The sequence below is a fragment of the Triturus cristatus genome, chromosome 8 (assembly GCF_964204655.1).
Source record: "Triturus cristatus chromosome 8, aTriCri1.1, whole genome shotgun sequence".
NCBI classification, from domain to species: domain Eukaryota; kingdom Metazoa; phylum Chordata; class Amphibia; order Caudata; family Salamandridae; genus Triturus; species Triturus cristatus.
The window spans coordinates 1,296,589,730-1,296,733,908 of record NC_140591.1 but is presented as its reverse complement, the minus strand read 5'-3'; positions in this window follow the sequence as shown (position 1 = coordinate 1,296,733,908).

Here is a 144,179-nt window from a genome sequence, read left to right as displayed (position 1 = left end):
AAAAACGAAGCGCGGGCTAAGGCGCTATATTGGTAATTAACCCCCGGGGGGCCAAATCCCAGGGACAATGATGGAATGGGTCCCCCAGCCCCGGGGACCGCCACCCCCTGGGGCTTTATTAAAAATTGTGCAGGGAGCTCATAGCCCCCCAGCCGGGGGACCGCCACCCCCAGGACTTTATTAAAAATTATGCTGGGGCTCATAACCCCCCCAGCCTCGGGGACCAACACCCCCCGGGGCTTTTAACATAACTGTGTGGGGGACTCAAAGGCCCCCCCAAGCCCCAGGGACCGCCACCCCCGGGGCTTTATCACTATATATGCAGAGGGGCTCACGGCTCCCCCACAGCCCCAGGGACCGCCACCCCAGGCTTGTTTTTCGTATTTTTTTTTTTAAACCTGCATGGGGGGGACTCGAGCCCCCCCACTTGCCCCAGGGACCGCCACCTCCCCGGGGATCTAGATTTTCAAAATAGGGGGGACCGTGAGGGACCCCCCAGCCCCGGGAACCACCACCTCCCTGGGGCTTTAGAAATGGTGGGAGGGGGCCACACGGCCCCCCTTCTGGAGCCTTGTCGTGGCCCTGGGGACCGCCACCCCCCAGGGCCGGCTCCTGCAGTGTCCCGGGGTGCCCACCCCTGGGACACTGTAGTTTGCCCTGTCATAGCAAACTTGGTTTGCATTTTGAAAGAGAGAGCAGGGAAACCTGCTCACTCTTTCAAAATGCAAACCAAATTGCTTTTCCACAAGGGGAGCTGCATTTTAGCAGCTCCCCATGTGGAAAAGCAATGCCGGCTCCTGCAGGAGGCGGGGAGCCGGCTGGGACCGTGGGGTATTGGGGACCCCCCAATGGCCCCCAAGGGAGAGGGCCAGCCCCAGGGGATGGGGTCACCAGGGCTACAAGTGGCCCGGAAGGGGGGCATCCCTAGCCAAAATATAAATATATCAAAATAAAAAAAATAGGCCCCAGGGGATGGGGTCCCCAGGGCCATAAGTGGCCAGAGAAGGGGGGCATCACAGCCCCCCTCCAAAAGAAAGGACAAAAATTAAAAAAGGCCATGCCCCAGGGGATGGGGTCCCCGGGGCTGATTAGGGCTTCAGAAGGGGGGCCACGTGGCCCCCTTGAACTTTTTTTTAAAAAATTTATAAAAAATTAGGGTGCAGGCCCTGGGGGATGGGGTTCCCAGGGCCAAAAAATTAGAAAAAGAAGGGGGCTACACAGCCCCCTTCTTAAAAAAAAAAAGTACTCTGCGAACGCACCCCCTGGTGTGTTTGCAGATGGGAAATGAATTCCCCTTGAATACTGGGGGTCCCTGGGGATCAACTAGCCCGCCAGGAACCTCCAGTATGCGCCAGGGGCCTGTGTTGCAGAGAGGTGTGCTGAGGCCACGCCCCTTTTTACACCTCTTTGCAATGCAGCTCTCTGGCACTTACTGGAGGTACCTGGTGGGCTAGTTGGACCCCAGGGACCGTCAGGATTCAAGGGGACTTAATCTCCCAACTTAAAACGGCCACAAGGAATGTTTGCACACATGTCACCTCAGACCCCCCTCCCTTCACCACTGTGCAAACGCACCCTGTGGCCATTTTAAGTTGGGATATTAAGTCCCCTTGAATCCTGAGGGTCCCTGGGGTCCAACTAGCCCACCAGGTACCTCCAGGCACAGCTCTGTGGCGCTTAATGGAGGTAGCTTGTGGGCTAGTTGGCCCCTAGGGACCCTCGGGATTGAGGAGGAATTAATTCTCCAACTTAAAACGCGCCGCAGGGCATGTTTCCAGACATGTCACCTCAGGCCCCACCCCCTTCCTTCACCATTGTGCAAATAGTCCTCTAAAATAAGCCGAACTATGAATTCCGATTTACTCGCCTGTTATCAGGAAAGACCTCAGTGCTGCATCTTTGATCCCAGTACTGATCCTGAAAAGTAATTCTAACCGTACTTACCAGTAACTTGAATTTCCTTCCATAGGCTAACATTGACTGGTTTCACTTGGAAATTCTTCTAAGTGTGGAGTTTTGGAACTTTAAAATATTCCTCTAAAATCAGCCGTACTACGAATTCTGATTAATTCACCTGTTATCAGGAGAAACCTCAGTGCTGCATCTTTGAGCCCAGTACTGATCCTGAAAAGTAATACCAGTAATGTGAATTTCCTGCCATAGGATATCATTGCCTGCTTTTTGCTGAAAAAGTTTCTAAGTGTCGATTTTTGAAACTTACAAATATTCTCTAAAAATCGTGCCAACGATAAAAAATTAACTACTTGCCTGTTTTAGATAGAGGTCCCAGTGCTGAACCTAGGAGTCCAGCACTGGATTACAAAAGTAACGTGAACATACTTTACCTGCAAATTGAATTTCCCTCCATTGGATAACATTGGTAATTCCAACTGATTTTTTTTTTAGAAAATAATATAAATATATTAAAATAAAAATATTTTTTAAAAAATCAGTTTCAATATTTTAAAAAACATTTTTTTCCATGTATATTAAAAATATATAATGTAATTTAAAAAATAAAATATGTAAAAAGAATTAGTTAAAAAACTGTAGAAAATCAGTATAAAAAATGTATATAATTATTATTACATTTAAAAATTAACATTTAAAAAACCTTTGAAATTCACTGAAAAAAGCATAGGTTTCAGACATGTTATAGTTAGGAAATAGCATTTCAAAAACCTTAGAAATTCACTGAAAAAACCATAGGTTTCAGGGCTGTTATAGTTAGCTGGACACTTCACTCGTACAAAACCATTGAAATTCCTCCGTTATAGTTAGTTCTGCTAACTATAAGTAGCGTGCCAGCAATCCACTGCTGATGATGTCACATATTACATCATTCATGACATGGTCAGTGACATCACTGATGACATCACTGATGACATCTCAAATGACATCACTGATGACATCATCCACGTGACAATCAGATACACCTCATCATACAGTAGTATAGCCTTTCATCACTCACTCTAAAATACAGAGTACCATATTTGAATGCATTGACACACCAATACAAGTTTCCAAAAACCCACTCAGTGATTCCTAGATCTACACACACATCTAATCACTTACCTATAGATTCACTCATATATGCTGTCAATGATCAATAGAACACTATCAAATATACTTATACACCTATATCGACATTACACACCAGCACAAATCCTATTCACTTATGCAGTCATCCTACTCACTTATGCAAACAATGGATCATACTTACATTTAGTCAGCTACACACTTATACAGACACCACTACATTCATTCATATAGATAGTAACTCATACTTAGTGTGTTATAAAATCACTATTACAAGTATACAGTTACCCATACAGTCACTCATACAATCACTGAGTTTTATGTATACTTATTTACATACAACAACTGTCACAAACACTGACTTTTATTTTTCTAGTTTGTTGGACATGTACCATTGAGAGATATATTTGCTCATCACCACACCCATAAAGATATTTACTCACCCAAACAACTGTTATAACATGCAGTCTTAACCTCATATACCTACTGAATCAACTATTCACTCATCTTTGGACAGACACCCCCCCACCAAACCACACACACATTCACTCTCCCATACAAATACTCAGTTAACTAATCAATAACTAATATAGACTTTCACGTAGCTAGTAACCAAATGGTGCAGCAGTTCACACAACAACTGACAAAGTGATACAGATATTCACAGTTTAGTCACTATCCAATATATTTATTGAGGCACTATAAATTAGTCAAGTAACCAGTTAATCACACTGCTACTAAAACCTCCATATAGATATTTATATATCCACTCATTCTTCAATGCAGATTGCTATGTATATAATACATATTTAAATAACAAACCAAACCACACTGGGTGCATGGTTTCAAGACTGCATCTGTGATGGACTGTGTGGATGGGTGAGTGTGTGTATGGGTGTTTTAGTGAGTGAATGTATATTCCAGTGGTACATGTGTGAGTAACTACATATGTGAAAGGTAGTATATATGTGTGTTAGAGTATTTAAATGGCTATAAGTGAGAGTGTGTGATTGTGAGAGTGGCTGTATGGATGAGTGTGTGCTTGTACCAGTGATTGTATAAGAGTGTTAGAATGTGCTTGTATTTGTATGAGTAAATGAGCTGGTGTATGTATAACTGTATAGGTGAGTAAATGGGAGTATGATTAATTATTTGCATGAGTGACTAGGTGTGTGAGTACCTCTATCGATGAGTAGCGGTGTGTGAGTGTCTATATTGGTGCATGAGTGCATATTGTAGTCATGTACTGAGTGACCATAAGTATGAGTGATGTCATCAGTGATGTCATTTGAGATGTCATCAGTGATGTCATGAGTGATGTCACTGATCATGTCATGAGTGATGTAATAAGTGACGTCATCAGCAGTGCATTGCGGGCGCGCGAGTTATAGTTAGCTGAACTAACTATAACGGGAGAATTTCAATGGTTTTGTACAAGTGAAAAGTCCAGCTAACTATAACACCCCTGAAGCCTATGGTTTTTTCAGTGAATTTCTGAGGTTTTTTAAATGCTAATTCCTAACTATAACGTGCCTGAAACCTATGTTTTTTTCTGTGAATTTCAAAGGTTTTTTAAATGCTAATTTCTAACTATGCCTACAGAGATAGGACATGTGAAGAAAGAAGAAAAAATGCACAGAAAGAAAAAAAAGAAGTGCAGAAAGAAGCAACAGAAGTCCTCAAAGACGAAGAAAAGTGCAGGAAGAAGGATAACGTGCAGAAAGAACAAAAAGAAGAGCAGAAAGAAGCCTTGTTGCAAAATCATCCTGTACCCTCAACTTTTTCAGACGGATACTGGTGGTAACTGAGTCTGACTAACCAGTCCTAGAGTCAGTGCTATGTTAAAAGACACTTAGAATACAGTGAAAACACCTACATACACTAGGGAACATTATGCGTTGGGGTCCCCCTGTGATTAGCATGACCTCCTCTGTAAGCCCCTAGTATATAATAGGGCAGGGGGGTTAAAACTACCTCTTAAAACAGGTCACAGGGCGTTTTTGCACACGTTAACTCAGGCCCCGTCCCCTCCCTTCACCACTGTGTAAACACGCCCTGTGTCCGTTTTTAGTTGGGAGATTAAGTTCATTTGAATCCTGAGGGTCCCTAGGGTCCAACTAGCCCACTAGGTACCTCCAGTAAGTGCCACAGAGCTGCGTTGCAGAGGTGTAAAAAGTGGCACGGCCTGGACCACCTCTCTGCAATGCAGCTCAGTGGCGCTTACTGGAAGCACTTGGTGGGCTAGTTAGCCCCCAGGGGCCCTCAGTATTGAAGGGAAATTATATCCCCAATTTAAAACGTGCCATAGTGCGTGTTTGCAAACGTCACCTCAGGCCCCGTCCCCTCCCTTCACCACTGTGTAAACGCGCCCTGTGGCTGTTCTAAGTTGAGAGATTAAGTCCCCTTGAATCCTAAGGGTCCCTAGGGTCAAACTAGACCACTAGGTACCTCCAGTAGGCGCCACAGAGCTGCGTTGCAGAGAGGTGTAAAAAGGGGCTTGGCCTCAGAACACCTGTCTGCAGCGCAGCTCCCTGGCGCATACTGGAGATGCCTGTTGGGCTAGTTGGCCCTCAGGGACCCTCAGTATTGAAGAGGAATTAATTCCCCAACTTACAACTCGCCAGGGGGCGCGTTTGCAGAGTGCTGCAAGGAGGGGGCACGATGCCAGTCTTTTATTTATTTTAATTTTTTAAGAAGGGGGGCTGTGTGGTTCCCTTTCTTATTCTAATTTATTGGCCCTGATGACCCCATCCCCCAGGGCCTGTCTCCTAATTATATTTTTTTGACCCCAATCCCCAGGGCCGGCCACTGTTTTTTATTATTTTAAAAAAATATATATTTATAGACACACCTAGGACATGCTGGACAAACCGTACGTACCTATCACCATGACGATTTGCGTGATATTCATTAAACGGCGACTATGCATACAATGAATCCACGTGGAATGTATTTACACCACTAGTGAAGCACTGACATGTCTGATGCCCTACCGTGCCTAATCCCGGTAGACACCCTTGTCGTTTATTTATACAAACATGGGTAGCTATTGACGGGCACATTTAATACACATGCACACCAAGCCATTCAAAGGGGATTCGACAAAAATTCGACCAAAACTATGCAAGAAACCCCCCTCACGATTAATAAAACACACATCCACTGCCGGATGTGTAATACTTTTTATTTTACTCTCTGGAAAGGGAGCGAACATCACTTGAGAGTCACAGCGCGCTCCTGGCAGAGCCCAATGCTGTGTTACACCTACCATTGCCTGCTGAGTGCCACACACCTCTGTGTTGTATTCCATTAGCTAGTGCATATGCTATGACACTCTCTAGCCCATGTGCACTGTAACACCACCCTGTGAATATGTCATGCCACACTTGTCTTCGCACAGGTTATATTGCCCCATCTAACGTGCCTTCCTCGATGCCTATGTTATAACACACAGTGCTATGCCATACATATTACAATCTGGGATCCATATCTTTGTCACAGTGCATATGCAACGTTACACTCCCCAGCACATATTTTATATTACAACTTTAGAGACTAGTTAGGTTACACAACACTGCCCTGTGCATATTACACTCCAAGGCGCATATCGCATAGCACGCGCTAGTGCCTGTGCTATCTCGCGCTCTCCAATGAATCTGTCATTGCGCACAATGTATTGCATATTATATTTCACGCCCGGTTCATCTTATATCACACTTTTTGGTGCATAGTTTATACCATACACTATTTCTAGTTTTCATTTTCAATCGTGCTCTCAGGACTATGTTCTATATAACACTGTGTTCACCTACCCTTTTCACGGGCATTACATTTTGCGATAGGGGGTGGAGGGTCAGGGGGTGTTTCTGCCAAGTGAGCCCGTCCTCTTCTTCCTAAATAAAAGTGAGATTATGCTGCATACTTGTTCATATTTTAAGTAGTTCGCACAGACACACGTTTTAAAAACAATAAAGTTCCTAATACCCGCCTTCTCTGAACAGTTAGCTTGCTGCCCCATCCCCCTCCTCCCTATCCTCTGTTGTCTGAATCCATGGACTAGCCTCCTCCCTCCTGCCATGCACGGTCTGATGCCACTGCCCTCCATTTAGCATGATGTACCAGTCCACTCCTCCTGCCCTCCATTGCCCAATTCTATGGCCCATCATTGACCTCCTGCTTAGCCTCTGTGCTTAGCTTGCTGCCCCTATTCTCCTTCCCCCCTGCTTTCCGATGTCCTTGTGCATGCCCCTGCTCCATCCTTTTTGCCCACCGTGTTCCATGGACCTGCCACTCCTATCTACTCTGAGTGTTCTGTTGAGTGGTCACTCCCCTCCCACCTGCCTAGCATTGTCAGATGACTTTAACCTGTCCCTGCCACCTCCACCCTGCCTGTCCACATGCCATGCCCCTATCCCCTTCCTCCTGTCCTCCATGGTCCATTTTACTGCCACACCCTTCTGCCCTCCCTCGTCTGTTGTGCTGCAACTGCTCCTCCTCACTGCCCCGCATGGTCTGTTGTGAGGCCCCTTCCCCTGAACTCTCTTGCCTGTGCCCAGGTCCTGACCCTCCCTTCTATCCTCCATGGTCCTTTGTGCATGCCCCTGCACCCTCCTTCTTGCCCATCATAGCCATTGTGCTGTCACTAACCCTCCAGCTTGCCGTGCATGGTCTTCTGTGCTGCCATGGCCCCTCCCACCTTCCCTGTGTGGTCAGTTAGCTGCCCCTGACCCCCTCCCACCTTCCCTCCATGGTCTGTGTGTATGCCATCACAGTCTCACTGTTGCTCTTCATGGTGTGTCTTGCTTCTAGTGCCCATCCTGCCTGACCTCCATGGCTATCTTGCTGCTCCTGCCCTGCCCCCTTGCCCCCAGCCCTCTGTTTACATGTGCAGACCCCTACTCCCTCCCTCCTAGCTTGTCTGTTCCATTGTAATGCCCCTGATCCGTCCCTCCTGCCCTTTATGGTCTGTTATGCTGCAGCTTTCTCTCCTGGGTGTCCATTATGGTCAGCTAGCTACCATTGCCTCTTGCCCCTCTGTTCTCTGTTGTCCATGTGCATGGTCCTGTCCCCTCCCTCTTGCTTTCTATGGATTGTTGTGCTGCACTCCCGTCCCGCATGCCCTGTGTGGTGTATTGTGCTGCTGCAAACCCTGATGCCTGCCCTGCAGGGTCAGTTTGGTGCACCTCTCCATGTCCCTCCTGTCCTCTGTTATCCAAGTCCATGTCCCTACCCCATTTCCTTCCATGATCCAATGTACCATACTTGCAAACATTTTGAACTTGGTAAGAGGGAGATTTTGAAAAAAAGCTGGGGTATTGATTTTCCCCTTTGAGTTACATTGAAAAAGAGGAGATTGTAGACAGGAAACAGATCAAATAAAGCCCATTTGAGCTTAAAAACATTGGACGTTTCCTGGCTGAATCGGGTCTGTTGGCATGTATGGTTGTACTACCATTGCCTCTTCCTTCTGCCCACACTGGTCTATTACATTGCCACAGCCTCTCTTGCAAGTCCTGTATTGTTGGTTTGTTGCCCCTGCACCCCTTTCCACTACCCTCCATAGTCTGTTGTGCTGCCACGGCCCTTCCTGCCTGCTCAGTGTGGTTAAATTGTTGCCTTTGCACCCTCCTACCTGCCTTCAATTTTCAGAGTCCGTGCCCCTGGCCTCTGCCTCTCAACAGTATCCTAATGAACAACTAGATTGCTAACATTCTATATTTATTACAAAAGTGTGGAACGCCTGATGTCATCTTGATGTAATCAAAACTGTAATACCTAGAGCATTTCCTTTAGAAATTACATATATGAGAGGATCTTATTGGCATCAAAATTATGGTTAGTGCTCTAAAAGACTAAAATAGGGACATATTTTCTGAGTTTTCAAATAGCGACAAAGCACTTTTAAATTATTTGTTATCTTTATGTTTTTTTATCCAGTTGACCACTTGATTAAATGTTGCACTTAGGGGAGAGGATGTGGTGTTACTTACAGAACTGCAGACTTTGCAACTGGGGACCAGGTTGGAGTTTCTGCTTCAGCTCGGCATTCCGTGATTCTGGTCAAATCACTTAGTCTCCCCATGTCTACAACCAAAATGAATTTGTTCTTGTGTGATGTAACCAATGCTCATGTAAAGCACTCCAATACCTGACAAGTCTGCACTATATAACACTGCAAAAACACAAAATAATAAGTGTTTTGCACACTTCTGTCATTGGGCTATATTTGGGCTACATCTGGGTGATTGTGGGCTACATTTGGGTGCCGATCACGATCCGGTAAAAAAATAACCCCGTGCGACTCGTATCCGGTCTTTTTACCGTACGAATCGTACAAGTGCCGTACGAACTGGCAATCACGATTCGCATGGTAAAAAGTCCATACGAACCGCATTGGGAATCATTCCCCACACGTCCTCGGGTCGGAAAATGTGTCCGACACGTCCTCGTACAAATTACCGTACAAACGTGAAAGGTGAAGTCCGACCGAGGAATCATGATCCATCCCGTGCGTCCGAGGTAACAACCGGATGGAAAAATCACCGTCCGCACCGAACTCCCATAGCAACCATGGAGACGTGCCCACATACGCGCTGCCCCCCCCAGCCCCCGTAGGTACGCGCCAAACCCCCCCCAGCCCCCGTAGGTACGCGCCGACCCCCCCCAGCCCCCGTAGGTACACGCCGACCCCCCACCCAAGGCCCCCGTAGGTACGCGCCGACCCCCCCAGCCCCCGTAGGTACGCGCCGACCCCCCCCCAGCCCCCGTAGGTACGCGCTGACCCCCCCCAGCCCCCGTAGGTACGCGCCGACCCCCCCCAGCCCCCGTAGGTACGCGCCGACCCCCCCCAGCCCCCGTAGGTACGCGCCGACCCCCCCCAGCCCCCGTAGGTACGCGCCCACCCCCCCCAGCCCCCGTAGGTACTCGCCGAACCCCCCTGTATGTACACCCGTGTATGAGTCGGACCCCCCCATGTACGTACGAGTCGAACCCCCGTGTACGTTTGAGTCGAACCCCCCCCGTGTACGTTCGAGTCGAACCCCCCCCCCGTGTACGTTCGAGTCGAACCCCCCCGTGTACGTTCGAGTCGTACCCCCACCCATGTATGTACGGTGCGTACCCCCACCCGTGTATGTACGGTGCGTACCCCCCGTGTATGTACGAGTCGAACCCCCCCGTGTACGTTCGAGTCGAACCCCCCCGTGTACGTTCGAGTCGAACCCCCCGTGTACGTTCGAGTCGTACCCCCACCCGTGTATGTACGGTGCGTACCCCCAGCGCTACGTACACGGGGGGTACGCACCGTACATACACGGGTGGGGGTACGACTCGTACGTACACGGGGGGGTTCGACTCGTACGTACACGGGGGGGTTCGACTCGAACGTACACGGAGGGGTTCGACTCGTACGTACACGGGGGGGTTCGACTCGAACGTACACGGGGGGGTTCGACACGTACACGGGTGTACATACAGGGGGGTTCGGCGCGTACCTACGGGGGCTGGGGGGGCGTACGGTGCGTACCGGGCCACCTACTCTGGTCGATTCGCGCCGTACTTCGCTTTTGCGGCACTTTTTGGGTGCCGTGAAAATATTGCCGTCCGGACTACTGTCGGTTCGAATCGTAATTCCTGGGTCGTGAAACGCTGCCTGAAAGCGTCCCGACGTCACGTCGCAGCATTCCCGGATCACATTCATATGTATATTTTCGTCGGTCGGTGTTTTTTACGATTCGTACGGAAATGGTGTTTCCGTGCGAATCGTAATTCCATGTTTGTAAAGTTTTACGACCGGGTACGAGTCGGACGGGGAAAACGCTCCGACCGACGGTTCGTACACGGTTTTTACCGGATCGTAATCGGCACCTTGGGCTCTTTTGTTTCCGGTGGCCATTTTGGGAGATTTATTTGTTATGATGTTTCCTAATTTCCTCATGTACTGCAGTCTCCTCAGTAGGAAATGCTTTCAGTTTTTTACTTTGATTCCATCATGAAGGTATTCAGATATGTCACACATTTGCCATAAATTCTGAATGTTAGCACTCTAGTTGCTCATTAGATCACTGTAGTAAAACTACTGTTCACCATGGAAGTCTGCTCCTGGTATTAAAAGTGCATGTTTCAGTCTGCATGTCAGAATTTTTTAATGAAATAGAAGAGGATTTGAGAAGTCACTCAAAATGTGCCCTCATTTTCTTTCTTCAGCATTAATCATAATTTCTATGGCAAAATGAACCCCCTCATTGTGTTCCTTTTTAAATTAAATGTTTTAAGTGTTACCAGTTTATTCCAGTCAAGATGGCTTCAGGTGTGCCATACTTTTGTCATAATGAAGACAGTAAGCGATCTAGTTGTTTTTAAGAACACTCTAGGACATTCTGTCATTGGGCTATACTTGGGCTACATCTGGGTGATATTTGGGCTACATTTGGGCTCTTTTGTCTCTGGTGGCCATCTTGGGAGACTTATTTGTTATGAAGTTTCCTAATTTCCTCATTTACTGCAGTCTCCTCAGTAGGAAATACTTTCAGTTTTTTACTTTGATTCCATCAAGAAGGCATTCAGATGTGTCACACATTTGCCATACATTCAGAATGTTAACACTCTTTTTGCTCATTAGATCACTGTAGTAAAGCTACTGCTCACCAGGGAAAACTGCTGCTGGTATTGAAAGTGCATGTTTCAGTCTGCATGTCAGAATTGTTTAATGAAATAGAAGAGGATTTGAAAAGTCACTCAAAATGTGCCCTCATTTTTCTTTCTGCAGCACTAATCATACATTTTATGGAAAAATGAACCCCCTCATTGTGTTCCTTTTTAAATTAAATGTTTTAAGAGTTACCACTTTAATCCAAGCAAGATGGCTTCAGGTGTGCTTTACGTTTATCATAAGTAGGACTGTTAGCGCTCTAGTTGTTCTTTGGAACACTCTGGAAAGCTGCAGTAGAACACAAAGGAATCAACTGACAGTCTCTGCCCTTGTTGGATGTACATGTTTTACTGAGAATGTCAGACTTCATTCTCACATGACTGAGAAAGATAATGTGAATTTACAGAAAATATGCTCGCAGTTTAGCTTATAGATCACCTTCCAAACCTCTGTGGGAAAAGCATGAGAAAATATTTTTATCTCAATCATGATATCCCAGCAGAAGGCTTTTTCACATGGTGAAATCACCTTAGAACATACCACAATTCCTAAAATGAGTATGGTACCATCAACAAATGATTTATAATGTAACTAAAGTCTTAAAACCTTCTATTAACTGCAATGCTTTTTAATGAGGTGCTATCATGTATATTTGTCCCAAGATGGCTGCCAACACTTCTTGGATGAAGTGCTGACAGCCAATCAGATCTCAGGATGAGATGTGTGGTTAGGCTCCACCCACATATATATATGATTTTACTTTTGATTTTCTCATTAACTACTGAACAGATTGACACCAGACCTGCAAAAGGCACTTCCCTGACCTGAGGACTACCTCTCTGGCAAATTTCAAGTAATTCTGTTCAGCCGTTCGGGCTGTACCTTGGACTAAAGGTCCCTATGGAAAAATGCATGGGGAAAACGTGTTTTGGGACCCCCCTTTTTTCTCGGCCCCCGCTTGACGAATCACCCGAGACTTTCAGGGTAGGAGCGGAGCGGAGCGGAGCGCCCCACCTATTTTGAAAATTTTGCGAGGATTCGTCAACCGGCGCCAAAGTTATTCCAAATAGAATGTTGCGGATTTCCTATGGAAACACGGGACTAACTATAACTATCTACTGCCGATCGCCAGTAGATAATATATATATATACACACAAATCATTATCCCGCTACTTGGAGGTTGGTCGAGTACCGAGGGGCCTAAGAATTACCATAGCACCAAGTTATGAGAATCCAGACCCGACCATGCTTACTGAATGGGCTGAAACGAATTTAGAATCGTCCCGTCGACTTATGATAATATTGGTAAAATATGCCGAAAGTGATCGCGCTAAGTTGCAAGTTCAAGTTGAAGAACTAGAAGTGGAAATCGGAAAATTAGAGCAAACGGAGCAAACTATAAAAATGAGAGAAGATATGTTGGCCCGTTTAAATAAAGATAAGAATGTTATTAAGAGGCGCAAAACTTTCAAATTCGAGAGGGACAAGGCAGACTATGAGAACGGACAGGTGTTTACATTCGCTCGCAAGTATGATGCAGTCAAAGCGAGAGTAAACAGACCGTCCCCCAGAAACACCAATACAACTGCCATTGTATCTACATCAGTCTCTGATCTCAGCTCAGCAGCCGAAAGTGAACCGGAAGGCGACACCGCAACTACCAATACCCTGGGGTTTACCAAACTGTCCTTGGCACAGGAGGTGGTTTGCCTCTGTCAGGACAGAAGAGACACTTTAAGACCAAGGGGTACATTTGGCAGCGCAACCAAAAACTCAATTTCAAACGAAATGAGAGAAGGAAATGCCATAAAAGAAAACAAAGAAATTGGCAAAAAACCATCGAGGGGCAGATGGAATCGTTTTCAGAATCGCAAGCAGGGTCAGGGTCCTACAATGAAGCAGTAGTTAATCTCACAAATATACATTTAACACCTGCAGAAATAAGAATCTTGGGACTTGGCCTTTCATACAGTCCACCGTGCAATTTTAATTACGTGGATGTTCGGATGGACACGTTCAAATTTGTGAGAAAACTGAAACTCAACAAATTTCACTTAGTACGTCCAAAAAAGAGAACAGCAGGGACTACAGAGGCAATTATCGGTAGCCCAACACTGCTGACAGCTGGCGATTACAACCTATTACAGGATGCTTGGTCTCTTCAAAATGAACAAGAACAAGATATATTAACTACAGACCAAGATCCTGTGTTTAATAGAGGGACCTGCACCACACCTTTTAAAGCTAAATCTGTTTTCCAGCCGGTTATGGTACATGACAATCTGGATACTTATCATGAACTAGTTGTAAAAGATCTGAAGAAACTGTGTTTCGCAACCAATCGAACACGCCAAAGAATAGATAAGCAAAACCTATGTTATAAACAACTAATGAAGAAACTACAGTCCGACAACAACATTATTGTGAGACAAGCCGATAAGGGCGGAAATATAGTCTTATGGCCAAGGGACCTCTATATGGAGGAGGCGACACAGCAACTATCTGATCTTGCATGCTACAAAAAGAGCAATATCCACACTGTGAGAACAACTTGGAATGAACATTACCATAGACTATTGGCTTGGAAAAGTGCAGGCCTGCTAACCAACGAGGAGTATAAATTTCTAAAGAATGATCATCCAGTTATCCCCACCCTTTACTTGATACCGAAACTTCATAAATGTAGCACCAAACCACCTGGAAGGCCCATCATTTCCGCTATTGGAAGTTTAATGGAAAACACGTCTAAATACATAGACTTTTTCTTACAAGACTGGGTTAAGGGATTAGCATCCTATGTTCAGGACACTTCAGATTTCTTGCGAAAAATCGAGCAAATAACATGGGGTCCTGGGATGCTTCTTATCACGTTGGATGTTTCATCATTATATACGTCTATCAGACACCTCGATGGTCTAAAAGCTGTGGAACACTATTTGAACCTACGACCACTGAACTTTTCCTTGCACAACAAAATGCTAGCTACTATGATACAGGGATGCCTGGAACAACATTTCTTTCTATTTAACAGTCAGATTTATCAGCAAATCAGAGGTGTTGCGATGGGGGCCTGCTTCTCCCCCAGTTATGCCTGTTTGCATATGGGACTGTGGGAGGAGCAGGTTCTCTGGGGTGTGAACAAGGAAATTATGGACAAACATGCCATCATATATCTACGATATATAGATGACTTATTTTTGATCTGGGGAGGTACAGAATTGGAGGCATCTGACTTTGTAGAGTCATTAAATAATAATTGCTTCAATCTCCAATTCACATCCACCATCAGCGCCATGTCAGTTTGCTTTTTAGATGTGGAGATTTATATTGATGGAGGACGGTTGGCTACTAAATTATTTAGGAAGCCGACAGCAGGCAACACAATCTTGCATGCATCTAGTCACCATCCACATCATCTAATACGCAGCATCCCTTATGGGGAGATGCTGCGTATTAGGCGAATCTGCAGTACAGATTCAGATTGTGATGTTGCACAGGAAGCTTGCAAGCAAAGATTTTTGTCCAGGGGCTATGCAAAGACAATAATTGATGCGGCCATTAACAAAGTCAAAAATTTGTCTGGAAAAGAGGCACTCACCCCAAAAGTTAATAAGGTTGTAAGAGAGCCAACAGATTTATCATTGCAACCTAGAATCATTTTGACTTTTAACAAACAACATCAAAAACTAAGAAAAATCTTTTACAGAAACTGGAACCTGATACAAGGTGATCCGGTTATAGGCAAAATAGTTCCAACTAAGCCTATGTTGACTTTCAGAAAGGCACCATCAATGAACAGTTCTCTAGTGAGTAATAGTCCTGAAGTGATAGCTCCAACACTTGGTTATCACAATGCAAGGGTTTCAGAAAATGCTCTAATTGCAAAGCTTGTCAGTTTGGTTGCAATAAAACCCAATACAGTAGCCCATTTAGACAAAATCCTATTGCAATAAACAAGAGACTAACCTGCAAAACAGAATTTGCGATTTATGTGCTGGAGTGTCCCTGTGGGCTCAAATATATTGGAAGTACCAAACTTCCGGCCCACAAGCGGATACTCCAGCACATTAGAGCAATCAAATGCAAAGACCAGGCATACCCTGTCGCTAGACACTTTGAACAACATCACAATAGCAATCCCCTGTATCTTCAATACTATGTAATTGATACCATCTTACCACTGAAACGTGGGGGGAATCGAGAAGCTAAATTACGCTTGCTGGAAACCCAGTACATATTGGAATTAGACACTAAACAACCTTCGGGATTGAACGCTAGTGAAGATTTTTATACATGTCTCTGAGGATTAATCTTGGCATGACACTGTAATTTAAAATGTGGGCTCACATTTTTTGATTACATGTACAGCAGTGACTAATAACATCTATGATTAACCATACACATAATGATAGAAAAACTTTTAGGCATCAAACATCGCAACTATAAGACTGATTCTCTTTTAAATACTCTTTGAAACATTTTTTGTTTAAACAATCCTTGTTTTGCACATTATTATTTACATGTTTGTATTTATTCTAATTTGACTTGAGGGATTAGATATATTGTGATATTATATGACACACACCTATTGAAAAAGCCCACTTGGGCATTATTATTATTTTTTGCAGCATTATAACAGCGGAATTGTATTACACGCATTAGCAGTTGGTTGAGACGAATTAAGACATAACGATATGTTCTTACAAAATTAGTAAGCTAGCAATTTTAACTCTATTGAAAACCAATTGGCAACATTTTAAGAGATTTCAATTGCTTATGTTTTGTCTTTTAGTCACAAATGTGTAAGGACTTTTTCAATTTGTCAACCAACTTTATTTACTTACACAGCTGGTCTTTCTCGCTTTTTTAACATATTGTGATTTTATCAGCAAATGTTTTTAAGTATTTAACAGCGTTTGTGTATATATATTTATTTACATATTTATATATTTATTCACAATGCACTTTATCCATTGATTGTGTTTTCATGCGTGTTTAACAACAATTGCTGCTAGTAGTAACTTTTCAGTTACCATGCATTTGCACTTTGATCTTGTGTCGTCATATCTACGCACCTTTCCCTTTAAATGTCATGATTTGATTACGCAATTCGTCATGTGATCAAGACCCGAGTGGGGGTTGAAACGCGTAATGGCGGATTTGCTTGGCTTGGAATAAATTGGAAATTGCACAGACTTTTGTGGTCCGCTTTTCATCCTTTGGTCCTTGAAAGACTGGTGTTGGTGGCGAACTTCATTTATATATATATATATATATATATATATATATATATATCACCAACATCTCTTCGTAAGCGGGAGCCCATGACCCTACAGGGCAGCCTCGGAAAACCACTGGAACGAAGCATCCCGTAAAGTTGCAGCCAGCAATATTCACAAAAATAGCCGAAGCACTTGTAGGATGAAAGGCGGCCATTTATTATGCATGTGGGCGGCAACACTTCATGATTGGTCTGACGCGTTTCAGCTTTGATAGCTTTAATCATAGACACTGCTCCGCAGTTAAGTGAAATACTCAAAGTCCCAAAATGCATTGTTGCGGTAAGTACTCATATAGGCAAAGTGCCTTCTCTCACAGAATCAATTACTGCATTGTTCATGTTGCCACAGTTCCTTTGTAAATGTCACTTTTCATCGTTACAAGAAGTGATAAAACCCCGAGACACAAGAGACGCGTTTCGGCTTCGATGAAGCCTTTTTATAAATATATATATATATAAAATATGTTAATTACACAATTAATTTTCAATTAAACAAGTATTAATAATTAACTAATAACAATGTAATTACTGTCTACCATTCACCCCTACAAATAGAACTAAATTCTAATGTATTACACAATTTATATGATTAATGATCAATTCAGTATTTTTTATCAATTAACACTAACTAAATACTATAGCTAATTTCCAGCACACTCTTTACCCATACAAAAACAACAAACCACACAAAAACATAATTTAGTACACAATTTATATAATTAATTATCTATCAAATAATTGATTATAATAATAAATAATAATTATTTTATTAATGTTAATTTATTTGCCAGCCTTTACCCCCACAAAACACGGAACCCACACAGAAAACTTAAATTAAAAAAAGAAATAATTATACACTTAACATGAATCATTCTCAATTAAATAATTAATATAAAATACAAATTATTTTGTAATTAATTATAATGAATTTTCTTCCCTCCCTGTACTACAATAAATCCCACAACCTGCTAAGGTAATACCAAATTCAAAAACTATTAAATAAAAATTTAAAACTATTAAAAATTCACAAACTAGATTAAAAATCTTTAACAATATTTATACAAACAACTTATAGCATATACAATTAAAATATATAGTAAAGTATATAAAATAATAAAAATTTATATTATTTACAACAATATCGATATTAACAACACAGATATTTTTCTAATCAATATTAACACTTTCTAAATTTTAGCATCGATATTACTTACCTTAAAAACAATATTCAAGTCAGCGATATTCTTGCTGACGACATTTCTTGTATGACAATATTTCCAACTCGATATTTCTGTAATTCAATATAATATTTTCAATATTCTTTCTGAATAATGTTATTTTCCAACATAGAAACCCTATCCACACAACCCATTTAACCCTTGCAAATATATTCAGACTACTTCATGATTCAAACGCTACTCTTAACTAGGGATTAGATAATCCTTATTCATCTCTGTACCTTTCTTCCATTTTCCCAGAAAGTAGTTACGTCCATTAGCATCATTCAGCTGGATGTTTGAAGACTTAAATATGCACAAGTATTACTTTCTGTTTAACAAAGAAGTATCACATTTTAATTTCATATAAACCATTAAATAAAGACAACACCAACATTTGATTGTCATTGAATATAATAATTTGTAGTGTTAGTGAGGTTATCAAGGATGTTGATGATGTGATATTTGGGGTTAACAAACAGATGTCACTTTTGGGACCCATGCGGTGTCCCTTCCTGCACATAAACAAATGAAATGGTGGTTTGAAACTTCTATCTGTGCTGCTTAATGCTTCACATATAGAAGTTGGGCCATGCACCAAAGGGGGCCCTGCTGGTGGCCCCCTTGCACACTTTCCTACATGGTTTCCATGTCGGACAGACCCGCATGAAAACCATGTCGGAAAGCATGATCATAATCTCAAGGGCAGAAAGACCCACCCTTGAGATTAGAGTCCAGATTCTGACTGGTGGACATGCTTTCCGAGCCTGTCAGAAGCCAACCAAAATGACCGGCTGGTTTCCTTTCCAACCACCTCCATCATAATAAGATGGTCAGTATGGAAACCAGCCGGCCCATTACAATGCGGCCCTAAAGGCTTCAAACAAAGGTCGGAGCCTTTACGTACCATATCATAATCAGCCCCTTAGTGGCTTAACATCGCCTTGTGAATAAAGCAAAGCCCCTATAGCCACCGCACGTTGAGAAAAGTTACGTTGTGGTGGCGATAGGGGCTTGTAAATATGCCCCTTAATGCTATCAACTATTGACAATCATATCTTGATGGTAGTGTCATTTTTATATTACCACATGTGCATCCTGCAATATTCCTTTCCTATTAACAGAGCAGAGAAAAAGCTAGCATTGGTAGCACTAGTCCTGACCAGGTTAGACTATATCAATGAATCATGTCTTGGACTCCCACAATGCTGGATAGACAAAAGTGTATGTAGTTCAAAATGCGGTGGCTAAACTAAACTTTGCAAGTCTAGATCTTTTACTGCAGTTCTGATATTAGAAACACTGCACTTACTACCTATTCCCAAATGTATAAAAATCGAGATGCTTTGTGTCCAGCGGTGTAATGCAAAATAATTGGGCACCCGTGTAGAATATGATTAGAAGCCTTTAAATCTCACAACATCACAGATGTTGTCTGGCCTGGGGCTAAATAAGACACCCCTGATGAATTAGGATCCCCTGAAACCTTGCCCCCTGCCCTGCACCACAGAGGCTGAAGGACCTGTGTTATGCCCCTGTTTGTGTCTCCTTTAAAGTTGTTTATAAATAGGCCCTGAGATTTCTTAATGAGAGGGTGAAGAGATACTGTTGCAGCTGCTGCATATCTGTAAAGAACTTGATAAGTTCTTAAGATATGGAAAACTAGAATGGGAGGTAGGAGTTTCTCAGTCAGGGGCATATTTACAATAGTGGTGAAGGAGCGTGGTGTTTGCCTTCTTGGTTTAACACTACAATCCACCACTTCTGAAATGCAGGGCTGCACTATATTTCCAACAATATGGTGCAGCCCTGCATTTCCCCCAGCGCTGGCACTAAATTTAGCTGCCAAGCACCAACGCACGCACCCTTGCTCCATAGTGCAAGGGTGTCTGTGCTACACTGTAAGATTGAAGGGACACCTTCCTGCACATAAACAATCTTTAAAAGGCATTTTGCAACATCCTTGTGTGCTGCTTAATGCAGCACACACAGAAGTTGTGAAACGTCATTTTTTTTAAATGATTGTTTATGTGCAGGACAGGACACCTTCCTGCACATAAACAATCAATTGTGGGTTGCTGTTTCCATGTGTGCTGCAGGAGAGAGCACACATGGAAACAGCAAAAAGGAGGAAAAATTAAACATTTCTCCTCATTGCGCCAAGGTAAGACTAGGTTTTCTCTTGTGTTAATTTTGACGCTGCCCCATATTTACACCACACTTGCAAATATGGAGCAGCATCAAAATCAATGGGTGTTGTTGAGAAACGCCCACCGCAACACCCATTGCCCTCCCCTTTCACGAAGTGTATAGCATGAAAGTCAGCCTTATTTACAAGCCAGCATTGAAACATATTAAGTGGCTTAACGCTGCCTGGTAAATTAGGGGAAGCCCCAATTGTCACCACAGAGTCATGAAAGTTGATGCTGTGTTGGCGATAGGTGCTTGTAAATATTCCCCCCAGTGTCCCCAAATTCTGGAATTTGCTGCCAGACTCTCTAAGGGCAGAATCTGACTACATGGTTGTCAAGAGAGTGTTGAACACGTGACTCTTCAAATAGGCACTTCTTGTATAATGTATTCTTTGGTTCTTCCTTACTGGTCAATGCCATAAATTCTTTTGGTGAACCATTCTGTATAAATAAGAACACCATTAACATCCTTTGCTCACACCTATGCCAATCCCCTCTGCTTCCAGACTTTTCCTTTCCGTGCAATGGCTTTAGGCTTGTCCAGTTTGCTCAAGACATTGAGCTTGGTCTTTGTGCACACTCTCCACCCACTCTCCTGTTGACAAACTCCAAGTGCTACCTTTAAACATATACACATATATAACATGCACTCAGGCTTTAACCACACCCATGTTCCTACCCCAGCTCTTCCCTGAGCACATTGTGCTAAGACTTTGTCCATGCACAATTGATGCAGTAAATTTCCTTTGCCCATCTTATGCCCATCTCCATCTCTAAAGCACTTTTGCATGCCTTGCTTCCACGCACAATGGATTCAAACAACATGGTGTGTGCTTGGTCACGTCAACATCCAACCCACCTGATCTCATAGCAATCTGAATAGGGCTAACAGCTATGTGCTGTGGTCAAAAGGCACTGTCTTCACAGAGCTGATAACAGTTTAGGGCACTCTCTGTGCTCAGCTGACTTCATGGCAGAGCACATGGCTTTAGACTGTGTGCTGTGACATAAAGTACACGTTGTATCATTTAACCATTTTCTGATCCTAGTCCCACTTAACAGTAAGTCAGCCACAACAGGCTCACGGTATAGGACACAGCTAGATGCCAAGTACTGTACCTAGTCATTTAGCACCACATCACAGTGCACACTGCCATGAACCATACTTAGTGGGCTTCCACCGTAGGACATGGACAGCAATCATCCCCTTTTGATAGACTGCCTGCCATGATTCTCAAATTGTCATAGAGGGTGATCAGTGTATTCTTTTCTGAGTATTTTATATAAGTGTCTCGTTCCTTTTTGTAGGAGCCACTAGATCCAAATATATTCACTGAACAATTAGTAAAGAATAGCCTAAGAGGATTTTGAAGTATGCCTTAGTGTCTCCGAGGGGAATGATGCTGTCCTAAGTCCTTTTAATAAAATTATGAGGGAAATACAGAATTTATTAACAGTAAAACAAAAGCAGAAGAAACCTAAGGTGCAGGGCTGGTTTGACCAGGCATGTAGCAAGGTGCATATGCACTTAAAATAAAGTGCTAAGTAAAGAAGACAAAAACCTTGAAGAGGTAAGACAGGCCCTTTTTTAATACACAAACTCGCTAAAAGCCCGAAAGAAACAACTAAAGGCGGAGGCCTGGCAAGCGCTACATGAAGCATGCCTCCATAGAGATAACACTAACTTCTGGAAGGCAATTAAGGCCCCATTCCTTGTAACAAGTGATACTCCATCCATAGATATTACTATAGGGGAAGATAAGGGGATCGAACATTTCACCAAGCTGTATGATGACGATAAACTACCTCAAACTGCACAAAATAAGGAAGAGCTAGACTTATCAAGGATAGTACAGTCTACAGTTTTCCCCCTAAATATTTGTTTCTCTGTGGAAGAAATAACTCAGGCCATTAATGAGAGTGCAGGTGGTAAAGCTCCAGGGCCAGATAGAGTGCCTGTGGACGTGTATAAAAGTAATATCCAGTTATGGGCCCCTTTGTTAACTAACATTCTGGATACATGTTGCCACCAAGGCTTTATCGCCTCATGGTTTGATGCAATTGTGATCCCGATCTTTAAAAAGGGGGATAGAAATAATCCTACATGTTATCGCCCGATATCTCTCTTAGACTCTCTTCTTAAAGTAGTAGGGCGGGTTATTCTGATTAAACTACATACATGGGCAGACGAGAACAATATCCTATCAAACCTGCAATGCGGGTTTCGAAAAGGCCTTGGGACCTGTTACGTTCTGGGCCTTAGGCCCACATGTCAGAGAAAGGACGACACAGACACAGCGTATATGGTACTGTGTACTCGCCACGAGCACGTGCACTCGGGCCCTTTTATTCGCGGGGTCACCTGACTGGTGACGTCCGTGTTGGATGGGTGAGGAGGTGTGTGTGTGGGCCAGCCCTCGGGGGAGTGGCTGGCAGAAACACTAGACTGTGTCCAGCAGGACACAACATTCCTCCCAAATTTTAATAAAACGAAAAAAAGACAACAAACAAAAGCGTCCAACCTATGGAAAGAAAATGAGAAAAACAAACTAAAAGAAAATGGAAGCCTCACAGTTCAGAGATGTAGTTCGCAGGACAGCGGTGGACAGGTGCAGCTGTTAGCATCAAGACATCTTGGCACATGTCCATACTTTAACCAGGCATATCTGGGGACGAACACAGTGCTGATGATATCCGGACCTTTCAGCTTCGCTTCAGTTGAGGAACGGTCCACCTGCGAGATGTTCATCAGTCCAGCATACTCTTGCTGCGAGGCGATTAGTGTTTATTGTTCAACATGGGTGCATCAGGAGCGTATAGATGAGTCCACTGCCACACCGGACGATTGCGTCGCTTGATCCTTTGACGACAGACTTGGCATTCCGTTACCTGTTGAAATTCTCGGTTAGATGGCCTGGCTACTTCCTGGAATCCATTGGTGGGGCACAGTAAAAGTCCATCTCTCACGCTCTGGGAGGCCCCTTGGATGAGTTGCCCTGGGACTGCATATGGGCTCTGACTCTGGAGCCCCTGCCTCGTCACTCGTGCAAACTTCAGGGGTGGATGTGTCTTGGTCAGAAACATGCTCTCGCTACCAGGATCAGAACATGCGCCGGTTAAACAGATGGTCACTGCATTTTCGGATCGTCGATTGTTCTGGCAAGTGGTGTGGGACTCCAGTTGTTGTACTTGAAGCTCCAAGGATGGTAGTGATGCACATGACAGATATGGAGTGGATGCCATGAGACGACTCGCACCACATCTGGTGATAACTAGCAGTGAGTAGGGATGACTGGCGAATCTTGGCAGTCATGATACTCGTCGGACACTTGGTGCAGTTTTTCTGATTTGGCATTTGTGTAAGTAGAACAGGGATGCCCTTTCCTTTAAGCAGCCGGCGACAGGTGGATGACGGTCACTATGAAGAATGATGTCACCCCACCCCAGTGGCTGTCGTATCTTAGAAGGTGCACTCAGGTGATCGTGCGAGTACTTGTTCTAGTCCCCTTTTGTTGATTCCCACTGCTCACTTGTTGTCGTCCGTTTTCCTGGAATAGGACTTTCACTGTCCTATATCTCGCCACTCCTTATCTTCTCTAGAATGTGTCGACAGACCACGTAATGCAGGTCGCTTCTTGCTGCAGTGGCATCTTGCTGCAGTGGCATCTTGCTGCAATGACATCGTGTTGCAGTGGCATCGTGCTGCAATGGCATCGTGTTGCAGTGGCATCTTGCTGCAATGACATCGTGTTGCAGTGGCATCGTGCTGCAATGGCATTGTGTTGCAGTGGCATATTGCTGCAATGACATCGTGTTGCAGTGGCATCGTGCTGCAATGGCATTGTGTTGCAGTGGCATCATGCTGCAATGGCATCGTGTTGCAGTGGCATCATGCTGCAATGGCATCGTGTTGCAGTGGCATCGTGCTGCAATGGCATCATGTTGCAGTGGCATCGTGCTGCAGTGGCATAGTGTTGCAGTAGCCGCGCAATGCAAGTCGCTTCTACACCTGCTCTGAAAGGTGGCGATAGGGCTACGAAAACTCACAGGGGCTTCCTGCTCACTCCGTTGTGTTCTCTGGGCTATACATTTGCTCCCGCCCCCGATCTCTCACCGGTCCGGTCAGGTAGGATAGGGCGTCTTCTCAGGTGCGCCCGCCAATTTCAGGGATGGTAGTGGAAGTAGGCGTGCTTTGAGGGATCCGTATAGTCCGGCTGTGATTTAGGGTTGCTGTGGGAGGTAATTATCTCCCTGTTCTTGCGTCAGTAGTGGTGACGCGCCACTCGGAGTGCTGGATTCTCCTCCTGCCTGCAAATGGACCGTTGCACACCACAGTCTTTAAGGCAATAGCGGGGGCACTCCCTGAATAATCACTAGCTCCCTGCTGGGCGATTTTGATGCAGGTTGGGTGATTACCAACTCTCTTCCTCCTGCTTTCGGACCACACACGGCCCCTCTCCCTTCTGGGAATTTCCTTGGTGCTTTGCAGATGGCGGGTAATCGCCCTTCCGTCTCCTCTTTTCCTTGCCTCTGCTCTGGCAGCAGTGGCGCTGCATACCTGCTTTTCTTGCTGTGGTGGTCACTTGCCACAACTAGTGTATATACTTATCTATCACTTTTCTGAGAAATATCAGCCAGGTTCTCTTTACTGCGATGGGACCATTCACCGCGAGTTGGCGTGCAACTGTTCGCATTTCTCATTAGAGCTGTTACTGTTGCGTTACTTCTCCTCTCGGCTCACTACACTTTCAGCTTTCCAGGGTAGGTAATTCTCTGACTGAAGACATTGGTATTGGCATCAGGGTGTCTTTCTCTCTCCTGGTAGGGGTCTCTTCTTCTCTCCACCAGCCTGGGGTCTCTTCTTCTCTCCACCAGCCTTGGGGCTCTTCTTCTCGCTCCACTAGCCTGGGGGGTCTCTCACTCACTCCACCGGCCTGGGGGTCTCTTCTTCTCTCCACCCGCCTGGGGTCTCTACTCTCCACCGGCCTGGCGGTCTCTTCTTCTCTCCACCGGCCAGGCGGTCTCTCCTGTGTGCCGTGTCTTCATGGGCTTCTCTCTCTCTTCTCTGGTGCAGTCTTGCATACCTTCTGTGGCCCTTGATATCGAGCTGCTTGCTGGCTCCTGGTGTTCTTGCACCTTTTCCTCGCAGTGGGGTCAGAAGACCACTGTAGGGCATGTGCACCGAGTAAGTTCTCCTTGCGCCTTTTCGTGGGCTTGCTGCCTTTGCACTTTGCTGCTTGGCTACTACATGCTGTTTTGGTCTAGGACAGCTGTGGGTCAGGAGGTCTTAGCGGGGTCGTTTCAGGAATGGAAATATTCTCGGTAGGGCTGGCATCCTCCCCTTTCACTGTGTTTTTTTTTTTTTTATCAGAGACACAACAGGGGGGCCGCCTCTCCCTTTGCAGTGTCTGTGTGCCCCAGCAGTGCGTCCTGGTCATATACTGTATTTTTCTTTTCCCTCTTTAGCGGGTGCAGTATTGCTGAATGGTCACTAGGTGGCAGTGCTGCTCATATATTTGTTTTCTTTGCAGTCTCTCTTTAGGTTAACTCTGTGTTGTTGAGTCAAAGTGCGTTTTGTAGCTCCTGTTGCATTCTCCTCCTGTAGTGATGCCAGTGCCCGGATTTCCTCGCAACCTCGAGGGCTCCCTTGATTCCGTGGGTCACTTTACCGTTTTAGCAACTATTGCCGCCAGACAACAAAACGAAGGCTCCCTCTCACATGCGGGCTTGAAAGGGGTCAGTCTCGTTTCCGTTTAAAGGTTTGGACGCCAGGCTGCCATCGGAATTTATTTATGTACTCTTGGCAGCGCTTTCAGTTTTTTTTCTTTTGAAAGGCCACCAAAACGCCTACTGGTTTCAGGGCTGGATTGAGCGAAGTGACCAGCGTAATTTCCTGCTCCCGCTGGCCGTTACTTAATGCACTATAGGGCAGCGGGGAGGAAGGACGCTTGGAGGCTCATCTGCTAGCTCCTCGCCGCAGAGTGCCTCCGCTCACGGGTTGTTTTATTGCCCCATGCCGTTTCTTCACTTGCTGCATCAGCTCACAGCGGCACCAGCCTTGCCCGCAGACGTCTGTTCCACTCGGCAGGTGCTGGGCCTTGCCTCACTGCGCTCACATTCCCCTTACAATGCCGACGTGCCACTTCTCCCCTCGCTGCATTCTCCGCACCAACCTTCACTGGTGCGAAGGGGGGTGAGGGGGGGTGCCGCACTGCAGTCTTCTTGACGGCCTCTTAGATGGCCAGGGTTCTGTCCCCTTCCACTCAGCGGGCTCTTGTACTGCGGGGTGGGCTCCCGCTCTGCTGCTCCTCCGCAGCACCTCTCATCCTCCGGGCTGCGCTGGGAGTTTGTAGCTGCCTATCGGCAGTGTCTCGCCGCCATCTGAAACCGCCCTCTTGGCTGCCCTCCACCTTCCGCATTCAGGGCTCACCTTCAGCCCCCTATCTTCCGCGGCCTGCCACCACCTTGAGGTGCTGTCTGCAGCGGCGGCTGGCAAACTAGGCAGTCCGGCCTCACTCGCCTTCCTTCCCTGCACACACGGATGGACGGATGGGGGGGGGGGGGGGGGAAAGGCTCTTCACGCCAGACGGCTCACCAGCAGCCTCTGTAGTGCGGGGTGGGCTCGCTCTTCCGCCCCTAGGGCTCTTCTCACGCCCCGCGGGCTGTCGGGCATTTCCTCACAGGGGGTGCCATAGATACGGGCAACACACATTCTCCTTTGTCACCACCTTCACAAACGGCGGCTGCACACACGGGCAAATCCCACCCTCGTCGCCAGTGTTACGTTCTGGGCCTTAGGCCCACATGTCAGAGAAAGGACGACACAGACACAGCGTATATGGTACTGTGTACTCGCCACGAGCACGTGCACTCGGGCCCTTTTATTCGCGGGGTCACCTGACTGGTGACGTCCGTGTTGGATGGGTGAGGAGGTGTGTGTGTGGGCCAGCCCTCGGGGGAGTGGCTGGCAGAAACACTAGACTGTGTCCAGCAGGACACAACAGGACCAACAAGCAAGACCTGAATTTAAGCTTAATAGTAAGTAAATATGCGCAGGCAAAGGAGGGAAAGTTCTTTATGTCATTCGTAGACTTAAGTTCTGCGTTTGACTGTGTGAAACACGAAAAGCTATCGAGTATATTAGAAGGGATGGGAGTCGATCATACACTAGTACTCTTCATGGGAGAACTATATAGAGATGCAGGGGCAAGGATGAGGTTTGGAAAACAAGGCGAATGCTCAGCTAAATTCCCGATATGAAAGGGAGTAAGGCAAGGATGCGTGCTCGCTCCTTTTCTTTTTAGTTTATACATTAATGATCTTGGCCAGTACCTGATAGATCATCGACAAGATTATCAGAACATTAATAATATACCGATCCCAGTTTTACTCTATGCAGATGATGCGGTTTTAATGGCGCGAACACAATTAGGCCTACAAAGAACAGTCACTAATTTTGCAAACTTTATGTCTGAGAGAGGCCTAAGTGTGAACACTAGTAAGACTTTTATAATGAAATGTCGAAAGAAAATTTACAAAAGTCGTGATATTTTTATCAAAAATGACAGAGTTGAACGTACCAATAAGTTTTCTTATTTGGGAATTAATTTTGATCATACCGGGTCTTGGTCCACTGCCGTACAGGCAACAAAATTTGTGTTTTTAAGAGCTATAGGAGCTCTGATCAACTTCTCCAGAAAATTGGGGTGTAGGCCAGTATCTGAATTACTCAAAATATATAAGTCAGAGTGTCTGTCGATAGCATTGTATGGTGCAGGCATTTTGGGATTACAGAAGTGCAATCATTACAATTGTGTGAAAATGCCTTTTTACGTTATGTACTAGCTGTTCCAACTTCGACTGCTAATTTTGTTTGTCATGCTGAGCTGGGTTTGTCTTTTATGAAGGATGCGATCAAAATCAACCCAATTTTGCTCTGGCAGAAGGTCTGGGTCTCTGATAAGACCAGTTTTAATCGCAAAGTTATTAGGAACTGTCTAAAATTGGATAAAGTTTGTAATATTCCGTGGCTCTGATATATTAAATCATTTGCAAATGAAATTAGCCATCCTGAATATTACGAAAACCCAGAGGGTACGGGCTTAATCTCTAAAAAAGTATTGAAAGAAAATTGCTTGGCTTACCTACAGGATAAGAGATGGTCTAAAGAAAGCGAAAAAACATCTGTAATGAATAATCAGCTAATGCTAATATGCCCTGGTAAACAGCCATATCTGGTTTATGTCCAGGGATGCTTTGACCGAATGTTATTGACCCGCCTACGTCTGGATAATTTGCACAGAATGGTTAGTCATTCAAATATTAATGATTGGTCAAGAGATTTGGCCTTGTGCCCATGTGATGATATATCGTGCCAATCAACTGTGCATATGGTTCTATTCTGGAAATTTTATTCAGTCCCAAGAAAAATGTTGATAATTCCTATTCTAAAATTTCTGGGTGTAAGACAATGTCGTGGGGGATATATTAAATTACAAACTTTGGCCAATGAAATGTTCATGGAACCCATTGCTCGATTTTAAAAAAACTTGATCAGGTCTAGGAACTCTATGCAATAGTGATTAATGCTGGTGTGGTTATGAAAGTGTTCCCCGCAAAATCTAATGTAATATATTTTTTTAAAGTCCGATGTATTCTTTTTATCTAAAGCTATGTCTTTTTTTATATATATATGTAACTTCTTTTTAACTATTGCTATGTAACAAATTGGAAAAAGGAATTTTATCAAGCTATGCTTTTATGATTTATCTATAAATTGAATAAAGCTTAATTTGAATTTGAATTTGAATTAGTAGCCACTTTTGCAGTTCCCAAGATTTTGGCTGCTATTTTAAAGGCCTTATCTTCCTCTTCTCTGACTTTGGTGTCCATTTTTCCTCTTTTCGTACATGACCAATCATAGTTTTTTTCAATAACATGTATTTAACAAATGTTTCGAAAACTGCCACGCATTGTGTAATGTCCACCAAATAACACTTTAAGTCTGCAACTGTGTTAGAAATGGGGTCTCTAGTTGCCAGTGGTTTGAACCTTTGTCCAAGTAGGGACCCTTGCTTCTAGTCAGGATAAGGGTGTTACCCCCTTAGACAACCCCTACTCACCACCTTGGTAGCTTGGCACTAGCAAACAGGTTTATCTCAGAGGCAGTTTGTAAACCATTTTTGCACACATACAGTAATACAGTGAAAACACTACAAATGGACACCACACCAATTTAGAAAAACATGTAATCTTTATCTAAACCAAACAAGACTAAAACAACAAAAATCCAACATACAATATTTAAAGTATGCGCTTTACAAGAATGACCTTAAAAATGCAGTTACTTGGATTTGGGAGCTTCATCCGGGGCTACTGCTGTGCTGAAAGCAACCAAATCCAAAAGTTTTGGTCAACAGCATCAGTGGAGGCCGGTATTGGTGTCAGAAGCCTTGTAAACAGTACCTTTGGTTCCGGCTGACCAAGTTGGTGTGGGCCAGTTGTGGCAACCGTTGAGGCTGTGGTGTGTGAAGTGAGCGGTGCCCTCAGGTTGCGGTGCAGGCAGTGGCTCGGTGATGGTCATCCAGCAGCATAGGTGAGACCGGGATGGTGGTGCATAGTGGGGCAGTACTGACAGGTCATGGTGCAGGCGGCGGTGCTGGTCGATGGGAGCTGGTGTCGGTGGGTCCAGACTGCAGTGTGGGATGGGGTGGTGCGTTTTGCGACTTAAGGGCAGTGCCCCCAAACCTTGTTGCAGGCAGTGGCAGCAATGTCAGCTTGCAGTGGCGTCATCAGTGAGACCAGGATGGTGTAGTGAACAGAGGCAGTGCGGAGTGTGGAACCCACAGATCGCGGTGCAAGCAGCGGCTCGGTGGCGGCGGTTGTCATTGTCGGTGAGACCGGGGTTGCAGAGCAAAGTGTGGCAGTGCCCTCTGCGGTGTCTTTAGATCACTGAACTGGCAGCGGTGTCAGTGACAGCTTCAGACTACTGTTGCCCTCTGTGGCAATTGGAAGGTACCGTCGCAGAGGTGGCACCCAGAGGAAGATGAAGTCTTTGCTGTTCCTAAGACTTCTTGAACAGGGGCAAGCTCTACTTCAAGCCCTTGGTGACACTCAGCAGAAAAAGCTACAGAAAGTTCAGTCCAGTCCTTTCTCTGCCTAAGATAGAAGCAGCTAGTGTAGACCAACACAGCAAAGCACACAGCAAAATGGTAGTCTCTCCTCACAGCTTGACCAGCTTTTCCTCTTGGCAGGTTCCCCATCCAAACACATTCTAACATCCTGGGGTCTGAGCCACACTATTTATACCACATTTCTCTTTGTTCTCTTGTAGCAGAGAGTGTCTATGCTCAGTCCAAACCATGTCTATCCTCTCCAGCCCAGCCTCCTGGCAGGAGGTGGCGGCAGCATTCTCCAAGGCAGACCAGGCCTATTGAGAGGCAAGGAAATATTCTTCCACTACTCGAAATGCAGCCCAAGTCTATGCAGCCCAGCCCTGACTCATCCATGAATTATTTATTTATTATTTATTTATTTAAGTAGATAATAAAGCGCGCAGCTACCCCCGGAGGGGTGTCCCGGCGCTAATACAGAAACTCAGAAAGAAGGGAGTAGTCAAGCCGATTGCAAGACGGAAATCATAAACTGGAGAACAGCCATGTTTTTAGTTTACTACGGAAGATGGATTCAGACGGGCAGAGCCTGAGGTCGAGTGGGAGACAGTTCCATAGCTTAGCAGTAATTACGCTGAACCTTCTACCACCCATTCTGGAACGTCGAAAGCGAGGTGCAGTCAGGAGGCATAAGTGGTTAGATCTCAGTGATCTAACAGATTGAGATATTGCTACTCGCTTTTTCAGGTATCCAGGTCCAAGGCCGTTGATAGCTCGAAAGGCGAGGGTGAGGATCTTAAATTGAATGCGGCTTGCAATGGGGAGCCAGTGAAGCTCTTTGCAATAGGAGGCAACCGATTGACGGTAGGGGATGTTTCCGATCAGTCTGGCTGCCGCATTCTGAACGATCTGAAGACGAGCGATCAGATATTGAGGGGCACCGGCGTATAAGCTGTTGGCGTAGTCTAGATGAGAAGTGATGAGGGCCTGAGTGATCGTTCTACGGGCATCCAGGGGAAGGTAGGGAAGGATCTTTTTAATCATGCGAAGCTTCATGAAGCAGGCAGAGGTGACCTTATTGATTTGCGCTTTGCAAGAAAGTGTATCGTCGAATTGAAAGCCCAGGTTGCGTGCAGATTGAACAGGGGTAGGCGCAGGGTTAAGTGCTGTAGGCCACCACAGGCTAGAGGATATTGGAGTTTTCTGGTTAAAAAACAAGACTTCCGTCTTGTCAGCATTAAGTCTAAGGTGGTTGATGGTCATCCAGGCACAGATGTTATCCAGACAATGGCGGAAGTTGACAAAGGTGGAGTCTGAGTGGTCTCTAAAGGAGAATATCAACTGAGTATCATCAGCATAAGAGACCACTCTGACTCCACAGGACTCCACCACTGCGGCCAAGGGTGCGAGGTAAACGTTAAAAAACAGAGGGCTCAGGGTAGGCCTGGGTGAAGCACTACGCTACGCTCGCGTAGTTTGCGAAGTTCGCGCTACTTCGCACTACGCGAACTGCACGTAGCACAGTGTGAACACGCGTAGCGTAGTGTTGCGTAGTGCTGCGGTCATTTTTTGCTTGCTCGCGGTCGTCAACGTCAGGTTGGCGACCGCGAGCAAGCAAAATGACATCCTGGCGAGACTTTTTCCTTGTTAGCGATCGCGAGCATGGAAAATAAACCTCCCGGCGAGATTCCCAACGCGAGAAGGTCAGGTTTCTCATTGCGAGACCGCTCGCGATGAGAAACTACCAGTTCACGTTGAGAAAGCTGCAGCTCGAGGAAAAATCTACTCGAGCAGCAGAAAACTACAGCTCGCACTGTGCAAGATGCCATTTTCAATGATTGCACAGTGCCGGTTGCTTGTCCGCACTGTGCAATCATTGAAAACAACATCTTGCACAGTGCGAACATGTTACTTCGCAGTTCGCAAAGTGCTACGCGTAGCTCGCGTAGTGCGAACTTCACTTTGCGTGGCTTCGCGAAGTGCTACTTCGCGAACTACGCCCACCCTTAGCTCAGGGCAGAGCCCTGCAGGACACCACACAACAGGGGTTTACCCTCTGATTTGAAAGGGCTAAGCACCACCTTCTGAGTTCTGCCAGTGAGGAAAGACTCAATCCAGGCGAGAGCTTTAAACGGTTTAATAGGATGGTATGTGAAACCGTATCAAAAGCGGCGGATAGGTCGAGGAGGACCAGCATGGCCTCCTCGCCCCTATCCACACACTCACGGATAGTCTCAGCCACTTCCAAGAGAGCAGTCTCAGTACTGAAACCTGCTCTGAAGCCAGATTGGGAGTCGTGTAGTAAAGAGTTTTTTTCTAGATATTCTGTTAGTTGCAGCTGCACAGCCTTTTCCAAAATTTTTGCGGGTTTGGGGAGGAGGGAGATGGGGCGAAAGTTAGAAAATTTTGTAGGATCGGCATCAGGCTTTTTCAGAATGGGGACCAGCAGAGCTTCCTTCCACGTAGTTGGAAAGATGCCATGGTGGAGGGAGGCATTCCAGATAGAGAGAAACGGATAAACCAATGAAGGGGCCAGATCACCCATGGTCTTAGCGGGAATAGTGTCGGAAGGAGAACCAGATCTGCACTGGGTAAGTAACCTAAGAGCGGTCTCAGGAGTCAGCTCATTGTAAGACTGTAAGGAGGCAGATTCCGGGGCCATCACAGGGGGAACCAGGGGGGATTCCTCAATAAGAAACGAAGTTCTAATTTTATCAATTTTCTCAAGGAAATAGTCAGACAGTCCATCACATAGTGCCTGGCTAGAAGGGTTCTGTGCGGCCCTAGCGGGGGGATTTACAAATTCTTTGACGATATTAATAAGGGTTTTAGAAGAGTTCTTAGCGTTGGAGATTTGTAGTGAGAAATAGTCTCTCATGGTAACTTTTTTAATTTGAGAAATTTTTTCAAAGCAATTTTGTAGATTGTTTTAGATTCAGGGTCATATTTCTGCCGCCACTTGCGTTCAAGTAGTTTGCAGCGGCTTTTTTCCTCACAGAGAGTTAGAGAGAACCAAGGAGCAGAGGGGCGTGTTCTGGCAGAAGTGATGGGTTTGAGAGGGGCAATGGAATCGATGGCGAGGAGCAGTGCGGAATTGAGTCTGGACACATTTTCATCAATGTCACTAAACAGAAGGTCCGGCTGATAGTTGAATAAAGGGTCAAAGGTTGCACAGGAAACTTTATGCCACTTTCTTCCCAGCACTTTCCTGACGACAGTAGGAGTGGGTCTCAGATTTAGCTCTAGGTCAAAAGGGACAAGATGGTGATCAGACCAGGTGAGAGGAAAGGAGGGAAGGACTGTGATATTCGAGAAATTAGCGAAGATAAGGTCAAGTGTATGCCCAGCTATGTGTGTGGGGCCCTTGACTAACTGAAGCAAGTTCAGGCTCTGCATCGATTCCAGCAGGTTGTTAGCTTTCGAGCAGAGAGAGTTGTCCACGTGGAGGTTGAAGTCTCCAAGCACCAGAAAACGTTGGTGCTTAAGGGAGAGATCAGCCACCAGGTGGATAAATACCGTTAAAGAGAGAGACGAGGCAGTAGGAGGGTTATAGACTAGAGTACCCGCCAAAACTACTGCCGCGGTATCCGAGATAGTGAAGTACATAGCTTCAATCATCCCGATATTCGTCATTTTGGTAATAGACAGATTGAGGTGGGATTTTAGGATAATGGCAAGACCACCTCCTAGTTTGTCCCCTTCACGATTAATGCCCTTTAAGAGATAGCCCGGCGGGGTAGCCAGGTGAATATCGGGGGTAGAGGTATCTCTAACCCAGGACTCGGTAAGAAACAAAAACATTTTGACTATTACACATAAGTTTTTTTTTAATAATTCTTTTTATTGATCAAAAAACTTATCAGCAACATAGTGCGTATCAGATTGACATTACATACATTTGAGGAAATGACTATCATTCACAATATTAATCATAATGTGGGTTGAGCCGTGGTGCAACAAAACCTGAAACATTCCAATTATGGCGATGGCCGGTCTTCAAAAGAAGAGTTTCTGGGTGGGTTACAAATTTCCCTTCGTTAAGCATTCCAAGCTCCCCATATCAATGACCATTTCTTCGGGCATTCCCTAGCGAGGTATACTGTCTCTTCACGGAATATGCACCAGTCCATGTGCTTTTTCCAGTCTTTTACCGTTGGCAGGGTTGCGGCCCCCTATAGTTGGGCTTTGTTCCGCTTCGCCACCATGAGACCCAAGGTGACCCAAATCTTGCCCATCCTACTCAGGTCTGTGGGCTCCCACACATTCAGGAGGCACCTCTTTGCCTCAAGCCGGATGCCTAGTTCTAGCACCTTACCAATGATAGCGTGTACCCTTCGACAATATGTCTGGATGAATTCACACTCCCATATGATGTGCATGAATGTGCCTTCCCTCCACATTTCGTCTGAACTCCCCTCCCGGTACCCTCCCCATGCGGACCAGGCATGGCCCAGTGATATATATCCTGTGTAATATTTTCAACTGAACATGCCCCAGCCTGGCTGAAATCGTGACCTCCCGCAGAGAGGCGAGTGGCTCCTGCCATTCCTCATCATCCAGTTCTAGGCCAACCCTTTCCCATTTCTCTCGCACTGTTTGAAGGGAGGCCCCAGTGTTATTTATCAGTTTCTTGTATGTGAGTGAGACTGGTTTCTCTGGTAGATGTCCGTCGAGTAGTCTATCCTCGAGGGATGTATGTTGTGGGGGAGTGGATCCCCTGGGAAAACATGACTGTATGGCATGTCGGACCTGGAGATATCGAAAATATTCTGTCTGGGTGATCTCATGATTCTGTTGCAAGGTGGTAAATGGGATTACATCTCCCTTTGCCCAGAGGCCTCCGACAGTCGAGATCCCGATTAGATCTCACTTGTCGAATCCTTTTGTTTTCCAAAGGTCCCAAAGTGTCTCCGAGTCCTAAAGTGGTGTTGCCAGTGTCAGTTTTCGCTCCCATCCGAGACTTTTTGTTGCTGCGTGCCAGATCCTCAATGAGTGCTTGGTGGGTCCGGTAAGCGGGAAACTTTTTGTCCTAGAGTAGAAGGCTCTATTATAGTTCCCTCCTGGGAGGAGCCAGCAATCCATGGCATAGCCTGGGTCATCTATAGGGCGGTAGGTGTCGTGGTTGATGGCTGCCAGGTGGGAAGCCCAGTAGTATTTTTTTAGGTCCGAGAGACTGATACCTTCATCGTACCAGCCAAGGCTGAGTTTGGCCAGCGCGATTCGGGATTTTCCTTCCCACAACAAGTCTCTCTGCAGCCCCTCTATTTCTCTAAAATAATTGGAAGGTATTGGATCAGGGTAGTTCTGCAATACATAGAGGAAGCATGGTAGGGACATCATTTTAAAAAACGCCGCTCTACCCAGCAGAGAGAGTGGAAGCGCTTTCCAGGCCAAGATGTCTTGTTTGAATTTTTGTAGGGGCGGTCGCAGGTTATGGGCATAACGGAGTTGTAGGTTCGATGACATGAATATCCCCAGGTACTTAAAAGCCTGTTGTGGAAATTTGTAAAGGGCATCCCCTGGGCACCATTGATGGGACACCGTGGTGAGCATACAGAAGGGACTTACTCCAGTTTATGGAATACCCCGAGAATCTACCAAAACTCATAAATATGTCAAACGGGGGAGGCAAGGAATAGAAGGATATCACCAGCGTATAGCGAAATTTGGTCCTCCCATGATTCCGCCCAGCACAGGCCACGTATGACTGGCCAATAAACTCTGGTCTGAAACCCAGCTTTACCAGTACTGCAAAGAGGTATTGCCATCCACAGTATTGAATGCCATTGATGCATCTAGGGAGACTATGACTGCCGGTTCTTGTAACGTCCCCGATTTCCCCATTACCTCGTGTACCCTTCGGAGAGTCAGGGCTGTGTTGCGATGAGGCATTTAGCCTGTCTGGTCAGGGTGCACAATGCCACTGATCACCTTGACTAGGCGGTTAGCCAGGAGCTTAGCGAGAATTTTGGTTTTTGCATTAAGGAGAGAGATAGGCCTATATGTGACGCAATTTGTCGTGGGCTTACCTGCCTGATGGATGGTGACCAGTGTGGCTATTCTCTGGTATCGGGGAAGTTTCCCCTGCTTTTTACTGCCTGCGTACCTGGCGCGCAGGTAGGGAGCCAATTTATCCGGAGCTAATATATAGAGCTCGATGGGCAGGCCATTAGGGCCGAGCGCCTTGCCCGACCTGAGACTTCTAACTGCCATCGCTATTTCATAGCTTGTAAAGTCACTGTCTAGAAAGTTTCTTTCTGGGTCAGACAGGACTGGGAGAATGATGTCTTTAATCACGGAGTGCGAATCTGTTTCGGTATAGGGAATGTGCATGCGATAGATGTCGCTAAAGCAACGCAGCTCAGTGGTGCTTACAGGAAGCACCTGGTGGGCTAGTTAGCCCCCAGGGGCCCTCAGGATTGAAGGAGAATTATTTCCCCAACTTAAAACGCGCCATAGGGCGTGTTTGCACACGTCACCTCAGGCCCCGTCCCCTCCCTTCCCCACTGTGTAAACACGCCCTGTGGCCATTTTAAGTTGGGAGATTAAGTCCCCTTGAATTCTAAGGGTCCCTAGGGTCAAATTAGCCCACTAGGTACCTCTAGTAAGCGCCACAGAGCTGCGTTTGAGAGAGGTGTAAAAAGGGGCACGGCCTGCACCACCTCTCTGCAATGTAGAGCAGTGGTGCTTAATGGAAGCACCTGGTGGGCTAGTTGGCCCCCAGGATCCCTCAGGATTGAAAGGGAATTATTTACACAACTTAAAACACGCCACAGGGCGTGTTTGCACACGTCACCTCAGGCTCCGTCCCCTCCCTTCACCACTGTGTAAACGCGCCCTGTGGCCGTTCTAAGTTGAGAGATTAAGTCCCCTTGAATCCTAAGGGTCCCTAGAGTCAAACTAGCCCACTAAGTACCTTTAGTAAGCGCCACAGAGCTGCGTTGCATAGAGGTGTAAAAAGGGGCGTGGCCTCAGAACACCTGTATGCAATGCAGCTCCCTGGTGCGTACTGGAGATACCGGTTGGGCTAGTTGGCCCTCAGGGACCCTCAGTATTGAAGGGGAATTAATTCCCCAACTTACAACTGGCCAGGGGGTGCGTTTGCAGAGTGCTGCAAGGAGGGGGCATGGCCTCCGGCGCGATGCTGGTCTTTTATTTATTTTATTTTTTTAAGAAGGAGGGCTGTGTGGCCCCCCTTCTTTTTCTAATTCATTGGCCCTGGGAACCCCATCCCCCAGGACTTGCACTCTAATTTTTTTTGTTGAAAAAATTAAATTGGAGGGGGGCCGGGTGGCCCCCCTCCCACGGCCTTAATCGGCCCCGGGAACCCCAACCCCCGGGTCATGGTCTTTTTTTGTTTTTAATTCTTTAGGAGGGGGGCTGCGTTGCCCCCCTCCTCAGGCCACTTATGGCACCAGGGACCCCATCCCCCGGGGCCGGCCTTTGTTTTTTATTATTTAAAAAATATATATATTTATAGAGACACCTAGGACATGCTGGACAAACCGTATGTACCTATCACCATGACGATTTGCGTGATATTCATTAAAAGGCGGCTATGCATACAATGAATGCACGTGGAATGTATTTACACCGCTAGTGAAGCTTTGATGTGTCTGACGTCCTACCGTGCCTAATTCCGGTACCCCCGCCGGTGGGTACTCTCCAAGTAAACACACTTGTCGTTTATTTATACAAACATGGGTAGCTATTGACGGGCACATTTAATACACACGCACACCAAGCCATTCAAAGGGGATTCGACAAAAATTCCACCAAACTATGCAAGAAACCCCCCTCACGGTTAATAAAACACACATCCACCGCCGGATGTGCAATTCTTTTTATTTTACTCTCTGGAAAGGAGACAAACCTCACTTGAGAGTCACAGCGTGCTCCTGGCTGAGCCCAATGTTGTGTTACACCCACCAGTGCCCGCCGAGTGCCACACACCTCTGTGTTGTATTCCACCAGCTAGTGCATATGCTATGACACTCTCTAGCCCATGTGCACTGTAACACCACCCCGTGAATATGTCATGCCACACTTGCCTTTGCACGGGTTATATTGGCCCATCTAACGTGCCTTCCTCGATGCCTATGTTATAATGCACCAGAACCCAGAACAATACCAGAATCAAGATCCCGAGCCATTCCGAACACGACGGAAAACATACAGACGATAAAAATATGTAATAATGAGAGGGTACAAAGATCTGAACCCATACCGATTTATGACTTATCTAGTTATATGCCTACGGAAATGGAGATGAATGTCCTGTATAAGGGTTTGTCTTTTGTATCAACAATGTCATTAAACCAGGTAGACACTAAAACAGAAGTACTACATTTTCTGAGAAAAGTTAGATTAAAGGCATTTTTCCTGGAAAGAGATTACAATGAACAGATCAATGTAAGTGGACTAAGAAAGAAATCACAATTCATTCCAGAAAGTACCTTGTTTCCAGCAGAGATTCTATTATTCGAAGAACAAGTCTTACGAGCAGCCCTTAAAACCTTATCTGAAAATTCGGCCATTGTCATCAAACCAGCAGATAAGGGGGGAGGGATAGTTCTGTGGGATGCAGATAAGTATGATGAGGAAGTCATGAGACAGTTAGCTAATCCTATACATTATAGGTTATTAGACGAAAATCCTACAGTTGTTTTGCAATCGCAAATTTTGGCTTTGACATCAGAAGCCCTTGAACAAGGTTGGTTGGGTAAAAATGAAGTTGATTTTCTTAACACAGATACGCATAGGGTACCTAATTTGTATGTCCTACCAAAAGTACATAAAAATTTGGTTAACCACCCCCGGGCATCCAATAGTATCCGCATGTGGATCATTATTGGAACCATTAGCAAAGTACATTGGCGTTTTTCTAGTACCCTTGGTGAAGGAAACACAATCATATGTAAGAGACACGATGGATTTAATATCTAAAGTGGAAAATCTTCCTTACGATATTGAAAATCAGATCCTTGTATCCTTCGATATTGAATCGTTGTATACAAACATACCTCAAGATGAGGCCTTAGCAGTTATACAAACTGGAACAAAGAGAACATCCACATCAGGTGCCTACAGACTTCCTAATAGCTTTAGCGTCCCTTTGTCTTAAAAATAATTTTTTTAATTTCAAAGGAACATTGTACTTACAAGTAACACACCGATCGCGAACTGGAGACACCGTCGCCAAGACTTTCCACACACAGACCGCTACGACTGAATACAAGAACTTTTAATCCTTACACAAGGACTCAGCCATAGGAGGCATTATTACCCTGTTATTGTTCTCCGATACCTGGGACATATTCTATACTAGCTCATGAGAGATTTTCTACCTCACACATTTCTATCAACAGTACAGATCGGACTCTATTTTCTTTCGTCATATGACGATCCGTCTTAAACTTATTTTGCCCTGAAGAAGCCCATGCTTGGGCGAAACGCGTTGGCTGTATTTGAACCTCACCAACAACACGAATAAAGCACAACTCAAAAAATACAAGCAACAACTTGGACTCACTGTTTTACTCTATTATTGTTGTACATACTTCATGTTACGCGTCATAATATATTGCCTCTCATACCCCTTTTTCTAAATTCACTATTCCATGGTCATATAGCAGCTGGCTATTTGAGGTGGGCAATATTCAAATACGTTACTGTGACTTGTCTAGGCGGTGCAGTGGTCTACAACTCAGCTGCTAGTTCTCTTATACAAGCCCATTAGCAAAGTACATTGGCGTTTTTCTAGTACCCTTGGTGAAGGAAACACAATCATATGTAAGAGCCACGATGGATTTAATATCTAAAGTGGAAAATCTTCCTTACGATATTGAAAATCAGATCCTTGTATCCTTCGATATTGAATTGTTGTATACAAACATACCTCAAGATGAGGCCTTGGCAGTTATGCATTACAAACTGGAACAAAGAGAACGTCCACATCAGGTCCATACAGACTTCCTAATAGCTTTAGCGACCCTTTGTCTTAAAAATAATTTTTTTAATTTCAAAGGAACATTGTACTTACAAGTAATGGGAGTTGCTATGGGGTGTAGCTTCTCACCTGAGATAGCGAATCTAGTAATGGATGAATTTGAAAAAAAGTGGATATATGGCGACACCAACCCTTTTAAAACTCAGGTGGGTTTTTGGTGTCGGTATATCGACGACATCTTTATGATTTGGGAGGGAGATGAAGTTAAATTGACTGAGTTTCACAATTGGCTCAACACAAGAGTGCCTGAACTCAAATTCACAGTGTCCAAGCACAATGAAAAGATCAATTTTCTAGATGTCAATATCCAACATGAAAATGGTCATTTGGCAGTCAGTTTATACACAAAACCTACTGTCCGTAATACATTGTTACATTTCACCAGTGGCCATCCACGAACATTAAAAGAAAATCTGCCTTATGGGCAATTCCTTCGGATCAGAAGGAATTGCACCATTAAAGAAGATTACTTCAGCAATGCAGAAATATTGAAGAACAAATTGTTGTGTCGAGGTTATCCTAAAAAATTGGTTAAAACAGCATTAAAGAGAGCGTGGTTTACGCCAAGAGAAGAACTACTGACCCCCAAACAACACAAAGACGACTCTCCCTTGACTTGTGTGCTCACTTATGGGCCTAAAGCAAATAAGATAAAGAAGATTATCCAAACTAATTGGAAACTAATCAATTCTTTGGACATCCCTAAGCGGTTGTTTGCTTTTAAAAAAGGAAAAAACATTAGGCAACAACTAGTAAGAGCAACAAGAACTACAGAATCACCCAGAAATGATCTAAGAAGTCAATTAAGTTTGCCTCCAGTAGTTGGCCATTTTAGATGTCAAAATTGCGTTGTTTGTAGATTGACATCTGATTCGAAACAAGTAGTCATTAATGGCTATATTCATGAGAAAAGAGTTTTTTCCTCTAGTAACACAGTATACTGCTTAAATTGCCCATGTAACAAGTTTTATATTGGCCAAACTACTCAGGCAGTTAAAAAGCGGATTCTACATAAATCAAGAATTAAATGTAGAATCCAGGGAGCGCCTCTAGAACATCATTTCCTTAATAACAACCATATGGAAAATGATGTCCACTGGTCTGTACTTTTTGTATTCCATAATGTTAAGAAAGATGATCTGCAAGTTAAACTTAATAGACTAGAAGCAAGACTGATTGAGAAATACCGTACAGCAACACATGGTCTTAATGACCGGGACGAACTATGGTCATTATTACAATAGCTGACAATATTGTTTGAATGTACCATTTGAGAATTGATGGATATAATAAGCTGTTGTTTTGATTAAAAGATGTAATGTAAGCTAAACTCTACAGACTGTAGATAAGACCAATTGATTGAGAAAAGTTGTCATATGGTGATTCATGGCCTTTTTGATCGGTTTGAACTGTAATTACTATGATAATAACTTCCCTGAGTGTACTGTTGTTGTCCCATTGGATAGAGAATTGAGGTAAAGAATCAGCTGTGCAGTGATGCAACTAGATATATTGTGAGGAGTGGCAGACTCGACGAGAGACACTGGGTATGAGCAACCTTTCTTTTCCTATGTGTTATAATTATTATTTTTATTCTTTATTTATTATTATTTTGCCACTATACTTTTTAAGTCATTTTTGGTGGTGGTTTTTTCTATGCTTGCCAATTTGTTACATTAGTCTGAATATGTTACCGATAGTCTGTCTTCATTGTAAGTCGACTTCAGGTTTTGTTGTAGTAACAGTCAAGGTCATTTTGTAAGGTTGTAAGGTCGTTTTGTAAGGAAGTAGGGCAGCTTATTTATACGCGCTCGCGTTGTCCGGGTCATGTGACTTGTTTGCACATGATCCGGAAGTATTGGCAGTCGGAGCTGAGAAACGCGTGCATTGACAGGTAAGAGTCTTCCTCTGCCCTTTTGCTTTTGCTTTTCAAATAGCTCGTTAGTATCACATTTTGGTAGCTTGCAATAACAAGAGATTTAGTAACACTTAGTTTGCGTTCTTGTATTACAGAGGAATTTTCAAGTGAGGCCGTTGTTTAGAAATAGTGTGGAACGATTGGAACACGGTACATTGCAGTTCTGTACGGGTAAGAACTTGTTACCGCTCCCTCAATATGAAGGTATATGTAGCAGCATTTGTTTGCTTGGATGGAGAAGAACTATTGCCTTAATTAGAGGGCCTTTTTCTCGTTTTTATACCCACAGATGAATCATGGGACCTTGTGTTGAGTTTGGAGAAACTGGGTCCCTATAAGGTTTATTAATTAAACCAGGATCTTTCTATGGTAAATTTATAAATGAAAATATACATTTTGAGCGTCACCGGCTTTTGTGTTTTTCAGTCAGAATCTTTTAATAGTTTTGGGCATGACAGTACACACATTGTTTCTCACTTTGGTGTGCTTTGATCTATTTAGTTGTTTGCTTTTGGCATGGGTGATTTTTTGTTTTATGGATTTGGTTCATTTTTCTCTTGCCTTTTGTGGGGTTTAAGGTTTGACTCTGGTTGCATGTGCAACGCCTGACGTTATTCACTGATATGTGTAGTCTACCACACCGAGAGAGGAATGTATTTGTATATATAAATGAGATGACGTAAGGTTTATAATTAATTCGAGTTCCTGTGTATTTAAGGTTTTGTATGTATATATTTGTAAATAGTTTTGAGTAAAAACAGTTATTTTATTTTAGGAGTATTCTCCAAAAAGATTTCCTTATACACCCTAGTCCTTATCAGGCCCACAGCAAGTCGGGCTGAAACGCGTCGACTATAAGAACTGAAGAAACCTTTTAAAATTTAAATCATGTGGAAATTAATTTAAAAAGTACTAGGCAATGTGTTTTGAGGAGCGAGTTGTTTCCTCCTAGTACTCGTTTATTAGGTTTTCTTACAAAATGGAATGCTATTAAAAATAAGTGTTAGCATCCACTATCCTTAGTAGGGAAATAGGGATTATAAGTTATTTTTGTTATTGATTTTGAGAATTTGTCAATCGTTTTGTGTATTTTTTATACTGTGTTACATTAATATACATAAAAAATACCTTTTTTGGTATCTAAGTCAAATTTGTTTCCGTCAATGTTGTTGAATATTTGATGATTGAATCCAGAGAGTGTACCTCATCATGAAGGAATAATTTAAGTGTTTCTTCCATATATTGCTTGTATAGATCTATTCCAACGCATTACTGTTCTTTTCATATGTTATAACGCACAGCGCTATGCCATACATATTACAATCTGGGATCCATATCTTTGTCACAGTGCATATGCAACACCACACTCCCCAGCACATATTTTATATTACAACTTTAGAGACTAGTTAGATTACACAACACTGCCCTGTGCATATTACACTCCAAGGCGCATATCGCATAGCACGCGCTAGTGCCTGTGCTATCTCGCGCTCGCCAATGAATCTGCATTTGTGCACAATGTATTGCATATTATATTTCACGGCCCGGTTCATCTTATATCACACTTTTTGGTGCATATTTTATACCATATACTATATCTAGTTTTCATTTTCAATCGTGCTCTCAGGACTATGTTCTATGTAACACTGCCTCCACCTACCCTTTTCACGGGCATTACATTTTGCGATGGGGGGTGGAGGGTGAGGGGGTGTTTCTGCCAAGTAAGCCTGGAGTCACAGTCACAAACATCCTCTTCTTCCTGAATAAAAGTGAGATTATGCTGCATACGTGTTCATATTTTAAGTAGTTCGCACCGACACACATTTTAAAAACAATGAAGTTCCTAATACCCATCTTCTCTGAACAGTTAGCTTGCTGCCCAATCCACCTCCTCCCTATCCTCTGTTGTCTGAATCCATGGACTAGCCTCCTCCCTCCTGCCATGCACGGTCTGATGCCACTGCCCTCCATTTAGCATGATGTACCAGTCCACTCCTCCTGCCCTCCATTGCCCAATTCTATGGCCCGTCATTGACCTCCTGCTTAGCCTCTGTGCTTAGCTTGCTGCCCCTATTCTCCTTCCCCCTGCTTTCCTATGTCCTTGTGCATGCCCCTGCTCCATCCTTTTTGCCCACCATGTTCCATGGACCTGCCACTCCTATCTACTCTGAGTGTTCTGTTGAGCGGCCACTCCCCTCCCACCTGCCTAGCATTGTCAGATGACTTTAACCTGTCCCTGCCACCTCCACCCTGCCTGTCCACATGCCATGCCCCTATCCCCTTCCTCCTGTCCTCCATGGTCCATTTTACTGCCACACCCTTCTGCCCTCCCTGGTCTGTTGTGCTGCAACTGCTCCTCCTGCCTGCCCCGCATGGTCTGTTGTGAGGCCCCTTCCCCTGAACTCTCTTGCCTGTGCCCAGGTCCTGACCCTCCCTTCTATCCTCCATGGTCCTTTGTGCATGCCCCTGCACCCTCCTTCTTGCCCATCATAGCCATTGTGCTGTCACTAACCCTCCAGCTTGCCGTGCATGGTCTTCTGTGCTGCCATGGCCCCTCCCACCTTCCCTGTGTGGTCAGCTAGCTGCCCCTGACCCCCTCCCACCTTCCCTCCATGGTCTGTGTGTATGCCATCATAGTCTCACTGTTGCTCTCCATGGTGTGTCTTGTTTATAGTGCCCATACTGCCTGACCTCCATGGTCATCTTGCTGCTCCTGCCCTGCCCCCTTGCCCCCAACCCTCTGTTTCCATGTGCAGACCCCTATTCCCTCCCTCCTGGCTTGTCTGCTCCATTGTAATGCCCCTTATCCGTCCCTCCTGCCCTTTATGGTCTGTTATGCTGCAGCTTTCTCTCCTGTCTGTCCATCATGGTCAGCTAGCTACCATTGCCTCTTTCCCCTCTGTTCTCTGTTGTCCATGTGCATGGTCCTGTCCCCTCCCTATTGCTTTCTATGGATTGTTGTGCTGCACTCCCGTCCCGCATGCCCTGTGTGGTGTATTGTGCTGCTGCAAACCCTTATGCCTGCCCTGTAGGGTTAGTTTGGTGCACCTCTCCATGTCCCTCCTGTCCTCTGTTATCCGAGTCCATGTCCCTACCCCAATTCCTCCTGCCTACCATGATCCAATGTACCATACTTGCGAACATTTTGAACTTGGTAAGAGGAAGATTTTGAAAAAAAACTGGGGTATTGATTTTCCCCTTTGAGTTACATTGAAAAAGGGGAGATTGTAGACAGGAGACAGATCAAATAAAGCCCATTTGAGCTTAAAAACATTGGACGTTTCCTGGCTGAAACAGGTCTGTTGGCATGTATGGTTGTACTACCACTGCCTCTTCCTTCTGCCCACAATGGTCTATTATATTGCCACAGCCTCTCTTGCCAGTCCTTTATTGTTGGTTTGTTTCCCCTGCCCCCCTTTCCACTGCCCTCCATAGTCTGTTGTGCTGCCACTGCCCTTCCTGCCTGCCCAGTGTGGTCAAATCGTTGCCTCTGCACTCTCCTACCTGCCTTCAATTTTCAGAGTTCATGCCCCTGGCCTCTGCCTCTCAACAGTATTCCAATGAACAACTGGATTCCTAACATTCTATATTTATTACAAAAGTGTGGAACGCCTGACATCGTCTTGATGTAATAAAAACTGTAATACATAGAGCATTTCCTTTAGAAATTACATTATGGTTAGTGCTCTAAAAAACTAAAATGAGGACATATTTTCTGAGTTTTCAAATAGCGGCAAAGAACTTTTAAATTATTGGTAATCTATATGTTTTTTTATCCAGTTGACCACTTGATTAAATGTTGCACTTAGGGGAGAGGATGTATTGTTACTTCCAGAGCTGCAGACTTTGCAACTGGGGAACCAGGTTGGGGTTTCTGCTTCAGCTCAACATTCTGTTATTCTGGTCAAATCACTTAATCTCCCCATGTCTACAACCAAAATGAATTTGATCTTGTGTGATGTAACCAATGCTCATGTAAAGCACTCCAATACCTGACAAGTCTGCACTATATAAAACTGCAAATACACAAAAAATAAGTGTTTTGCACACTTCTGTCATTGGGCTACATGTGGGCTACATCTTGGTGATATTTGTGCTGCATTTGGGCTCTTTTGTCTCTGGTGGCCATCTTGGGAGATTTATTTGTTATGAAGTTTCCTAATTTCCTCATTTACTGCAGTCTCCTCAGTAGGAAATGCTTCCAGTTTTTTACTTTGATTCCATCAAGAAGGTATTCAGATATGTCACACATTTGCCATACATTCTGAATGTTAGCACTCTAGTTGCTCATTAGATCACTGTAGTAAAGCTACTGCTCACCACGGAAGTCTGCTGCTGGTATTAAAAGTGCATGTTTCAGTTTGCATATCAGAATTTTTTAATGAAATAGAAGAGGATTTGAGAAGTCACTCAAAATGTGCCCTCATTTTTTTTTCTTCAGCACTAATCATAATTTCTATGGCAAAATGACCCCCCTCATTGTGTTCCTTTTTAAATTAAATGTTTTAAGTGTTACCAGTTTATTCCAATCAAGATGGCTTCAGGTGTGCCATACTTTTGTCAGAGTAAGACAGTAAGCGCTCTAGTTGTTCTTAAGAACACTCTGGGACATTCTGTCATTGGGCTATACTTGGGCTCCATCTGTGTGATATTTGGGCTACATTTGGGCTCTTTTGTCTCTGGTGGCCATCTTGGGAGATTTATTTGTTATGAAGTTTCCTAATTTCCTCATTTACTGCAGTCTCCTCAGTAGGAAAAACTTTCAGTTTTTTACTTTGGTTCCATCAAGAAGGCATTCAGATGTGTCACACATTTGCCATAAATTCTGAATGTTAGCACTCTAGTTGCTCATTAGATCACTTTAGTAGAGCTACTGCTCACCAGGGAAGTCTGCTGCTGGTATTCAAAGTGCAAGTTTCAGTCTGCGTGTCAGAATCTTTTTATGAAATAGAAGAGGATTTGAGAAGTCAAAATGTGCCCTAATTTTTCTTTCTGCAGCACTAATCATAATTTCTATGGCAAAATGACCCCCCTCATTGTGTTCCTTTTTAAATTAAATGTTTTAAGTGTTACCAGTTTATTCCAATCAAGATGGCTTCAGGTGTGCCATACTTTTGTCAGAGTAAGACAGTAAGCGCTCTAGTTGTTCTTAAGAACACTCTGGGACATTCTGTCATTGGGCTATACTTGGGCTACATCTGGGTGATATTTGGGCTACATTTGGGCTCTTTTGTCTCTGGTGGCCATCTTGGGAGATTTATGTGTTATGAAGTTTCCTAATTTCCTCATTTACTGCAGTCTCCTCAGTAGGAAATACTTTCAGTTTTTTACTTTGGTTCCATCAAGAAGGCATTCAGATGTGTCACGCATTTGCCATAAATTCTGAATATTAGCACTCTAGTTGCTCATTAGATCACTTTAGTAAAGCTACTGCTCACCAGGGAAGTCTGCTGCTGGTATTCAAAGTGCAAGTTTCAGTCTGCATGTCAGAATCTTTTTATGAAATAGAAGAGGATTTGAGAAGTCAAAATGTGCCCTAATTTTTCTTTCTGCAGCACTAATCATAATTTCTATGGCAAAATGAACCCCCTCATTTTGTTCCTTTGTAAATTAAATGTTTTAAGTGATACCACTTTATTCCAATCAAGATGGCTTCAGGTGTGCCATACTTTTGTCATAAGTAAGACTGTTAGCGCTCTAGTTGTTCGTTAGAACACTCTGGGACATTCTGTCATTGGGCTATACTTGGGCTACATCTGGGTGATATTTGTGCTACATTTGGGCTCTTTTGTCTCTGGTGGCCATTTTGGACGACTTATTTGTTATGAAGTTTCCTAATTTCCTCATTTACTACAGTCTCCTCAGTCGGAAATACTTTCAGTTTTTTACTTTGATTCCATCAAGAAGGCATTCAGATGTGTCACACATTTGCCATACGTTCAGAATGTTAGCACTCTAATTGCTTATTAGACCACTGTAGTAAAGCTACTGCTCACCAGGCAAGTCTGCTGCTGGTATCGAAAGTGCATGTTTCAGTCTGCATGTCAGAATTTTTTAATGAAATAGAAGAGGATTTGAGAAGTCACTCAAAATGTGCCCTAATTTTTCTTTCTGCAGCACTAATCATACTTTCTATGGCAAAATAAACCCTCTCATTTTGTTCCTTTTTAAATTAAATGTTTTAAGAGTTACCAGTTTATTTCAATCAAGATGGCTTCAGGTGTGCCATACGTTTATCATAAGTAGGACTGTTAGCGCTCTAGTTGTTCTTTGGAACACTCTGGGAAGCTGCAGTAGAACACAAAGGAATCAACTGACAGTCTCTGCCCTTGTTGGATGTACATGTTTTACTGAGAATGTCAGACTTCATTCTCACATGACTGAGAAAGATAATGTGAATTTACAGAAAATATGCTCTCAGTTTAGCTTATAGATCACCTTCCAAACCTCTGTGGGAAAAGCATGAGAAAATAGTATTCTCTCAAACATGATTCATGATATCACAGCAGAAGGCTTTTTCACATGGTAAAATCACCTTAGAACACACCACAATTCCTAAAATGAGAATGGTACCATCAACAAATGATTTATAATGTAACTAAAGTCTTAAAACCTTCTATTAACTGCAATGCTTTTTAATGAGGTGCTATCATGTATATTGGTCCCAAGATGGCTGCCAACACTTCTTGGATGAAGTACTGACAGCCAATCAGATCTCACGATGAGATGTGTGGTTAGGCTCCGCCCAGATATATCTATCTTTTTAACTCCTATTTTCTCAGGAACTACTGAATGGATTTACACCATTTAAGCAAAAGGCACGAGTCTGAACTGAGGACTACCTCTTTGCCAAATTTGGTGTAATTCCGTTCAGCAGTTCGGGCTGTAGCTGCGTCAACAGGTCCTATGGGAAAATGCATGGGGAAAACGTGTTTTGGGACCCCCCTTTTTTCTCCGCCCCCGCTTGACGAATCACCGTGAAATTTTCAGGATAGGAGCGGCCGGAGCTGGCCAAAAGTTTGGAAAATTTTGCGAAGATTCGTCAATCGGCGCCAACGTTATTCCAAATAGAATGTTGCTGATTTCCTATGGAAAATAGGTCCTAACTATAACTACCTACTGGCGACTGCCAGTAGGTAATAAATATAAATATATATATATATAATTCAATGAAAAACAAAGGTTACAGGGACGTTATAGTTAGGCTCTGATTTCACTCGTACAAAACCAGTGAAATTCAGCAGGTATAGTTAGCTGAGCTAACTATAACTTGTGTCCCCACAATGCACGGCTTATGACCTCACATTTTACATCAGTTATGACATGATCAGTGACATCACTGATGACATGACTGACACCCCAAGGACGTCCTCATTGGCCAACTACCCCTCCTGTTACCTTCAGTAAGTCCCACACAGCTGAATTGCTGAGAGGTCTTCAGGGGCCATGCTCCCTTTCTCCTTCTTCTGCAAATGCACCTCCTGGTGCACTACTGCTTGTTTTTAGTCCTCATTGTGCAATAAAACAGGATGAGTTGAGATAACAGGGTTTTTGCGGTTCGGGCCTTGGTTTCCATCCTGTGTCGCCCAGGCCCTATCCCCAGGCATACACCTCAGATTGAAGAGTATTAATGTAGGTGAGTATCCCTTTGGCCTCACAGACCCCCTTTCCGCACTTCTTACCACTCTAAAACTTTGGGAGTGATACCTACGCCAGCAGTTCCCATTTGCTCATATTGCTGTTTTACTTAATCATTGGACTTTTTTTATTGAAGTGATATTTCCTAATCACCTATGTGTTCCAGCAGTGAGACTTTCTCTGTATCTTTCCCATATATCCCAAAATCCTTGCCTCTTGCTTCATGTTCCCGCCCGCTCTAGTTTATTTGTCCTGTGAACTGAATCCAACCACTTTGCAACAGTAGGCGGATTGTGGTAAATTCATTTAAATCATATTTCCCTCCAAGCTATCAATATCAAAAGGAAGAGTAAATTGTTCTGTTTTTTACTTAAAAAAAGACCTTCTGTGTTCACATTGGTACTCCTCACCCCAAACATGACTAACCCCGGGCTTACCTCTGTCTCCTGATGTAGTACTTTTGAAAGGATCTTACCCACATCTTCCCAAAAGACCTGTAATTGGGGGCATCTCCAGAACATGTGGACATCATCTGCTCTCTCCTCTCCACATTTGGGACACTTTTTTGCCTCTCCCCTTCTCAGCTTGGACAGTTTCTGTGCTGTTCAGTAGGCTCTTTGTAATGTGAACAAATGAATATTTTTGAAGGGTGCAGACTTGATTATGTGCCAGCATGTAGACATTGATACTTGCCATAGGTTCAGGACATCCAGCGTCGGCAGGTCTTTCTCTGTGGGTAAGCTGAATTCTTCCTCTCCTACTGATATGAAGGACAAGTACCACTGTGCTACTTCTTTCTTCATTACGTCCTCTTGGATTTTCATCTATAATTCCCTGTTTCTTGTGTCATCCTTCCCTAGAGACTTTGTCCAGCTCGAAAGTTGGTAAAATTTCAATTTAGAGAATGTCCCATTAGTCAGTGCCGATAGTTGGTCTCACCCGACGAATGAATTTCCTAATATTATTTGACCCCACATTGTTACTCCCCCTATTCGCAATGGAGATGATAACGTATCTCCTAAACATTCAGCCGTTCCTGGTGAATCCCCGATTGGGGCCTTGTCACTGTAGTACGGAATTTTCGATCAGCATTTAGCTTTTTACCATACTTTGGCGGCCAACACTAATATCTTTAGTTTCACTTTTAAAAAGAATTTTGGATTGCCAAATTTCTATAGGATATAACTTCCTTCCGAGGTTGTCATGGCTTGCAAGAAGGGGGGGTATAATCAATGTTCTTTAAATAGCACTCTGATGTTCTTTTTTGGTAAAAAATTTTATTTTCATTTTTATCGAACAATCAAATCAAAAGAAAACAAAAGGAAAAACAGCGCCAGTCCCGCACAACTGCCCTTGCAGGGGGTACACAAAATATGGGGGGAGGCCGCAGGGAGCAAGAGTGTTCAGCCCTCCAGGCCCGTCAATCAACAAGCCCTACAAAGACAGAGGGACCAAATCCAGGCCCTAGATACAAAGCTAGTAGTGGATTCCAGCTCCCTCGTTTTGTTAAAGCGCGGCAGAGTTCCAGCAACTGGGGCCGCTCACCTCACCCCCAGTACTACCAGCCTCCCCCCGCCATCTACGCTTGTCACAGTGAACCGTAAAAAGAAACCCCCCCCCTCCAACCGCCCCCCCTCCACCCTCCCCCCAGTGGTGGTAGCTCTCAATCATACTTACTACAATCCTCAGCGGACATTCATACCTGAAACAGATGGAGGGCTCAGATCGAGGGCGGGCACACTGCTGCCGGTAATCCCGTGGAGAGAAAGCGAACCAATGGCCCCCAACGGAAAATGAAATTCTTAAAATTTTCCAGAAAAATCTCCGCCATCCGTTCCATGCTCAACAACTTCCACAACCTCGAATGCCACAAGGAGATCGCCGGCGCCTCCCTTTTCTTCCAGGCCGCCGCCAGGGTTATCTTGGCCGCTCCTACACAAAGCCAGAGAATCTTTTTGTCCGCTCGCGTTTGATGCTCGAGAAGTGGATCCCGAAGGCCCAGCAACACATGAGCCAAGGAGTCTGCGATCGGGTACCCCAGGATCTCTTTAACATGGGACAAGATCTCTTCCCAGTAGGGGCGGATGATCGGACAGTCCCACCAGATATGGCGAAAATCCCCCAGTAAACCACAGCCCCTCCAACACCTGTCCGAGGAGGCAGGGAAAATGCGGTGTAACTTTACGGGTGAGAGGTACCAGTCCATCATGGTCTTGAGATGCGCCTCTCTCAATTCCACCGAGTGATTATGATTGGCCATGTCCTTCCATAGATGGGACCACTCGTCCTTCGTGATGGCGCGACCGAGAATGTCCTCCCAGAGGCCCATGTACCGCGGTCTCGGGGAGATAGCCGTGGCTAAGAGGTGGCTGTAAATAAAGGAGATGGCACCGCGCATGGTCGAGGATCGGGACAGAAAGACCTCAAAGGGGGTGGGCGGCCTAGTCGCCGCTTCTCGAACGGATGAAGACAGGGCCCAATGCAGCATTTGAGTGTGGCGGAACTGTTCCGACTGGGGAACCCCGTAGTCCTGCCTACAATTGGCAAACGTCAGCGGGGCATAGCCATGAAAGAGATGCGTGAGGGCAAGGCATCCCCCCTCTCTCCAGGCATCAAAGGGCCCCTCCTGTAGCGCAGGAGGGAATGCTGGGTTGAAGTGTATGGGAGTAAAGGGCGATGGGAACGTAGTCCACCGCTCATCTCCAGACACTGAGTCCCAAACCTTCATGGTGGTACCGGTGGGCGTGCTGATGTACGCGTTCCGGGGTCTATCCCCCTTAGGCCTCCACACCAAATCCCAGATCGTTCGCCCCACCACACTTCTATCCATATGCATCCAGTGTTTCTCCGAGAGGGGTTGAGTCCATTCCACCAAGATCCTTAGTTGTGCCGCCTTGTAATAGAGGCACAAGTCTGGCAGGCCCACCCCCCCTCCCCCCGAGGGCGCCGGAGAGCAGCAAAAGAGAATCTAGCCCGCCCCCCTTGCCACACGAAACAGAGCATGAGAGTCTGTATGCGACGAAAGAAGTCACCGTCCAAGATAATAGGGAGAGCCTGGAATAAATATAAGAACTTCGGGAGAAGCGTCATTTTAATCGCGAGGATTGTACCCAACCAGGAGATAAATAATGGCTTCCAGCGGAGCAAATCAGCCTGGATCGTAGCCAGTAGAGGGGGGAAATTGGCAGAGTACAGTTTCCCCACCGTGGGGGTCAGGCGGACCCCCAAATAAAGTAATGAGGAGTGGGTCCATGGCAGAGGCGAAAGCAGTCGGAGGCGGTCCACCTCTGCCGCAGAAAGCGTGAGGTTAAGAATATAAGATTTGTCGTAGTTTACCTTGAATCCCGCCACCGCCTCGAAACGCGCCAGAGCTGTCTGGACATGGGGGAGGGAGTGCGCAGGGTCTGCAAGGGAGAGCAAGACGTCGTCCGCAAACAAGGAGATCTTGTGTTGTTCGCCCGTGAAGGGCAAACCTCGTATGTCCGGGTGCTCTCGGATCGTCAACGCCAGAGGTTCAATACTTAAGGAAAATAGCAATGGGGAGAGGGGACACCCCTGCCGTGTGCCCCGCGAGTGCGAAAAGAAAGGTGATAAATATCCGTTAACTGTGACTCGCGACCGGGGGTCGCAATAATTTGCCTTGAACATGGTCAAGAATCGGTCCGAAAATCCAAACGCTGCCAGGGTACGGAATAGAAATTGCCAGTCCACCCGGTCGAACGCCTTCTCGGCGTCTAGCCCGATCAACACCGCTGGGATGTTAAAGCGATTGGCCTTCTCGATGAGGTGGATCACCCTCCTAGTGTTGTCATGAGTTTGACGCCCCTTAATAAAGCCCGATTGGTCAGGGTGAATAAGAGCCGGCATCAGATCCTGCAACCGAGTCGCAAGGATGGAAGAGTATAGTTTGGCGTCGATGTTAAGCAGGGCTATCGGCCTATACGACGAGCATGCAGAGAGGTCCTTACCCGGCTTGGGGATGATTGATATGACCGCCTCCGCCATTGAGGCCGAGGAAACCCCCGAATCGGCCATAGCATTGAACAGTTGAACCAAGAAGTCACTAATATCAGCGGCAAAGGATTGGTAGAAGAGGGCCGTGAACCCGTCCACCCCAGGCGCCTTATGGGGTTTCAGGGACTTGATGGCATCTAGCACCTCCTCTCGAGAGATGGGGGCGGAGAGCCGTTCATTCCATTCGCTAGAGACATGAGGGAGCGGAAGCGCGCTCAGATAGTCGTTTTGGGCGATGGTTTCCAGGGTACTTCCCGAGTATAACTTCGCATAGTACTCCCCGAAGAGCTCAGCCTTTGTAGCGTCACAGTGCCGCAACGAGCCAGTCGCGTCGCGCACTCCCCCTACATAATCCCTCTCCCTTTTACGGCGGAGTTGGGGGGGCCAGGTGCCTCCCCACCTTGTTCCCCTGAGTGTAGGAGAGATGGCGGAGCTTCAGGAGAGTGAACTCCGCCCTGCTGTTATAGTGAGCCTGGAGTCTGCCCCTAAGGCCAGTCAGGGGCCTTAACGTTTGTCTGGAAGGCTTGGCCTTATGGACCAGCTCCAGCGCAGAGAGTTCCCTCTCCAACGCCTCACGCTCCGTCCTCCTCAATCGATTGAGAGCCGCGTTAAGGGCCAAGCAGCTACCCCTCACTGACGCCTTGAAGGCGTCCCATGTAGTGAAAACCGAGGTGTCCTGCACAGGGTTGAACTCAAAGAAGTCCCGAATCGCCTTACGGAGCTCCTTGTATGACGACTCATCTCGCACTAGGGAAGCCGGAAAGTACCACTTGCGTGGGGCATTCCCCTCCGGCGCCCACTGCAGGCCCAGCGCGAAGAGGCTATGGTCAGAGACAGAGAGAGGAAAGATCTTGGCCTCCCTCAGGGACCCCCGGAGGGATTGACTTTAAAAAATATGATCTAATCGGGAATAAGAGTGATGTACATGAGAGAAGAAAGTGTAATCCCGAGATAGGGGGTGCAGAGAGCGCCATCCATCTAACAAGCCCAGTTCGTCAAACCTCCGGCGCATCTCGTCGGAGAAGAGACCGGCCTCTGCTCTCTGCTGATGCAAGCTATCTAAGTCCTTATCCCAGACCAAGTTGAAATCTCCCATCACGAAAAGTGCCCCCTCCACAAAGTCCTCCACAGTGCGCAACAGTTCCAGAAGGAACCTATTTTGCCCCGCATTGGGAGTATATAACACAAGAAATGAGCAAGTCTTACCGAGTATTACACCCTTGACAAAAAGCCACCTTCCCTCCCTGTCGCTCCGGACCCCCAGTGGCTGAAAATGAAGCATCGAGCGGATCAATAGAGCCACTCCTCTATGCTTGGAGGCCGCCGAGGACCTATAAATAAGGGGGAATTGCCTATGTTTCAGTCGGGACTCATCCTTCTGGGCCAGGTGGGTCTCCTGTAGACCAACCACATCCAGGTGGTGATCCAGGATGTACTTCCAGACCTTTTGGCGTTTCTAGGGGGAGTTCAGTCCCTGCACATTCCAAGTTCCTAGGGTAACAGGCATAATTCACACAGCACGCCCCCTATCTCCACCAGTCCCCCCATACAAAGCACCGCAGTAGCCTCGCCGCCCAACAGTAGCCCCTCACCCTTCCGCATCGCCCAGAACTGAGGCCCCCCCGAGCGTGCCACTAACCTCCCCCCGCATCACCAGACAGCCCATATCCCTCCTCCCCAGCCCCCCCAGATCCCCCGCAAGACGCGACTCACACACAACACCCTCAAACAACATCTGGCTACCACCACCGGTCCCACCCCGCCCCGCCCCTCCCCCCCACCCCTCCGCCCCTCTCCCAAACGTGCCCCAGCAAAAACCCAGCAAAGAACCACACCCCAAGGGCATAATAACAAACAAACCCCAAAAAGGAAGAAACCCTAGAACCAAGAGTTCCACAAAGAGGGCCAGTGTTGAGACCCTCTGAGAGCGGGATCCCAGATAATAGTCAGTGTCCCAGTCGCTCTCCGGCCCGAGGCGTCTTCCCCAAAAGTACATAGTCACCCACGGTACCTGAATGGAGGGGGAGTGCCCCTCCGACGCCTAACAGCCTTCCCTCTTCACTCAAGCCGCCGACGAGCTGTCCTGTGGCGGCGCCACCGTCACACTCACCACGGAGGCCACTGCCCCACTTCTTTCTTGCTGGCTGGCCGTGGGATCCGGCCTATTCTGCGTTGCGGGTCGTCCCACTCTTTGCCAGGAGGAGGAGCACCTTCGGCGCCGCGATGGTGAGCGACTATCCCTCGGAGAGGGGGCCGCACTGTCCAACCCAAGGAGGTCCTTGGCCGCCTGCAGAGATCTGAGTTGGACCAGCCTATTCTGCCATCTGAAGATAAGGCGAAAGGGATGGCCCCAGGAGTACACCACAGCATGGTCACGCAGGAAGGTCATCACTGGTTTAAAGGCGTGCCACTTCTGGAGCGTCGACGCCGCCAGGTCCTGGAAAAGTTGGGGTCGGTGCTCTCTGAACAGCAGATCAGTGATACCCCTCGCTTTCCGAAGTATATGCTCCTTGAGCTGAAAGTCCTGGACGCAGACCAGGATGTCCGGAGGAGGAGCTCCCGCACCCCTCGGCAGACCCGCTCTATGGACCCTGTCCATCCTGACCTCGTGGAGATCGTCTTCGTCAAGGATCTGCAGAAAGAGAGCTTTCACGTAGCCACGCAGGTCTCCCGCTTCTCCATCCCAGGGTACCGCTCGAATGCGGATGTTGTTCCGGCGGGACCGGTTTTCTAGGTCCTCCGCATGGGCCTGGAGATCTAGGTTCTGCTCCGTCAGCCGCAGCACATCCTGTTGGAGCTGGTGCACGTCACCCGCTAGCCCCAGATCATGCTCCTCAAGTGTCGCCACCCATTCGCCGATGCCATCTACCTCTCTCCTCACTTCCCTGAGATCCAAGGCGAGCTAGGAACGAAGCTCAGAGATGTCCTCCTTGATAGCAGAGAAGAGCTCCAACATAAAGGCCTTAGTGGCCGGTGCCTCATCATCTCACTGCCGGGGGGAAGCGCTAGTACCGGGAGGTGTTGTCGTTCGCGCACCCCTCTGAGGCCCCTCTCTGCCCGGCTTTTCTTTGCGGGACTTGTTGGACATCGTGCCCGGTACGACAGCTATAGATTGCGTAGGACCGTAGGCAGCTAGCACCACTTTCCGCCTGACGTCGTCGCGCTGAGTTGGCCTTCTTCTACACCTCCACTGGCGCTGTCGTCAGCCAAGAGCCCCGGTTCAGTCGCCCCACTGCCCACAGTACCTCAGATCCTCCTCCGCAGATGCTCACGGCCGCCTTCCAGTCCGGGATGGAAGTGTCCACTTAGGTATCCACCTTATGCAGCGCCCTCAGCTCTGCCACTCCAAACCGCCACCAGTTCCAAGGCCTCCCCTCTAGGCCACACTGACCGAGTTCGGATGCGGAGAATATTCACACCACCATTCGGGTCGGCGGTCCACCAGTACGTTGGGGCAGTCCACGGGTGTTCCCAGGCACACGCAGCCACTGTCGAGGGCGCCTCCACTTCCTCTGCTCGTCTCTAGGCACCCCACCGTCCAGCTACGGGGCTCGGGACCAATCCAGGTCACCGGTCCCAAGGGCGCCCCTCCGTCACCAGCCATCCGGACCTGGACACTAAAGACAGGGGCAAAGCGCAGAGAGAGTCCCCAACAGGTCACCAGCGATAGCCCACCGCGGGTCTGGTCAGGTCAAGGGCCCCATGGATCCACGCCTCAGCCCTGGTCTCAACCTCCGGCCTGGGCGTCGTAACTCCGCCGCTCTGCGCCCCTGTGCGGCCCGTGTGCCCCGGCCTCCGGGTCGCTCTACTCCAGAACGGGGGGAAGGTTGAGGACAGCCCCCGCCCCGTCCGCCGCCGGGGCAAATGCAGGCTCACCACTACGTCCGCTGCGCCGATCCGGTCAGGAGCACCCCGGGCGCCGCTCTGCAGAGGCCGCGGGTCCGATCGAGGCCTAGGCCTCCAGCTGCCAACGCGGCACAATAGGTCGTCCGTCTGCCGCGTCCAGGCACTTCGCTCGCTGTGCGGACTCCCGCAGGTCCAGCAAGGCACTCCTCACCCGTGTTCTTGTCGGGTCGTCTTCCGCGGGGGCTGATCTTCGCTCCGCATCCAGCGACGGCGTCGTCACCGCGGCGCCACAGAAGGCACCGCCTTCAGCCGTGTCTCAACGCGAGGCTCCCGGCTCCCGTTGCCCGGCCACGCCACAGGCCCCGATTCCACCGGGAGGCCTCCGCTCTTCCAACGGATCCGCCACCAACACCAGATCGCCTCTAGGGCAGCCGGAGGGACAGCGCAAGCTCTAGGTCGGCCGGCAGAGTCCAGGGAAGGCTCTAGACAAAGCTATTCAGTCACGGCTGCGGAGGGACAGAAAGCACATCCTACTCCGTCACCATCTTGGACACGCCCCCCCCACTCTGATGTTCTTAAAGTGAAAAGCCCTATAATACTGGAGCAAGTCCGGACTTGCAATCCCTCCATGTTCCTTCTATCTCCTGATCTTTTTCCAGGCAATTCTAACACCTCTTGTACCCCAAATGAAGCTGCTAATATCTCCCTGTATTTTAGTGAACCACTCTCCTCTAAATTCTAGAGGTATGGTGTTGAACAAATAAGTGAATTTGGGGAGTATCTTCATCTTTACTATATTGGAACGGCCCAGGAAAGATAACGGTAGGCTTTTCCATTCGTTCAAGAGTTTCTTAGATCCTGCTAGGACTTTGTTAAAATTTAATTGAGCAATTTTCTCAATCTCCCCCACTACCTGAATTCCCTAATACCATATCTGCCGCTTCACCATAGGGATGTTAAACTGAGTGTTCCACTCCACGATTTCGGTTTTCTGTTGGCTTATCTGATAACCTGATATTTTTCCAAATTGCTCGAGTGCCTCTGTTATTCTTGGGAGTGAGCCTGCTAGGTCATCCATAAATAGCATTAGGTCATCTGCATAAAGTGCAACCTTCTTAACTCATGTTTTTTACCTAAAAGGGGTTATCTGCTGAGTGTATCTCAAGGCATTTGCTAGGGGCTCTATGTACAGATTAAACAACAAAGAGGAGATTGGGCATCCCTGTCTAGTGCCCCTCCCCATATTTATCTTCTCTGCAAGGGCTCCATTTACTAATATAACGCAGTCAGGTTTTTGTACAAGGTCTTTACTGTCCCTACAAAGCTACTTCCCAAGTTATACTTTTGTAATATGTTACGTTATGTTATGTTATTCGTGATTTATACAGTGCACGGCTACTCCAGAGAGTGTCCCGGTGCTACAAGAGACCACAGACAACCAACTAAAACGAAAAGACGCCCCAAGTCGCCACCCTGGAGAGAAGAAAAGAAGGAGAACTAAAGCTGAAAAAGCCACGTCTTCAGGTTTCGTCTGAAGGTCAAAAGATTAGAACTTTGACGTAGAGAGATGGGGAGGCCATTCCAGAGTCGAGACGCCATGACCTGAAATGATCTTCCTCCAACCCGCGTAAGCCTGAAATACTTTGTGTAAATAGACCCAGCTGATCCTGTTGAACACCTTTGCGGCGTCGAAGGTGATTATAGATAAGGGAATTCTTTCCTGAGTAACCACATCTATTTCTCCCACCAATTTGTGAGTTAGCTCCTGTATCTGTCTGCCCTTATAAAACCTTTTTGATCCTCATGAATAAAACTACTGACTACCTGGCCCAATCTTCTTGCCAGTATTTGGTATATATCTTGTAGTTACTTTTTAACATAGATAGTGGTTTGTAGGACTCACACCGTTTTGGGTCCTTTCCTGGTTTTAAGAAGATGCAAATTGTCACCTCTTCCCATGATTTCGGTAGCTCCTGTCCCTTTACAAATAACTTGTTTAATAGCTCGGTCAGCTGAGGCACAAGCTCTTCTTTTAACGATTTGCATAACTTGTTTGGCAAAGCGTCTGGCCCTGCTGCTTTTGCTTTTTTTAAAAACTTTTACCACCCCTATGACTTCTTCTTCTGTGACTTTGGAGTTTAGCTTGCCCATATTATTTTCTCATAGGACCTGCTTTATCCAAATCTTATGGTAGTCTTCTATCTGCTGTTCGCTGGCCCTTATATCCTCAGTATACAAATTCTTAAAAAAGCTATTCAACGCACTCATAATCACTGCTTATTCCATACTAGGATTGTCTTGATTTTCCTCCTGTATGCATAAGATCTTGTTATGTCTTTGCTCTGTCTTAGTTTTTCATGCTAAAGTTTTACCACAGCCCTCCCGTAATGATAGTGAGGGAGTTTGCTAGCCTCAGACTTCTTTTAAATTTTGGCTTCTAGTATGTCAGTGAGTTCACACTCCAACTTATTCCTTTTTATTCCAAAATGTTCCTTTTTATATGCGATGCTCTCTTCTTCCATACTCTTTTCTGAAGCTAGGATTCCCTTTTCCAACTCACTGATCTTATTCTTGAAACTCTTATGCCAGTAAGCACCTACGCTGGTTTGTTTCTTCCTTATTACGGCCTTGTATGTATCCCACCACACCTGCCATGAAGTCTCGTTTGTGTTTATTAAAAAGAAACACTTGGTTTCTACTCTCAAGATTTCTACTACCTCAGGGCCAAGAAGCAGGGTTCTGTCCAAAGTCCATCTGGGAATATTGTGTGCCTTCTGGAGGCACACCTCCATCTGCACTGCTGAATGGTCAGAAAGGTGTGCAGGGAGATGCTCTACCCTAATTACATTGCTGCATAGTATCTTGTCTACCAAAAAGTAGTCATTTCTTAAATGTAAAGTTTTGAGACTTTTCTCGCCAGATATCTACCACACCTAGGTGTTCTGGGTAGAGCTTTAACCAGCTCCTCATTCTGGGCAGGGTTACTGTGTTCCTAATTGGTAGCCTATCTTTCCTAGGGTCTATAACCAAGTTAAAGTCACCACCAATTATAACTTGCACTGAGACATCCAAAAGATATGTATGCAAGGCCTGAATTGAGGTAGGGTCATCCAGATTGGGATCATAATATCCAGATATTATGTACATTCCCCCATTCGTGCGTAGTTTTGCTGCGGCCCATCTCCCTTCCCGATCGCTACTGGATGGTTCTATTATCGTATTTGCTGATCTCCTAAACAGGATACTCACTCCCTTGACACAACAACCCTGATCTGTGCATGTATAGGCATCCACCCACCTTTGCTTCTTCAAGATTTCTTCTCACTCTTTTTTTAGGAGGTACGTTTCTTAGAGGATTATTATATCACACTTTATGCATGTTATTTATTCTAATTTTTTTTGCCTTCTACATCTGACCCTAAAACCGTTTACATTCCATGTTAGAATGTTAACTCCCATGGCCTAAGGTGAAGTTCTTGTCTGTATCTTCTGCTTCTGCTTTTGCACAAGTCGGACCATTTTTAAAAGAAATGTTCCCGATATGCTCCCACACCCTTTGTGAACTTACTCCTACTCTCACAATCCTATTCCCCTGCTCTCCTCCTGTCCTTCTCCCCCCCATGGAGAACCCTCCCTCTCTCTTTTTGGCGATGCATCTCGCCGTTTTGAGCCCCCTGCTCTGTAGCCATTCTTTACAATTTATGCACCTTAATCTTGACTTTTGAGGATTCCACTTCCTTAGATTCTTGTACATCTGATTACCCCACATTATTCTCAGGGATACGGGGAAACACATCTCTACTGTCACTGCCAGGGACCTCAACTCTTGCATGAACTTTCGTTTTAAAAGAAAGGGGGCTGTGTAGCCCCCTTTCCCTGGGCAGATTTCAGCCCCAGGGACCCCATCCCCTGGGGTGAGTCATTTTAAGAATGGGGAGGGAGGCTGCATGCCCCCCTCCATGGGCTGATTTTGACCCTAGAGACCCCATCCCCTGTGGCCTGGCCACAACACTGGGTGCCCTAGTTCCAGCCAGGGCACCCAGTTTCTTACGTTGGGGACCTCAAGGCCCCTGCGGTTCCTGCTGGCTCCCCTCCTGTGGGAGTGGCATTGACTTTGTACAGACGGAGCTGAGAATGCAGCTCCCTCTATCCAAAGCAATTCTTCTCTGCTTCGAGTAGGCAGGAACATCTTACATGCTCTTGCTTACTCGAAGCAGACCAGAGTTTGTTATGGCTTGGTGGGACTAGTGCTTCAACCAAGCCATAGTGAACTGCAATGTCCCGGAGTGGGCACCTCAGGACATTGCTGGAGCTGGCCAAGGGGGTTGGTGGGCCCCAGGGCCATGTTGGTGCCAGGAGGGGGGCCGCATGTGGTAAACATAAGCACATGCACAGTAAGCCCCTGACACCCCTCTCCACCCCGAGATAGAGTCAAAGAGCTTATGCAGCTGTTCCCCAAAGGTCCTTCTTACAGCATGTGTATCCTGGCCTTTTTGTCTGATTTCAGCATCTAATTGTAGTTTTTCAGTGTGTATAGGGTTTAGAACCAAGAGCCAGTAATCCTCCCACCTCTGCTAAGTCTTGGAATGTTTTGAGGGCATCGCCTTGCCGATAATTCTACAACCTCAAGCCCCATTCAAAAGTACACCCCTCACATCCAAATCCCCAAATCATCCTCCTTTCATCATCGTGCAGTGTCTCTTTTTGCCAGTGTGAGACCAAGGAATAATAAGTGATGCGTACAGCGGTTTCTGCCTATGCCATTATTGCTGTGAAGAAGGTCTGTGGCAAACAGAACATCCCATGCCATCCCCTCTGCCAAGTAGGACACTACACCTCTGCAGAAATGGGTCAGACCCCTACAATCCCACACCCTGTAGACGAATGTGCCTTCTGTGGCCCTACATCACAAACATATAGGAGAGCCTATAAAGCCCATGGACCACAGATGGCTTCTTGCAAAATATGTGAAGATATTTGAATTGAATCAACCTCAGCTCAGAAGATATCGCCACACTGCAAAGGGACTCAGTCAAGAGGTTCCGCCCAATCATCGTTATTTATGACACCTAAGTCTCCTTGCCCTGCCATCAGGAAGGCAGACAGCATAGTGGAGCTGTTAGTAACTAGAGTCTGATAGATCTGGGAGGTTCTGTGACTGTCTAAGTTCCCCATCAGGAGCTTACCCTCTAACTGGATGAGGTCTGTGAGGGAGCAAAGAGAAGGTGAGACAGCTTGAAGTAATGGCAAATATTTATTGAATTGGCTATGATGCATCATGAATTCAGACTGAAATTCTTGAAATGATTTAAGTAAAGGGCTCCACATGATATCACCTAAGGAGGAGATCCCTATATGATCTCACTCTTAAAAGTCCTGTAACCCTGCCATATGCGGGAGAAAGGTGCCTCTTCATAGCACCATCTCTTGTGTCAGGTGCTGCCACACACCCATTCTACTAAGGGATTGCCTCCACACCTGCACCACAGTTGGAGTTGCAGGGGGAGGGCGCTAATATCCGATCTGGTATATAGTAAGTCTGCTTCACGGCATAGGCGGGGTTGTTACATGAGCTGTACCACCAGTCATTAAGTAACTGCAAATGTGAGGCGGCATAGTATGATTGAATATATGCTGCAGCAATTCCACCACAGTAAATTGACTGGAAGCAGGTTTGGAGGGCCACACAGGAGGCTCTCCCATCCCACAGGAACTGACCCAATAATGCATGAATTTGTCTGAACCATGTAGGGGGAACAGGATATGGATAATTCTGTAGCTGATAGAAGAGAAGGGGAAGCGAGGTCTTCTTAAAAATGGCTCATCTGCCAGATATGGATTAAGGTAACGGAGACCAAGACTTGACCTCCGTCTTAACCCGCCCGAGCAATGGGGCCAGATTGTGGTCCCACGAGACAGCTGGAACAGGCACCAATAACACCCCGAGATATTGAAACCCATTGAGTGCAATAGATAACCCCGTTGCCCAAGCCACATCGGCCGGCGAGGGGCAACAGCGTGGACATACAGGTTTATGGATAACCCAGAGGTCTCACTAAATATTTGCATAATACTCAAGATACAGGGTCCCCAAGGCATGGAATCTGTCCTACAGAACATCATCAGCGCATAGTGCTTTCTGTCCGACAATCCAAGTGACAACTCGAAGCCCCAAACCTGAGCGTTTACCCTGACCCAGGCAGCCAACAGCTCCATGGCCAGGGCAAACAACAAGGGGACAGTGGGCAGCCCTGTCTGATGCCATGCCTTATGTGAAACAGGGCAAAAACTGCCCCCGCCACTTGCACTGGAGCCATCAAGTCAGTATATATTAACCGGACATATGACTAGAATCGGGGCCCGAGATTAAGGCTGCAGAGGAGTGGGAACAGGTACTTACCAATTACGGAATCAAAAGCTTTATTGATGTCCACCAATAAAAGTACTGCAATTTGGCCCAAATGATCTGCAAGGGCCATAGTATTATGTGCGCGGCGTATATTATGGCGAGTGGCACAGTGAGGCATAAACCCGGCCTGGTTTGGGTCAACAGTCTATTGACAAGGGCCTTTGCAGCTGTTTGACCTCAATGTTTAAAAGAGATACCAGACAATAGTAAGAATAAGCTTCAGGTGAATGTCTCAGCTTTGGAAACATGACAACTTAGCGTGCTTCCAGTCTGGCGGCATACGCAGCTCTTTGAGTGTAGCCTGAATTGCCTCCAGCAGGTGCAACCCAACTTGCTGCATATAGTCTCTTAAGATTTCACTAGGGAACCCATTGGGACCAGGGGCTTTTCCTGGACGTAACACTGCCAGGGCCGTGGTTAATTCCTCTACTATGAGCTGCTCATCCAGATGCAGAAAGGGATTTAGGGGGAAGGGCAGCAATGAATGCGATCAGCTGTCACAACCTCCCTTTCAGCATAAAGAGACTCATAATACCCATGAATCTTTGAGCCATCGTGTCAGGGCCATACAGCAGACCTCTGTGTCCATCGTGAATGATCAGTACTCAGGTAATCACAAGAAACACTTGGCAGAGCCTGTGCAACATTTTGCTAGATTTGTTGCTCCATTGATATATACAACTTTGGGAGGGCTGCCATGTACACTTAGCTTCCTCCATAACAAATAGGGTGGCACGAGCAGTCAGGGCAGGTGTGTGGCTATTCTGCCCAAACATTGTAGAAGCAGACCTCTGAGCCAGCAAGAAGACACTGAAAGCCCCTAGAGAACTGTGAACAGTTACAGTGGGGCAGTCCCAGGCCACATGTTGCACCAGGACTGGACTCAGTCGTTTCCACGATCGGGAGCCAACCCACACCATCACCCCCAATGATCGTCTTCACACTTGCTTGCATGAGCCAGTACATCCGCAGAGGCAAGGCCTCACTGCCACAAAGATGGTCCAGAAACGGTGTGTCCCACAGCTGCTGGCTTCCATCCTGACAGCCCCATAGGCCGTGAGGGGAAAATAATGCCAGTCAGAGCAGCACCACTTACTGAGCAGGAGAGACGAGGAGAGACCAGGGGACACGCATGGCCCCTTCCTCTGCCTTGCTCCTCAACTCCGTGTCCAGTGGGCAACCACCCCTTGTGTTGATGCACTAGACCACACAGCAGGATCCTCCAGGCCTCATCTCCACCTCTTCTGGCGAGGGCCGGGAACAGACCCACACAGCAGGCCTGCTGGATATGACTATCTGCCTCTATCACAGAGCCACTGCAGGCCCTGGCACCCAGACCAGGACCACCAGTGGAGGTGGGGTGCTAAAGTAGTGTGGGCAAGCCTCCGATCACCATACTGGCCTGACACAGCTACCAACACAATCCCAGCCACCCGGCTGACCCCGGCCTCAGTCAATAGGCCCATGCCCAGGACCCATGAACCATCCCTCGCACAGCTCCCCACCACCACCACACAGTTCCCAATGCACTCCAACCTCCAGAGCACAGGTGGGTAAAAGTTTGTACTTCAAATCAGGCAGGGTGGTGAAGGATATCGGTTCTGCTGCCAGAGCTCTCCTGAAGCCCGCCCGCCCGCCCGCCATGTTGGACCACTAGGCCACGCACCGTGTACTCCCAACTTTGGACTTTTTATCTTTCTTAAATAAGTAACCTTTGCAATATCGAAAAATAAAAGAGAGAGACTTCAACAGTCCTTTACGACAACTGTACACGGTTCCCCTTCCCACTTCCCTAAGTTGCTACCATTTGTCCGAATTCCATTGTCCTTCTCTCTGACTCCATTAATCCCTCTCCACAAAACGTCCTGGCCGGTGAACCCCAGCATAGTTTGGTGGCCAGTATGGACCTTCTGTACCTACCTCACATAATAACTGCATCAAGCAGAAGGTCTACGTTTCCTTTCTGAATTATTCCACTATCACAAATGTTTTTGGGAGTACATTATTACTTTAAAAATTCAGAGATGGAGTGCCCCTTTATTTGTGTACTTTTGTAATGAAAAGGGAAAGGCAACCTACATTTTAGAAATCAATTTTTCAGGTATACAATCATAGCAGTACAGAAAGCAGGCAGTATGACTAATATCAGTCTAGTGAGAATATAACCTTTCCTAATTTCCGCATTTAACAGGTGGGACAAAGATGGCAAGCTTGGATCACTGTAAACTGAGATAGGTATGTATTCGCTTAAAACCAAACACCGAAATGCGGACGTTGCAAAATATAAAATCGTCACAACACAATTCTTCTTACACACATCGAGTGCTGCGATATAAAAATTATGTCAATTCGTATTCCCAAAAGAAAAATAATGTTGTTCTAACTAGTCATTAATTAATATACTGCTTTTGACCATTAACAGAAGAAAGAGAAAGAGTTATAATAAAATGCTCTGAACTGCTTCTTCTAATAGAGCATCCCAGATAGTTTATTACCAAGCAAATAATGCCAGCTGCCTGAATTGTCCATCATACTGTGAGATTATCTTAATAGGAAACCACAGGTCGTCACTATGCAGCAGCTGGTGAAGGAACACCATGTAATGCAGCCAAAGAAATGCACGCTAAATGCCTCTTAAATTTAATTGGCATGCTTGGCAAACGGGAATACCTTCCATTTCAGAGGTAACTTGTTCAGAGTTTGCCATCTGTGGTTGTTTTGGTTGCTTCAGATAATGCCTTATAACGCAGTAGCTTTATCATTTTGTATTCTCTAAATAAAATACTCGAAATAGTAAAACCCTAACAGAACCCAAACATTCCAAACACTGCTTTTGCAGAAGTGTCCAAGCACCATTATAGATAGGTCGTTTTTAGTGGTTAAAGCCGGCATTAGTAGTTCGAGGGGTAGGTGAGGCTCACGCTGCCACTCTCAGTGCTGTGTGTTTTAATTAATTCTCGTGAATATTTCCACCCCAAAATGTCACCTGGATTGAAAAGGCGTATAAACAGGTACCCACATTTTTTTGGTATCAACGGGCAATTAATAAGACCTTATCTGTTTGAATTAATAGAAAATGTTACTTATTTCATGTATTCATTTATATTGTTTCTATACACAACATTCTCGGCCCCAGCTGGGGTGCCGTGAGCCATAGGAAAACGAGGACAGCAATAAAGCAGACAACAACTACCCCTAGAAGTGTAACAGAGGGGACAGTTGAGAAGCAATGAATGTCCACATTGCCATACAAGAGAGGGATACATAGGGGCAGATTTATGAGCCCCTTGCGCCACTTTTGCGTCACTTTTAACATGGGAAAAGTGACGCAAAAGTGTCGCAAGGGGCTCATAAATCTGCCCCATAGAGTGGAGAAGGGACAAGGTAGTATTATTGTTAGGATCAATACACATACACATACGTGAGTTTTAGGAAAGCCCTGAAACAATACATTAGCTTACATTGTGGAGCTTCAGAAAGACTGCACTGTGGTTGATCGCAACTTAAATATTCTCTATAGAACAGAAATCCATGTGCATTACTCAATAGAACATTACAGAGATGACATAATCATAAGATTCAGGGCCAGATGTACGACCCTACCAATATGGGAGTCGCCAATTGTGTCGTTTTGTGACTCGCAATTTGCGATTCGCACATAGGAATGCACAACAGTGTCTCAGACACTGTTTGCGATTCCTATTAGGGTCGCAAATTGCCTGCCTCAGTAATATTCATGAAGCATGTGCAATTTGCTACCCCATTGTGAATGCTAGCACGCCCAGGGATGGTGGTCTGCTGGGGTCAGAAGACCATCATGTCTGTAACTGCTTTTTAAATAAAGCAGTGTTTATAAAGAAAATGCAGCCCGTTTTCCTTAAAGGAAAACGGGATACATTTGAAAAAGAAAAATTAAACGTTACTGTTTCATTTTTTAAGACTAGGCAGTGGTCCCTGGGGCCACTGCCTGCTCTTAAAAAATATTTTCAATGTCAGTCACAAAGGAGAAGGGTTCCCCTGGAGACCCCGTCCCATTTGCGAGTGGGTTACAACCCATTTGCTATGGGTGGTAATATGCGAGTCTTTTGTGGCTGCAACCGTGGCTGCAAAACAATCTTACATTGTCTCTTTGACCTCTTTGACACTATTTCCACTTAAAAATCCAAACACCTACTCTAATTAGATTGTGTTATTTTGGTGTCATTATGTTTATAAAAATGTACTCTAGTTTTCTAATATAGGTATGATTTTTATTGTTTGGGCTTTATTACTCTTTTGGAACTCCATAAATAATTTGCACATTGCTCTAAGTTAGCCTGACTGCTCTGTGCCATCAATATCTGGGAGTTGAGTTGAGTTTAATTTAGTGACTTTAGGGTTCACCCCGATAAGTTAGTGTCAATATTATATGGGGAGGTGACTGCCCAACCCACATAATAATCCTCTGTCTTCTGATATTCACTTGCCAAATGATACTGTCTCACATTCTACCCTCCCCAAAATTGAGATAGTTGATCTCCCCATAATAGAAACCATTTGTAGCTCCTGAGGAAAATACCACAGTTAAACTGATTGTGCCTGTTAAGCCTGGTTCGCCAAATGACGTTCACCCTTCTAAGGTAATCCACAAGCTGGGCGTTCCTCTCAGTCTGGCAATAACTGATACACTTAATTTGTCCTTTCACTAGGGAAAGCTCAGCAAATCAAGGAAAGAAAGTATAGTTAAACAACTCCTTCAAAGTCTCATCTAGGTATCCTTCTCCCTTCCAAATATAGGCCCATCGTGTTGCTTCAATTGCTTGCCTAAACTGGGGATAAATATCCAGCTAAGTGGCTATCAGATAAGCTAGGAAACCATAGCCTATTGCATATATCCAAGGCAGGTTTTAGGCCTGGCATGGAGACTGACACCTTACTAGTCTCCATTTCGAATGACCTCCATCTTCATATTTGAGGAAAAATAACCTTTTTGTGTGACCCTCAATTTTTCTACATTCTATTGCTTGTTTTTGGATTTTGCATGCTGGGACACTGCTATCCAGTGCTCAATGCATGTGGTATGACCCCTAAAGATGTAAACATTGCCTTTACTCGTGATTAGCATATTCAACTTACTTTTAAGTTCTAGGTATATTCTTCAAAAGTGTACACAGGACCTGTAGGTTACATGCCACTATGGGACTGCATCACATATTATGCCACAATTAAAATAACTATGCAAATAATTTTTCCAGGCCTGCCTCTGTAGCCTAGGTATGCAGTTTTCAAACTGCCAAGTCAGCCTGGCAAAAGAAACATTTTGCCAGGCCTTAAACTTCCTTTTTGATATTTATCAGTGTCCCCTTAGGTAGGCCCTTGGTGCCCAAAGGGCAGGGTGCATTATATAAAGTAGGACATGTGTATTCTATGTGAAGAAAGTGGCCCTTAGGGGCCAATCGGGTTACTTACAACCACCTGCTATGCCTTCCCAAGAATGAAGAGTCGGTCAGACAGTAGAGAATACAAACAGGCTTTTATTAGCAATACTCTGCAGAGGAGTCCAATCTGACATGCACCCTAAGATGTCTGCCGAGGGACTGACCCCCCAACAGCCCACAACACATAATCATTCCTCCTAGGAGCCTGTAACCGCGCCCACAGTGGAAAGTTACTGGCCTGGGCCTAACATGAACAAAGGAGACACAGAAGCATGTGCTACCACCTGCCAGATGGGTACATGCTATCTGCAACTCAAGGTTCCCGCGCTGATTCTCAGCGTCTCCTAAAGTGGGAGCAGAACTGCACACTCGGTTTGGTATGTGAGGGCAGAATGGCCTATTCATTAGGAAGTCGGGAAGCAGCCTTGAACAGAAGAGAAAATAATAGTGTTCTGCTGAGGCAAGCAATGCAAGTAATGAGGCCTAGTGCAGGCACAGCCTAAGCACCCTAATAGGGATTACGAAATACAGAGTCCTCCCAGCAGTGCCCAGACATAGGAGGGGTGGGTGCAGAGTCCTCCCAGCAGTGCCCAGACATAGGAGAGGTGGGTGCAGAGTCCTCCCAGCAGTGCCCAGACATAGGAGGGGTGGGTGCAGAGTCCTCCCAGCACTGCCCAGACATAGGAGGGGTGGGTGCAGAGTCCTCCCAGCAGTGCCCAGACATAGGAGAGATGGATGCAGAGTCCTCCCAGCAGTGCCCAGACATAGGAGGGGTGGGTGCAGAGTCCTCCCAGCAGTGGCCAGACATAGGAGGGGTGGGTGCCTATCACTCCCACCAGTGCCCAGACATAGGAGGGGTGGGTGCAGCGTCCTCCCAGCAGTGCCCAGACATAGGAGAGGTGGGGGCAGAGTCCTCCCAGCAGTGCCCAGACATAGGAGGGGTGGGTGCAGAGGACTCCCAGCAGTGCCCAGACATAGGAGGGGTGTGTGCCTATCATTCCCAGAAGTGCCCAGACATAGGAGAGGTAGGTGCAGAGTCCTCCCAGCAGTGCCCAGACATAGGAGGGGTGGGTGCAGAGTCCTCCCAGCAGTGCCCAGACATAGGAGGGGTGGGCGCCTATCACTCCCAGCAGTGCCCAGACATAAGAGGGGTGGGTGCAGAGTCCTCCCAGCAGTGCCCATACATAGGAGAGGTGGGGGCAGAGTCCTCCTAGCAGTGCCCAGACATAGGAGGGGTGGGGGCAGAGTCCTCCCAGCAGTGCCCAGACATAGGAGAGGTGGGGGCAGAGTCATCCCAGCAGTGCCCAGACATAGGAGGGGTGGGGGCAGAGTCCTCCCAGCAGTGCCCAGACATAGGAGAGGTGGGTGCCTATCACTCCCAGCAGTGCCCAGACATAGGAGGGGTGGGTGCCTATCACTCCCAGCATTGCCCATACATAGGAGGGGTGGGTGCAGAGTCCTCCCAGCAGTGCCCAGACATAGGAGAGGGGGGTGCCTATCACTCCCAGCAGTGCCCAGACATAGGAGGGGTGGGGGCAGAGTCCTCCCAGCAGTGCCCAGACATAGGAGGGGTGAGGGCAGAGTCCTCCCAGCAGTGCCCAGACATAGGAGGGGTGGGTGCCTATCACTCTCAGCAGTGCCCAGACATAGGAGGGGTGGGTGCAGAGTCCTCCCAGCAGTGCCCAGACATAGGAGGGGTGGGTGCCTATCACTCCCAGCAGTGCCCAGACATAGGAGGGGTGGGTGCAGAGTCCTCCCAGCAGTGCCCAGACATAGAAGAGGTGGGGGCAGAGTCCTCCCAGCAGTGCCCAGACATAGGAGTGGTGGGGGCAGAGTCCTCCCAGCAGTGCCCAGACATAGGAGAGGTGGGAGCAGAGTCCTCCCAGCAGTGCCCAGACATGGGAGAGGTGGGGGCAGAGTCCTCCCAGCAGTGCCCAGACATAGGAGGGGTGGGGGCAGAGTCCTCCCAGCAGTGCCAAGACATAGGAGAGGTGGGTGCCTATCACTCCCAGCAGTGACCAGACATAGGAGGGGTGGGTGCCTATCACTCCCAGCAGTGCCCAGACATAGGAGGGGTGGGTGCAGAGTCCTCCCAGCAGTGCCCAGACATAGGAGTGGTGGGTGCCTATCACTCCCAGCAGTGCCCAGATATAGGAGGGGTGGGTGCAGAGTCCTCCCAGCAATGCCCAGACATAGGAGGGGTGGGTGCAGAGTCCTCCCAGCAGTGCCCAGACATAGGAGAGGTAGGGGCAGAGTCCTCCCAGCAGTGCCCAGACATAGGAGGGGTGGGGGCAGAGTCCGCCCAGCAGTGCCCAGACATAGGAGGGGTGGGTGCCTATCACTCCAGCAGTGCCCAGACATAGGAGGGGTGGGTGCAGAGTCCTCCCAGCAGTGGACAGAGACATGGTGGTGTGTACACCATCCTACAATTAGCAAAACTCCATGGGTGCATGAAGGCATACACAAAGTGCGACTATATTGAGAGTGGCATGCCAACACATCACTGACAGCAGTGTCCTACTCCCATGAGGGTGGATGTCCATCCCCCACTGCATGACACACCACATGTGGGTTTGATGACAAATGACACATGCATACCCACTCCTGGTGCTGGCAGCACAATACACTCACTGAGAGCATGCAACAAGACTGTATATTCATGTGCCACCCTACTAAACTATGAGACCCAAAGGGAACACACACTGTCACACACATTCCAGGACTGATAGGAATGTACAGGTGCTGGGGCAGCCAACAAGTTGTTGCCTCCCATGGAAGGAAAAGGGTGGAGTACCCACAGATACAATGCCCACAATTGTCAGTCAGGTGACCAAATACCCTGCAGAACACGTAACACATGTGTGCGAGGCTGGGAGTACACACATGCCTAGTGCGGAAAAGGGAACATGTCCACATGAAGTCAGGTCAACATACTCCATACACAAGTACAGTGACCACCAAGGATGCCACAAATGATGCAGGTGAAGACATTGCTGAGCATGCATGGCCAAAGTTGAAGGGATACGTCACACACCCAGGAAATGTAGACACAGCTCAGCACAACAATTGGGAAACACCCTGCAGGGAAGATGTGAGGGTCCACAGAGGAAGGGACACACCTTGGGACAATGTCACCATACAGTAAGAGGTTACATGACCAATGATTATTTGCAGAGACCTTGTGATGGCACGCAGATACCAGGGTCCACCCCATGAGCAGCACACTACAACATTTCCCAGACACCTAACACATTATCACCACCCCAACTCATGGAGCAGCAGCACCAACAGCAATACCAGAAAAGCATTAGTGTGCAAATGAAAAACAAAATGTTTTATTCAGCATAAAAATAATGTTTGAATTGAAATTTACACTATATACAAGGCCCAGAGGCCAGTCCATATGCGAACTCCTGGGGGGGACACATTGGGACGCGTCTCCCCTAGCTTGCCTGCACAGTTCAGAGTTCCATATCATCCACGGAAGGGGGGGCATCATGTAGGGGGGAAGGACCAGGCACCGCAGGGACAGGAGGGGCAAGGGTAGGTGTTGTGGGTGCAGGTAAAGACTACTCCACCACAGGGGGTGGGGCAGAGCCAAAGGTAGTGGTTAGGATGGCGCTGCACACGGTCGCAAGCTCTCCCAGGGTCTCACCTGCACCCGAAGGAACCACAGGCCCCAAGGAGGGGGGGGGTCGGAGGGATGGGTTGCAGCGCTACTGGGGGAGGGTGTGGACAGGGGGGGACTCAACTCCCCTGGTCGGGTACTGCCTCCACCGCTTGTGGGGTGGTGTCACACTGGGGCTGAGGGACACACTGGCAGTGAATGACTCTTTGTCCGACTGTTGGGCAGGAGAGCTAAGGGGAGTGGTTTTGGAGGGAGTGGGTCGTGAGGACTGCGGACTCCCACTGTGGCTGCGTGTCTGCCGTTTGCCCCATGACCCAGTGTGTGTGCCTACTTCCCCCTGTGTGTGCGTGACAGGAGGTGTGCGCTTGCCCTTCCCTGGTGGTGTGCTGCCTGTGTCTGGTGGGGTGCGTGCATGGGGACGTCTGGGTGTGCTTGGGACAGGCATGGGAGTGGGAAGTGTGGATGGTGCAGGGGTAAGGGGGGGACGGAGCGCTGCAGGAGACCCACTGCTGCAGTCAGTGACGAGTCTATGGACCTCAGCAACCTCCGTTGGTCAGACATCGCTGCTGACATGTCCTCCATGTATGACACCATCTGTGTCAGCAGTCTGGTGTGGCCATGGAGGACATTAAGCTGCGATGTCTGACCAACCTGCAACTGCTGCAGAATGTCAACAGACTCGGCATTGACGGCAGCAGGGGAGACAGGGGCAGGGGGTGCGGTGCCTGGCACGAAGGAGACATGTTGGCGCCTAGCACGAACGGAAGGGACCCGAGCAAGTGGGAGGCCGGTGATGGGAATGGAGGGGGCGGCGAGAGATGAAGTGCTGCTTTCAGCTCTGGGAGCAGCCTCCGCCCCCTCTGGGAGCTCAGCCTCGGACCCGTCAGCATCCTAGTCGGTGGTGGGACTGGACAGGTCCTCCGCCTCACTCCCCTCGGCCTCCGTGCCACTCGCTGCGCCAGACTCCCCAGCACTGGTGGCACCGGTGCTAGATCCCTCCTCAAGGTCCGTGCCAGTGTCTCCCTCAGTTTCCCCCGACGATGCTGTGGGCAAGGTGAAGAGACAGGAAAAATCAGACACCTGTATACATATGAAACATGATTCAAAAATACATAGGTCACAGTGCATAGCATGGAAAACAACATGAGTAACATCTACAATACTACACACATATGTAGGCCCTGCACCACACAGTTGGTTGACCCACCATGCCACTGGGAAACAATGGAGAGCATGACACAACAGCAAATAACTTGATATCAAATTAGACAGAGGAGCCAGTCTCTGGGGACAGTCGAGCACAGCATCTGGACCTTTATACCCAGCGCTAACGCGTAGTTTGGTGCTGCTGCTTCTGTTTTAACCTGTTTTAATTTTGTATTTTGCGCAGCTATTTCTGGCGCTTTGTGCTCTCGGTGGCATAATTACTGGGGGATTAGTCAGACCATACCTGCACGATAAAAATTTACAACTCACCTGCACTTTGCGGGATTTAGTCAGCTGTTGGGGGGCTACTCAGGACGCGATTGCGGCGTTCCGGCTGCCATCTTAGGTGAGGCTCATTGGATTGGGTCCACCTTGGGGGCCATCTTTGGTGGGGATAGAGGTGTGTCCTCGCAGGACTCCCGCGCACCGGACAGTATATTTAAGGCGCCTTGCGGTGGCCTCAGGTAGATCTTTATACCCAGCGCTAACGCGTAGTTTGGTGCTGCTGCTTCTGTTTTAACTTGTTTTAATTTTGTATTTTGCGCAGCTATTTCTGGTGCTTTGTGCTCTCAGTGGCATAATTACTGGGGGATTAGTCAGACCATACCTGCACGATAAAAATGTACAACTCACCTGCACTTTGCGGGATTTAGTCAGCTGTTGGGGGGCTACTCAGGACGCGATCGCGGCGTTCCGGCCGCCATCTTAGGTGAGGCTCATTGGATTGGGTCCACCTTGGGGGCCACATTTGGTGGGGATAGAGGTGTGTCCTCGCAGGACTCCCGCGCACCGGACAGTATATTTAAGGCGCCTTGCGGTGGCCTCAGGTTGACCTTTATACCCAGCGCTAACGCGTAGTTTGGTGCTGCTGCTTCTGTTTTAACCTGTTTTAATTTTGTATTTTGCGCAGCTATTTCTGGCGCTTTGTGCTCTCGGTGGCATAATTACTGGGGGATTAGTCAGACCATACCTGCACGATAAAAATGTACAACTCACCTGCACTTTGCGGGATTTAGTCAGCTGTTGGGGGGCTACTCAGGACGCGATCGCGGCGTTCCGGCCGCCATCTTAGGTGAGGCTCATTGGATTGGGTCCACCTTGGGGACCACATTTGGTGGGGATAGAGGTGTGTCCTCGCAGGACTCCCGCGCACCGGACAGTATATTTAAGGCGCCTTGCGGTGGCCTCAGGTTGACCTTTATACCCAGCGCTAACGCGTAGTTTGGTGCTGCTGCTTCTGTTTTAACCTGTTTTAATTTTGTATTTTGCGCAGCTATTTCTGGCGCTTTGTGCTCTCGGTGGCATAATTACTGGGGGATTAGTCAGACCATACCTGCACGATAAAAATTTACAACTCACCTGCCCTTTGCGGGATTTAGTCAGCTGTTGGGGGGCTACTCAGGACGCGATCGCGGCGTTCCGGCCGCCATCTTAGGTGAGGCTCATTGGATTGGCTCCACCTTGGGGGCCATCTTTGGTGGGGATAGAGGTGTGTCCTCGCAGGACTCCCGCGCGGACTACCGTCATAGCATTTAAGGGATGTGTGTTCCAGCGCGCAGCGTTGGTGTGCAGCGAGCGCGACGGCGGCGCGCCAGAGGTAAGCCCGTTTGCGCCCGTTCGCGCACAGGTCGTGCCGAGGGCCGGGAACTCTGCTCCACTGCCCGATGGTCGGTTACCTTATTCCAGAGACATGCTGTTAAAACTCAATCCAGGCACGAACACGTGCCACCAGCCGCATGCCATCGAGCAGTGGGTGCAGCCCCTGATATGTGGTCTGCTTAACGTCAGGTCTCTGAGTAAACATCATACGGAAATTGCCTTACTTATAGACTCCTATAGGTTAGATGTTCTGTTCATGACAGAAACATGGACTAGAGCGGATTGTGCAGTGGAACTAGGGCTAGCCTGTCCTCCTGGATTTAAGATAAGACATAACCCGCGGGAGGGAGCTAGAGGAGGTGGGGTTGGCCTTATATTTAGGGAGTCGCTTGATGTCTCAGTGCTTGACACCAAGCGCATTTTGGGCTGCGAGACTCTGGCCTTCTCTCTGAAAGCTCAAAAAGCAAGGAGGGTTCTGGCTCAAGTGAGAGCACGGCCAAACCAAAGCTAATATAAAGAACAAACCAAGCGCCGGTGCTGTATGTATTTTCACCTCAAATTTCCATAGTGGACTGAATTAAACAAGAACACTAGCCACAACTTTGTCGTTGAATTTAATCAAAAAAGTGTTTGCTATTTTATAAACACTGCATTTTTTGTTTTTTTGTTAATGTTAAATAAAGTACGCTCATTACAATACAAAATACATTACAACACTAATGACAATACAAATACATTTGTTATAATTTTGACACCTGTGCAAAAAAACAAAAAATGTGTTCTACCTAACCTACATCACAAACGAACAACACATTAAAATCACATTATATACAATCTATATACAGGCCATCAGTATATCGCAATTGACATAGTCATGAATTAATTCACTGTTTACTTAAAACAACGATTGGCCAAAAGCGGAGAGAGGTCTACGCGTTTCGAATCCCACTGAGTGCTGGGATTCTCATCAGGACCAACATGTGGCTAACAGTGAGGAAAGCCAACTTATTCTCTAAGGTGTTGCTTCTTCAAACAAAAACCTTGTTTAAACTGTTGTAATGAGCCAAGGATCTGGGCCAGAACGATTCTTTGTCTTTATAATTTGTACTTGACACGACAGCCGCCCCAACACGACAAGCGCGTTATCTCGGTGCAGAGCGCGAGCCGAAAAACAATTTCCGTAGTATAGCGGAGGGACGAATCAATCGCGACGTCCGTTTTACTCTGCGGGAGCGTAGGTGCTCATGTTCTAATTTTGCGGTGGCTGGCCTCAGTTGCAACTCTGAGGCCAGCCACCGCAAAATTAGAACATGAGCACCTACGCTCCCGCAGAGTAAAACGGACGTCGCGATTGATTCGTCCCTCCGCTATACTACGGAAATTGTTTTTCGGCTCGCGCTCTGCACCGAGATAACGCGCTTGTCGTGTTGGGGCGGCTGTCGTGTCAAGTACAAATTATAAAGACAAAGAATCGTTCTGGCCCAGATCCTTGGCTCATTACAACAGTTTAAACAAGGTTTTTGTTTGAAGAAGCAACACCTTAGAGAATAAGTTGGCTTTCCTCACTGTTAGCCACATGTTGGTCCTGATGAGAATCCCAGCACTCAGTGGGATTCGAAACGCGTAGACCTCTCTCCGCTTTTGGCCAATCGTTGTTTTAAGTAAACAGTGAATTAATTCATGACTATGTCAATTGCGATATACTGATGGCCTGTATATAGATTGTATATAATGTGATTTGAATGTGTTGTTCGTTTGTGATGTATGTTAGGTAGAACACATTTCTTCTTTTTTTGCACAGGTGTCAAAATTATAACAAATGTATTTGTATTGTCATTAGTGTTGTAATGTATTTTGTATTGTAATGAGCGTACTTTATTTAACATTAACAAAAAAACAAAAAATGCAGTGTTTATAAAATAGCAAACACTTTTTTGATTAAATTCAACGACAAAGTTGTGGCTAGTGTTCTTGTTTAATTCAGTCCACTATGGAAATTTGAGGTGAAAATACATACAGCACCGGCGCTTGGTTTGTTCTTTATATTCTCTCTGAAAGGGCATGGAGGAACTCTCTACTCCGGGCTGCTGTGCTACCGGCCCCCTGCCAGCTCTTTATCAGCAGTACAAGAGCTAATTGATTCAATCTATGAGCTCTCTAATACCCATGCTAGGACTTTGATTCTGGGAGATTTTAACCCGTGTTCTGATGGTCCTACAAGGTCGGCTCTCTCGGATTTGACTCAGGCTTGTAACGATATTCATTTGCAGCAGCTGGTGCACTCACAGACCCACATTAAGGGCCACACTCTTGATCTGGTCTTTGCCGATACTAGCCAGGTTGTGGTTCGAGATATTCTTCCGCAGTGTTGGACGGACCATGCCCTGGTCCTTTTCTCCGTGGCATGTCCTATGGCTTCAACCGGGAATGGAAGTACTGGTATTAAGACCAAGATGGGCAGGCAGTGGTCAAGGTTACTTAGACAATCCTGCCTGCCGTCCCTGCTGGCCGGGGAAACCCCCCCTTTAGGAGATTCTGTGGATGCAAGCTATGAGAGCCTTAGTCAGAAAATTGTTAATTCCTTAGAGGTGCTGGCTCCTCTGCGCAAAATTAGGAATAGATCCAAGACTGCTATGCCGTGGTTTACTGCGGAGTTATCGCATTTGAAGCTCTGTTGTAAACGCGGGGAGCGAGCTTGGAGGAAACACTATCTAGAACCCGATAAAGCCCTTTTTAAGCAGGCCTTGTTGACCTATAAAATGCAGACTAAAGGCGCCAAAGCACGTTTCCTGGAGGAATCGTTCTTAAATGCACCGAACAAAACGCAGGCCTTGTTTAAGATTGTTGGGGATCTTTCTCGACCTGCTTCTGTGGCCAACGACATTCCTGCCTCCCAAGCTTTATGTTCCTCCTTAGCGCAGGCGTTCGAAGATAAGATCGCTTTGATCTTAAGTAAGCTTGCTCCTACAACTACAACTGTCACTCAGCCCGTACTTGGCTCCACTCTAGCGGCCGAAAAGGAGGCAGTAAGGGTAGTTGGTAGTCAGGCACAGCTGGATAGTTTTCCCCTTCCGACTTTTGAGGAGTTTTGTCTGCTGGCTAACAGTGTATCCTCTGGTTCTCCTTTAGACCCATTGCCACACAAATATTGGAAAGTATTCCAGGCGGAGCTTTTCCCTCCGCTGTATGCTATCTGTTGCCAGTCTCTTTCTTTGGCACGTGTTCCAAAGTGTTGGAAATTAGCAGTGGTCTCACCTCTGTTGAAGAAGGAAACTTTGGATCCCACCTGTCCAGCGAATTACAGACCTATATCGCTGCTTCCTTTTCCCATTAAGATTCTGGAGAAACTGGTTACTAAACATCTGTCCAGTTTCCTGGAGACCAACTGCTGCTTGGACGCGTCTCAATATGGCTTCAGACCAGCACACGGTACGGAATCGACCCTGGTGACCGTGTTGGACGATCTTCGTTCGCGAGCCGACATTGGGCGAGCGGCCTTTTTAGTGCTGCTCGACATGTCGGCCGCTTTTGACACGGTCAACCATGACATCTTGGTCAGAAGACTTGAGGATACAGGGGTGAAGGGCTCGGCTCGTGATTTTCTGTTTTCCTATTTGGGTGACAGACGCCAGGTAGTGGCCTTGCCACCATTCCAGTCGGAGATTAAAACAGTTGAGCAGGGCGTACCGCAAGGGTCTGCCATCAGCCCTATACTGTTTAATCTTTATCTTCGCCCTCTGGTGAGCTTGATTAAATCATTTGGCATCTCGGTTATTTATTTATTTATTTATTTTTTAAACCGTTTATTACAGATCTCAAGAATATACAAGTATGGGCCTACAATCTTCCGGCCGGCCGCTAGGAATGACAGGAGCATATGACATACGTTCATAAACACTTGGCGTTGCAGAGAAGCATAATCAGGAGGTATCAACGTCGTGGGCCACATCAGTCAGACCCCACAATACGGTTTCATTTTATACAAACAACAAGAAAACCACACCCACAAGGCAACCAGCAATCGAAAGTAGCAGCGCGTGCTCCCCGAATGGGGGACCCCAACTATCCACAGGAGTCGAAAGAGGGGAAGGGGAACAGAGCAAGGACTGGGGGAACCCTGTGCCCGGGGCTGGGGGAAGGAGTCAGCTAAGGGGACGGGGCTGGTGAAGCAGCAGGCAGCAATGGTGGCGCGCAGATACCCCCGCGGTAGCCGTTCCAGGGGCCCCATACCTTCACCCATGTCCCAGGCTTACCCCTCGCCACATACACCACCTTTTCTCGAAACATGCACCAATCCATGTGTTCTTTCCAGGCCGACACCGCCGGGGGCTTCTGGGATCCCCACAATTGAGCAATATCACGCTTAGCTATCATATATCCCAGAGTCACCCACCACGTCTGCGGAGCCGAGTAGTCAGTTGGTTCCCACACATTCAACAGGCATCTCCTCGCTTCAGGCAGCAGCGCGACACGCGTAACCACTCGCAGGACCTCGTGCACACCACGCCAGAATCGCTCCACCTTCGGGCATTCCCACAAAATATGCAGAAAGGTCGCCAAAGCACCACACCCACGCTTACACAACCCATCCTCAGCATAGCCCATACGCAGAAGCCTTGGCCCCGTCATGTAGACCCGGTGAAGTATCTTAAGCTGGACGAAGCGAAGGCGAGCCGGTATGGCCACCTCCTTCGGAGAGGCCACCGCGGAGATCCAGTCCTCATCGTCCAGCTCCAGCCCATCGGCGACCCAAGCCTCTCGGAGGCCAGTCAGGAAGCCCGAGCGGTCATTGATCAGTTTTTTGTAAATAAGTGAGATCGTGCTGTCTGGGACGTGGCCATCTAGCACTCTATCCTCCAGGGGGGAAGACTCCGGGATGGAGGCGACGTCTGGAAAGACGGAGCCCAATGCATGACGGACCTGCAAGTACCGAAAGTATTCACTGCCCTGCAGCTGAAACTCCGTCTGCAGCGTCTCGAATGTTTTAAATCCCCCCCTTGTCCAGAGATCCCCCACTTTACTGATGCCTATCGTGTCCCACTTCTCGAAGCCCTTCGAGGTCCACAGGGAGCCCAACCTCTCAGACGCGTACAACGGTGACGCCCGGGTCAAACGGTCCTTCCACCCCATAGCTGCATTAGCCGCGTGCCATACTCGCACCATGACACGCGTAGGTCCCGTCAGGCGAGCGTCGGGCGCGCCAGAGTAGAGCGCTCGATTGTAGTCACCACCGGGCAGAAGCATCTTGTCCATTTCAAATGCCGGGTTTAAGGCAGGCCCGTAGAGGCCATGGTTAATTGCAGCTAGCTGGGAGGCCCAGTAATACCGTTTAATATCCGGGAGGGCAATCCCCCCGTCGTACCATGGGAGCGTCAATTTCGCCAGGGCAATACGCGGCCTCCCGTCCCAGAACAGGCGGCGCTGTAGACTCTCCACCTCACGGAAGTAGCGCGCCGGGACTAAGTCCATAGTGTTCTGGAGAGCGTACAGGAAGCGTGGCAATGACATCATCTTAAACAACGCCGCCCGGCCGAGCGGCGAAAGCGGCAGGCGCCGCCAGCGCGCAACGTCCTCCTTCAAGCGCAGGAGGGGGGGAAGCAAGTTCCGCTCGTAGCGGGCCTCCGGGTCCAGAGTAATGTAGACACCCAGGTACCTAAACCCCTGAGAGGCAATCTGGATCGGACAGCCCCGCGGGAGGACGGGAGCCTCCCCGGAGAGCACATACACACATGATTTAGCCCAGTTGACGACAAGGCCTGAGTTGCGGCCGAATGAGCGCAAAACATCAACCAGGACAATCAGTGATTTACGTGGGGAGGCTAGGTACAGAAGGATGTCGTCAGCGTATAGGGACACGCGGTCCTCGTACTCGGGGGTCCAACGGAGACCACGGATGGAAGGATGCCACTGCAGCCACTCCGCCAGGGGCTCCAAGGCCAGCGCAAACAGGAGCGGTGACAAGGGGCAGCCCTGTCGCGTGCCCCGTCCCAGCTCGAATGGGGCCGATACTCTTCCATTCACCACCACCTGCGCCAATGGGCCCGAGTACAACAATTTGACCCAGCTGATGAACCCCGGGCCAAATCCAAACCTCGCCAGCATCGCCCAAATGTATGGCCACTCAAGCGTGTCAAACGCCATGGTGGCGTCTAAGGACGCCAATATGGCCAGCTCCCGCACGAATGGGACACGTGCGAGCACCCCGTACAAGCGCCGCAGATTAAGGGCCGTGTTGCGATGGGGAATAAAGCCGGACTGGTCTTGGTGGACCAGATCGCCCACCACGCCGACCAGCCGGTTGGCCAGCACCTTGGCGAGAATTTTGGGCTCCGCATTCAAGAGCGAGATAGGCCGATAGGATGTAACCCGGTCTCGAGGTCTCCCCTCCTTGTGGATCACCACGATTGTAGCCAGACGCTGGTCCAGCGGGAGGGAGCCCAGCGAGTGGGCCGCCAGGAACATCGCGCGGAGGTGGGGTGCCAGTACATCCGGTCGCAACTTATACAACTCGATAGGGATGCCGTTCGGGCTCGTGGCCCTGCCGGAGGCGACCGAGCGTATGGCGAGGGCAATTTCGTCGGAGGTGGGAGCGGCATCCAACGACACCCTGTCCTCCTCCGAGAGGGAAGGCAGCGCGATATCCCTAAGCAGGGCGTGGGAATCCTCCTCCGAGCAGGGAAAAACCGTGGAATACACCTCGCAGAAATACTCCGCGAAACAAGAGACAATGTCTTCTGGCTCGGTTAGACTCACACCATCCATCCTCTCGATCAGCGGGACCACACGACTCGCTCTCTCCTTTTTTTCCAACCACGCAAGCAGTTTACCAGCCTTATCACCCACATCATACAGTCGCCCCTGTTGCTCTCTACTGAGGCCCCTGGCCGCCTCCGTAACGAGGGCCCTGTAGGCCGCCTGCTTAAGTTGTAGGACATGTAATGCAGCATCTGTCACCCCACCCTCTAGATCGCCCTCCAATTCGGCAATTTCAGCCTCCACCCGGGTCACCTCCTCCCGCTCGCGCCTCCGGGCATGGGAGATAAGGGATAGGGCTTCCCCTCTGAGAACTGTCTTGAAGGCTTCCCACAGGGAGATAGCCGAAGGGACGGACCCCACATTCTCATCAAAGTATCGCTGCAAGGATTTAATTAAATCAGCGCAAATAGTGGGGTCGCGCAGGTACCAGGCATTGATTGGAGCTACCCTGCCCTCACCCCTCGGGAAGACATCAAAGTGTAACAGGAGCGGGGAGTGATCTGAAATACCCCGCGCCAAATGGCGCACCTCTCCTACCCTCCCAACATAGGCCCCAGGGACAAGGACATAATCAAGCCGTGAGAGGCTACCATGGGCACCCGAGTGGAAAGTGTACTGCAGCTGCGTGGGATGTTTTAAGCGCCAGCAGTCCACCAGTCCCAGTGTTTCCAAGAGGCCGGATAGCCACGCCTGTGCCCGGGGGAGGTCCCTAGGGGGGTGACGATCCACAGTCCCAGAAACCACCGCATTGAAGTCCCCCCCAACCACCAGAAGCCCCCCCGGAAGGCCAAGAAGGAGGCGCCCCAGGTCCGCAAAAGTGGTTGACTGTAGCCCCGGTGGGACGTATACTGATACAAAGACAACTACTTTGCCCTCCATTCTCCCCACCAAGACAGTGTAGCGTCCCCTATCATCATGGCGCACCTCGTCTATTTCCAACGGGAGCGAGTTCTTCACCATGATGCCCACACCCCGTGAGCCCGACGTGAAGCCCGAGTGGGCCACCAAACGGTAGCCACGCCGATTCATGGCACAAAAAGAATTACCAATAAGGTGTGTCTCCTGCAGAAAGACTACATCGGGTGAGATTCGTTTCAGATACTGCAGGACCACACCTCGTTTGATCCTATCCCCCAGTCCATTAATGTTCCAAGACAACAAAGTCAGGTCCCTACCCCCCATCACATACAGAAGCCATCATTCGTCCCCCCGAGAGCACCTTAATACCAATACAATAAAGGGTTTGCCTTGTGGTAAAAACGAACAACACCCCACCCCAACCCACCCATCCCAACAGAACTCCCCCCTCCCTGCACCCCTGCATGAGCCCAAACAGCCCCCCCAAAGTGCAGTGTGCCTGTCGCCCCATAGATGGTTAAACTAACTAGTCCCCCATAGGAGGAGGGAGAACCCCCAAGAGACCCCATACGACCTCCACAGGAGGGGAACTTACTCGAACAGACGAACAGTCAAAAGTGACATCAATTTTGTCCAGAGCGAGGCCTAATATTAGTCCCTCAGTCCTGATCCGGCGAGCCCTCTCCTCCAACCGCGCCCCCCCCACCCCCCGACCCCGATCCCCCGACAAAGTATCCAGCCAGTCCCCGCCCGCTTCGGGACGATCAAAAAAGTGCGTGCGGCCATCCACCTCCACCCGCAACTTAGCTTGGAAAAGCATCGCATACTTGAGGTTTAGGTCCCATAGACGACGTTTGACTCCGAGAAAGCTCAGTCTCTGCTTTTGGACCGCTGGGGTGAAATCAGGATAGAAGTTTACGTCCATATTGTCGAGTCTGACCGGTCCTTGTAGTCTGGAAGTTTGCAGGATAGCGTCTCTGTCCCGAAAGTTGAAAATCCGGGCAATGAGAGGCCTCGGGGGGGCTCCGGCCTTAGGCCTTCCCCCGGGAACCCTGTGGGCCCGTTCCACCGCGAAGAATTTACTCAGACCCCGGGGCTGGAGATGGGTGAGAATCAAGTCCTCCACAAATAGGTCCGCCGCCGCCTCCTCACGTCCCTCCGGCACCCCGATGATGCGGACATTGTTCCTCCGGGCCCGACCCTCGGAATCCTCCAGGCGACGATCCATCAGCGCACTCGCCTGGCCAAGCCGGCGCACCTCCTTTTGGAGGGCCGCCACATCCGTCGTGAGGCCCGATGTGGTGTGGGCCAAAGAATCGACGCGGTCTTGGATAGATCGGCCCTCACCAGGCCAACATCCACGAGGACCGAGTCAATCTTCTGCGCCAGTGTGTTAAAACGCTGGCCCACCGAGGCCTTCATCTCGGCGATAGCGCCCATGACATCCCGAAGGGTCAGATCCGCGGGCAGAGCAGGAGCATCAGTCGGGCCCTCAGGGGACCTACGCAGCACCTCGGGAGATCCCTTCAGGAGGGTGTAGCGGTCCATGCTGTTAGACTGATGGACTGCGCAACGTCGGGTCGATTTCACCTTTGCCCGGTCGCCATCTTGCTTTGTGGACATGGTTCCAGTCCCCCAATCGTGCCAATCACGTCGGAAAGGGCAGACAAGCCGGTTCACGGGCTCCGGGGGGGGGGCAACCACAGGTCCGCGGGGTGGATCACAGCCGGCTGGCCGGCAGGGTACCCCAACGAGGCCACACCACCTCACAGTGCCCCGCCACCCAACCTCGCCGAGGCAGCAAGGAGGGTGCAAAAGCGAAAGTGAAAGTGCGGGGTACGCGATTTGCCTGGCCCTGCCCGCCGCTGTTGTTCACTTTGTCTCCGGATCGCCCCACAACTCCAATCCGGGGGCCCGGCGTGGAGAAGGCCGCAAACCTCGATCGGTGCTCCCGCCGGTGTCCGAGGTCCAATTTGGAAGCGGAAAACGGGTGACACCTCAGCTCGGGCTCACCAACACAGTCCCCTCATCTAGGACAGGATATTTTCAGGATATATGTAGGAGGTCACGGAGGTCCTCGGGAGCCTCGCACCTACGCAGCCATCTTGGTTGCGCGCTAGGCGGCATCTCGGTTATTAACTATGCCGATGATACGCAGCTCATCTTCTCCATCGAGGGCAAAGATGCGGTGTCGCTGGAGACTTTTCATCAATGTATGGCGTCAACTGCGGACTGGTTGAGGCAGAATTCTCTGCAGTTCAACAGCTCTAAAACAGAGGTTCTACACTGCTCGCTGGACCACATCCCTCGGCCACTGCCTCCTGATTTTTGGCCTTCCTCTTTTCAGGAAGTTCCTTTTGCAGCAGCATCTGCCAGGAACCTGGGCGTTGTGTTTGGGCCTGATCTCCAATTGGATCTTTTCGTAAATAAAACTGTGACCACCTGCATGATGTTGCTTTGCATGCTGTGGAAGATACTTCCGCTGCTGCCGGCCCATGTTCGCCCAGAAGTGGTTCGCGGTACCATTTTGAGTAGGTTAGACTACTGCAACGCACTACTCCTGGGAGCTCCAAATAAATTGTTGGCCAAGCTACAACGCGTGCAGAATATGGCAGCCAAGCTAGCCCTGTCCCGTCGCCGATCTGATTCTTCATCTATGGCGCTAGCCGATCTTCACTGGCTACCGGTTTCACAGTGAGTTATCTTTAAGGCACTTTGTTTGGTGTTTAAAGGACTTCATGGGCAAGGACCTGCTCCATTGCAGGAGATGTTCCAGTGGTATGTGCCCACTCGTTCCCTTAGGTCACTGTCAGCACATCTTGTGGTAGTTCCAAAGGTATTGAGGGCTCGGATGGGCGGCCGAGCTTTTGGTTTCGTGGCGGCCAAACATTGGAACTCTCTCCCTCTGCTGTTGAGAAGTTCTGGGGAGTTTCCCTCTTTTAAGAAGGAACTAAAAACGTTTCTCTTTCCTAGGTTTGCTTAATTTCACCTGACTGCTATGTGTGGTGTTGGTATAACTGTCTAAAGCGCCAGGATACCCTTCGGGTGACAGTACGCGCTATATAAATATGCCATACATACATACATACATACCACACACCGTTGCCAAAAAAGGGATGAGCAGGAACCATGTCTCCTAACTTTTGGCACATGCTGCTTAGCAAATACATTAAACCATGCACAACATGATTGGGTCACTGCATGTTGAGGGTATGTTCAGACAATCATCACACACAGTCCAGACCTGGCAAGGAGACATAAGGTTTGGACATGTAGGCCTTTCCCGCACAAACCCCCCCTACCTGAGACAATGTGATTGAGACAGAGGAAGTACTTACACCTCCTACTCGGGGATTACAAACATGCCCTTCAATAAATCCTGAGAGTACACAAAGTACCCCTCATGAGCCTGTCCACACATATAATTGACAAACAACCATCATCAGACAGTTGTACCAAGACACACAGGCACTGGCCACTGTGAGTATGCACAAGCCAAATTGGGTCACCCTGTCAAGTGGACACATGTAGCACACTTTACGTAAATACAAATGAGGCCAGGGTACAATGCCACAGAGCCCAACCTATGCTGAAGACACAGAGAATGTCCACATTGTTGGCTGACACACATGATACCTAGGAAAAGGTGCCCCAGGGGACTTTAGTGGCCACACTCCTCCATGGTCCTGTATGGATATGACTGCAACAGAAGCGACCGTCCCTGCACTATGCATATCTCACACTCATGCACATCATGTCTGAGGACACACCATTGGTCATGCATGCTGTAAGGCAGTACACTTTTAAGACACACTCCTATGTCGGGACTCAGCAGCAGTGCCAACTAACATGGACCCCACAATGACTGAACTGGACAGGGCACAGGCAAGCTCACAACACTAGTAACACACCACCACCACACATGATGTTGCAAGCATTGGGCACTTGGATTAACTGCCAGCCTAGATAACCTTGTGCAAGAGTGACTACCCACAGACCCGGGAACACATGTCAAGGAGGGGAAGGGAGGAAGAACAGCACGAGTTGACTTTGTGGAACAGGATATGCACTGCACATATAAACCCTGGCAGTGTATCCATGTGACTGCGCACTTCCAAAAGCTGGTAACACACAACAATCACACATGCACCTACCCCCTTCCTGCTGCTGCTTCTCCAGTAAGCGCCTATCCAAGTCAGGGAAGACCACCGCCAGGACACGCTTCATTATGTGGGTGAGGCGGCGGCACCCACGGTTCTTATGACCTTCTGGTGAGTCCCCCAGCAGGACCCGGGCGATCCTCCTGGTCCAGCACCGGATATCCTGCCAGTGTTTCCTCACCTGGGCCAGGCGCCGCTTTCGTCCCTCCACCGGCCTCCTTCCAGATCTCCCCCTTGGCATAGGCGCCTACCTGTGAGGATGACAAAGTGAGACAACATCAATATACCTGCTACATGTCACAGAGACACACATTTGAACAATTTGGCTGGTGTGAACAGGGCATAGTATGCAGCCAACTCATTGCACCTTTGTCATAGGGACATTATCCTATGGGGAAGGCCAAATGCACTACGTGGCATTGAAAGTACACAGGTGGAATGAGGGGTGCCACACATTCAATGATCCTGGCTCACACTGTGCATCACAAGCTACACCAGGATTATGTGCAGCACCTCAAAGCAGTCACATGCCCCAGGCCACTGACACAACCTCAGCAGAGTACACAGACACACACAGTCACAGGATAATCACCTTCCATTGGCAACTGCGGGTACAAACCTCACTCTGCACATGTGCCACTTGACTGGGGGTGTCACAGGTGTTGGGCTAGCCCAGCACGTCAGACACACAGCACTGCTCCCTGCTCACATCCGATGGGTAGGGTATATGCATCCCTCATGCATCTGGGCTGCAACACTCCACATAGACACTCACCCACATGACAGGGGACTTACACACACACACCAATATCCAGGGGACAAACACATCATTTGGACACTCTCACCACAGGTACACTCAACTCACACACATCTGTGGGTACAGTCACCTGTCACACTGGGGGGAACACAGAATCACATCAGGACTGTAGAAACAACATTCCCAAGAGGATTAGCCAGGCTGAATGTGGCATGCACCACGCAGTGATTGTCACAGTAAGCACTATGCAAGTGAGGAGTGCAGACATGCACTACAGCATGCTCTGCATGGGAGACATGAGCCATTCCCCCCCCCCTGGGACCCACTCTAAAGTACATTGCATGTCTGTCACACCCGGACACAATGCCAGAAGTGACAGTCACAAAAAAAGGGGCACAGTCTAAGCTAGTGGAGTCAGCACGCACCTGCTCCCCTGGTCTCCCATACAGGCTGGGGTCCTGTGGGAGGATCACATCCAGCAATGCCATATTCTCCTCCAGGGTGAATGGCTGGGCCCTCTCCACAGACCTGGACATGGTGCCAGAGGAATCACAAGAAGCAGCAGTGGTGTGGAATGAAAGGTTGTGCAGGCAAGTGCTCTCTCATGGGACCTGGCTGCCTTATATTGGCCTTGCTGGCCTGTTTCATTTACAGGAGTACAGAGTGATTGGTCAGTCTCATTTGCATCCTACGTTTCCTCCAATTCCTTTAAACCTTCCCCAGTGAGGGCATTTGCATGATTCAAAAATTGAGCATGATGTCAAGTCAACAACCACTTGGCAACATTGTATATTGTCTCCAACCGACTCTTGCTGGCCACCTGATGAATGATTTGAACTGGAAACTCGGTCTCCATGACAACCAGCATGCATTTAGGCCCTTATACTTGTCCCTCATGTGTCCCCTATGTAATTTCACTATACACACACAGGTACGGTGCGTTCCACGCCCCTAGGGCACCACTACTCCAGTGATACAGTCCGTACACGGGTGTGTAGGGGCCGTATCACTATGGTAGTGTTGCTGTACGCGTATGCCATAGGGATCCGGTCCATACACGTGTGTGTTGGGGCCGTATCCCTATGGCGTACGCCTACGGCTACACTACCATACTGATACGGACCCTACACACGCGTGTACGGACCGTATCACCATGGCGTACGCGTACGGCTACACTACCATAGTGATACGGACCCTACACACGCGTGTACGGACCGTATCACCATGGCGTACGCGTACGGCTACACTACCATAGTGATACGGACCCTACACACACGTGTACGGACCGTATCACCATGGCGTACACATATGGCTACACTACCATAGTGATACGGACCCTACACACGCGTGTACGGACCGTATCACCATGGCGTATGCGTACGGCTACACTACCATAGGGATACGGACCCTACACATGCGTGTACGAACCGTATCACCATGGCGTACGCGTACCGCTACACTACCATAGTGATACGGATCCTACACACGCATGTACGGACCGTATCACCATGGTGTACGCGTACAGCTACACTGCCATGGTGATACGGACCCTACACACGCGTGTTCAGACTGTATCACCATGGCGTACGCGTACGGCTACACTACCATAGTGATACGGACCCTACACATGCCCTCAGAGCGTGTGTACGGTGCGTTTCACAGCTTACACTGGTGACAGGCGGCACACAGAAAGGAATTGAGCTGTCATACTTGGCCAAGGCTGGACATCAAGTCATTGTCAGTGCAGTCCTACATGTCTCGGGCCTAGGTGTGTCAGGCTGTGATGTGGCACAAATCTCCTCATGTTTGAACCCAATAGATGTGTGATGAGCTGTGTACACATGTCATGTGTGATGGTGCACTATGTGCCACACATCCCCTTCACACCTTTGACATGTGTGCATGTAGTACAGACTTGTTGAGCAATGCATCACTGGCATGGCACAGTCGCCAACACCCGCAACTGTCCCCTGATGCCAGGTACACGGATAATGACACCTGACATGTGACTACCGGCGTTGCACGATGTGAGTATGTCATGTGTGTGTCATGTGTTCCCATAAGCTTGCTGTTGGTGTTCCGTCAAATGCATCTGCAGTTGCTGCATCCAACATGTGCATGTGTGTGGATGGGCATGGCACACTATTATGCACACCAGGACACATGTGGAATCAGACATAACGTGTGTATGTATGCATCGAACATGGACTTGCGAGACAAGGACATATCTGCGTAGTATCAATGTATGTGTGATCAGTCTTGACATGTACCCCTTTATGGCAAGGTGTGTGGTCTGTCCCTTTTTTCAGGGACATGTGACCTGTGCCTCTAGTGTTCCGCAACCTGTCTGTATGATAAACATCCTTCTTCTGCACACATGTGGATGTCTGTCACTCCTGTAATGCGTCTGCCTGTTCACTTACACTGGCCCACAGCTAGTTTCATGCCATGTCATGTTGAGCTTGTGAATCCACGTTTGTAGCTGGCTCTTGGTAGGAGTGTCACCTGCCTGGCATACGTGTCCAGGATATATTGCACAGACCTGACTCTGCATGTAGCATATGTGTATTGGCTGTTTAACATGTGCTCAGTACATTGACATTGTTGTTGCACTGTACTCACTCTTCGTTGTCCCTTTCAAATTACTGCAGGGCTCCGCCTCTCCCCCGACCAATGCCAGACTTGGCTGCCCTGAGGGAACGTGACTGTATACGCCGCTACTGCTTCACCCAACGGTTGATTCTGAACTTGACAGCAAGGCTGGCACCACACCTCCAACCGCTACACAGGTATCCTACTGCACTGACACCCATAATGAAGGTGATGGCAGCCCTACATTTCTTTGCCACGGGTACTTTTCAAGAGACCATAGCTCATGTTGGCGGCATGTCCCAGACCATGGTCAGCCGTGTCCTGCATGATTTTGTAGAGGCCATGTTGGTTCACCTGGATGAGTGTATTCATTTCCCAACTCCTGAGCAGTTGACAGGTGTCAAGGGTGACTTCTATGCCCTGGGAGGGATGCCCCATGTCATTGGGTCTATTGATGGGACACATGTGGCGTTGGTACCACCACAGGCACAGGAGGTAGCCTATAGAAACAGGAAACATTACCACTCCATTAATGCCCTTGTGGTGTGTCTTGCTAACATGGTGATTTCCCATGTCTGTGCTCGTTTTCCAGGATCAGCACACAATGCCTACATCATGAGGCGTAGCAGGGTGCCTGAAATGATGCTGCAGCTGCGCAACGAACGAGCATGTCTTGTTGGTGGGTATACTCTGTTACTCCTGTATTTAGCGTCATCTTTCTGTCTTACTGCTTCTCCTGACCCACTTCTGTCCATGATGTTTCCATGTAGGCGACTCTGGCAATCCCAACATGCCATGGCTGATCACGCCTCTCCGCAACCCCAGAACGGCTGCCGATCACCGGTACAACAACGCCCATGGGCAGACCAGGCGAGTGAGAGAGAGGACCTTTGGCCTCCTGAAGAGCCGATTCAGGTGCCTCCACAAGACCGGCGGCGCACTCCCATATGCACCGGTGATGGTCTGCAAACTCTTCCTCGTGTGCTGCATGCTGCACAACATGCAGTGGAGAAAGCTGTGCCACTCATCCTGGATCCGGATTAGTAGGAACATCCACCCGTGGAGGACGAGGGGCTTGGTGACTAGGCAAGTGATGTTGAGGAGGAGGAGGAAGAGGACATCCGGAGTCGGCTCATACGCAACTTCTTTGCTTAGTGGTGAGTTGCAGTGTCTGAGTGTGTACGCATTGTGCCTTGTGTGGCATGTGTTGCAATGTGTGGGTCCATCTGCATGTATGGCAAGAGGTGTGTTTGGATGTGTCACTCGAGTGATGGTGTAGTAAAAGAATGTCTTTCCTGAGACACTGTTTTCACCCAGCATGTTGACAACCTTATACGTGCCGAGTACATGCCCATGCATGCGGATGTGCTTCTTTTGGCTCACTTCTTGTTAGGCCTGGGCGGTAAATTCCGTTCCGCTCGCGGAATTTGCGGAATTCGGGTAATTTTGCGTTCCGCGAAGAACGCGAAATTGCCCAAAATTCTGCTTTCGCCGACTTCGCGAAATTTTTTGCTTGTTCGCGTTCTCACAATGCGTGTTCGTGAGATATTTCTCCCCGAGCACGCAAACAGTGATTGTGAACAGGAAAAAAGCATTGCGAACAAGCAATTCCGCGTGTTCGCGGAATTTCTGCGTGTTCGCGGAGATTTTTGCCGTTTTGCGGATATTTGCGTAACGCGATTACGCAAATTCCGCCCACCCCTACTTCTTGTGTGTCTCTCATCCCCAGGTATTTGCGCATGCTGTCTGCTGGTGGCATTGTTGTGCTCCTGCTATTCCTCATGAATACAGCAACGTGTGCTGAATCAGCGTAACATGCACAGACATGTCAAAAATTCACCTTAGGGTAAGGGATGCACCACAGCTTTTTGGGTGTGCTATTTGTTTGGAATGTGTGTACACTGCTCCTGTTCATGTTTGGTTACTTAGCATACATGTAGAATCACCATGGGGCACATGACATGGAGCTGGATTCACCTGAATTTATAGTCACACTTGGTGACAGTCATCTGTAATGTGATTGTGGATTGGGATGAAGGCATCAATGTGTGTAACACTGCCCTCGGAAACATACGGGATGCACCAGGTTGACATAGTGTGGGACATCCCTATTAGAGGCTCAATGGTGAATAGCAGCCTCTCCGTGAGCAGCACGGGGTGTTTGCCTCAAACCCGTCACTTGTGTGCCAGTTCTATGGATTTCCTGCATCTGTGGTGCAAAGGGGGGGGGGGGCAGTGTAGGTTCCACATGTTCATCCACATGACCTGTGCATCTGTTGATATAGATGCATTTGCCTTCCGGCAAAAATGACTAATAAAGGTGTCCCTCAGCCTCCAAGGTGCCTCATCTCTGTCAATGCAGGTCTCTTGCCACTGTGCATGCGGCATGTCTGGCATAGTTGTCACAGATTGTGCATATGAGTCTATGTGTAGAGTAGCAAGATGCAAGCTGTTTATCAGGGATTGTGATATGTATTGTGCATGATGTACATGGCTGTGTAGGTATTTTGGCATCTCAGTCCCCACAACAGCCACTTTGCTGCATGTGCATCCATTGTCTGTGTGTGTGCCATGTTGAACCAGACACTCCTTCCTTCTCATACACCTTTTGCAGTAGTCCTTTCTGACATGCTTGTGTTTGTGTGCAACTTGTGGCATGGTTTTCAGGACATGGCGCCTGTTGCTGCAGGCCCTGCAGCAAGGACACACAGAGTTTCTATATTTGCCCTCACACACACGCCTCTAAGACGCACCCCCCTTCCTCCCTCCACCCATTCATTTTGGTGTAATCTGCTTGTGTGTGACACAGTTGCGGTGGGAAAGGCTGGACCGTCTGCACATGCTACGTGCACATTGCACGTGCCTCATGTCCTTGCATGTGCCACATCACGCTACACCATGATGTTGAGGCTACCCACCAAGCAATGTCCATCCAATACATCTGTTGCATGCACTCAGGCATGCACTCATCACCCACACTACACCTTTGCATAATGAGTGTGCAACTCCAACTGCCTATACAGCGCTGGCACGCCTTCCAGGCCCTGTCACACCAACCATGTCATGTCCCTCCTACTCCCCACCGGCTCTGTACCCCAACAAGGCCATGGGAGTGGTACTCCAGGCCTCTGCATGTAGTATGGTGTCGTTGTGGGACACATGGCACAGGTATCATGTCTCAGCGTGTCAGTCTACAATGTGTCCAGGATCCCCCTCTACACCGTGACATGCACACTGCATCTCATCATTATCTGGTGTCCCATTGCCAGCCAGGTGCTCCTCACCCTCCCCAAAGATGCAGTCCTTGCCAGTTCTCATATTGAATAATGCATGGTATCCATTGGCAGATGGCTGAACATCGGCCATCTGATGCTAGACTTGTTCACGACTGAGGTGTTCATCTGCGGATTGTCCCCTTACAGCTGGGTCAACTGCTTGTTTCCCACCCGCAAGGGCCCTGCACAGGCACACAGTGTCCACGCACACAAGCTGGTGTGCATCATGGATTGCTTGCTCACATGTGCTATGCAGAACACCAGCATCTGTACCTCAGGCTTCAGCACACTTTGCATTATGCACAAGATCCACAGTTCGATCCACCTCAAGGCAAGACAGACCATCCCCCAGGTCAACTACAACATCCGTGTCTAATCCTACCCTGCACTCTACGGAGAAGTACGTTACAACTTCCATGATACTTGTCCACATCCAGGGTGCATCTGCACAGCTCTACTTCAACATCCGGCAACATAGCCATTTCACCATCCAACAGAGATAGGTGCAATGGATCACTGTCAGCTGCAGGATGACCTTCACAATCCACGCCCACACTCAGGATGCAGCCCACGACCACGACCCCAGCACAACCTTGTGGCACTGTCATCCAAGACCCCATTGTGCCATCTCTATGCATCCAACCTTGGCCTGGCCACCATTCTCCACATCCACCTGACTCCAGCATGCAGGACATAGTTCTACCACCTGGCTACACATACCTGGGACTCCCACCCCTGGACACTCCACATGATCCCTGACTTCTGCACATGACTGTTGCTCTTCGAAATAGGTCTGTCCGCACAGTTGTGCAGGCACCCCCTCAGCTGGTTGGGCCCAGCACGGGTGAGTATGGTGCTCCATGTCTGTATTGGATGATACATTGTGACCCATGTGTGTCCTGTGCCAGACTCAGACCCCAGGGTATGCATGGTTGGAGTTACTTCTCGTGATTTTTATGATTTTTATTAGTGGTGGGGTACATGTTTGGGGGGATGTAAAGAGGTGCTCGCCGGGGGTCTGTAATCCAAAGTTCACAGGGGGAGTTGGGATCCTTGCCATTGGAAGTCATCCGAGTCCATGCCACAGTCTTTGTCAACATTGGTCAGACAGTGACCAGCAAGTCCATGTGGCAGAGAATGTCATTGGATGAGGTGCTGCTGTTGCGCCAGAGGGCCAGGTGCCAGGCCAGGTGGCCTGGGAGATGGTGATGGTCCGCTGACTCTCACGGTCTTTTGCATGGACGACCCACCTTCCTCGAGGGACCCTCAGAAGCAGGCCATGACGATGTCTGTGGTGTTCCGTCGGACGAATCCTCCTCCTCCTGATCCCTCCCTGTGGCTGGTGTTGATCTTCGCCTGGTGGCACAGGGAGGGTTGCCCATGTTTTCGGCAATCCGACGGAGTGAACGGCTCATGTCCGTTAGCACCGCCACGAGCTCAGCCTGTCTTGCCTCCATCCGTCCTTGGTGTTGCTGTTGACTGGCATATTGCTCTGCCTGCATGTTCTTAATCTCATTGAGGGTCTCCACTACCTGGCTGATGCCCCTGGTGTCACGCCGGTATGTGTCCAGGATGTTGCGGACGTGTGACATAACGGGTTCCTCAGCTGTCTGGTCAGGATCGCGCCTCCGCCATCCTCCACTCCCACCACCCCTGCCCACTTGAGCCTGGCCTGCCGTTGTGGGCACATAGGGTCTCCGGGACCCCTGAGGGATGGCATTTGCAGGGTCGCCTGCCTCCTCCTGGGTGCCCGGAGTTCCTTGTCCCTCCTGGTCAGACTGGCTGCGTTGTTGTGTGGGAGCAGGGCTCCTGTGTGTATCCTGGGATGTGGCAGGAATGGGGGTGGTGGTTGGCACAGTTGTACCTGACGCAGGTGCTGCAAGTGCTTGGGCACCAGAGGGGCCAGGTTGGTTGGGGTCATCCACGGTGTGGTGAGAGTCGTCGCTGCAGGTGGGATCATCGTCACGCCGAGCCTGGTCCTGTGATTCTTCCCCCCCAGTGTTGGGGGGGGATCGACGACGTTGCCCTGTGTGTGAGAGAGAGACAATGTTAATGGTGTTTCATGCGTCATCCATGTTTCATACATATTCAAGTTGGCACAGTTCCTCTGGGTAGTTGGATATGTCTAGCATTCCTCTCACAGTGCACTTGTGGATGGGTATGTTGCGGGGGACAGATTGATATGTACTCCTGGTTATTTGGCCTGTCTAATGAGTGTTGGGATGCTTATTTGGCTATGGATTGATCTTGTTGTGTCACATATCCATTGTGGGAGTTCCAATTTGCGTTGGCTGCCCCGGGGGTGTGTGCTTGTGTAAGGGGGGGGGGGGGGTGTGACTGGGCATGCTTTCGGGTGTGGTGTGATTTGTCATTGGGTCTACCAGGTGATGTGTCTATCCCCTCATGGTGCATGCTGGCATGACAGTGAATGTGAGTTCCTGTGGTAGGTAGGTGGCATGTGGAGTTGGTGTTTGAGTGTACAGTGGTCACAGGTTTGCCTTGTGCTGTCTACAGCAGGGCCAAGTGTCATCTACCTTGTCTGTACTTGGCAAGTCCCTGTGCATTGTGCATGGTGCATGGGTATGTTCCTTGGCCACAGCTTTCAATACTTTTCCTATGTGTGACACACTCTTTGTCGTTGCATCATTTTTGAACGCAGTGAGCAGTGTAGCGAGCGTACGTAGCGAGCGCTGCAGAACCGACTTACGTGTTGCACTGTACGTGGCCAAATGGTGCTTTTTCATATCTATTGGAGAATGCAGGTAGGTAACTTATGCATTTGTGACTGGGTTCTAACAAACACAGTGAGTGGATATACTGGGTGTAAGGTTAGGTTTGTGCCTGCAGCAAGGATCGACTCGTGCACAGTTTGACACATGGCCCAGTGCTTTCCAAACGAATATGGGGTGTTTCACGCACTGCCAGACCTTGTCAACATGTACACAGTCCACCTGCTGATGAGCGGACATGCCCACACCACCCAAGGGTGATTTTGTCTCCCTCTGTCTCCCTCTCTCCCTCCCTCTGTCACCCTCTCCCTCCCTCTGTCTGTCTCCCTCTGTCGCCCTCTGTCTCCCTCTCTCTCTCTCCCTCTCCCTCCCTCTGTCTGTCTCCCTCTGTCTCCCTCCCTCTCTCTCCCTCTCCCTCCATCTGTCTGTCACCCTCTGTCACCTCAGCCCAGCTTCCTGGGCACACACACTTTGCAGGTCTTTCAAAGGCCATTGGCTTGTTCATGTGGCTTTGTTTAGAATCTCCCAGCCGCCATTGGGCAGAGTGTCTCTGAGTCTGCGCTGCTGCGGTGGTGTGTGCTGACACTATTTCACAGTGATGCCTCTTCATTAGCTGCTGTTATGTGCAAATTGGGCCTTCATACCCATGTCATCCTGCATCGTGGCCGCCATTTGCGGGCGACACAGTACAGTGTCGGGACACACTGTTTGTATAGCTCTGCCCTAGGCCATATGGGCTGAGGGCATTGGTGTCTGCTTCTGAGTCGCACAATGTGATTTTGGAGGCCCCCCCTCCCGGCATCACGGACATCCTGTCTTGTGTTGGTGTTTTGTGTGGCCTGTGACTTGGCATGGCCTTGCTTGGTGCATGGGGCATGGAGCCGCTAGTGGCATGTGCGTGTTTTTGGAGTGTGGTTGTGTCCGGTGATGGCTTTGGGGTAGTTGCGTGCATTATTGTGAGTTGGGTTGTTGATGCGGTTCCCCCCATGTGGGGTGAGTTGTTTGTGTACTCACCAGGATCGGCGACTCCTTCTACTCCGTGTACTCCCACCGGCGGCAGCGTGCGCATCACCTTCTCCTCCCAGGGATGGTAGTGTACCGGTCTGCGGGGCAGGCCACCTCCAGTGATGTTCCCCTGGTTGTATTCGTCTGTAATTTTGCGGCAGACCGTCCTCCGCAGATCGAACCACCTGGCTTGACATTCATGCCTGGTCCTTCTGATGGGCGCAACAGCATTCACCCTCTCGATGATCCTCTGCCACATGGCTGATTTAGCTGCTACGCTGGTCTGTCTGACCAATGTTCCAAAGAGCTGTGGCTCGACTCTGATGATTTCGTTGACAAGGATCTCCAGCTTGTCTGTGGGCATGGTGTGGGGTGTGGGTGTGGATGGCTGTGTGTGTGTGTGTGGTTGTGAAGGTGTGTGTGTGAATGTGATGAGGGGGTTTTTCTGAAGGTGGTTGTGTGAAGGTGTTCAAGTGTAAGGTGTAGTAAAGGTTCAAGTATGGTGTTGTGGGTTGTCTGTTGGGTCTGGCAGCAGTGGGTCTGTTGCAAAGGCTCATGGTTTGTGTGTGTGGGCCCTTTTTATTGGTCCATTTGTGGGTGTGGCTGTGTTTGAACTTTGGGTGGGTGTGTTATAAGGAGTGGTTGTGCTTTGGGCCTCTGTTTACTTGTTTTGCTGTTGAAGGTCAGTGTATTGGATGTATTTGGGCTTGTTGGACGTATTTTGTGGTGTTGTGCGATTCTAATTGACTCTCCTTGTGGTGTTTTGCAGTTTCCTGGTTCAGTACGTGTGTTTTTCGCGTCTGTGAGGTGCGTACATCGGCCATGTTGTTGTACAGTGCTCACATTTGCTATGGTTTGTACGACTCGTACATGCGCAAGGCTGGGTGAGGGTGCTGGGGTATGGGCCTGGGGTAGGGTGCGTACAGGCACGGGCAGGGTGTAGGGGCCTGGGGGTACATGCCGTACATACGTGAACTGAGGGTACGGCGCGTACATAGGGGGGCTTGGGGTACGGCACGTACATACGGGGTGCTGGGGGTACGGTGTGTACGCCCACCCCCGTATGGACGGTGCGTACCCCCACCTCTGTCTGGACGGTGCGTACCCCCTGCCCCCGTATGTAAGCACCGTCCCCAGCACATACCCCCAGCCCCCGTATGTACGCGCAGTACCCCCAGCCCCCGTCTGTACGCGCTGTACACCTGGCCCCCCGTATGTATGCGCCATACCCCCAGCCCCCCCGTATGGACGGTGCGTACCCCCACCCCCCAATGGACGGTGCGTACCTCCACCCCCCTATGGACAGTGCGTACCCCCACCCCGTAGGTATGGAGCGTACCCCCACCCCCGTAGGTACGCTGCGGACCCCCAGCGCTACGCGCTGGGGGTCCGCACCGTACATACGGGGGTGGGGGTACGCTCCGTATCTACGGGGTGGGGTGGGGGTACGCTCCGTACCTATGGGGGTGGTGGTACGCTCCGTGCCTACGGGGGTGGGGTCAGGGTGCGCTCCGTACCTACAGGGGTGGTGGTACGCTCCATACCTATGGGGGTGGGGGTACGCTCCGTACCTACGGGGGTGGTGGTACGCTCCGTACCTACAGGGGTGGGGGTACGCTCCGTACCTACGGTGTGGGGGTAAGCTCCGTACCTACGGGGGTGGGGGTACGCTCCGTACCTATGGGGTGGGGGTATGCTCCGTACCTACGGGGGGTGGTGGTACGCTCCATAGCTACGGGGGTGGAGGTACGCTCCGTACCTACAGGGTTGGGGTGGGGGTACGGCGCGAACATGGGGTTGCTGGGGTACAGCGCATACGTGGGGGTTTGGGCTGGGGGGTGTTCGGCACGTATGTGGGCACATGTTTGGACGTCTCCATGGTTGCCATGGGAGTTCGCTCCGGACGGTGTTTTTTCCATACGGTTGTGCATTCGAACGGACGGGACGGATCGTACTTGCGCGCTCGGACTTCAGTTTACCGAATCATACATAAAACTGTCTGGGGACGTGTCGGACACTGTTTCCGACCCGAGGACATGTCAGGGAATTTTCACAATGCGATTCGTATGGATTTTTTAACATACGAATCGTACTTGCCAGTTTGTACGGGACTTGTACGATTCGTACGTAAAAAAATCCGGATACGATTCGTACGGGGAATATTTTTACCGGATCAGAATCGGCACCTATGTTTAGGTGCTTGCCAGTTGTTCTCCTCAATCTTGCAGTTGAATTGATACAGTGTCCCTGAACAATTACCTTACATGGATCCCATTCTATTAATGTGCTAGATACTGTATCATTGTTTTCCCTGAAATAATGTTGGATCGTATTTCTCAGTGTTTTTCTGAGGATCTGTTCTCATGCATACTTCCTTGTAGCCTCTATATGGTCATGGCCGTTTGCTGCCTACCTCAGGCCAATGTCTGCAGGAGGGGTGTGTTAGATTTGGGGATCTCTAGTTGGCTGAGGTAGGTACCTGTGACCAAATATGGACCCTTGCGTCTTTTCAGGGTAAGGGGGTACACCTCTAAAATAACCCCTGCTCACCCCTTGGTAGCTTGGCACGAGCAGACAGGCTTATCTCAGAGGCAGTGTGTTAAGCATTTGTGGACACATGCAGTAATACAGTGACAACACTACAGATGGACACCACACAGGTTGTATTATAAAAAATAAGTATCTTTATATAGGCTTAACACAAGACCACAAACGGCAAAAATCCACAATACTGTACTTTAGAATGGTAGAAATAGCTTAGTTCTCTTTAGATGGTAAATGCAACACTTTACATTCAATGTACCTTTGGATGCGTAACGCTAAACAAACAAGGGTTGCAGGGAAGGTGATGCATCGGTGATTCATCGGTTCCTTACACGCAAGAACGGTGATGCGTTTGTTCCTTGCTTCGGGGAAGGTTATGCATTGGTTCCCTACTGCTGCATAGGGGACGATGATGCATCAGATCTTCACTGCGTCGTGAGGTGATGCGTCGGTTTCTTATTGCTCTTCTGTGGCGATGCAACTAGCAACACTGCGATGCAATGACGACCTGGTGCAATGAACAAAAACAGCATCTTCTTGATGTTGCGACAACGAAGGGGTGATGCGTGCATGCCCAATAGCCGTGTGGCGACTCAGTGAATCTTCTTGAGCCGCGACAGGCCCTGCGACATGCTTCTCTGGTGATGCGATGGCATCTGCTGCGATGGCGACACTCTTCTCCAGCGATGCGGGGTGCTTCGGCGATGCGATGGCGTCAGCGGTGGCACGCTTCCTCAGCGATGTGACGACAGCTGCTGCGGCAGCGACACGCTTCTCCAGTGATGCAACGGCGTCTGCTGCGATGGTGAAGCACTTCTCCGGTAATGCGAGGCACTTCGGCTATACGATGATGACAGCGGCGGCGCACTTTCTCGGCGATGCAGCAACTACTGTGGCAGCGACACGCTTCTTCGTCTTGAGTCTCGCTTCCAGCTCCCAGTGACACACAGTCTCTCAGATGGCCCAGCTCAATAGCAGGCACTTCAGATTCCCAGCAAGGGAACTCAGGGGAGCTGGTTGGTGAAGTCTTGCATCCCAGAGACTTCAGGCAGGAGGCAAGCTCTTGTTCAAGCCCTTGGAGATCTTCTACCAAGTTGATGAAAGTAGCACAAAGTTCTTTCTCCTTTCTTTGGCGATCAGGTAACCACTGCAGGCCAATCTTCAACCAGCACACTGCATAGGAATAGTCTCCGCCTGCAGTCTCTCTCTCTCTGGTTCCTCTCCTCAGCAAAGGTTCTTCTTTTTTCCCAGAAGTGATCTAAAGTTCTGGGGTCTGGGTCCACCTTTTTATACTCATATTCTCTTTATTCTCTGAAGGCAGAGAGGCCTTTGCCTAGTCCAAACCAGTTCTGGTCAGTCTTGGAGCACTTTGTTTACAGGACTCCTTCTCTCCTTTGACAGTGTGGGCCAGGGACATCAGACGCACCACAGGAGGTGTAGCCAGCATTGTGGAGGGAAGGCACAGCCCTATTCAGACCCAGGTGCAACTCCTCCCACCACTCTCCATGTAGATCTCTCTTTTCAGCCTTGTGCTGACTCACCCTGTCTCCTGGAATCCCCCAACCCCTGTCACTCAAACTTCAGACATGGAATACCCAACCTAGCAGAGGCAGGCCTCGATGGTTAGGCAAGAAAATACCTACTTTCTAAAAGTGGTATTTTCAAACACAGAATGTTAAAACCAACTTTACTAAAATATGTATTTTATCATCCTGAGTTCAGGCATACTAATCTCAAATTTCTACCATGTTCCCTGGGTCAGTTAGGATTATAGGATGTTATAATCAAACTGTCCATTCTGGCCTATGGTGAACAAGTAGCCTAGTAATAATGAAAAACAAAAATGGCTGTAATTCACTATTAGGACATGCCACACACATCAGGGCATGTCCTACCTTTTACTTACAATGCACCCTGCCCTTGGGCCTACCTTAGGGGTGCCTTATATGAAGAAAAGGGAAGGTTTAGGGACTGGCAAGGGGGTGCACTTGGCCAGTCAACATGGCAGTACCAGACTGCACATAGGCTCTGCAATGGCAAACCTGAAACACACTTTACAGGATGCTTCTGTGGGGGGCACAACTAGTGCTACAAGCCCACCAGCAGCATTTGATTTACAAGCCCTGGGCACCCATGGTGCACCGTACTAGGATCTGACAGGTAAACTAAATAAGCCAATCATGGAGTCACTAATCCATACATCAAGTTACAATAGGGTGAGCATATGCACTTTACCACTGATCAGCAGTGGTAAACTGCCCAGATTCTTAAAACAGCCAACAACATGTCAGAAAAAATACAGGAGAAGGCAACAAGTTCAGGGATGACCCTGGAAAAAGGGTCAAGTCCAACAGGGTGTATGATATCATATTGATTTCCCAAAATATTCTGATGTTAATAATTTTAGGTTGTATGTCCTGTCGGCTTAGCATTCTGTCTACACAGTCATGGACAGCATGCACGTCGAGTAAAATGAATACTCCCAGTACCCGGGGCATTCAATGCAAAGTGTTGACTAGGTTCCATTGTGTTGCCCAGTTCACAAGAGCTTGTGAAGTTCTCTCAATTAATATCCCTAAGAGTGGGAGCAATCTAGGTGGTAACTGCATTGGTATGTGTGGCATTCAAAGTCTCCCACCAGAATTAGTTTTGTTATTGGCCAGCTGCATACTTCCCAAGAAACAGCTCCCTGAAAGGCACCCGGATCTGTATTTGATGCATATATGCTGCCAATGACTGAACATCAGTGAACTCAGTGAACCCTTGCTAGTGTATAACTATCCTCCAGATGTATGCAAGTGCCAAATGGTTTATATGGGATGAGGCACCCATGATATAGGATGAGTATCTAGTTGCTATGATTTGGCCTCTTCATTTACATTGGAGTTTGAGTGCCTCATGCCTCGTAAACTGGATATCTTGGTGCATGCCTCTGAATTTTCAGGAAGGATGCACTTTAAAGTTATTGATGCTGGATCCCATTTAGATAACATTCAATTTCATTAATGTATATCTGTTAAGGAGATAATTTTTGTGGGTTGGTATTGGGGTTTGTTCACCTACTTGAATTTTGATTCATGGTTTGCACTATTTCCCCCTTCTCTGCAGGAATACAGGTGCCATCGTATGTATTAGACCTGGCATCCTTGGTGTGGTTTCCCTCCTAAATGTTTGCCTTAAGACCTCCTGTTTGTGCTAGCTTCGTTTTCGCTTGGCTTAGGAGTAACCAGTGCTAAAGTGAGTGTTCTCTTTCCCTAAAACATGGTAAGATTGGCTATACCCAATTGGAATGTTTAACTTACTAGTAGTCCCCTAGTAAATTTGCATTACATGTGTCTAGGGCTTGTAAATTAAATGCTACTATGAGCCTGCAACACTGGGCGTGCCACCCACTTAAGTAGCCCTTAAAACATCTCTCAGGCCTGCCATTGCAGAGCCTGTGTGTGCAGCTTAAACTGTCATTTCAACCTGGCAAAATAAACCTTATGCCAGGTCCAAACCTTCCTTTTTAATACACATGATAACCCCTGCGGTAGGCCCTGGACAGCCCCAAGGGCTGAGTGCGGTGCATACAAAATGTTGGACATGTACTTTTATGATTTGCATGTTCTGGTAGTGAAAAGCTCTTACATTTGTTTTTCACTACTGCAAGGCCTTCTCTCCTGTAGGAATGCATTGGAGTTGCCTTATTACATTTTATAAGGGTATTTTCAAATCATGTTTGGTGTCTCTTGAATCCTAATTGAAAATTCTAACTAGTCCAATTATAAATTACAACTCTGAAAATTGCATTTTCTTGACTTAGCCATTTGGTGCCTGCAGCCGGTCTTTGCCCCCATTTATGGGTGTAGTTGTCAGGTGGGCTTTGTGTATTTCTCCTAGACAGATATACAATAGGAGTTTAGGTTTTACTGGAAGGGCTGCCACTGGCAGCATAGGAGGGAGGAGCTTGGCCCAGCCTCTCTTACACCTCAATAGGCTGCGTCCTGTCTCCAAACAAAGGGCTGCATACCCCTTTCAGTTAGTCAGCAGCTAGGACCGGAAGGCAGGGTGTCTGTGAACTTTGAAAGCATACCTCTTGAAATTTTTCCTCCTTTCACAGGCACAAACTGTGAATAAATAAGGACATCAGACACCACCACTTCAATACACTCTGGACCTGTGGATACTCTGTCAGGACTGTTATGCTGCTACAAGGACTGTCACTCTGCAGGACTGCAGCTCTGAAGGAGCTGGTGCCCTGCTATGCTGTGCTGACCTGCTGCCCTCTTGCCTGGGTGTGAAGGACTGGACCTGCATCTCTTGAACCCAAATCCCAGAGTGACTCCAAGAGCTAGTTGGCTGGCCATCTGATATGACAACTCAGGGACACAACAGGCTTCCAACAACCTTGCTTCTGCACCTAAACTCTGCCCTCTGTGAGTCTATCCTGCCAAGTGGTGCCACCCCAGTCCTGGGCCCTTGGAAGTGGGCTGATAGTGCTTTGCCAACCGGTGTGGGTCTAGCGGAGAAACCCCGAGCAGAATTGATGCATGGATTGGACCCATCACAAAGACCCGAATCTCTGCCGCAGTACGCATTTCCTTCGGAACTACCATTGCATGATGCATCCTCCACGCAGGCCCTCATATCTCCTGGCGATGAAGCTGGACTGTTCAGCGCAGCCTTACAGCTCTTCCGAACCAATACATCACCCCAACTGAGCACTGCATTCTTGATGCAGGACTTTGCATTGCAAGCCCCATTGATGAGATCCTCGATGTTGTCACAACAGGAGCTCACACCACAGCCTCGCTGCATCTCAGATCCCACAAATTGACTCAGCTGCATGGCGCATCATCGAGGCAGGTCCACACAATGCTCCGCAAACCAGATTTTATGATTCTCTGTTCAGCAGGCCTAACTGCACCCCTGCAGCCAGCCCATGCTCCATCGCAGTCAGCCTGAACCTTTGACTTTGTCCCGGTCCGACGGGACCTGATATTCATAGTTGGTGCTTTACACCTTTTGGCGCTATTTCCTCTAAAATATCTCCAGTTCTACTAATTGGATTTTTATCATTTTTGTGGTGTTTTAATTGTTGTATTAAGCTGTATATTTCTAACAGTATTTATTAATGTATTCTGTTAAAGTTTGTTCCAATTCCCATTCTCCTGGGTAGTGGTGTTAGTGCACTCCACCCATTGGGAATTACCATATTTTACCTGGTAGTTGGCAGATTTTTGCATTCTCTAGATGCATATGGTTTAGTTGCCCATAGGACTCTGCACACTTCGCTCCTGCTAAAAAGTGGTAAAGTGCTTGTGCTCTCCCTACTAAGATAGATTTAATTTACTTGTAAGTCCCTAGAATATGGCACAACATTCAATCAGGGTCTGTAAATTAAATGCTCCTAGGGGACTGCAGCACTCATTTCTACCAACTAAAGAAGCACTGTAAAACATGTCAACATTTGTACCATTGCAGCTTGGATGACCTGTTTTAAGCTGCCATTTCAACCTGGAAAATTTTAACTTTTGCTAGGCATAAACCTTCATATTTAATACTTATGAGCCACCACTGAGGTAGGCCCTAAATGAGCATAGGGCTGGGTGAATGGTATTTAAGAAGTAGGACATGTATATTTTAGGTTTTACATGACCTAGCATTTAAATACCTCCAGAGTTGTTTTTCACTGTAGCAAGGTTGGCTCTCCCATAGGGAATCAGTGGGTTATGTTATAACCACCATTTCCTTTAGGGTGCGCGTCTCTTGACGTCAGCACGCACTGCTGTGTGTGGAGCACGCACACATCCAGGTCATCGCGCAAGTGAGTCGCGCCGCTGCTTTAAAAAAGCGAGCGGCGCGAAAAGCAGGCACTTTTTGAATGCGGTGTGCCGGAAGAGTCGGGACGGAGTTCAGGTAAGGCTGCCTTGGGGACTTGGGGGCATGTGGCTGTTGGTAAAGAGCGGGGAAGATTGTGGGCTTTTGTTTAAGTATTGCTGTTAATCAGAGCCCCTTCACGGGCTGTGATTAACATCAAGACTTAAATAAAAGGCCACAATCGTCCCCGCACCGCGCTTTACTAACATAGGAGTAGAGCAAGTTTAAAAACACAGCGTGTACTTTCTGAAAGTACACGCTGTGTTTTTAAACTTGCTCTACTCTTCTGTTAGTAATGCGCGGCTGCAAGAGCAATTGTGGGCTTTTGTTTACGTATTGATGTTAATGGGTTGGAGGGGCAGTTTCATGGCCGGGGTAGAAGAGGTCTTACTCGGGAGTAGGAAGCTGCTTAACCTGCTGCAGAGGTTCCCTGGGCCTCCCGTCCACTGGTTGTACGGAAACGCTCACGAGGTATGCTGAAGAGACCAGTCCCTAATGTATGCTTTTTGTCTGTGAAACGCCTTAGGTGTTGGGCTTACTTTCTGCACACCTGTGGAATTAAAGTGAGAAGGGATGAATGCACTGAAGACTGAACGACATGCAGTGAGTGTGTCATCACGTTAGGTCACACAGGCAGCCATTTTGAATGTAGATGAATCAATGTTTGTGTAGGTGCCAAGATGCCAAGTAATTGAATAATGCGGAGCTATGTGCTGACCTATACAGATATCCAGTACCATAACATAACAAAATAACACAGATGAGGCAGGAGCAAAAGCATACGTGTTGTCCTACATAGCTACATGTGTTTGATAATACTTTTCTCAAAAGGCATGCATTCCGTTTGTGATAGATATCATGCCCTGTAGTTTTTACACTGATTTGCACAAAGCCTCCATTTAACAACATGCAGTTCACATTTTCGAAACTGCTAGGTGGTCCAGTTCTGTTGTTAGGGACTTTGAATTTGGTATTTTTTTTTTTGCTCAGTGTATCAGTGTTCAGACTTCAGTTGCACGATTGCCGACCATTCACTATCTCATATAAATCTTATACCATAATTGTTGTTGTATTTAGCAAAATAAATCCTTAATAGATAAATATAAAGGAATGGGTTTCTGTCATTCCCTGCATCTATTCAGCTTCACGCAATTAAAAAAATGCATACAGCTCGACCAGAGAGGCCTTGCATCAGCCCTTGGCCTGTTCAGCTGCCATTCCCATTTTGTTACCTCCCACCACAGTACACAGCCCGTGAAGGGGCTCTGATTAACATCAATACTTAAACAAAAGGCCACAATCGTCCCTGCACTGCGCTTTACTAACAAAAGAGTAGAGCAAGTTTAAAAACACAGCGTGTACTTTCAGAAAGTACACACTGTGTTTTTAAACTGGCTCTACTCCTTTGACATCCATGACCACCTAGCTTTGTATGTGAAGATACTAGACAGCTGGAGGAGCAAGAACTATGCCTTGGAGTTACTTGAGGCCATCAATAGCGAAATACACTGTGAAGCTATGGCAGAAGTTCGGCACACTTTGTATCACACATTGATAATTGATGAGAGCACAGATATTTCTGTTACAAAAATGCTCATCCTGTACTTCAAGTTCTGACCTGTAACATCAACAGAGCACAAAACACAGTTTGGGGGCATAGTGAAGCTGACTAGTTGTAATGCTGAGGCTATCACTACGGCCATGAAAGAATTCTACACTGCCAATGAACTGGACCTCATGAAAATGGTCATGTTCACATCCGATGGTGAGTCTGTGATTCTGGGTAAGAATAATGGTGTAGACAGTCCTCAGTAATGTCTCCATCTCTTTAATCATTGGAACCCTCAACTAGATGAGGAATATATTGTTTAAGGCGTGTAGCCTTAAACAATATATTCCTCATCTAGTTGAGCAGCATTGTGTCGCTCATTGAGAAGATTTGGGTGTTGATGATGCCTGGAAGAGGGTTCCAATGATTAAAGAGATGGAGACATTACTGAGGACTGTCTACACTATGTTCTCCAGATCTCCTGCAAGGAAGTCCAAGCTGGATGAAATTGCATCGGTCACTGAATGTGAAGTGGTCTCTTTTGGACCACTGAATGAAGTCCGGTGGCTTTCTTTTTTTTTTTCACCAAGCAAAAAGCACAAAATTTATAAATACAATACAAATGTACAAACTTCTAGATTCGGAGGTAGAGAGTACAGATGTGCAAATACGCAAAGTTACCAATACGCAGTTCATAAAAATACTATACACAAAAGAAAAAAAAATTGCAAAGCAGCAAAGGAATACTCTAACATTATACTATTACTCAGCCAATCCCCAATCTTTCCCTATACCATTCTGAAATATATGCCCAGAACTCCCTCCTCCGTGCCTTACAACGTACCCCTCGACACGCATACAAGGCCTTTTCCTGATTGTATATTCCCAACAGTCTAGACAACCACATCTGAAAGTTTGGGGGTTCCGCATCTTTCCAGCGCGTGGTTAAGAGTATCCTATACACCGCTGCCCCTATAAATAGGGTATATGCTTGTTTCCTAACCAGGCCAAGGGAACAATCATATCCTAGAATAATTATGGTTGGTGTCGTCACCAAAAGCTGCCCGAATAATTCGCCATAAAACCATGATATCTCTTTCAATAGAACTGTCAACTTATTACAGTCGTATAGCATATGCTTAAGATCAGCCGACCCTTCCCCACATCTAGAACATTTATCATCGTTTCTCTTTCCCCAGCTATGCAGCTTTTCCGGGGTATAGTATAGATTATGAACCATTTTATAAAGTTGGGCCTTCAAATTAGTACTTAATGAAATATGCGCATGGGGGGGGCGTAAGGTGCAGATCGCCCTAAGAAAATTTCAGGGTGTGGCAAAAAAGCTGTCCAAGTCATGCAATGCAATAGGGGTGCGGGTAACGGAGATGGAGTCGCGAATTGTAACAGCAGAGGAAGAGATATCTACTACCCTGATGAAAAATGAATCCCATGAAGCACAGTTGATTGACATAAACTGGAAACTTGAAGAATTTGAAAATCGCCAGCGGCGAAACAATCTCCAAGTACTAGGCATTCCCGAGGGGGTCGAGGGGGGGGGATATTCGGGAATATATGTTGACCTTGTTTAAGGATACTCTCCCGGAGTTAAAAGACTGGAAATGGCATACTGAAGTACAACGTGTGCACCGATTCCCCTGTGTGCAGAAGCAACCCGGGAGGGAGGGAGCCTTCCCAAGGGCAGTCTTGGTCTATGTGGGTAATTACCTATTACGGCAGTTGATATATGAGAAGGCTAAACCAGAGGCAAAGCGAGTAAGAGGAGATATCTCATATTTTATATGCCCTGATTACTGTCACGCTACGGTTGAAAGGCGCTGGCGTCTTCGCAAGCTTATTAAATCGTTTCAAGATAAGAATGCCCAGGCCTATTTGAACAACCCAGCAAGACTTAAGGTTATAGTGGGGGGGTCAAACTTATTTTTTTTCATCAGAGATAAAAGCTAAGGAGTTTTTAGATAGCTTGTAGATAATTTTGGGGTGGAGACAGGAGAGTATATTAGGGTGGCATGCCTGCCTGACTGCTGTATCTATGTGAGATATTTGTCTTCACCTTAATTTGTGAGAAGGGTATAGGAAATGGGTCATACTGTTGGATGGGCTCTCAAATTTGTGTTCAACGACCATCATACACAGACTTTGTCTGTGCTTTACCAAATGGGTGGGGGGATGGGGAGTGGGTGGTGGGCTGGAGTGGGTGAGTGGGGTGGGGGGTCCAGGAGAGGTGGGGTTGGGAATGGGGGGGGGGATTGTTAAAGAAAGTGTATCTTTAAGAGTACGATTCAATAAAATTAAGTTTTTGAAAAAAATAAGGATTGAGGTAGTGAGGATCAGTAGCTATATAACACAGTATATTAAATTTGGGAAGAATTGGAAAGGCAGTAAGTTGGGACAATTCAATGTGAAATTATGGGGAGAGTAATGATTTGTATGATTAATGTAGCTGGGATGAACGATAGGGCTAAGAGAGAGCGTCTTCATAATTATATTAGATTATTTGATTACGATATAGAATGTCTCCAGGAGACACATATCCCGTGGGCCAGTAGAAGCCTTATTGACACCCTGGGCTATAAGACCGTGGTTTGTTTGTCTCAGACCTCTAAGATTAGAGAGGTGGCTATCTTGATGAAATCTGCACTGGGATTGGTTAAAAGAAGGGCAGCCGATCATATGGGCAGATGGGCTCTGGTTGAAATAGAGGCTGGGGTTACAATAGGCACTATATACGCATCTAATCAAGATGACCCAGCGGTATTGGAGGTGCTGGAAATTGAGCTAGCGGGTTCGCCTACTCCTGTAATTTTATGCGGAGACTTTAACATATCTATAGATCCGGTTAACGATCCCTTACATTGGTTAGGTAAGACGTGCTATGGGGGTAGGAAGCCGAAAGTTTTTAGTGCATTAACATGTTTAAAAGGAACCCATGGCCTAGAGGACGTATGGAAAATTAAGAAGCCCCAGGATGCTGGCTATACCAATTTCTCTTACCCTCATAGCAAGTACGTGAGGATCGATTATTTTTTTATTACTAGGAGCCTGGTTAGGGATGCAGTTATTAAAAAACTCCCGAAGGAAATATCTGATCACAACCCCCTGATTATTACGTTCGAACTACATGGCCATATAAAAAAAAAGAAGTAGATGGTCTTTTGATAAAAGACTCTTGGTTAACTCTAAGTATGTTGACCATATTAAAGCATGGGCATCAGAATTTTTTAATTGTAACAGATTCAGTGCTCGTCGCAACACGGTTTGGGATACTTTTAAAGACACACTTCGGGGGGAGACTGTGAGCTTTGTAGCAGCGGAAAGAAAAGCTCAAGCAGATAGAAAGGAGGCATTAATGTGCCAACTCATACAGGCTGAGGAAAAACATATAAGGGAGATAGCAGATGGAAGAAGGGTACCTGAAACACATCAGCAAATAACGACTCTAAAAGCTGAAGTTGATAGCTACTTGGCTAAAGAAGCTGCAGAGAAATCCTATTTAATAGGAAACAAAGCTTTTGAAAATGGAGAGGCTGTAGGAAGAAGAATGGTTTTTATCACTCGGCAGAGATAGACCCAGAATTTAATTAATAATATCAAGCAGGGAGATCGTATTATTTCAGACGCAGTGGGGATTGTTAATGAATTTCAAAAATACTATCAGAGACTTTATAAGAATAAGGAGGAGGTGGAAAAATCACAAGAAGTCGAAGTACTGCTGAATAAAATTGCAGAAATAGATTTAGTGGGGAAATTAGGGGAAGGTGAGAGAGCTGAACTTGAAAAAGAAATAACTAATGAAGAAGTAGATTCAGCACTTAATGAATTAGCAGCAGGTAAGGCCCCTGGCTCAGATAGATTACCCCTGGAGATTTATAGATTACTGAATGAAGTTACTACCCCCCTAATGCTAGATTTGTTCTTGGGCATACAGTATAATGGGGTCCCACCAGATTCATGGAAAGAAACGGATATTATAGTATTCCCTAAAAAGGGAAAGCCTGCTGACGCCCCGTCTTCATATCGCCCAATCTCTCTGATAAATTCAGATAATAAAGTGTATTCTAAGATCTTGGCTAATCGGTTAGGGAGGATCATGGGTACCTTGGTCTCCCCCTGGCAGCATGGGTTTGTCCCTGGAAGGGATATGACGGACCATGTTTGCAGGGCAATTACGCTTTTTGACATCATGGCGGCAGGGGGAAGGCCGATGGCCATGATCCTTCTTGATGCGGAAAAAGCATTGGATAGGGTGTCATGGGTGTTTCTTTGGGAGGTACATCGATATAAAGGTCTTGGTCCCAATATCATTAGAGCCATAAGAGCAATGTATGACAAACCTACAGCACGGATCCAACTTATGGGTTTGAAATCAGGGAATATATATATCTCCAGAGGAACGAGGCAGGGGTGCCCCTGTTCTCCTATACTTTTTGCCCTGTACTTGGAACCATTGCTGACGAAGTTGATGGCTAGTGAGAAAATTATTCCAGTTAGAACGGGGGAATTTGAAAGTAAGATATTCGCATATGCGGATGATGTAGCAGTAATTACGACCCACCCTACTCAAGCCATTCAAGAGATAGAGCAGTTATCAGAAGAATTTGGAGCATTATCAGGTTACGCATTGAATAATGGGAAAACTATCATTGTTTGTACACAAAATCTAATATTTAATGATATCAGGAGAACCGACAGAGCAACGTATTTAGGGGTCTGCTTCTGCTCCAACATTAAAGATATTATGGAATTAAATTATAAGCCCCTAGTTGATTCGATTGGAAAGTATCTCCGGTGGGTTAATAACCTGCATTTAACACTTATAGGGCGTGGTAACTATATAAAAATAAATGTATTTCCCAAGCTGCTCTATCTTTTCCATTCCATACCATTAGCTATTGATGAATCAATTATGAAGCGGATTGAGGCTATATTATCAGGATTTATGTGGCAGTATGGAAAAATAAGGCGCTCTTTACAATATTTGTCGCTACCTTTAGATAGAGGTGGCTTATTAGTACCAAATATTAGGCTTTATTACTATGCTGCTTTTTTGCAACAGATGGTACCACTATTCTCATCCTCTAGCTCTGATATATTGAATATAGGCGTTAGAATACCATCAACCTTTGAGTTATCAATGGGAAAATCCTATAGGAAGCTATGTTTAAGATATATGGAGCGAGGGTTTTATAAACGAACAAAGTTACAGACAATTCAGGGAGTTTGGAAAGTTTGGAAATGTGTGACCAATATGATAGAGATTCCCAAGTTAAATAGGTATACCCCATTATGGGATACGCCAATGCTTTCTGTATTATCAGGAGACGTAGTTAGTAAAAGGTGGGGGGAAAAAGGCATAAATATAATTGCGGATATCTGTGATCAACAGGAAGTTATATCTTTTCCAGAACTTCAACAGAGGTATGGTCTACCAGGTGGACATTATATAAAGTATCTTCAAATAATGAGTTGTATAACAATAAATCGATCAGCGGAGATGGTTAGTGACAAAATACCACTACTTGAAATATTGAGTAAGAAAGAAAGAAGCAGGATCGGTATACTTCATAAGTGTTTATTGGAAAAAGTTCCGGATGATTTAAACAAGAATGAGACAGCCTGGGCCAGTAAACTAAATAATCCGGACGTGGATATTGATAAGTCTCTTGCCCTATCCAGGCATATTTTATGAAGTCCGGTGGCTTCCAAGGCATTTTGCTGTTGGTGCACTAATTCGTAATTATGAGGCTTTTCTTAAGTACTTTGAGCATGAGAAAGATGAGGAGAATGATCCAGTTGCTCAATATTGTTACAAAAAGCTATCAGACTCCAACTACCATATTTCCCTTGCAGTACTTAATGACATTCTGGGTGAATTTGCATCTTTGTGCAAACTATTCCCAAAAAGTTATTTGACTACTGTTGAAGCTGTACAGTATGCAAGAGCAAAGATTGGCCAAATTAATCAACAATATTTGGGGGACACTGTCTTTTGGAGCAGCAATGTAAGAGATCTTATGGTATTGTACAAGGAAAGAAAAGAGTTTGACAGTGGGCCTATTTTGTCTTTTGTTTCCCTTCTTTGTGAGCACATGCAAAAAAGGTTCCCTGAAGATGAACTGAAAGAATGGGCAAGTTTTGAAATCCAAGCAATAGCAACACAATCACATTTTGATTTTGGGACTGAGAATATACAAAGACTAGTTGAAAAGTATAAAAATATCTTGGTCCTGAGTGATTGTGAAACACCAGAAGATGTTGTTGGACAATACAGAGATTATAAATATGTGGTGGCAGAACATGTAAAGGGTGGGTTATTTACCACCTTTCAAGACATGGTGAATTTCACTGTACGCAATGCTACTCAGTATAGTGTGGTGTCTCAGCTTGTTGATGTCTGTGCAACGTTTCAAGCATCTAGTGCAGATTGTGAACGAGGATTCAGCCTCATGAATACTATCAATAATTAATTGAGGAATAGACTAGAGCAGAAGCATTTGGATATGCTGATGAGGACAAAGGCCTACCTCCTGAATGGGAAAGTTGACCTAGATAGAGTTTATCGGCTTGGAAAATTGTAAGGATCGCCGTGAGAAGTCACCCATCTAGTGATGCCACTTGACGTGTCTGAGCGGCCCTCCCCCATATTGTGTATATGTGATATTGTATAGGCTCTCAACATTTCCCCACCCAATGAACAGTGCGCAAATTAAGAATATTTAATAAAATCTTATGTTGGTACCACCGTTGAAGATTTGTGCTTTTCTAAACCTGAAGTGTACTTGCCTGTGTAACCAATTCATATCATGGCGTGTTTATCCAATTTGCAAACTGGCCTTAAGACCCTTAATGTGGCACTGTATGTGTGAAAAAGCACCATATTTTCACATTTTTAAGTAAACATTTGAAGTGAAATTTGGCACTGCACACATGCGCGGTCTGGTTCCTGCCACACATAGGCATGGTTGCAGCTCACAGAGACCCTCCACTGCCGCACTCAGAGGAAGGAACTTAGAGGGAACATTGGTTATAACACGTTATAATGCTTACTTTGAGTTCAGGACAGCTAGAAATATATTCAAGGACTTATTTTAATAGTATTTTAAAGTATTCTTTAAAGAGAAGTCAGGTTGTTCCTTAATGGAAAAACATCTATGACTGCCATATTTCACGTGTCTCCATGGGAGAGGATATAACATCCAGAATCATGTTGAGCTTGTCCTTTTGTATGCCCTGTTTTTTTTTCAGATATTTGTCTTTGTTTGTGGTTGTGATCAAAGCAATTGGGGCGCATGAAACGTGCGTATTTTTCTGTAGCACAATTATGGCAATTATTTTAGGAAATGCATCTTACACACCAAAAAATTACTAGGCCTGGGCAAAAATTTAGTTCCGTTCGCGGAAATTGCGATAATTTGACATTTTCGCGTTCCGCGGAGAGCGCGAAAATATCAAAATTTCCGGTTTCCGCAGCTTGGCGATAATTTGTTTCTTGCTCGCGCTGTAAAATAATATATTCTCGCGCGCGCGCGATCGCCTTACCTGAATCCCTGCGTTCACCGACAAGTTTTCTTGATCCGGTCGCGTTCTTCATGAGATGTTGTATTGTTTTTAGCCATTTGCCCTGTATCGCAACAGTTCGCGCCCGCAGTGACGTCATGCGTCACGCCATCACGTCTTTCTTCTCGCGATCATGCACCGCGAGACAACTCAAAACAAGATGGCCGCGCCCGCAAGCAACCACATGGGTAGGTTGGTGACCCGCAACCATGCAGAAAATCTCGCGAACATGCGGGAAAAAAACTTCCGCATTTTCGCGATATTTCCGCTTGTTTGCGATAATTTTAAACATTTTCGCGAAAGTTAATTTCGCAAATTCCGCCGCCCACCCCTAAAAATTACCCAAAGAGTCCTTTGGGTAGAACACAAATTGAAAATTTAATTTAGAGTTCATTTATGGTTGCTTGTGTTTAAAAGCACCACAAACACAATATTGGGGTAAAAAATGATCGTTGACAAAAATATTGAGACAAAAAGGTGCTTTAACCTCAATGTCATGCTCTTATACTTTTAATTTTAAGTACCAAAATATTGTAAAAACATCTAATTGACAATGATATCTGACAAATATATACTAAACAGACATTTTTTTTACGTAAATAGAGCTTAAAGTAGAGAATGTAAAATATTTTAATACAGAAATTGAATGCATATTGTAAATTAAATACTATATATATGTATGTGTATATATATATATGTCAGGCCAAAGTGAGATTTCAGAGAAGAGGGTATTGCAATGGAATTTTGAATAAAGCGGAGCTCCATTGCAATTCTATTGAAAGAAACGTCTTTCTTGTGGATAAGATCAAGAGCAAAGACGAGAAAATCAGGATCATTACCAATTTTACTGAAAAATCACCTGAGGTATTTCAAATTCTCAGAAGAAACTGGAGGATATTGAAATCTGACGCTATAGTGGGTAAAGTGCTAACTGACAACCCCCTGGTAACATACAGGAGAGGAAATTCCTTGAAAGATCATTTGGTTCAAAGTCACTATGTAGCTAAGAAGAAGAAACCTATACCTGTTAAAGGTTTCTTTCCTTGCATGAAATGCAAAGCTTGTAAAAACAGCCACAAAGTGAAAGATTATACAATACCAGGGAAAACAGGGAGAACCCCGATTTCTAAGCTTTTAAATTGTAACTCGGATCATACAGTGTACTGTTTGGTGTGTCCATGCGGGAAACAATATGTGGGAAGTACAATACATCCCACAAAAAAAAGAATTTTAGAACACCTAAGGGCAATTACTAATAAAGACCATAATTATCCAGTTGCCCGTCATTTCGAAATGGAACACCAAAGCAACAGCAATCTTCTCAGGTTCTTCTGCCTAGACCAGATTGTCAAATCTGAAAGGGGAGGAGACCAGGTGAAGAAATTACGTATCCTCGAATCAAAATATATCATAAAGTTGCAAACTAAAATACCGAAAGGACTCAACAATGAAGAGGAAATATGGGTCCCCATAGGTTAAATTGAAGGTTCTCCGTATCCTATGTAAATCTTTATTTAAGAGAAAGGGGGAGGAACGTTTTTCCCTTTTTTTAAATTTAGAAAACAACAGGAATGATCGTATTGTTCATTTAATGTAATAATGCAGACTCCTGGGAAGGTAAGCCCATACAGGGCGTAATTTTCATGAAATGCGGCTGAAAAGTCATAATATCATTTAGAAATTCATAATTGATGAATAGTAATCATATGAAATGCAAATAAGTGATATATATATGCAGATCCAAGTTATGAACTTATACATGAATGTAATGTATTGACCGTTCAAAGATGGCCGCTGTAGTAATATTACCGGTGTCTGCATCACTGTATCTTCTTCTATGTTTATTTAAAAACGTTATTTTCCATTTCCATGATTTGCATGAAAACTTTATTTAAAAAACTCATGATGCAACTATTGAATAGACACTGACGAAGGCGGTTACGCTGAAACGCGTTTGTCTACTTGTAAGCAGTGGAGACGAAAATAAATGGTAAATTGCTTACGAAACGCTGATGGCTTTGAGTGCGCTCTATTGCAAAAGGTTCCTGGGAAGTGAGAAACCTGGGTTTTGGAATTGATTTGCGCATCCTCCAAGCGCTGAGCAGCACCCGTGACGCTGAGGTGCAACGGCTGGTGGACTTGTGTTGGCGATATATATATATATATATATATATATATATATATATATATATATATATATATGTATATATATATATTACCTACTGGCGGTCGCCAGTAGGTAGTTATAGTTAGGACCCTGTTTCCATAGGAAATCCGCAACATTCTATTTTGAATAACTTTGGCGCCGGTCGACCAATCCTCGCGAATTTCTCAAAATAGGTGGGGCGCTACGCTCCGCTCCTACCCTGAAAGTTTCGGGAGGATTCGTCAAGCGGGGGCTGAGATAAAAGGGGGGTCCCAAAACGCGTTTTTCCCATGCATTTTTCCATAGGACCTTTAGACAGGGCTACAGCCCGAACGGCTGAACAGAATTACTAGAAATTTGGCAGAGAGGTAGTCCTTAGGTCAAGGAAGTGCCTTTTGTAGGTTTGGTGTAAATCTGTTCAGTAGATTCTGAGAAAATAGCCTTTAAATCAATATATATATCTGGGACAGCTTACGGTACGCTTACCATAAGCTTACCGTACGCGTACGGTGGCGTGCGCGAGCGCGATTTTGATTGGCTCTTAGATCTTAGTAAACATTCGAATCGGCCGAAACCAGGAAGCGGCGGCCGCCATTTTGTGTGTTTCACTCAGAAAAAAAAGAGTGATAACAAGAAAAGGGGGCAAGGAGGAGAGTTACAGACCCCCTTACATTTGTGAGGGGGTCAAAGAAGGACAGAAAAGTACAAAGAAAACATTTATTGATTTTAAAAAAAATCACGGGGTACACGTACGGTAAGCGTACGGTAACAAAAAAAAAATAAAAGAAATGAAATTCAGATTTAAGTGTTTAGTTATTAGGGGGCTCTAAAAAGAGCCGTTGTGTTTAAAGTTATTTTTTAGTGGTACCTACAAGTAAGTACCGATGCAGAGTCTAAGGTTCAAGAGGAAGACTCTGTTCCCTTCATCATTGAAGTGCACATCATCTCCTCTATAAATGTCTTGCATGTCGTAACGCAAGTTGTTGTGGTAAATGGAACCCATACCATAGTCACGGAGGAAAGCAGAAACAGATTTGTTGACGTGCTTTCTTGCTTTGTCAATCTGCGGACAGAAATGATTGGACCAGTTCCATTTTTGCCTTTGGCATATGTTGGAAAACACAAAGGCAGTTTTAGGGAAAAGAGAAAAGAGTTGTGCAAAGGTGTCCTTCATAAGCATTTCCAGACCTACCCCAGTCAAAGTGCCTAGGTCATTGCCACCACAGTGCACTATTATGAGGTCAGGGTGTTGGATTTGCATGAAGGATTTCACCAATGGCATCAATTAGTGCCACTTTAACCCTCTCTGACCAATCCATTTAATGTCTACATTTGGCAAAGCAAGGTCTCTCACCGTAGTAGCTGTGCCCTACAATCCACACTGTGAACATCTTCAAAGGAGATCTGGATGCACTCAGGAGGTGTAATTCACTAGAATGGTAAAAAGAAATGAAAGACAGTTTGGAAATGGAGGCATACATATTTTTTTATAAAAAAAAAGAACTGATTGGCTGTTTCATACCATTCTACACTAAAAACTAGGCTGTATGTGTAAATTTATAGAAGCATGTTTTGTATTGGTACAGAAAAATGTGTTACCAAAGAACAGTACTATGGATTTGCTGTAAGGTTTGAAAAGTCAAGCACTCTTGCTCTGTGGAATTGAAACATTGTTTGGCGAACTTCTGACCTAACTCCACACAGCAGTGTTCCATGAGCTGTTGCTATGGTAGCAGGCAGAAGTCAAGTTGGGGGAAGGGTACTAGGCAGAAGTCAAGTTGGGGGAAGGGTACTTTTGGAAAAGGGTTGGTTTTCAACCAATAGAAATGTGTGATTACATTTGAAAAAAAGGGGGAAGCACTGAGATTTGAAACTTACATGTATATGTGTGGAAAAATAGAGGGAAACTTTGCCATTATCTGGTTCTGCTGAGAGGAGAGAGGTGTAGAGAACAGAGATCCTGGCTCTGATAATCTGCTGTTTGAGTGCCACATTTCTTTCACAACTAACTAATTTTAAAGGTGAGGTTAGAGTTTGAGAGGAGATGTATATGGTAAATTAAGAAATGAATAATAGAAATGTAATTCTTTTTGTTGAAGTTGCGTTTATTATTTTCTGTTTTGGGAGAAATTTAAATGTGAGGAACATGTAAAATAATATGGACTATGTTTTCACGATAAATGAAGGTGTATTGGTATAAAAAAAGAATAGTTTAAGGGTTTGAGGTTGGACTCAGTAATGCAAATACATTCAGCATCACTAAGGCTGGTTGCCCTTGGTGGAATGTAGGCAGTCACCCAGGTTACACATGTTGGGAAATATAGGCAGAGATTTATTGTGTACAACTCTGGTAATTTAATATTTGCATTAGTAGGAAAAAGGGGGAGCGATTTTTTGGTGCAGAAGCAGACTCTTAGCACACACCCAGCTCCTTTCCATGTATAATCATGCACAGCATTTACAAGCGAGTGGGGTTTGAGGTTTCAGTCTGTAATGCAAATACATTCAGCATCACTAAGGCTGGTTGCCCTTGCTGGAGTGTAGGCAGTCACCCAGGATACACATGGTGGTGGTCTGAAAAAGCAGTTTGGACATGGGCTTTTTTAAAAATCTGAAAAGTGGATTCATAATGTGTCAGTCTGTAAAAGTGATTATCACTTGCCAAAAAAAAAGAGCAGTAAGTGTGCTTTCAAATTGGCAAAGAAATTTCGTTTTGTGACTAATGTGAAAACATGACTCTGTGTGCAAATAGGAATTACAGGCAGAGATTTATTGCGTTTTGCTCTGGTGATTTCACAGTTGCATTAGTAGGAAAAAGGGGGAGCGATTTTTTGGTGCAGAAGCAGACTCTTAGCACACACCCAGCTCCTTTCCATGTATAATCATGCACAGTATTTACAAGCGAGTGGGGTTTGAGGTTTCAGTCTGTAATGCAAATACATTCAGCATCACTATGGCTGGTTGCCCTTGCTGGAGTGTAGGCAGTCACCCAGGATACGCATGGTGGTGGTCTGAAAAAGCAGTTTGGACATGGGCTTTTTTAAAAATCTGAAAAGTGGATTCATAATGTGTCAGTCTGTAAAAGTGATTATCACTTGCCAAAAAAAAAGAGCAGTAAGTGTGCATTCAAATTGGCAAAGAAATTTCGTTTTGTGACTAATGTGAAAACATGACTCTGTGTGCAAATAGGAATTACAGGCAGAGATTTATTGCGTTTTGCTCTGGTGATTTCACAGTTGGATTAGTAGGAAAAAGGGGGAGCGATTTTTTGGTGCAGAAGCAGACTCTTAGCACACACCCAGCTCCTTTCCATGTATAATCATGCACAGTATTTACAAGCGAGTGGGGTTTGAGGTTTCAGTCTGTAATGCAAATACATTCAGCATCACTAAGGCTGGTTGCCCTTGCTGGAGTGTAGGCAATCACCCAGGATACACATGGTGGTGGTCTGAAAAAGCAGTCTGGACATGGGCTTTTAAAAAAATCTGAAAAGTGGATTCATAATGTGTCAGTCTGTAAAAGTGATTTTCACTTGCCAAAAAAAAGAGCAGTAAGTGTGCATTCAAATTGGCAAAGAAATTTCGTTTTGTGACTAATGTGAAAACATGACTCTGTGTGCAAATAGGAATTACAGGCAGAGATTTATTGCGTTTTGCTCTGGTGATTTCACAGTTGCATTAGTAGGAAAAAGGGGGAGCGATTTTTTGGTGCAGAAGCAGACTCTTAGCACACACCCAGCTCCTTTCCATGTATAATCATGCACAGTATTTATAAGCGAGTGGGGTTTGAGGTTTCAGTCTGTAATGCAAATACATTCAGCATCACTAAGGCTGGTTGCCCTTGCTGGAGTGTAGGCAGTCACCCAGGATACACATGGTGGTGGTCTGAAAAAGCAGTCTGGACATGGGCTTTTAAAACAATCTGAAAAGTGGATTCATAATGTGTCAGTCTGTAAAAGTGATTTTCACTTGCCAAAAAAAAAGAGCAGTAAGTGTGCATTCAAATTGGCAAAGAAATTTCGTTTTGTGACTAATGTTAAAACATGACTCTGTGTGCAAATAGGAATTACAGGCAGAGATTTATTGCGTTTTGCTCTGGTGATTTCACAGTTGCATTAGTAGGAAAAAGGGGGAGCGATTTTTTGGTGCAGAAGCAGACTCTTAGCACACACCCAGCTCCTTTCCATGTATAATCATGCACAGTATTTACAAGCGAGTGGGGTTTGAGGTTTCAGTCTGTAATGCAAATACATTCAGCATCACTAAGGCTGGTTGCCCTTGCTGGAGTGTACTCAGTCACCCAGGTTACACATGTTGCTGGTCTGAAAAAGCAGTTTGGACATGTGCATGTGCATTTAAAAAAATCTGAAAAGTGGATTCATAATGTGTCAGTCTGTAAAAGTGATTATCACTTGCCAAAAAAAAGAGCAGTAAGTGTGCTTTCAAATTGGCAAAGAAATTTCGTTTTGTGACTAATGTGAAAACATGACTCTGTGTGCAAATAGGAATTACAGGCAGAGATTTATTGCGTTTTGCTCTGGTGATTTCACAGTTGCATTAGTAGGAAAAAGGGGGAGCGATTTTTTGGTGCAGAAGCAGACTCTTAGCACACACCCAGCTCCTTTCCATGTATAATCATGCACAGTATTTACAAGCGAGTGGGGTTTGAGGTTTCAGTCTGTAATGCAAATACATTCAGCATCACTAAGGCTGGTTGCCCTTGCTGGAGTGTACGCAGTCACCCAGGTTACGCATGGTGGTGGTCTGAAAAAGCAGTTTGGACATGTGCATTTAAAAAAATCTGAAAAGTGGATTCATAATGTGTCAGTCTGTAAAAGTGATTATCACTTGCCCAAAAAAAAGAGCAGTAAGTGTGCTTTCAAATTGGCAAAGAAATTTCGTTTTGTGACTAATGTGAAAACATGACTCTGTGTGCAAATAGGAATTACAGGCAGAGATTTATTGCGTTTTGCTCTGGTGATTTCACAGTTGCATTAGTAGGAAAAAGGGGGAGCGATTTTTTGGTGCAGAAGCAGACTCTTAGCACACACCCAGCTCCTTTCCATGTATAATCATGCACAGTATTTACAAGCGAGTGGGGTTTGAGGTTTCAGTCTGTAATGCAAATACATTCAGCATCACTAAGGCTGGTTGCCCTTGCTGGAGTGTAGGCAGTCACCCAGGATACGCATGTTGGTGGTCTGAAAAAGCAGTCTGGACATGGGCTTTTTAAAAAATCTAAAAAGTGGATTCATAATGTGTCAGTCTGTAAAAGTGATTATCACTTGCCAAAAAAAAGAGTAATAAGTGTGTTTTCAAATTGGCAAAGAAATTACGTTTTGTGACTATTGTGAAAAGAAATGTAGTAATATATTTAAATAAAATAAAGGAATTTTGTTTTAGTTTTTTTCAGGTATTGCTGAAGAGCAGTGAACAAAATTTAAGATGCCTACAAAATCCAGAGTTCAAAAAACGCACAAAAAAAACCTATATTTGAAGACAACTGGAGGACCAAAGTTAGTAGAAGATGCTCATGTTGGGAAAAAGAAAAAATCTTCTGGTAAGCAGAAAAAACAATTTCTAAAAAATATATTCAAAAGAATGAAAAATGTACAAAATGTCTGTACTGGAAAGAATGTTTTGAAAAGAAAAGGAGAGGAAAAAATTGAGAATTTAGTTAATGCAAATATACCTTCTGCAACTGAAAAGATTTACATAAATAGAAAAACAGCGTTTAAAGAGATACGTAGAAAAATGTTTCAGAGAAGAGTTATGTCCAATTTGATAAAGGATGTGAAGAAATATAAGCAAAAGACAAAGTTTTAGAATTAAAAAGGAAACTATTCATTTTAATTTTGAATAGGATGCGTACATTAGACAAAATGGTTAATGTACTGAAATTACATAGCAAAAGGAAAAGAGTAGTGAACAGAACAAACTTTTGTAAAGTGTTTTTAGGAAAGTGGATGCATAGTTCAAGTAGTGAACCTTTTTTTAATGAAGAGAGCTATTTTCAAAGTAATAATTTGCTGCATGCAGTTGACACCAGAGGTCGTGCTTACAAAGTAAAAAATGGTTGCATAATGGAGAAGGAGATAATGGTTCCAAGAGATGAGGTACAAGTGATGGCAGATGAGGCTATGGGGAGACGTCCTAAAGCCCCAGTGTACACTTGGAATTGTAGTAGTATTTGCACTGTGCGTCAGGAATCTATTGACAAATTTCGTGAGTTTCTAAGAGAATATAGTAAAAAAAGTATAAAACAGAAGATTAAGGTGCTTCAAAGTCTGGATCCATGCAGAGTGAGAGAGAATACTGGTTTGCAGGGTCATTCTCTGGCTTGTCTATCTAGAAAAGTGTGTAATAGTGTTTTCCATCATTTTAGGATGCTGGCTGTTCATCATACTGAAATGAGAAAGTTTGTGAGACGGTTGTATTTTGCCAAAAGTCCAGCAATAAAGTTAAATGAATTGAATAGGGCTCTGTTCCGAGGAACGGTATCAGATGTAGAGAAGGTTGTTGATGAAATTCAGTTTTGTTACTTTGGTCCTGAACAAAAAAGTGCAGAGAAGGACACAGTAAATGAGGAAGAAGTGGAAGAGAATGTAGAACCCTCTGTAAGTAACACATTTAATGATCACATAACAAAATTTGCAATAATCTCTAATGAAAGACCAAATTTTACTTGTATTTGTTGCCGCAGAACTCATTATAGAAAACAAACTAGGAATGTTGATCTCTACAGAAAGAGTGAAAATGAAGATAATTATAAGTGGAAGGATTTTGCCACATATATATTTCTTGAAAATTGTTTTGATTTGGGTGAAAATCAGCGTATTTGTAAATACTGTTACAACAAGTTAGAGGAAAATAGAATGCCGACCAGAGCTGTACACAATAATTTAGAATTGGATGCTATTCCTGCTGAACTTTCTGAATTAAATACATATGAGTCTATACTCATTCAATGTGTTCATCCGTTCCAGACCATAGTACGTATGGAGCCCAAAACTGGTAAATTACCACCTTCAGATTTACTGAGAGGTTTAAAAGGTAGAGGGGTGTATTTGCCCTTGGATTTGAAAAAAAATATGGAAACTATTGATGCGGATACTTTGGAAACTGAACCATTAATTATTCTGGTTAATGGTGTACCTACAAAGAATAAGAAGATTTGGCAGGAGCTGGTAGATGTGCGGAAAGTACAAAGAGCAAATTTGTATTTGAAAAGGAATAACAAATGGTATGAATCAATTTATATAGAAGAAGAAGAAGAAGATTTACAAGAAGACACAGAAACACCAACTGGACAAATTGAAAAAGTGGACAAGTCAAAGGAAGAAGAAATTTATGAACATTTTAGCATACATCCTCTTCATTCAAAAGAAGTTATGGGAGACAATATTGATCTCTTTCAGATGAAGAAAGCAAAAGGAACTCCCGTGAGTGTATGGGAGGAGAGCTTGGAAGCTCGATGTTTTCCCCAGCTGTTTCCAACAGGAAAAGGAGGACGATACGATGAACGTCCGGAACAGATTCCAGCTTCTGAGTATGGGACTACAAGACTATATGCTGAAGATCCCAAATTTCGACAAAGTATTCCTTATTTGTTCCATCTTTTATTTGAAAGCGACTTGTCTGCACTGTCTTATGCAGTAAATCACATTTTAAAAAGTGGAGTACATTTACAAAATGTGTCTGCTAAGGATTTTATGGAGAAAGTGCAGCACCGAGATGATCATTTGGAAACGCAACTGATCAATCTGATGGCTTGTCAGCGTGGGACAAATGAATATTGGTACCGACGCCATGGTGAATTAAAATGCATGTTACGGAATTTAGGAACACCAACATGGTTCGTTACCCTAAGCTGTGCCGAGTACGCTTGGGATGATTTACTGGATTTTCTACGAGAGGCAAATTCAAACATTAAAAACATCGAATACAAGACAGCAGGAGAACTGTGCTCATTGGATCCGGTTAATGTTTGCAGATATTTCAATCATAGATTTGAGGCTATGATGTCCTTCATCTGCAATAAAATAAATCCACCTCTTGGAGAAGTATTAGATTTCTTTTGGAGAAAAGAGTACCAGGCAAGAGGTGCTTCTCATATTCATATGCTGTTGTGGATCAAGGATGCCCCAAAGTTTGGAACAGATACTGATGAAGCAGTGTTATCTTACATTGAAGAATATGCAACATGTGCTATACCAAAAAGCACAGAAGAGAAAAAGTTAAAGGAGCAAGTTTTACGTTTCCAAAGTCATCGGTGTGGAAAATACTGTCGATGGAAATACAAGAGCAAAGATAAATACTACACTAAATGTCGATTTGGATTTCCTAGACCTGTTCTTTCAAATGGAAGAGTAAACAGTTTTATGTCAGCTGTGAGACATACTATCACAAGAAAATCACCTAAGAATACCTACAACCTTAAAAGAAAAGAAGAATCAAAAAATATAAATGACTACAACCCAGTCATTTTATCCATGTGGAACGCTAACATGGATATACAGTATGTAGCTGACAATTCCATTGCTGTTGCTCGATATGTAACGTCTTACATTACGAAATCAGAAAAAACAGAATTGAAGGAAATGTGGGAAGAGATTTCTCACGAGAAGACTGTCAGTAAGAAGCTGTACAGTTTCAGTTTGAAGATGTTATCGCATCGAGAAATTGGATCCTACGAATGTTCAGATAGGTTATCTTCTGCAAGTCTCTACTCGAAGTCAAGAAGAATAATTTGGGCAAGTTTAGGCCTTGCAGCAATGAGAAATCGGGTACTAAAATCTGTTGGAGAAATTGAATATTTGGCCGAAAACGACCCAGAAAGTACAGATATTTTGAAAACAAACATGTTGGACACATATTATCCCAAGAGAAGTCAACATCTGGAGAACATGTGTCTCTATGAAGTGCTGCAGAATTACATTTATTCACGGAAAGCCGCAGAAGACATCAACAATGGAAAATATAAAGTCATTGGTGAGGAAGGATGTTTGGTGAAGCAAACAAAAGGAAGTTTGATAAATCACAGGAAGCTGAGTTGCGACACTACTGACAAGAAGGAATTTTACTACTTGGCTCTTTTACAGTTGTTTAAACCATGGCGTACAGAGGATGAACTACTGGGAGAATTTCAAAGCTATGAAGATTCTTTTAATGCTTGCAAAGACAGCATACAATGCAGTACATTCTCAAGTTATCTGCAAATGTTAAATGAAGAAATTGAACAGGAAACTACAATTGCAGCAGAAATAGCTAGAGACAGTTCTCAGGACAGCCAAAGTTCAGAAACACTCAGTCAAGATCCCCTAGGACAACCAATCGTTGAAAATGAAGCATCAATAGCCATGAATGAAGTGGAAACGGCTATGAATCAAGCTCAAGAAGAATTTATAGACTTACAAAATTTGGAAAGACAACTGAACGAAGAGCAGCAACAAATTTATGAAGAGATTAGAAACAAAATTGATCACGGATTTCTACATGAAAAAAAAGAGTGCTCATGCACATCATTTCATCCAATCAGGATGTATGTAAGCTGACAAGCTGGAACTGGAAAAAGTTTCCTAATTAAAGTCATCAGAAGCTACCTACAGCAAAAAACGGATTCTACTTTGTCTTGTGTGGTTACTGCTCCAACTGGGTTAGCAGCATATAACATAAAAGGAATCACTTTACATCGTTTGCTAATGTTACCAGTGGAGCATGAGAACAAAATACAATACAACAAGCTAACTGGAGAAGCATCCTTGGAAGTTTCAAGAGTATTGAAGAAGATGCAAGTTCTCATTATTGATGAGGTGAGCATGGTTTCAAACTTAATGCTTGCCTTTGTGCATTTAAGAATGCAGCAAATTCTGAAGACAGACTATGACATGTTATTTGGTGGAAAACACGTCATAGTTTTTGGAGATCTTTTGCAACTTACTCCAGTTAAAGGACAACCAGTGTTTAATACTGTCACACATGAAGACACGAAGAAGTCATTGGGAAGCATCGGAAATACAAATATTCGGTCCTTCTTTGAGTACAAGGAACTTACTACTAATATGAGGCAAGCAAGCGATGAAGAATATGGAAGTATTCTGAAAGATATCAAAATTGGACTACTCACAGAAGTTGACAAAAAAGCATTACAGAGTCGGCTGCTACATAATTTATTTCCAAAGGAAGAAATAGTTGCAGAGAAGATATACATGAACATTGCAGAAAACAAAAGTGTCATCTGCTTAATGCCAACTCTACGTGAATGCTCAATATTCAATGAGGAGCTTTTGAAATTGGAAAAGGAAGAGATCAGGAAATTAGAAGCAGTGGACAAAATTGAGGATGGAAGAATTACTGTCACAGTAACAGGCACACTGAAAAATAAATTGGATTCACTAGAGAAGAACATTTCCAAAACAGCTGGATTAGAAAAAAATCTATATGTTTGCATGAACTGTAGAGTATTTTTAAGGAGAAATTTGGATGTTGAAAAAGGTTTAGTTAATGGAGCTATGGGAAGAGTTGTGGGTTTTATTAATTATCAGAAAAAAGATGGAATTGAATGTTTAAAAATAAAATTTGATCAGATAGAAGAAGTTAAAGACATTTGTCGTTGTACAGTTCGTTTCATGCTTGTGAAAGACTTATATGTACGTAGGAAGCAGTTTCCGTTTTCGCTAGCATATGCTGTAACTATTCACAAGTCTCAAGGATTGACTGTAGATTGTGCATTTGTGAACATTGGTTCAACTGTGTTCAAAGAAGGTATGGCTTATGTAGCTTTGTCACGAGTGAAAACATTATCAGGTTTATTCATGATAGACTTTGATGACTCAAAAGTTAGTGCTGATACAAATTGTGTAAAGGAGTATAATAGATTAAGAAGAAGCTATGCTCCTCATTTAGGTCAGTATCCTGTGTTGGAGAAACGTGTAGTTTCTCGTAAAAGGAGAAATGAGAATATCTGTAATGAAGATGTAGAGAGGAGGAAAAAAAAGAGGAGTGATGTAATTGCCAGCAAAAAGAGTAAGGGAAAAGAAGAACAGGTTGTAGGATGTCATTTTGAAAATAGCTCTGGTGTCAACTGCTACGCAAATGTAGTGCTGAATGTTGCATTTTATCTGGAAAGTTTGCAAGAGCAGATAATAGTAAATCAGGGAAAAAGATTCTGTTCTGAGTTGAGTCTCCTTTTTCAAAAGCTGAGTAATGATAAAACTCAAATAGAAAGTGCTACTGAAATTAGAAAACTTTTAGATGTATGTTCAGGACGAACACACTTTTCTCAAAATGAACAAGATGCACACGAATTTTTGATGTTTTTTCTTCAGGTACTGGAAGAAGAAGAAGTTGCAATTGATAATTTATTTGGTCTCTCTTATAAATGGGAACATAGTTGTGAAAACTGTTATAATATATGTGGCTTTAATGTTGATAATGAAAGGTTTATTTATTTGACATTGCCAGAGAGTAAAACAGTCACTTTTGCTAAATTAGTTAAAGATGCTAATCATAGCATGCAATGCGGTGAGTGTCAATCTGACATGTTTTCAACATTAATTTTAAAGGAATACGGACAGTATGTAATTTTAATGATGCAACGATGTAGAGCTAATGGTTCAAAATTGGATACTTTAATAAAGAAGTTTACAGGACAGCAATTATCAATTTCAGGAAAAACTTTTGTAACTGTTGCAATAATTTTCCATGAAGGACCTACTGTTACTTCTGGACATTACACAGTTTATCTTAAATGTGAAAAAGGCTGGACACTGTGTAATGATTCCCAATTGGTTTTTAAGCAACGTTTGCCTTTTGATTTAGCAAATTCCTATCTAATCTTCCTGAAACCTAAATTTTAGAGAGACTTGGCAAGATCTGGACAAAACAATTTTACCATTTTATTGGATTACCATTGGAATTTTCAAAAAAAAAGATTTTTTAAATTATCATTTGGCCTAATGGAAAGATAACCAATTGTAATGTGGACTTTTTTAATTTTTTATGAAACTTTCAAAAACCAAAAATTTAGAGAAAATCGGTAACATCTGCACAATTTAAATTTTGGAATGTTATTGGAGTGCCATTGGAAATTTTTTCAAAAAAGATTTTTAAAATTACTATTTGGTCATGCGGAAAAGTAACCAATTCTATTGTGGACTTAATAAATTATTAATAAATCTTTCGGGAACCAAAATGTTACAGAGAATCGGTGAGATCTGTACAAATTAAACTTTAGAATTTTATTGGATTACCATTGGAAATTTAATCAAAAAAGAATTTTAAAATTACTATTTGGCCTAAAGGAAATGGAATCAGATGTATTGTGGAGTTATTTGAGATATAATATTGTGATTATACTTCTGAAACAAAAATATCAGACGGTATTTTAAAGAAATAAGTATTGTTATTAGATGATATTTTTTTAGAATATTATGCATTTCTGTAATGTTAAGTTTAAGTGAGAAGAGATTCTGGGCTTTTTTAAAACAATCTTTGAGATTGTTATTTTTTTTTTGCCCGCTGTTAAATGATGAATGCAATTGCTTTCACAATTTATAGTGATATGCAATATATTCTGAAAACAGCAAAAATAAGGCAAAAATATTTTTTGATAAATATGTAAATATGTGTACTGTATTATAAAATGTTTTAAAAAATATTAATACTTTTTTCTTTTTTTTCAGATTGATATAAAACATTTTCGAAAACTAGAACCATTTTTAAAGCAATTTTTAAAAAAAATAAATGAATAAATATTTTTTTGAGTGGGTATGGTAAGTCAATAATATCATGGTTCCTTTTTTTCTACTTCTCTACAATCACATTTTCAGTTTTTAATTGTAGTCTCTCAAGGACCTTGTAATGTGATAATTGATTTTTAGTGTTTTTTTTTCAAAAAAATAAATAAATTACGCGCACCGTACGCGTACGGTAAAAAAAAAAAAAAAAAGTTTTAAAAAACATATATAAAAAAAAGATGAAAGATAAGGTTGGCTCTTAAAAGAGCCGTTGTGTTCATGCAGGGACCGAGGAAAGAAAGATTGGGAAAATTAGTCTCTGCGACAAGTGTGCTGATCTATTTTGTTGTTCACTAGGGAAACACTGGTCTCCCTATGACAAATTAGATCATGACAAGAGGCGCATCGAATATCAACCCTCAGAAATCGAGGGTTAAATTCCAGAGGGCCAGCAAAAGGAGATGCTCCCCCCACAGATAAAGGGCTCACCTGACCTGCAGAAAAAGGACTCGGCCCTGCAGATGATGGTCCAGGCTGAGCTGCTGTGGATGTGCTTGGTTGACTTACTGAAGGGTTACCTTCAGTAAGTCGAGCATGTGTCCTTTTGTGTACATCCTTGAGGTGTCTCATCATGGTATGATTCCCAAAGGAATACTTCCTGTCAGGATTACCTCTTGAAAGTACACGCTTACACAGCTTACAAGTTACTAAGGGTGCATTTACCTTTTGCTGGCCTTCAGGAAAAGTAAAATAATCCCATACATAAGAGGTCTTTTGTTTCCTCGCTCTCTGCCTCAAGGTAGTGCTGCTAGTGCTAGCCTCACTCTCAGAAGGGCTCTGCTGTTCTGCCATCGTATCAAAAAGACAACCCAGCTCCTTCTCCTAAGGGATCACAAGCAGAAATGAGGGGAATGGGTGTGGTGTAGGAGAGTTCTAGAACTGAAAGTAGTTTCAACCAATCAAAAGTTGTGTTTCATGATCACATGACCTACCGTACGCTTACGGTACGCTTACGGTACGCTTACGGAAAAAGTACGCATGCGCGTAAAAAAGACATGCGCTTGCGCGCATGCGCTTAACAGTCACTTCCCGACACTTCCGCGTACGTGCGCGTGTAGCGTACACGCGTACACGTCCCACGCAGGGTACGCGCGGCTACGCAAATTGCGTAAATATACACAAACAGCGTAGATAAATTACTGACGTTGCGTAAACCGTACGCTTACCGTAAGCTTACGGTACGCGTACTAAAAAAAATAATAAAAAAAAGGAAAAAATGTACTGCAAATAAATTTTACATGTTTATTTTATAAAATATATTAAAAAAAAAATTATAGAATTTTAAAAATTTAACCATAGTCTTTATAAAAGGATAGTAAATTAAAATTAAAATATGTTTAAAAAAATAGAAGAAAAAAAAAAATTAGCATTTAAAAAACCTTGCAAATTCACTGAAAAAACCATGGGTTTCACACACGTTTAAGTTAGGATTAGCATTTAAAAAACCTTAGAAATTCAATGAAAAAACCAAAGGTTTCACACATGTGATAGTTAGCTGGACATTTCACTCGTAAAAAACCAATGAAATTCCCCCGTTATAGTTAGTTCAGCTAACTATAACTTGCGCGCCTGCAATGCACTGCTGATGACGTCACATATTACATCACTCATGACATGGTCAGTGACATCACTCATGACATCACTGATGACATCTCAAATGACATCACTGATGACATCACTGATGACATCATCCAGTGAATGTGTGTTTTTCTGAAAATTACATATGTTTTATATATGTATATCTCAAGGTCGATGGAAGAATAAATGGGTATATAAGTGTCTAAATGGATGATTTGTTTTTGAAAAATTGATTGTGTAACTGACTGATTAAGTGTATCTTAGTGAATACATGGCTTAGTGAGTAATGTTTAAAGATGTAAATATCTGTATCAGTCTCTCACTTTGTGTATAAGTGGCTGCATGGGTTGGTGAGTAGCTACATGAGTGTCTATATAGGTTATTAGTTGTTTTTTTGAGTATCAGTGTCTGATGTCTGTATGGTTCGCTGGGGGGTATTACGTAGTGCATAGGTGCATGAATGAATGACTCACTCTTTGTATGTGTTGAAGACAGCATGTGTGCAGGACTCTATGGGTGCATGAGTGTGTGCATGGGTGTGTTAGTGAGTGAATGACTGTCTCAATAGTGTCTCTATGAGTAACTACATATGTTTTAAACTAGTATATGTGACTATTGGTGTATATAAGCGAGTATATGTGAGAGTGAGAGATTGAAAGAGTTCCTGAATGAATAAGTATGTGTTTCTATAAGTGATTGTTTAAAAGACTAAGTATGTGTAAGTTTCCGTAGAAGTAAGTGTGGCGGTGTGTGTATAACTGTATATGCAAGTAAATGTATGTTTGATTCTTTATTAGCATGAGTGACTATGTGTGTGAGTACCTCTATGGATGAGTGGCATTGTGTAACAGGATGTATACGTGTATGAGTACATATGATGAGTGAGTACATGTATGAGTGACTGTATAGGACTGTTGGTGAATGAGTGGATGTGTATTTGGATCTTAGAATTACTGTATAGGTTGTTGTAACTGGTATTGGTATGTCCATTGTTTTTTAAATTTTAATTTCTATTTTTGAATGTGTGTATCAAAGGTTATATTAGGGGAAGAGGAGGTCTGCCACTCTATCACAAGGATGATGTCATCAGTGATGTCATCAGTGATGTCATTTGAGATGTCATCAGTGATGTCATGAGTGATGTCACTGACCATGTCATGAGTGATGTAATATGTGACGTCATCAGCAGTGCATTGCGGGCGCGCGAGTTATAGTTAGCTGAACTAACTATAACGGGGGAATTTCATTGGTTTTTTACGAGTGAAATGTCCAGCTAACTATAACATGTGTGAAACCTTTGGTTTTTTCATTGAATATATTATATATATATAGATATGTTATCTACTGGCAGTCGCCAGTAGGTAGTTATTGTTAGGACCTAGTTACCATAGGAAAAGGGCAACATTCTATTCCCAATAACTTTGGCGCCGATTGAGGAATCTTCGCGAAATTTTCAAAACTAATTCTTTGTTCAGATCAGCTCCTATGTTGAAAGTCTGGGGGTGATTTGTCAAGGGGGGACCAAGAAAAAAGGGGGGTCCCAAAACGTGCTTTCTCCATGTTCTTTTCCATAGGAAACTTTAGACAAGGCTACAGGTCGAACGGGTAAACTGAATTACACCAAATTTGGCAGGGAGAAGGGTCTTGGTCTAGAAAGCACGCTTTTGTGTATTTGGTGTAAATTCGTTCAGTAGTTTTTGAGAAGTATCGAAATTTACAGATATCTATATTTAGGAATTCTGCCATCTGATTGGCTGAGGCGTTACGAGCACGAGCTTGTTGCTGATTGGCTGCGAGCGATGTGAGCGGTTGCAACTAGGAAGTGTTGGCCGCCATTTTGTGATTCCGTTGAAGCGAGTAAGGTGAAAAAAGGGGGGAAAAAGGGGGGAAAATTGGGAAATATGAGGGTAGGAGCACTGTAACCTCTGTGGGGTGTTTAGGGTGTGCTATAGAGGGGGTCTGAAGCAAAGTATTTACCTCTACTGGTGTGTAAGTGGTGGGCTACGTAAATTAAGTGAGGTATTGGGTAGAGTCTGATGCGGGTAAGGTGTGCTGGTGCGGGACTCGGGGATTGAAGCGTGAGACCAAATTGTGTGTCTTATGCTGTGAATGCAAGTGCCGTGGCCGCTGCACTACAGTTGTGTAAGTCGTGTCCGGATGTGTTTATAACTACTAGGATGAACTACTGACCCGTACTGGTATGAAAGTCCTGGGGTACGGAATATATGTGAGGTATTGTCTAGAGTCTCGTGTTGCTAAGCTGAGCTGCTGCCGCAGACGGTGATTAAAGCGTGAGCCCAAACTGTGTGTCATATGCAGTGAAGTCATGTGCTCTGGCCGCTGTGCCACATCTGTGCAAGTAGTGTCAGCATGTAGTTATAGGTACTTGGATGAACTTTTGTTTAGAACATTGTAGCTTGTGTATGGTGCTTAGGTGGTGTTGTATAGGGAGTGTGAAGGTAAATCAATATGGTATTTGTAGAGCACAAACTACTCACCCCTATGAGTGAGTAGAGCTGGGGATCAAAGCGAGAGGTCTGTGCTGCAAAGTGAGATGGTCTGGCCGCTGCACTACAGCTGTGTGGAGAATACATTTTGGTGAGGGTGCGGGAGTTGGCGTTATACGGCCGTAAAATAGGGGGCCTAAGTTGTAAGTTATAGGGTGGCTCTAAAAAGAGCCCTTGTGTTCATTAGTTGGAGCTACATATAAGTGCAGATGCACAGCTTCAAGTTATTCAGGAAAACTCGATTTCCCTGATCTGTGAAGTGTACTCCATCACTTCTGTATATATCCTCCATATCAAAACGTATGTTGGTGTTGTATATGGACCCCATTTTGTGGTCTCTGAGGTATGCAGAGACAGCTTTGTTGATTTTTTTCCGAGATTTTTCAATCTGAGGACCAAATTGTTTGGACCATTTCCACTTCTGTCTTTGGCATATATTGGAATATACAAAGACAGTTTGAGACAAAAGTAACATCAATTGTCCAAAGGTGTCCTTCATAAGTATTTCCCCAGTCAATGTGCCTAGGTCATTTCCACCACAGTGCACAATCATGAGGTCAGGGTGTTGGAGATGCAAACAGGTTTTAACAAAAGGCAACAATTGGTGCCACTTCAATCCTCTCTATCCAAACCATTTAATGTCCACATTTTGTAAACCTAGGTCTACGTCAATACGTTTCTGTTCTGCATACCTCTTGCCCCAGAAAAACATAGGTATGTCCTACGATCCACACTAGCATTTTGAAGGTATGGCTGGAAGGTATGGAAAGATGTCTGTAGCTCATGCATTTCCTTCGTAGAATACAAGATATGTTTAAAGATGGGGAACAAGTTTCTTTTTGCATACAAAACGGTACCTGATTGGGAGATGAAAAGCATTGTTTTTTAAAAGTAGGGTGCACATTCGATTTGCGGAAAAGTATGTTTGTGATTGGTTAAGAAAAAGCAGTTTGCACGTACATATTATGGTACATATTAGAGGATAAAATGTATTCAACTCAACCATATCTGCTACTTGTATTTGGAAGGCACTGTTCAAACTTAAAACAATTGTGAACTTTTAACCTGCACGTGCCGTTAAATGTTTGAGAAAATGTTGCAAAAATCGTTAGGTTTAAGCAAAAATTGATGAACTTTTAACCTCCGCGTGTTGTAGAATGTTCTAGAAAGTGTGTTGATAGAATACATTGCATTTCTGACTTCTTGAATATTAAAAAAACTATTTATATGGAAAAGTAGAAAGACAGTAATAGAGAGAATTTTTGAAAGCTAAAAGAATCAAGGAACTATTGTAATTTGTTCTTGATTACCTATTGCCAGTAGGTAGTTATCACTGTTAACGGTCTGAATGTGCGGTGTAGCTCAGAGTGGCATGGTGGTGTTATGCTACGGTGCTACACTCGGGTATGAAACCGAGAGTCTAAACCATGAGGTCATTGCTGTAAAGTGATGTGGTCTGGTGTTTGTAGCAAATGTGTGCAAGTAGTGTTAGTAGGCGTTTATACCATACAGGCAGTGGGAAGCAAACTACTGACCGCTACTGTGTGTTGATAGTATACCGGAAGCGGAAAGCAAAGAGTTTACGCCTACCGGTGGGAAGACTTGGGGAGGAAACCGAGCTGAATAATGTAAAGTGTTGGGCTCTGGGCGGTGGAGGATACTAGCCACTGTAGTATAAGTGTGTAAGTAGTGTTAGTATGCGTTTATAGTGTATAGGGAGTGGGAAGTGAACTACTCATCCCTACTGGTGTGAAGACTCGGGGATTAAACCGTGAGCCTAAATTGTGAGCTCATTGCTGTAAAGTGATGTGCTCTGGGCGCTGTAGCATACTTGTGGAAGAAGTGTTAGTTTACATTTATAAAATATAGGGTGTGGGAAGCAAAAGTCTTGCCCCTACCGTTGTCAAGACTCGTGCATGAAACTATGAGCTCATTGCTGTAAAGTCATGTGCTCTGTGTAGTATTCCATTGTAAGTCATAGTAGATTATTAGTATGTAATTCTACTAGAATCTAAGGGGCATATTATCAAGGAACGGCGTTAAAATTATCGCCGCTTTAGCGTCAGGAAACTGCCGCTAAAACGGCAATATTGGGCTTGATAATATGCCGGAAAGAATAGAAGCCCATGTTAACACGAGAACATGGGCTTCTATTGGAATTACCTACGGCATATTATCAAGCCCATTTCCGCTGTTTTAGCGGCAGTTCCCTGCCGCTAAAGCGGTGATCATTTTAATGCCATTACTTGATAATATGGCCCCCAGTATGTAATGTTAGAATGTAGGGCAGTCATGAGGGAAACCTTGTGGAGTTTGTAAATGGTGCTGGATTAGACGGTTGCTTTGCTGTCTGCTCCTGTTGGTGGTTGTTTCAGGTGTCTTGTTTTCTTGTAATAAATCTACTTATTGGATTCATTGCTGTCTGCCTCTTTACTACATACATTTGGCGGTGAGTGGGAGAAGGCAAAAAGAAGGCACCACTCAGCAATATTTCAAAATTGCTTGAGTTGTGCTGAAGACCAGTTTTGTTCGTGTAGCTGTTTCTACTCATGCCAGGGTCGTCGGCTCATTGAACTATGTCATCCGACTTCTGGTAGGATTTAGATTTTTAGATTTTGCGCTTCCTCTCCTTCTTCACTACATTCTGGTCGCTGTACTACACGTGTGTAAGTAGTGTTAGTATGCGTTTATACTAACAAATGCATCATGGTAGTAGGGAGGGGAACCTCTCAGGCGCAGCTCATACAATGTCCCGGGGTGTGCATTCGCTGGACATTTGTGTTTGCTATTAGAGGGTGGTCCATGGGTTCCACCCTGTGATAGCAAATACTTGTTCGACTACTTGAAGCGAGAGGAGGAAAACCTCGTATCGCTGTAATAGTGGGGATGCAGATGGTAAAAATGGAGAGAGAAGAACAAACAAAAAAAAAGCGGGGTCTCACCCGTTCTTTTAAATGAGTACCCTGGTGGGTGGGTAATGTTCCGTGGCCAATCCAATTGTTATATTGCGGGGTCTCTGTAGGACTGGGGATCTTAATGTCACATGTAAATTAGGTGCGGAATGGCACAGAGACGTTTTGCAGCCTAGGGAAGCGCCACCTTCCCGGGTATTGTTTACTAATTGTTCGGGGGGTTTGAGGCCAACTGAAGTACGGCTATCGCCACACTCCGGGTCTTTATTTAAATATGCAGGGCAGGCCTCGGCAGTCCCTGAAGCCTCGGTGGTCCTAGGCAGTGCCTTATTTGTTCTGTAATCACACGGGCAGTACTTCTGGTGTTATAAAGTGATTCATAGAACTCTTGCAGTTGTACAATTACCCAGGCTTCATTTGTCTAATAGTCAGTTAGATTATGTTTGGTAGGTGCACTCTAATATTAAATAATGTTGTCCTTAAAATCTCCTATAAACAGATGATTTTCACAATAGACAATAGACAAGTGTCGTCAGAAAAAGACCTATACACTCAGCTATTTATTTGAAAAAATAAGTAACCTTTATTAAAACAGAAATAAATAGGAATGTAACTTTAATAGAACAGTATAATAAAAAAAAACGTGGGTTGGACTCCAGTGGAAGCAGTGTAGGAAACCTGAAACATAAGTATGTGTGCTATGTGGAAGAGGTAAAGAAAGGTAGTCCGAATGAAAGGACCATAGTGAGAATGGAAGGGAGGGGGAGTGGGTGGAAGGGAGAAGGGGAGGGAGAGTCAACAGAAGAGAGGGAGGCGGAGACAGAGCGTCGGCCTATTGGTGTGAACCTGGGCTTCTATGGGAATTTACAAGGGCATATTATCAACTCCTTATCGTCGCTTTAGTGGCAGTTTCCTGTCGCTGAAGTGGTGATAATGTTATCGCCGTTGTTTGATAATATAGTCCTACATTATTAGCTACGGGAAAATCGCTTGCATGCACCTGTGCACCCAGGGTGCTGCACCCCAACCCTTCCCCCGCACTGTGCTCAATTGTAGGTCTTGCACACCGAGGCTTCACTGCTCACCTGCCACCACTGGTGTGTCCCAAGACGTGTTGGTGCAAGCTCCTAGTCCGGGGTATGTTTTTTCGAGAGACCAGGTCTCCGGTCGGGGATGGTGTCTTGATACCACGATGGAAGGTGTCAGAATGCTAGGGCATCATTGCAGGGTCAGCTCCTGCTCCGTCCTTCTTGTGGCAATCAATGGAATGTCTGAAAAGGGAGACATAATTTAATGGTGGAAACATCTGGAGGAAAATGAAGGTTTATATTAAGCTTGATAGAAAATAGGAGTTGAGTGCATCCTTCGTTTTTGAAGTACGATCTACCAACTGTTAGTGGTAATCGTGGTTCAAAGAGGAGTTTGAGTGCACGAGAATACACAAAGTTAAATAATAATATGTTATGCCAACCTTCACATACAACGGAACAGAGCGCATGCTAGAAGCATAATGTGCTCGTGTAATGCAGTGGCGGGAGACTGTGTGCATGTACACTTAGTAAGGAGCTCACTACAGTGTCCTAAAAGCCAACGTCACGTGTCTGTAGGTTAGCGCTGCCCGCTGGCTCAGGCCTACAGTTTGGTCCATCAGGTCCTTAAAATTAGACCACTGTGACTGAATGAGGTCAGAGATCACATCATTATGCACGGCAACATTGCTTTTTCGCACGTGCGCACTCAGGATGATGCACCCGACCTCTCCTGCAGAACCGCCCTCAACAGGTGTCTGTAGGGCAGCACTGCCCGTAGGTTCAGGCCTACCTTATGGTATAGCGGGTCTTTAAAATGAGACAGAGATGTGACTGAATGAGGTCAAAGATCACATCATAACACAAGGCAATATCGCTTATTCGCATGTGCGCAGTCTGGCTGATGCATCCCATCCCTCCCACAGCACCGTGCTGAAGAGGTGTCTGTAGGGCAGCGCTACCCGCTGGCTCAGGCCTACAGTACAGTCCAGCAGGTCTTTAAAATGAGACAGAGATGTGACTGAATGAGGTCAAAGATCACATCATAACACATGGCAATATCCTTTGTTCGGACCTGCGCTGCTAGGCTGAAGCACACCCCCCCTCTTGCCGCAGCGTGCTCAATTGTAGGCCCTGTGCACCCAGGCCGCTCTGCTTACCTGCTGTCATTGTTGTGTGAGCAAACACTACGGGCAGCAGTGCTCAGAATTCAGATAGAGTGTATCAAAGTTTATATTAGAGCATCAGTATGTGCATCAGATTGTCACGTGGGTGATGTCATGAGTGATGTCATGAGTGATGTCATTTGAGATGTCATCAGTGATGTCATCAGTGATGTCACTGACCATGTCACAAATGATGTAATATGTGACGTCATCAGCAGTGCATTGCGGGGGCGTGAGTTATAGTTAGCTCAACTAACTATAACAGGCGAATTTCTCTGGTTTTATATGAGTCAAATGTCCAACTAACTTGACGTATGTAAATTTTAAGAGGTGCTATGATAATTGAGCGTCACCAGACTTTGTTGCAGCCAGAATCACAGTGCTTGCCTACCTGGGGGCATTTCCTTGAAGTGCCGGACTGCTGCTGATCGCCTCTGTCCCCTGGAAGCCTTCCCTCCCGCTGCCGCTGCTGTCGGTGGTCGCTGCGGTCGCCGGGCGGAGGGAAGGACTACGCTTCCCACAATTACTGCCTGAGACACCGCCCCCTGACACTTCCACTTACGCGCCCGGAGGCACCAAACACGAACGGCTCCCTCGGTGCAGCGGGAGACTTTGTTGCAGCCAGAATCACAGTGCTTGCCTACCTGGGGGCATTTCCTTGAAGCGCCGGACTGCTGCTGACCGCCTCTGTCCCCTGGAAGCCTTCCCTCCCACTGCCGCTGCTGTCGGTGGTCGCTGCGGTCGCCGAGCGGAGGGAAGGACTAAGCTTCCCACAATTACTGCCTGAGACACCGCCCCCTGACACTCCCACTTACGCGCCCAGAGGCGCCAAATACGAACGGCTCCCTCGGTGGAGCGGGAGACTTTGTTGCAGCCAGAATCACAGTGCGTGCCTACCTGGGGGCATTTCCTTGAAGCGCCGGACTGCCGCTGATCGCCTCTGTCCCCTGGAAGCCTTCCCTCCCGCTGCCGCTGCTGTCGGTGGTCGCTGCGGTCGCCGAGCGGAGGGAAGGACTACGCTTCCCACAATTACTGCCTGAGACATCGCCCCCTGACACTCCCACTTACGTGCCCGGAGGCACCAAATACGAACAGCTCCCTCGGTGGAGCGGGAGACTTTGTTGCAGCCAGAATCACAGTGCGTGCCTACCTGGGGGCATTTCCTTGAAGCGCCGGACTGCTGCTGATCGCCTCTGTCCCCTGGAAACCTTCGCTCCCTCTGCCACTGCTGTCGGTGGTCACTGCGGTCGCCGAGCGGAGGGAAGGACTACGCTTCCCACAATTACTGCCTGAGACACCGCCCCCTGACACTCCCACTTACGCGCCCGGAGGCGCCAAATACGAATGGCTTCCTCCGCGTCGCGGGACGCGCGCGGGCAGCGCCGGGCTAAGCCCGGGCAAAGGGCAGGCCGTCTGTGGCCGTCCGGGGCTGGCCGTGGCTGGGCTGGGCCATTCCACTAAATCATCCCTTACCGACCTGTTTGAGAGGCTGATAGTGACCCTGTTAACCTGAGAGTGCTCCCGCACTGGCCGCTTACAGGTGATCCACTTATAACTGGACATTCTGCCTTTAACAGTGATTGCTATTACCATGTTGTACTGAAATATCTAGAAATCTTGATTCCAGTTCTGTGTTACCACCGTTATTGTGCTCAGGGATCATGACCTCACGTGTTACTAAGCCCAAAAAATCAACAGTGGGCGGTTCTGTGAGGGGGACCTTGGATCTCTTTATAACTAGAGCAGCCTCAGGGCTGGAGCACGAAATAGCTATCACAGAACGACGTTTATCTTCTGAACCTCTGTATAAGAAGTGTTCCTCATTGGGTAACATTCAAAGGGCTATTACACCTCCCCCTAATAAAAGGAACAAAACAGATTAAATACATGACCATATTACACTTATGGAGTCACAAGTTTCAACCATTTCAAATCACAGGGATGTCGAAGATTTGCATTCTACTACTACTCCCGATGCTATTAGTCTCGATCACGTTTCAATTACATCTATAGATGACCCCAATGGTTCAATATCCCATAAAACACGGGCTCATCAAGCACAGAAAAATAAAAAGAATATATGTGGGATCATTCAGTCTAGGCGGTCTGTTAAACTTCCTAGGAGGAAAAACACCCCTCTAGTTAACTCTAATCAAATAACGGAGAATATCATAATAGAAAGTTCCCCCACCTCGCCTAAATCATTAAAAGAACGATTAGGCTCTATGGAACTACTAGTGAAAGCATTGATATTACCCCTTATTGAGAGAGTAAAAAGAATGTCTGTTCAATTGGAGTCCATGGAAAAAACTATTATAACCAATACTGAACTGATCAGGGCTTCTGCTACAGCTATAGACCCAAATACAATGGTCCCTAATCCTCCCCAAGAACGAACAGATGTTAAATCAGCCACTCAACATTCTTTAGTAGGGAACGAAGTCTCACTAATGACGCCCAGGACTCATAATAACCTTAGTATCAGACCTAGTGTAAATCGAGATGCGGGTAATGACAAGATTTCCAACGATCAGCAGATACAACATAAACTTACGAGTAAACCTCTCCCAACTAATGAAATGATAAGGGGTAAACAACAAATTATAGATCTCCCCCCAGAAGCAGCTCCTTATGTGGTGGTACTGACAGGGGTTCCGGAACTAAAGGGAACAAGGATTGAAGGGCAGCAGGAACTAAAGAACAAAGTGATCCATTGGTTAGGTCGTAATAGACCCCTGCCGGCCCATATTGACGGAGAAATTCTCAATGTAAGGAGACTATGGTGGTTGGGACATAGACCCAAGGATATCAAATGTGACCTTATCATTATCAATTTCAGAGATAGAAATGTGGTTAGACACATGGGAGACTGGCCGAGGGAGCATGGAGGAGACGTAATCTCTACTCGAGATTTAACTTATTTTTATCCCCAATCTATGTTGTCTAAATCCAACAGAGCCTGTCCCCGACTTGGTTATACTAGAGAACTACCTAGATATAATGTGCCTACTTTTAATCGATACTCCGAGCTCTCGGAAATGGAAGCAGTTGACTGACGCTTCATCCGGGTCCCCGGGGAAACACAAGCTGAAAATTTACAATCACATAAAACAGTAATATGCCCACATAATAAAGATATAAGTCCTGTAGTTCAGTTGGGCAGCAAGCATCAAACTTTACTAACACCCTTGAGAGATTTGCTAACCCCTCCCGAACTGTCCCATAAAAGCCTAGACTTAACGGAATCGATAACACCTAATATCCTTGGAAAAAATTGCATTTCGCCTGGACCTATGGAAACTTTAACATCAAAACAGACTAAGACACATTCGGAGACAACCTGACATAAACAAGAATTATCAATAATGCTGCTTTTTTGGAACATAGCAGGCTTATTCCCTAAAATTGAAAATGGGCAGGGCCCTACTCTTTTTGAAAATTCAAATATAATCTGCCTACAGGAGACGTGGACTACAGATGTAATACATATAGTGGGCTACAAAACCTACTTTTCATCTGCTGTCTCTACCTCCTCTGGCAGAGCAAAGGGCGGTTTAATCATCTATATTACTAACTTGCTAGGAAATGTTCATATCATTCCAGTTTTTTTAGATGTCCATTTTCAAATACTGAGCATTCGCTTTGCTAAAGGCGAATTGGTTCTCCTTGTTAATTTTTACAATAACTTAAAGGACTATGATTTACGGGTAGTTCTCCGACTGATCTCCTCTCATTTAATAACACTGATCAAAGCATCCCATAAGGGTGCAACCATTATCTGGGGAGGTGATTTTAATTTACACTTGTGTAAAACTAACAAAGGTATCTTGTGTGGGCTAACAGATGAACAAGAGGAACCAACTCTCCACTTCTCGCATACTGGCGCAGGTCCTGCCCTAAATGAATTATTAATTGATATGGACCTCGTAATTGCTAACAGTAGAAATCCTGAAACTGATTGGCCGGACTCGACCTTTATAGGTAGAGAAAGACACTCAATTATAGATTTTATTCTAATTTCAAATTCAGTGGAAAATCGGATGAAGGATTTTAATACACACATCACTGTGTTAAGTGACCACTGTGCTATGACCATAACATTTTTTCCCTTGTATGAATCCCGAACCCAAACTGTATCTAGTATATTGAGACAAAATTCCCTTTACTTGGATAAGCTTAACGGTTACGCTCTGAAATGGGAAAAAGTG